This window comes from Brassica napus, chromosome C3 (genome assembly GCF_020379485.1).
Source record: "Brassica napus cultivar Da-Ae chromosome C3, Da-Ae, whole genome shotgun sequence".
NCBI lineage: Eukaryota > Viridiplantae > Streptophyta > Magnoliopsida > Brassicales > Brassicaceae > Brassica > Brassica napus.
Window position 1 is genome coordinate 58871746 of NC_063446.1, and position 137694 is coordinate 59009439.

General features: G+C 35.7%; 22 protein-coding genes, 1 long non-coding RNA gene and 1 pseudogene across 30 annotated transcripts in view; 10 read left to right on the forward strand and 14 right to left on the reverse strand.

The window, feature by feature from the left end:
• Positions 1–1731: 1731 nt before the first annotated feature.
• LOC106389909 (26S proteasome non-ATPase regulatory subunit 4 homolog) lies at positions 1732–4241 on the reverse strand. Its single transcript, XM_013830261.3, has 10 exons — positions 4036–4241; positions 3834–3947; positions 3637–3742; positions 3447–3561; positions 3143–3355; positions 2644–2923; positions 2437–2533; positions 2191–2288; positions 2033–2101; positions 1732–1951 (listed from the first exon to the last, which is right to left on the reverse strand). The coding sequence occupies exons 1-10, from the start codon at positions 4045–4047 to the stop codon at positions 1904–1906; spliced, it is 1152 nt and encodes a 383-aa protein (XP_013685715.1). The 5' UTR covers positions 4048–4241; the 3' UTR covers positions 1732–1903.
• Positions 4242–17553: 13312 nt separating this feature from the next.
• On the reverse strand, positions 17554–19764 carry LOC106389908 (CTL-like protein DDB_G0288717). Its single transcript, XM_048750317.1, has 3 exons — positions 18507–19764; positions 18069–18414; positions 17554–17984 (listed from the first exon to the last, which is right to left on the reverse strand). The coding sequence occupies exons 1-3, from the start codon at positions 19523–19525 to the stop codon at positions 17724–17726; spliced, it is 1626 nt and encodes a 541-aa protein (XP_048606274.1). The 5' UTR covers positions 19526–19764; the 3' UTR covers positions 17554–17723.
• A 404-nt stretch (positions 19765–20168) lies between these two features.
• Positions 20169–23338, forward strand: LOC125583412 (endo-1,4-beta-xylanase 4-like). 2 transcript variants are annotated; one of them, XM_048750315.1, is made up of 8 exons: positions 20169–20618; positions 20694–20728; positions 20841–21000; positions 21088–21266; positions 21348–21452; positions 21534–21680; positions 21789–22436; positions 22792–23338. In XM_048750315.1, exons 1-8 carry the CDS (start codon positions 20534–20536, stop codon positions 23125–23127), a joined length of 1695 nt encoding a protein of 564 aa, XP_048606272.1. In that variant the 5' UTR covers positions 20169–20533; the 3' UTR covers positions 23128–23338. The 2 variants fall into 2 exon arrangements, with proteins under 2 accessions (XP_048606272.1, XP_048606273.1); XM_048750316.1 differs by lacking the exons at positions 20169–20618; positions 20694–20728; positions 20841–21000 and having other exon boundaries at positions 21348–21457.
• Positions 23339–23622: 284 nt separating this feature from the next.
• On the reverse strand, positions 23623–25592 carry LOC106357688 (thaumatin-like protein 1). The gene is made up of 3 exons (XM_013797372.2): positions 25309–25592; positions 24529–25198; positions 23623–24137 (listed from the first exon to the last, which is right to left on the reverse strand). The coding sequence occupies exons 1-3, from the start codon at positions 25379–25381 to the stop codon at positions 23840–23842; spliced, it is 1041 nt and encodes a 346-aa protein (XP_013652826.1). The 5' UTR covers positions 25382–25592; the 3' UTR covers positions 23623–23839.
• A 1380-nt stretch (positions 25593–26972) lies between these two features.
• On the reverse strand, positions 26973–28236 carry LOC125583414 (PI-PLC X-box domain-containing protein DDB_G0293730-like). The gene is made up of 2 exons (XM_048750318.1): positions 27174–28236; positions 26973–27097 (listed from the first exon to the last, which is right to left on the reverse strand). Exon 1 carries the CDS (start codon positions 28171–28173, stop codon positions 27217–27219), a length of 957 nt encoding a protein of 318 aa, XP_048606275.1. The 5' UTR covers positions 28174–28236; the 3' UTR covers positions 26973–27097; positions 27174–27216.
• Positions 28237–29305: 1069 nt separating this feature from the next.
• Positions 29306–31250, reverse strand: LOC106357690 (eukaryotic translation initiation factor 4B3). The gene is given in 3 exon segments (XM_013797374.3): positions 29306–29632; positions 30014–30413; positions 30416–31250. Coding segments are annotated over 3 exon segments (1251 nt in total). The 5' UTR covers positions 31170–31250; the 3' UTR covers positions 29306–29535.
• A 1106-nt stretch (positions 31251–32356) lies between these two features.
• On the reverse strand, positions 32357–34780 carry LOC106357691 (probable magnesium transporter NIPA7). Its single transcript, XM_013797375.3, has 8 exons — positions 34295–34780; positions 33917–33973; positions 33738–33828; positions 33475–33635; positions 33264–33391; positions 33041–33178; positions 32857–32949; positions 32357–32743 (listed from the first exon to the last, which is right to left on the reverse strand). The coding sequence occupies exons 1-8, from the start codon at positions 34413–34415 to the stop codon at positions 32525–32527; spliced, it is 1008 nt and encodes a 335-aa protein (XP_013652829.1). The 5' UTR covers positions 34416–34780; the 3' UTR covers positions 32357–32524.
• A 3037-nt stretch (positions 34781–37817) lies between these two features.
• LOC106357692 (peptidyl-prolyl cis-trans isomerase CYP18-3) lies at positions 37818–38974 on the reverse strand. Its single transcript, XM_013797376.3, has one exon. The coding sequence runs from the start codon at positions 38533–38535 to the stop codon at positions 38017–38019; it is 519 nt and encodes a 172-aa protein (XP_013652830.1). The 5' UTR covers positions 38536–38974; the 3' UTR covers positions 37818–38016.
• Positions 38975–41760: 2786 nt separating this feature from the next.
• LOC125583198 lies at positions 41761–47495 on the forward strand. Its single transcript, XM_048749825.1, has 6 exons — positions 41761–42033; positions 42082–42840; positions 43019–43284; positions 43338–44464; positions 44557–46065; positions 46870–47495. The coding sequence occupies exons 1-6, from the start codon at positions 41761–41763 to the stop codon at positions 47493–47495; spliced, it is 4560 nt and encodes a 1519-aa protein (XP_048605782.1).
• A 1339-nt stretch (positions 47496–48834) lies between these two features.
• LOC111204696 lies at positions 48835–50418 on the forward strand. The gene is made up of 2 exons (XR_002657220.2): positions 48835–49477; positions 49618–50418. It is a non-coding gene; the product is annotated as an uncharacterized LOC111204696 (long non-coding RNA).
• Positions 50419–58880: 8462 nt separating this feature from the next.
• On the reverse strand, positions 58881–60916 carry LOC106357693 (proline-rich protein 4-like). Its single transcript, XM_013797377.3, has 2 exons — positions 60527–60916; positions 58881–60440 (listed from the first exon to the last, which is right to left on the reverse strand). Exons 1-2 carry the CDS (start codon positions 60672–60674, stop codon positions 59065–59067), a joined length of 1524 nt encoding a protein of 507 aa, XP_013652831.2. The 5' UTR covers positions 60675–60916; the 3' UTR covers positions 58881–59064.
• A 4450-nt stretch (positions 60917–65366) lies between these two features.
• LOC106357694 (ER lumen protein-retaining receptor erd-2.2) lies at positions 65367–67004 on the forward strand. Its single transcript, XM_013797378.3, has 6 exons — positions 65367–65678; positions 65884–66083; positions 66181–66321; positions 66424–66504; positions 66600–66724; positions 66799–67004. The coding sequence occupies exons 1-6, from the start codon at positions 65465–65467 to the stop codon at positions 66845–66847; spliced, it is 810 nt and encodes a 269-aa protein (XP_013652832.1). The 5' UTR covers positions 65367–65464; the 3' UTR covers positions 66848–67004.
• An 89-nt stretch (positions 67005–67093) lies between these two features.
• LOC106357695 (5'-methylthioadenosine nucleosidase) lies at positions 67094–69061 on the reverse strand. The gene is made up of 8 exons (XM_013797379.3): positions 68654–69061; positions 68523–68586; positions 68344–68435; positions 68011–68117; positions 67825–67899; positions 67654–67728; positions 67488–67580; positions 67094–67395 (listed from the first exon to the last, which is right to left on the reverse strand). The coding sequence occupies exons 1-8, from the start codon at positions 68733–68735 to the stop codon at positions 67198–67200; spliced, it is 786 nt and encodes a 261-aa protein (XP_013652833.1). The 5' UTR covers positions 68736–69061; the 3' UTR covers positions 67094–67197.
• A 6433-nt stretch (positions 69062–75494) lies between these two features.
• LOC106354970 lies at positions 75495–79434 on the forward strand. Its single transcript, XM_048750319.1, has 7 exons — positions 75495–76349; positions 76426–76490; positions 76571–76714; positions 76806–76947; positions 78380–78415; positions 78686–78797; positions 78883–79434. The coding sequence occupies exons 1-7, from the start codon at positions 76209–76211 to the stop codon at positions 78966–78968; spliced, it is 726 nt and encodes a 241-aa protein (XP_048606276.1). The 5' UTR covers positions 75495–76208; the 3' UTR covers positions 78969–79434.
• A 5448-nt stretch (positions 79435–84882) lies between these two features.
• LOC125583415 (nucleolin 2-like) lies at positions 84883–86302 on the forward strand. The gene is made up of 5 exons (XM_048750320.1): positions 84883–85008; positions 85294–85377; positions 85500–85720; positions 85814–86025; positions 86110–86302. Exons 2-5 carry the CDS (start codon positions 85327–85329, stop codon positions 86124–86126), a joined length of 501 nt encoding a protein of 166 aa, XP_048606277.1. The 5' UTR covers positions 84883–85008; positions 85294–85326; the 3' UTR covers positions 86127–86302.
• Positions 86303–96856: 10554 nt separating this feature from the next.
• On the forward strand, positions 96857–97466 carry LOC106354973 (glutathione S-transferase T3-like). Its single transcript, XM_022704426.1, has 2 exons — positions 96857–97189; positions 97245–97466. Exons 1-2 carry the CDS (start codon positions 96857–96859, stop codon positions 97464–97466), a joined length of 555 nt encoding a protein of 184 aa, XP_022560147.1.
• A 1298-nt stretch (positions 97467–98764) lies between these two features.
• LOC125583199 lies at positions 98765–100030 on the forward strand. Its single transcript, XM_048749826.1, has 2 exons — positions 98765–99368; positions 99504–100030. Exons 1-2 carry the CDS (start codon positions 98765–98767, stop codon positions 100028–100030), a joined length of 1131 nt encoding a protein of 376 aa, XP_048605783.1.
• Positions 100031–113711: 13681 nt separating this feature from the next.
• LOC106354975 lies at positions 113712–120527 on the reverse strand (annotated as a pseudogene).
• Positions 120528–120615: 88 nt separating this feature from the next.
• LOC111197929 (bZIP transcription factor 29) lies at positions 120616–122829 on the reverse strand. 4 transcript variants are annotated; one of them, XM_022699975.2, is made up of 5 exons: positions 122562–122804; positions 121555–122443; positions 121359–121491; positions 121184–121268; positions 120616–121104 (listed from the first exon to the last, which is right to left on the reverse strand). In XM_022699975.2, the coding sequence occupies exons 2-5, from the start codon at positions 122406–122408 to the stop codon at positions 120896–120898; spliced, it is 1281 nt and encodes a 426-aa protein (XP_022555696.1). In that variant the 5' UTR covers positions 122409–122443; positions 122562–122804; the 3' UTR covers positions 120616–120895. The 4 variants fall into 4 exon arrangements, with proteins under 4 accessions (XP_022555696.1, XP_022555695.1, XP_022555697.1 ...); XM_022699974.2 differs by having other exon boundaries at positions 121555–122457; XM_022699976.2 differs by having other exon boundaries at positions 121555–122460.
• A 2284-nt stretch (positions 122830–125113) lies between these two features.
• Positions 125114–125920, reverse strand: LOC111204697. Its single transcript, XM_022699978.2, has one exon. It carries the CDS (start codon positions 125902–125904, stop codon positions 125362–125364), a length of 543 nt encoding a protein of 180 aa, XP_022555699.1. The 5' UTR covers positions 125905–125920; the 3' UTR covers positions 125114–125361.
• A 103-nt stretch (positions 125921–126023) lies between these two features.
• Positions 126024–127803, reverse strand: LOC106357697 (protein BASIC PENTACYSTEINE5-like). Of its 3 annotated transcripts, none has more exons than XM_022704860.2 (3): positions 127649–127803; positions 127115–127189; positions 126024–127023 (listed from the first exon to the last, which is right to left on the reverse strand). In XM_022704860.2, the coding sequence occupies exons 2-3, from the start codon at positions 127184–127186 to the stop codon at positions 126256–126258; spliced, it is 840 nt and encodes a 279-aa protein (XP_022560581.1). In that variant the 5' UTR covers positions 127187–127189; positions 127649–127803; the 3' UTR covers positions 126024–126255. The 3 variants fall into 3 exon arrangements, with proteins under 3 accessions (XP_022560581.1, XP_048606278.1, XP_048606279.1); XM_048750321.1 differs by having other exon boundaries at positions 127115–127245; positions 127649–127799; XM_048750322.1 differs by having other exon boundaries at positions 127115–127229; positions 127649–127717.
• Positions 127804–127985: 182 nt separating this feature from the next.
• LOC106406521 (V-type proton ATPase subunit c1) lies at positions 127986–129111 on the forward strand. Its single transcript, XM_013847207.3, has 3 exons — positions 127986–128218; positions 128352–128637; positions 128709–129111. Exons 1-3 carry the CDS (start codon positions 128143–128145, stop codon positions 128839–128841), a joined length of 495 nt encoding a protein of 164 aa, XP_013702661.1. The 5' UTR covers positions 127986–128142; the 3' UTR covers positions 128842–129111.
• Positions 129112–132838: 3727 nt separating this feature from the next.
• LOC106404604 (B-box zinc finger protein 19) lies at positions 132839–134840 on the forward strand. 2 transcript variants are annotated; one of them, XM_013845309.3, is made up of 6 exons: positions 132839–133241; positions 133872–133968; positions 134061–134176; positions 134250–134411; positions 134504–134582; positions 134666–134840. In XM_013845309.3, exons 1-5 carry the CDS (start codon positions 133149–133151, stop codon positions 134576–134578), a joined length of 543 nt encoding a protein of 180 aa, XP_013700763.1. In that variant the 5' UTR covers positions 132839–133148; the 3' UTR covers positions 134579–134582; positions 134666–134840. The 2 variants fall into 2 exon arrangements, with proteins under 2 accessions (XP_013700763.1, XP_013700764.1); XM_013845310.3 differs by lacking the exon at positions 132839–133241 and adding an exon at positions 133294–133749.
• A 2090-nt stretch (positions 134841–136930) lies between these two features.
• Positions 136931–137694, reverse strand: part of LOC111207118 (fructose-bisphosphate aldolase 2, chloroplastic) — a 2276-nt gene continuing 1512 nt past the window's right edge. The window contains exons 5-6 of the mRNA XM_022704777.2: positions 137493–137694; positions 136931–137384 (exon numbers count right to left, since the gene is read on the reverse strand). The exon at positions 137493–137694 is cut by the window's right edge and continues 68 nt beyond it. Coding sequence (XP_022560498.1) covers positions 137106–137384; positions 137493–137694 — 481 coding nt within the window. The 3' untranslated portion in view covers positions 136931–137105. The remainder of the gene's footprint in view (positions 137385–137492) is intronic.

The window sequence follows — 137694 nt, forward strand, 5'->3', positions numbered from 1 at the left end:
GAGATAAGCCAAATCAGGAGAAAAGATTACAATTAAATATATGGTTTCCGCATATAATACTCAGATTACAAAGAGATGATATCTTATTAATTAATCTCTCTAACAAAAGATCTATATATATGAAGAATATGAAATGGAAATAAATCCAACCGATTCATGACAGATGGAGAGTGAGGCTTGAAGATAAGTTGTAGGAGCAACATTAATATTAGATATAAAAAAGGAAAATAACATAAATGAAGGAAGCAACAACCAAACCAATGGACCCTTTCTTCTACCAAACTCTATTTATTTCTCACTACCCATCTTCCTACCAACCTATATATATACCAACCATTCATCATCTTTTGTCCACTTGCGATGCATATGACATATTAATACATTTTTCACAATTCCACATGCATGCATACACATGCAATATACCCTGCTGCTCATATATGCATGCATACAAACTGCTTGAATTTAGAAAGTCGTGACTTGTAGTAAAGTAAAACATTTTCTATCATAATGCATATTAGACCGGTGTTGGATATGTTCGTTAATCTCCCAAAACTTTTAAAGAAGTCCTCTACTATATCTCAAATCCCAAAATAATAGATACAACTATTTTTCATTATTATTATATATTGATTACGTGATCAGTAAGTTGCTAGCAATAATAATCGCGATGACTTTACTTGCACCTGGGATTAAGCATGGGATACATCATTCTGTTGAAGAGACGAACTGAATAATGATGGTATGAAGTCTAAAATTACCTCTACTCTAGCCAAATTTTAAATGTCTTTTTTAGTATTTTGATATGGAAATTTTTCGTTTTGAGTGATCGCATTTCGAAAGTTTGGATTATCAATGCACATTCGATAGGATATTTTGGAAATGAGAGGGATGGAAGAGAAGAGTGGCGAGAACTGAGGATAAGGAGAAAAATGAAAAGGACAAAAAGCCAAAAGACGACCACACAAGTGAGGAAGACAGACGCACCTGCCTCCTCTTCTTCTTTCTAAAAGCTTTTATTTAATTTTGATTTTAATTTGTTATATTTCAAACCAGCTTTTTCAAAGATGTTAGGTAGATGCATTTAGAAGCTCCGTTAGATTTTTTTTTAATTTCTTATATTAAGTAGTTTTCCTTTTTAATACTGTCGTCTTGCGACTCCTTTTGTCTTTTCCCTACCTTGCTCTATTCAGGGGGCAATAAATTTCTTTTTATTGACGTTAAAATTGGTTGGGCCGGTCCCTTTGAGTGTCTTAAAACTTGGCTTCGTACTTCGTTATCCCATATGATACCTGTCTGGCATCTCCAAACCCATTCCATTTTTTCCTTCAAAATAGAATAAAAATAAAAATAGAGTAAAGATTGCTCCAACCCAACTTCAAATCTCCCTCCATAATAAAGTTTACTCCATAAATAGAATAATCTATTTATTATTTGTTAATGGAGTGAAAAATATAGTGGAGTTGTAGCATTTTTACTCCATTTTAATTTTTACTATATTCTAGAGGAAAAAATAGAGTAAACATTGGAGATGCTCTTACTCTTGTTCTAATAGTGTTCCATCAAAAACTTGTATGCCTTGTGTGTTACCTTGAGTGAAATTGTATTTACCCCTTGCGATTTTATCTGTTTAGTAACTGCTTTTTCTTTTGAGCCTAGACCGAACTACCGAAATGAATCGACGATTTGTCCAGGGGTTCAGGACTTGCCTACGCAGACACGACTGGACTTGTATTTCTTGACCAACATTTAACATTAATGAAAAAGCGTGAGAACAAACAAGGTCATAAAGGTAGAGATTAATAAGAGAGTTCTTCTTCAGTCTCGTATGATCTCTCTATCATACCAAACCAAACAAAAGAGAGGCATTTTATTGAGAGCCATCATGATACGTCTGTCTCCTTCTTCACTTCTTCTCATCCTCACCTTTGCTGTTACTCTCTTCCTCGTTACGCTGCAAATTTTAACATAATGCATTATCACAGTATCTTCTTTATCAACCCACAAAACATGTTCAAACCAATGTAAGACGCACCTTTGATTCGTCTGGCAGAGACGCTAGCAGCGCTTGAACCGCTGGATCATTAGGATCCACCCCTGGAAGCTGTGCGTTGGCAACAGTTAGGACCAATCTACTTTTCCCTTTCACTTAGCTTGTAAAAATCCTGACGTTTTATTTAAGTAAAAGCTTACCGACGAGAGAACAGATGATATGAAAGCTTGATCTCCTAAGAGGTTTCCAGCACCCGTAGCTTCACCTGACTCTTCCCCACTCATTGACATTTGCAGCGCTGCACATGGACCAGATTCAAACATAAGGGTCCGTCTTTTCTCAAAACACCCAAAGGAATCAAAATTTATCTTCTAATTGTCACATTTACAAGCGAAGGCTAATTTTGATAGACCACTAATATGATTTTACCACAAAGCTTTACTCACCTAAAGCCAAATCCTGGTCCTCATCCGCCGCTTCTGACATGTTTACATCACCTACGGACATAGCAATTGCCTGGTCTAGCAATGCGTTGTCCTCATCCTGCCACAAAATTTTTGATTAATAAAAATGTTGTTTGATAAACAATGTGGGCTATATAATAATGATATACTACTAAAAAGGATAGACACACAAAGCGACTAACGACTAACCATTGGTTCAGCGTTCTTCTCAGTTGTCCTAGCAACCGTCTCCTGTGAGGCCGAAGCTGTATCCCCGTCTTTGTCTTTCTGACCTGCCTCATCCGCTGCCTTCTTAGCAGCAGCCTCTTGCCTTGCTCTCTCCTCCTCCATGGAGACTCGAAGGGCAAGAGCAAGTTCTGGGTCGATATTTGGATCCACACCAAAGTCAAAGTCACCACCTGCTGCAGCTGCAGCTGCTGCCGCAGAAACATACCCACTTGCACCCTCATCACCAGTGAATACAGGTGTGCTGCAAGAAAATTCAAGATTTAACACATTACAAAGATAACTACAACTAGAGACACAGTGGTAACTGGTAACAAAACACGTATAGATAGAAACAAAGTTCTTTGAAGACTCCAGAGCTCATAGACCTAAAGCAAATCACATGAAATGCTTTCTCAACCTGGATAATGTATGAACTGTTCCGATTACAATCTACCTAAAGAAGGAAGAAAACTGATGATACCTGAGAAGCACATCAGAGAGAGCATTGGCTCCAGAAGGAACATGAACAATGTGGCTTCCGTCATTGTTATTGACAGCTGCAAGGAGGGCCTCAAGTTTCTGAGGCTTTTCCTCATCGTCATCATCTCCAAAATTGACAATGTCAAGAGAGACACTATTCTTCTTGAGCCTTTTGCCAACAACCTCCAAGGCCTTCTTTTCATACTTGATTGGGCTAAAAAGCAGAAGCGCAACACAAACATCAGAAAGCTAAATAATAATAAAATAAACAGATAACTATGCATGAACACAAAGAAAGTGAATACCTTCCAGCAAAAACAATAATCCTTTGGCGTTGATTCTTGTTTTGACGATGCTTAAGAGCTAGCTGAGCAATCTGTATCGCAGCTGTTAAGTTAATCTCTCCTCCCACATCGAGACCTGAAAAAAAAGATGGATCAAGTTAGCAAAACTGATGTCAAAAAATTTCTTTCCAATCTCTGTCACTAGACTCACCGTGCATACAGGCCAAGATTTTGCCAAGATCAGAGGTAGGAGTTGTCAACACTCTAACTCCTTTCCCTGCCATTGTCAAGATCCCCACCGTGTTCTCCGGATTCGACTGCAATTACAAAACGGAAAAAGATCCCTAAATCAAAGCCTGAAGGAACAATCGAAAACCCTAATCGAATCAAGTGTTCAATTTTTTTTACCTGGGTTTTGGCCCCACAGAGAAGATTAACAGCTTCGGTTTGAGCCTGTAACCTAGAGGGAGAGTAATCTCCGTTTCGCATCCACTCGGAGTTGTCGATGCAAATCATAGTCGCCTACGCATATAAATCAAACATCCAAACATAAACAAGGAGAGATCGATTATGAGATCGAAATCAGAAGCAGACGGAATTAGAAAATCACCTCGAGAACCATCGTGTCGAGAGAGATAGAGAAGCTTCTTCTTCGAATTGCGTCGCCGTAGAGAGAAAGTCAGGCACCTTCTGAGATTTAGACCGACGATAAAGCGCTTTGTGCTTCTTAATATTTTACTTTGCTCTTTAAGACCCGCGTATTTTAATGTTTATTTTAGTTTTTGCCACAATGACTCGATGGTCGCCACTACGCCCACTTTGGGTTTTCTATTTATTTTAGTTTATATATTTTTATTAAACTTTTAATTATTATTTTAATCCTTATAATTTCATACCTCATAAAATTAAATATATTTTATAATTTAATTATAATATAAATCTAAAATATAAAAATTACATAAATTGATTAAAATTTTATACAGTTATCCATTTAAATTATGAATATTTTAAATGATATTTATTGTAAAAGTTATATGATTTGAATCTAACAATACTAAAATCCAAATATACTCAATGGAGAGGCACGTCACGTCCTCATTAAAAATCATCCACTCAGATGTTGACAGCTCACACTCCTTGCCATGTCATGAATAACTTCTCTGGGATTTCATAGACGTGTTTGGGTTTCATAAAATACTGGGCCTTTCCTAATTAAAAGCTAATCTCCTCTAAGCTTACTTTATGGCCCGGCTATCAGTACGAAAACCAACTCATATACTGTTCCCGTGTAACGTTCGCCTACCACTTTTAATACACTTAAACCACCATTGTTACTGTCTCAATCAAAAACCTATGAAACTGTTGCGATTCCCTCGCCTCAGCACTCTATATATATCGTATTCAAGCTTATTTGTTCTCCACCGTATTCTACAGACCTCTATTTTTTCAACGACGCCTCTCCTCGGTTGGGTGGAGTTCTGGTAGTCGTAAAGTAAGTTCAGATTCACAGGATTTGTCATTGACGGTGGCCGCAGTGGGATTTTAGCTTCTGGTAGCGGCAAAGGCTGTTGAGTATCACAAGCTTTTGAGGATTATGATGGCTATGCGAACCACAAAGATGATTGGAACAGAGTTTCATCGATGGCTTTAGACGGTGGAGACGTTGGACTGAAATTATTTGTGAGCTTTTACCGTGAGTGTGGAGTCTGGGGAGTTTTGGTTTCTGGTGATGGTAAAATTGGTTGAGATTGAACGGATTACTCAGGAGTTTCAAAGTGTCTCCACTTTCTCCTTTCTCCAGTCTTCTCTTTTAACGCCTACAGACCTGTAACTGTGACTCTTTTTCTCACCATCGAGGTCCAAACATCAACCTTCTCTTAAACCCAAGGTACTTATGTTCATATGCTGCTTTAATCTCGATAATAACTTCATCACTCCCATGTGCAAACATTGGCAACTTCATTCAGATATGACAAGGAGTTTTGTGAACACAATAGATAAGTCAAAACATTATTACAATTGAAGTGATGGAGTAATGGGAGTTGACAAGGAGTTTTGTAAGGTAATTAGTTTCGCTTCATTCCAACTTAATTCAGATACGACAATAAGTTTTGTAATTATCTAAGGTAACATGTATCTTCTTTAAGTCAAACGGTTTATTATCATGATGTACGTACAATTTACTTCTATCCCCAAAACTATCTATACAGGATGAGATGATGATCTATGTTGCAACATGGCCATGATGAAGATGAAAGGAATCCAATTCTCAGGACACGCAAGCGAAGAAGGACGAGCGTAGACAACATGTAAAAAACATTTTTCTCTTTTCAGTTCACTTATTTTTGCACACTATTTTGGTTTGAGGGAGATTTTGTATTATATGTTTTCTGCTTTGATTACTTTACTAAGTTGCTTTCATATGTGACTACATCTAGCAACTTGCATGAAATTGATATTACAGATCGAGCATCTTCCAAGCAAGATAGTCAAATGGTGAATAATGTACTGCATACAAAGGTATAGCTCAACCAGAGTTTTGTGAAAAAATAGATAAGGTTAATAAGATCTCAAGTTTGGCTTTCATTGAGGTTTGATTTTCTTTTTCATGGATGCATCATGTTTGTTGTTCTGTGGAGTGGACATGATGTTGATGGATGTCTTGGAGACGCTGATTTTGAGAAGTCTATTACAGATGGCTTGACGAATAAAGATTAACTTTGTCTAAGTAAAAAGCCCAGTCCACACCAAAAATTTGAAGTTGCTAGAGTCTAAGGTTTCTCTATAATCTAATAGCAGCTGCTAATGTCTAATACTCTAATTAAATTACTTTCTTTTGATTTGCTTATACTGTTATGATCCCTATAGTTGTTCATATTGAGCTGATGCAAATATGAATGTTTTTTTGGGTTCAATAATGGAAAGAAGATAATGATGCTGAAGGCGTAAACGATCAACTCCAATAACCCCGTTGTCATTCATGTCCTTCTCTCACGTTGTCTTTTCTGTTATGAAGTTAGTCCGGCAAATTCGAGGTAATATCAATAGTCTTATAGCTTTGAGAACCTTGTTTCTTCCTCTATTTTCATATTACATTGATAGTTTACTAAACTATGCGTATGTGAGTAATCATTTATGATTATTGACATTGACAAAAGGATAATGGTTTTGGAGTGGCCTGCTACAGTTTGGTTAAGATGCTCTTATGATTATTGTTCTATAGAATTGTCACAAATCCAATGTTCTCTTAAATACAGACCAATATTATCATTCGCTTCAAATCAGTATTGGTTCTGGGAGGAAATTGTGACAATATGCGTGTTAAGAAAAGGGAAACATCACGAGAAGAAGAACAAGTCTTAAAGGCTAAACGTGACAGCTAGGGCCGTACAAATCTTTGTTAACGATCACCTTCTTTGCCTCGATGTTTTTAAAACAAATGATGTAATATATTTTTCCTACATAGGGTGTAAATTTGTTGTTACTCATTCTAAGTTTTTACTTCGAGACTTAATAGCTTCTCCTACGCATTGTCAAGTTTGCTATGGGCTGACCAATGGGATAGTTAGTCAAAGTCAACATTTACAGTCTGCAGAGAGCAGATTTAGGCATGTGACAATTATTTTAGTAAAAAAAAAGATTAGTCCCATTCTCAAGACTGTTCCTGGATCCACCTATTCATTATTTTCGGAGAGGACAAATTTTAGTAGTTGCATTTGATTTGTCAAATGAATCAAACAATTTTTGTTTGTAAAGGGAGTTATTACTATCGATGGATTTTATGCTATCTTTTGTTTTCTTATTCTTGAACAAAATTAGATATAGGAAAAATATTTAATAAGAACGTTAAATTTGTAGTTTCTGAGTGCATAAATATATATTCAAATAGAATTTAAATTCACAAATTCCATTCAGAAATAATAATACACCAAAAACCCTAAATAATAACAGACACAAAACAAAAAAAAATTGAAAAAAACACAAGAGTAAAAATAGCACAATATAGAAATAATCATATTATTAATCATAAACATGCTGGCAAAATAAGAAAAAAAATTGAAATAAATTAAAAAAACAGATAAACAGAGTCAACTGAAAGACCATTAGAAGTAAGGGTGTTCAATCCGGATATCGGTTTGGTTTCAGTTCTTTTTTTGGTTTTTTCGGTAATTCGGTTTATAAAAATAGCTACCATATTAAAACTAGATTTAATTTGATTTGGTTCGGTTTATATACCATCGGTTTTCAGTTTATTCGGTTTTATAACAAAACCCCATAAATATATTAATCTTCTATAATATTTTATAAATTTTAATATATATGATTATATATTGGTTTTAATATAACATGAAGATATTTCGTTTTCAAATAGACTATTTTTTTAATTTTACTATTTAAAAAATTAATAAACATATTAAGTTTATAATAATAATATTTTCTATTGAAAATAAAAAAGTTAGTATTTCATAATATTATTAAATAACTAAATATTAACACACATATTTGTCAATAAAAGTAAAAGTAATGTTTTGTTTAGTTTCATAAAAATGAAAAAATAAAGTTTGACATAAAGTAAATTAAATTACTAAAATAAAATGAAGATCATATGAATAAAATAAATTTTGTATATATTGTAAAATATATTTTTATAATTTACATATAACTATACTACTATATTTAATTGATCGGTTTATTCGGTTTGATCGGTTTACATACCAAGCCATATTCAATACCGCGATTTCTTAAAAATTACATATATTCAGTATATTCAGTATTACCAAATACAAACCATTTTCTCTATTTCGATTTGATTATGTTTTAAATGGTTCTGTTTTTACCAGATTAAACACCCTTAATTAGAAGTTTATATTTTGTAATTAGCTAAAATTAATTAACAATACCATAATTTTATACATTGTTTAAAGAAAAATGTAATATTTCTTATACGGCAGGTAGAATTGTCGGCTGTAAAATCGTCTGTAATATTTCTCATAGTTGTAATAGCCTAATTATCCAGCGTTAAAAAAAAAATTAAAAATATAGGATAATCCGCGCGTAGCGCGGACACGGATCTAGTAATTTTAATCAATTGTAAAGGCTAAAGTAAAACTAGTACAATGTTATAAATCATATTGTGCATGTCCATAACCGGCCCATTGCTAGAGAGAGAGAGAGAGCCGGCCGCATGTCTAGAGGAGAGAGAATCGACCATATGTTTCCATTATTCATCTATGTACTATTTCCATATTTGTATTTCCTTTCTAGTCTTTCCTTTATTCTGTGACGGTGTAATTCCCTATATATAAAGGGCTCCAAATGTTTATGATTAATAAGAATACACAGATTTTATTCTCGAGTTTCACAACACGTTATCAGCACGATTACTCTTAGAACCCTAAGCTAAAAGTCCTGAGACTCAAACCCTAATTCCTCGGCGATAAACCCTACCAGCGATCACGAACCCTAAACCCGATACTCAGCATGTTCCCGTTCGCGATCCGTTTCTCAGCTCGCGACCTCAGACCGTCTCAGCTCGATTCTGATAGACTATCTCAGCACACAGCCTGTCCGCGACCCGATACCGTTCGTGGCTCGATACTCAGCTTGATATCCATCACGTTCGCGACCCGTCTCAGCTTCAGTCCGTTCGCGATCCGATAGCAAGCCGTTCGCGACCCGACGATCAGCTCGCGGCTCTTCTCTATTCGGTGGTCCATTCAACCCGACTTGAGGTTAAGGTAAACCTAAACCTAATAACCAAATCCTAAGGCAATAGATCCAATCCCTAAAAACCAAAATCGAATCTGATTGTTTGATCTAAATGGAAACCCTAATACCCCAAAGTCTAGCCGCATGTATGCGCATTGCATACCATGGAAGCCCTAATTTTAAAATCGAATTTGGTTGTTTTGAATCTAAATTTGATCACATAAAACCGTTTGCTAGGATTACTAATCTCTTACTTGAATTTGGTTGATTGAATTGATGAACCAATTGAATGTTATCTTGAGATAAAAATTGCCTAGGTTAAATTGTTCTCATCCTGTTTAAAAAAAAAAAAACTTAACCTAACCGGCCTTGTTCATATGTTAAAACCCCTTGATGCATTGCTTGATTGTTTGATTGAGGTTTCATGCTTCCCATTCATATGATCACTTAGAAACCGCTTTGCTAGGATGTATGAACCGATTGCATTAAGATCATATAGAAACCGTTTGCTAAGATTGATCATACTTGTCTTGGCCGTGAGGCTTGCATCATATCTCGTTTGGCCGTGCGGCTTATCATGCATCATATCCGTTTTGGTCGTGTGACCACATCCAATTGTCTTGCATCTTATTAACATTGAATACTATAATCTTAAAAAATGAAATATATGATTTCAGTTGTCGAAAATCAACAACTTGGATTTTTCTGCCCTAAATCTCTCTGGAGATAATTATTTACAATGGGGACTTGATACTAAGATTATCTTGAAATCCAAGGGACTCGGTGAATGTATCACCGAAGACAATAATGCAAGTGAGAAAGATAGATATAGTGCTATATTGATTATACGCCATCATCTTATTGAGAGTCTCAAAGATCAGTATTTGACTATTGAGAATCCTCTAGACCTTTGGACAGAGTTGAAAATGAGATATGATCACCAAAGAACAATGTTATTACCAAATGCTATGTATGATTGGAGGAATCTCAGAATCCAGGACTATAAGTCCGTGGATGAGTATAACTCAGCCCTATTTAAGATAGTTTCAAAATTTAAACTGTGTGGTGAGGGTATAACAGATAAGGATATGCTTGAGAAAACCTTTTCCACTTTCCACACAAGCAATGTGCTGTTACAATAACAGTACCGTGAGAAGGGCTTCACAACTTATGCTAATCTGATCTCTTGTCTCTTGTTCACTGAGCAAAACAATGAGCTGTTGATGAGGAACAGTGAATTGAGACCCCCTGGAGCAACCCCATTACCTGAGGCACATGCGGCCGTAGAAGCTAAGAAAGAATCAAACCATGTCCAGAGTGATAGCCAACACGGCCGTGGCCGTGGAAAATGGCATTGGCGTGGTCGAGGCCGAAAGTTTTTTGGTCGAGGCCGAGGCAATTATAATTCATATGGTCGTGGCCAAGGAAACTCTTTTAGAGGCCGTGTACATGGCCGAGGCCGTGGTACATCATTTAAGCCACAAAGCTCGACCAAATCTGTGTGTCATAGATGTGGTATGGGCAATCAATGGGCTAAGAAATGTAGGACTCCCAAACATCTCGTTGAGCTCTACAAAGAGAGTTTGAAAAGAGAAGAATACCGAAGCTCACATGACATATCAAGATGGTGAAGATGATTTCAACCATGAACGAGATGATCTTATGGATTATGAAACTTCAGATTGTTTAAAAGAATGAAGTTGAATTCGACATCTATGTTTTTGTGTTCTTTGCTTTATGTTTTCTATGTTTTGATTGCTTTGAACTTGTTTTCTTTTATAAACTTAATGAATGAAAGTTTTTATACGAGTCTCTAAAAGTATCATTCTATAATCTGTATTACAGAATGAAAGATGATATGGATGTATTCGTTGTGGACAGTGGGTCAAGCCACACGATCTTAAGAGACAAAAGATATTTCTTAAACCTAACAATGAAAAACGCAAAATATCAATACTATTGCGAGTATAGCTAGTCTCATAGAGGGCTACGACCAGGCTAACATCCTGTTGTCTAAGGGTACGCATCTAGAGATATCTGATGCATTGTATTCACCCAGCTCTAAGAGAAGCATATTGATTTTTTAAAGACATTCGAATGAATGGTTTTCATATTGAGACTAAGGGCGAAGGGAACAAAGAGTCCCTTCAGATCATTGAGATCGGCCAAGGCTATAAGAAAGTCTTAGAGACTATACATGCACTCTCTAATGGCTTTTACCACGCCAAGGTCAATATGATGGAGGCCAATACCACATTTAATAAAAAGGCCACCGAGAATTTTACTCTCTGGCACGACCGGCTTGGTCATCCTGGTGCGACCATGATGCAAAAGTTGATATTGAACATTAATGGCCAGAGAAAAGAGTTGTTCCTAAGAATCTAAAGTGTGTAGCATGTTCACAAGGAAAACTCATTGTTAGGCCATCACCAGTCAAAGTGACTAAGGAAACAATAAACTTTCTGGAAAGAATACAAGGAGACATCTGTGGACCAATACACCCACCTTGTGGGACGTTTAGATATTACATGGTCCTGATTGATGCGTCCACGAGATGGCCGCACGTCTTTCTCCTATCATCTCACAACTTTGCGTTTACGAGATTGCTTGCTCAGATCATTCGTTTGAGAACACACTTTCCAGACTTTCCTTTAAAGACTATACGTCTTGATAATGCTGGTGAATTCACGTCCCAAGTGTTTAATGATTACTGTATGTCCATGGGGGTAAGTGTGGAACACTCTGTGGCACATGTACATACACAGAACGGCTTGGTCGAATCATTCATAAAACAAATTCAGCTCATAGCTACACCATTGCTTATGAGGTCTAAGCTTCCGGCCACAGCTTGGAGACATGCGGTCTTGCACACGGCCGAACTGATTCGTATATGACTGTCTAGTGAACATAGATATTCCCCATTACAATTGCTTACGGGTCATGAGCCAGACATATCCCATCTAAAGACATTTGGCTGTGCCGTCTATGTGCCAATTGCACCACCACAGAGAACAAAGATGGGACCTCAAAGGAGGATGGGGATATATGTTGGATATGATTCTCCCACGATTATAAAATACCTTGAGCCAACTACAGGTGATTTATTTAAGGCCAGGTATGCGGATTATCACTTTGATGAATCCAAACATCCAACATTAGGGGGAGATAGCAATAAACTGGTAAAAGAAATCACATGGAATCAAACATCCTTATCTTGGCAAGATCCTCGGACTCAGGAATGTGATTTAGAAGTCCAAAAGATTATACATTTACAAAAGCTAGCTAATCAATTGCCAGATTTCTTTGCTGATCCGAAAAAAGTGACTAAGTCATATATACCAGCTGCTAATGCACCAATAAGAATTGATGTTCAAGAGGGACACAATCAAGTTGCTACAGAGTCTAGACAACGTTTGAAACGTGGTAGACCAACAGGTTCCAAAGATAAGAACCCTCGGAAAACTAAGAATGGTGCAGATAATGAAACCGAGGTTGTTGAAACCCTAGACGCGACAGCGGCCGTTCCTAAATCCCGAGACTTAGCCGCGGCCGATCCCAAAACCCTAATAGCGATCGCGACCAATCATAAGATCTTAGATGCGGCTGGCCCTGATGTATCTAATCATGTTTCTTGGGACGCCAAGATTCAAGGTACTGAAGGTCCTGATAATAATGAGATCTCAATAAATTATGTCTTGTCTGAGATACAATGGAACAGAAAGAATGTCGATATTGATGATATATTTGCATGCAATGTACCACTTGAAATCATGGATGATAATGAGGATCATGAACCCACGTCTATTTATGTGTGCACTCAACGATCAGATTGGATCAAATGGAAAGAAGATATAAACATGGAGTTAAACTCTTCAAAGAAGAGAGATGTATCTGGACCAATAGTCCGGACACCATATGATATAAAACTAGTCGGCCATAAGTGGGTCTTTGTGAGAAAGAGAAACGAACATGGTGAGATCGTTAGATATAAAGCACGGCTTGTTGCACAAGGATTCTCAAAGAGACGAGGAATAGATTGTGAGGAGACATACTCCCATGTGGTGGATGCTACTACTTTTAGATTCCTGATAAGTCTGGCTATGAGAGAGAAATTAGACTTGCGGTTAATGGATGTAGTAACTGCATACTTATATGGTCCACTGGATAATGATATATATATGAAATTCACAGAGGGTATTGAATTGAAAAACAAATCGAGTTCTCGAGAACAACATTGTATAAAGTTGAATAAGTCACTTTATGGATTGAAACAATCAGATCGAATGTGTTACAATAGACTAAGTGAGTAACTACTGAAATAGAGATATAAGAATGACCCGATCAGTCCATGTATTTTCATAAAGAAATTCGAAAATAAAGGATTTGTAATCATAACAGTGTATGTTGATGATCTGAATATCCTAGGAACCTCTGGAGAGATTTCCCAAACAGTTGAATATCTTAAGAAAGAATTTGAGATGAAAGATCTAAGAAAAACGAAATTTTGTTTGGGATTACAACTTGAGTACAGTAAAGATGGAATCCTTGTGCATCAAATGGCATATACAGAAAAAGTACTCAAGAGATTTAATATGGCTGAGTCTCACTCATTATCTAGTCCCATGGTCGTGAGGTCCCACGGCCTGGACACTGATCCGTTCCGTCCTAAAATGGATACTGATCCGTTCCGTCCTAAAATGGACGATGAAGATGTCCTTGGTCCCGAAGTGTCATATCTCTGTGCCATAGGAGCTTTGATGTATCTGGCTAATCACACACGACCAGATATATGTTTTGCCGTGAATATATTATCTAGATTTAGCTCTTGTCCAACCCAAATGCACTGGAACAGGATTAAACATGTTCTTCGTTACCTGCAAGGAACGAAAACTTGGGTCTATTTTATACTAACCAAAACAAAGAAGGTTTAGTTGGATTTGGTGATGCAGGTTATTTATCGGATCCACAAAATGCTCGATCACAGACAGGCTATATGTTTACACATGGTGGAACGGCCATATCATGGCGTTCCATGAAGCAGACGATCGCCGCCACATCTTCAAACCATTCGGAGATCTTAGCCATTCATGAGGCCAGCTGCGAGTGTGTGTGGTTACGGTCCATGAACAACCATATACGAGTTGATTGTGGGATGTCCGAAGGCAAGAACGCATCAACCGTGATGTATGAGGACAATGCAGCATGCATTGCTCAGCTTAAGGATGGCTACATCAAAGGAGACCGGATGAAGCACATATTGCCCAAGTTCTTCTTCACGCATGAACTTCAGAAAGTCGGCGAGGTCCAAGTAGTCTAAGTGCGTTCCAGCGACAACTCAGCTTCCGACTTGCACATTCAGAAAGCTCATGCATCAGATTGGGATGCGTAGGCTGAAAGACCTTCAGTGATGTTCAGAACAGGGGGAGTAATACGTGTTGTACTCTTTTTCCTTCACCATGGTTTTGTCCCACTGGGTTTTCCTGGTAAGGTTTTAATGAGGCAACATCTAAAGCGTATTACGAATTCTGTATGGTTATGACATCCAAGGGGGAGTGTTATAAATCGTATTGTGCATGTCCATAACCGGCTCATTGCTAGAGAGAGAGAGTGAGCCGGCTGCAACATCTAAAGCGTATTACGAATTCCTTATGGTTATGACATCCAAGGAGAATTGTTATAAATCATATTGTGGATGTCCATAACCGGTCCGGTTCATAACCGGCCCATTGCTAGAGAGAGAGAGTGAGCCAACTGCATGTCTAGAGGAGAGAGAGTCGACCATATGTTTCAATTATTCATCTATGTACTATTTTCATATTTGTAATTCTATATATATAAAGGACTGCATATGTTTATGATTAATAAGAATACATATTTTATTCTCTAGTTTCACAGCATACAAAGTTTTTTTGAAAATCATACCATCTAATCTATTAAAATAGAATCATATTTTTTATCTACTTTTGAAAGCTCTGATTTAAAATTGGACACTTCCTTAATGCAACCATTTTCTTTACACGCATATCATACAAGATATTTATTATATCAACCATTATGCTTAATTCAAACCGACCTTACCCGAACCGTACCTCAATTAACTAATTATAAATAACTGATTTAATCGATTATAAAATTCTACAGAACCGATAGACCGACCTTACACAAACGTGACTCAACTTATTGGATTGCTTCAATAAATATATACATGTACATCAGCTTAAACAAAAACCTGTCGCTGCTGATACTGACTACAAGTTCAGATCAGCTTATCTTCAGTTCACAACCATAACCTGCAACACACCATAATCAAATCAATTCATATTTGTCCATCTTTCATCGTAGTCAACATTCTTACAATCTCTTAACTGAAGTTTGGTTTGAATAATAAACCGATTAATCATATTTTCATAGACATAGTAACAGACTAGATTTGACTTTTACTCAAGTCTAAACTGCCATTATGAGTCGATAACGAAGCTTGAATGGTGTACATCCAAAAACATGCAAGTCTGGCCCAAACGTTTTTATTTTATATGGTACATAGCACATGATACAAATATTTATACATCTTACCTATTAATACACGTTTACAATATTAGCTAAACTGCTAAAGTAATATATTATATGAAAAACAGATGCATTAATATACATTGATAAAATATGTTTATCTAATAAGATCAACGTACAATCAGCTTATGCAGAATAAGCCCTTTTTTCAAAAAAAAAAAAAAGCTTATGCAGAATATTCTAACAAAATTTTCATGGATTCGATCAAACCCACACTCAATCTTCTGGACCATATAGATTTAGACAATCAAACTGTTAGAATTTAAAAGTGAATTAGTTATTTTCAATATTTTTTTTTTTTTTTTTTTTTTTTGATGACCATGGTATCCGAATGCTCCGAGGGGATCCGACTAGCACCTAAAGACCGTCCGGGTAAATCTGAGCCACTAAGGGCCCGCCGGAGCCCGCCGAAGGCATCCACGGGAGCTGGGTATCCTCATGTAATAAGCCCAGTGGCCACACGCAGTTGGAAGTGTCCGTATTAGGCCCAAAGGTCCCTCAAGAGCAACATCCACCAGAGTTGGCCCTCGAACCCGAGACCTCCCGAAGGAAGGGAAGGGAGCGAGATTGTTCAACCACCACTGGACCACTAACGCGTGGTTTCCTCAAATCTTAAATCTCTAAGTTCATTATGTACCAACTTTAAATTATTTTGTAGTAGAAAATTTTCCAAAACACTAAATAAAAACTCTACAGAAAGTGTTTTCTAAAATTAACATATTTCTTTTTATAACGTTTTGGCTTTGGATTCAGTTTTAAAAATAAAACATGATTACTTTAAAAAATAATTGTAGAAATTAAAAAGGCCGTCCACAGTTCCAACGGTCATTATCAAACACCCATTTGGTACGTTAACTTGATATAGAATATGCCTATCAATCACCAGTCTAAAGATACGTATAAACGAAATAATATTATACCTAATGGTTGGTATCTAAACATTATAAATAATCCTCCTTTCCCTAATACATTCTAGACTACACAATTCAGAATTTAAAGACTAATTATAACTTGACCCTCGCATCCGTATCAATTTTGATTTGTACTTTTTAAAAAAATTGTTTAATGATAATTTAAACACATAAATTATTTAAATATTTTTAGGTTCTTATGGAACTACCCGGATCTAGAAAGATCTGACTCGAACCCCATCCGAAAATTTATAATATCTGTTTAATTTTAAAACCAAAAACCTCAATATCCAAAAAACAGGTTCATATTCGAATAAATACTTGGATGTCCAAGTCTAAATATATAAAAAAAAACTATTTGTTACAAACTGGTTTGGATTTTTGTCACGAATAAATTTTTTTTATTTAAACTTATAAATTATTATAGTTAACACGTAAAATAAATGACGTCGAATTATTATAGTAAATACAATTAGGGAAGAAGTTAGGAAGATGGTTGTCTTTTATAAGTTTTTGCCTTTTATAAGTTGTTTGTTGACATTTTTAAACATAAACATATAGATTATTTATAGATTCTAGGTTTTTAAGAACCTATCTGTACTCGGAAGAATTAGAAATTTATAATATTCGAACGAATTTTATTTCAAAATTCAAAAAACCGATACTCGAAGAAACCAATGTATCAAAACATGTACATGAATGTAAAGAGAATATATTATATAGATGACAAAAAAAAAACAAAAAAAGTATATTATATCCACACACATACGTGTATATATATATATAACACAAAATATAAACCATAAACTTAAAAATCAAATAATATAATCTGAATAATTATTAGGAAGTTTTGTCAAAATAATATCCGCGCTATAAAGTTTTGTCAGTCTTTTCTTCGAAATAGATAGAAAAACATAGAAAAAACAGAGACCATCTTACAGTTTATTCCTACAACTCATCTTTTATTCAAAATTACCCCATAACGTCAATATAATCCCCAGGAATACAAACGATAATTCACCAGATCCACTCTACTCAGGAATTTACAATGGTGAAAAACAAATGTAAAAAACAAAACAAAAACAAGCAGAGACATTGGGATCATCTTCTCCTATGCATTAAGAGCATTTGGGATGAGCGCAGATCTTGTGCTTCTGCTGATAGGCAAGTGAACATACACCTCGTGAACTTCCTGCTTACACACATCTCCCTTGTCTCGATCAATCGCGTAGCATACATAGATCGTGTCTATCACATTATCAAGAACATGTACAAAGAAAGCCAAGACCACAGTCAGCAAGAGCCACGCCAGAAAAGCCACCAAGTACGAATCCACACCCAAGCTGCTCACTCCTCTCAGAACAGCCCATGTCTGTTTTTTCACAACATAACACACCAAAATTAGTAACTCAAAAGTTTGGTTAGTGAGAAGATGCACAAGTTGTCTTATACTCACCGCGACCGCATAAGCAGCTGAGAGGACAAAGACAATTCCGGTTAGGATCCGAGTGGAAACTGTTTCCACAAAAACAGCTGAGAGCAGGTTCCGTCTTAACAGCTCGTAAGTCATTTTGGCAGAGGTGCAATAAGACTCGCCTGTTATCGCAGCAAAGTTGATTGTGAATTTGTTGAGATAGTCAAAAGCTCCAAGCAAGGCGTTTGCACAGCAACGAAGAACAAAGTTCACTATCCCTTGTGGGTTCTCTTCTCTCGCGTTGTCCACAATGGCTCGGACAACACGAACAACCCCTACGAGGATCCCCGAGAGACATATCGTACCAAAGGACTGACCAAACGCGTTCCTGAAAGAGAAACAGAGATGTCAAACACTTGCAGAGAAACTAAAGGAATCAAAGACATTGTAGGGGGGAATCACAATCACAATCACAATCACCTCAAAGAGCTACGTATGCATTTCTTAGGCATAGAGTCTTCCTTGGAGAAATACCACTGAGCAATAGCTCCGCTTATAACATACACTTGCATCTCCACCGTAACAGCAAGAGACCAAATCATAGTTATAATAGCAAGCGCGTAATAAGCAGGAACCCAAGAATCTTCCTTCCACTCACAAACATACTCACCATCCACCTCCCTCGGCACAAACTCGCCGTTAAACCTAGCAAACACCAAGAACACCACAATCGGCGCGTAGTACACAACCAACCCGAGGATCAACAACGGCAACACAACGAAAAGCTTCAAGTTTTTGGACAGTGCATCCGACGCAACACCGATGATTTGAATCGTCAGCTCGATTCTATGCCAGTTAGCTATAATGATCCAGACGATGACCCCGATGACCAAGAAAACGAATACTAGGACGAGGACTCTGTAAGCTAGAGGGAGTGCGTCGCTACAAGAGGAGCTAAGAGTACAAGCGACGAACCAATAGACGTTGAAGAAGATCGGGAACAGGACGAAGAGAGGCAAACAAGCGTAAACTATCTGCTTAGTGTAGTGTTTGAGCAAAAGGAGAACAAGGAAACAAAACGGCGCGCTTAAGATTAGCGTTACAACAAGGGTCCAGATCAAATCCTTCTCAAAGACCGGATCAGAAGACCAATAACTATTCGAAAAACTCGTAAAGGTGGAAGCTTTGACGCAGGAGCTGGAGGCGAGATCGTAGGAGAAGGAAGAGGAGTCGCCGTAATCAGTATTCCTATGGAAGACCGAGAAGACGCCGAAGCCGAAGGTGGAGAAGACGAAGAGGTCGAAGAGGAGGAGGAAAGCGACGTCTTTGAAAGGTCTAGGACCGAAGTTGTAAGAGATCTGGAGGAACTGTGTCGGGTCGGATTCGGGATCGCTACTTCGACGCGGGGAATCGAGAGCTGACGTGGAGGGTTTAGAGAGAAGAGGGGAGGAGGAGGAGATCGCGGGGAATTTGGTGGGGTCGCCGTCGTCAGCAGCCATGGTGTCGGAGATAGAGAGAGAGAGAAGAAAAAGCTCAGCCTCTCTGGCTGGCGAGGATGAGATAAAAAGTGGAGAAGGTGACAGTAGTAGCAGAAGACGACGAGAGTCCAATTATCATGTGCGGTTAATCGCAGTTAATTAGTAACTACGGCCACCGCCCAAGCGGCGAAGCGAAGATGATCGCCACCAGAAATTCTTTTAAAATTTTTTTAAAGATAATTACGTTTTAGACCGTCCAAAAAGTAATGTAATGAAAATGACTTTTTATTACATAAGTGTTATCTCTAGTCGCATTTAAATATTTTTAGTGTCTCTTTAGTCTTTACAACATTATTGCTAAAGGAAAATACAGGAAGAAAACATTAAATAATATATAGATCCTCGACCAAAAAAATTAAAAAAATAATAATAATGTATAGATCCTTTGACCAAAAGTAAATAATTTCAGACCCCAACTGAGTGTTCGAAACGGGCTTAAAAGAAAAATAATTAAAAGACGTATTTGAGACCATTGGGCTTAATGAAACTGAGCCCATTAGAGCCCAAAGCGTCGCATGCGAGAGCAAAATGGTCCCCGGGGACTGGACTACAAGAGCGTGCACTTCAATTTTGCAGGCGTAAGTTTTTTATATACACACACACAAAACAAAAGGTACGAAATGGGTTAATAACTTGTAGTGAAAGCATACTCCCGTGGGGGAAAGAAAGTACTAAAGTAGCTGAACAATCAAATGTATAAAAGCACGAGTTCACATGAAGCACTTTGACACAGAACCCACCCACTTCGCGTATAACAACATCGTCACGTGAACTCAATAAATAGGTAACTGTGTGCTCTGTCATATTGTGTTCCCTCTCTGAATCAAACTCTTCCCAATTAGGGAATGGTGTAACCACCTTCATCCACTCATATCAGGACACGCACTTGGTTTCATCGATCCCCCTCATCTCTCTCTCTCCTTTTCCCTTTCAAATCTCAGGATTTTTTGTGTGTTCTTGCTCTGAATCATGAAACATTCTTCCATCATTGCTTTCATTTTCTCCGCCATTTATTCGCTCCTCACCGCCTTCGTACTTGCTTCTTCGTCAAATGGTACATATGATCCTACACCATATTATATACAAGACTTTTTAGCTTGATCGATGTTTAATTGATCTTCATGTGCAGCTGGACCTTTCTACGATTCGACTGCCTATACAGAGGTTTTAAGCTTTGGATTGTTACATTTATTTAATATTGTAAATTAATCGTTCATATGTAGAATTATGTAAATACTGATTTCTGAAAGAAAAAAAACACAACCGAATTGAGCAGTGTAGAGCGGAGCCAGAGAAACCACTTTACAATGGAGGGATGCTGAATGAGAAAGAAGCTTCTGTGTCAGGCGGAGACACTCTCAGAGGCGTCGGTGCTAGCTACACACCAGCTTACATATTGCACAATCTCACGCAAAACACCATCTATTGCTTCTCCAGTTAAGTATCATTTCCCTTCTGACATAAAAAATAACTCAATGTAACCATCATCTGATTGGTTTGAGACTACTGAAAAAAAAATACAGTTTGGGTGAAGATTGAGGCTGGTTCTGCATCAACAGCTCGTGTAAGAGCAAAGTTGAGATCAGAAAACGCCACATTAAACTGCGTAGGTTCTGTATCTGCAAAACAAGGTTGCTGGTCTTTCCTCAAAGGCGGCTTCCTTCTTGACTCTCCTTCCCAACTATCCATCCTCTTCTTTGAGGTATATTCCATATATATTAATGAGAAAAAGATTTTGTTATATGATCCAACTTAAATGTTAAAAAGATTCCTAATAATGTAGACATCAAACGACGATGGTAAAACCCAATTAGAAGTGGCGAGTGCATCGCTTCAGCCCTTCACGCAGGAGCAATGGAAGAACAACCAAGATTACTTCATGAACACTGTAAAGTACAAAACAAGACTTTCTACAATATAAAATAACTGAAAATATTTAGACATTCTTTATGTGAAAACTTATTTTCAGGCGAGAAAACGAGCAGTGACAATTCACGTGGCCGGAGAAAGCGGAGAGAGCGTTGAAGGAGCAGTGGTGAACGTAGAGCAGATCGCTAAAGACTTCCCCATTGGTTCAGCTATCTCCAAAACAATCCTTGGAAACATCCCTTACCAAGTAAGCCACTTCCATAACAATTCATGCAAATGCGACGTTACATTATTGCATCAGCTACTTCCATAACAATTCATTCAACGTTACATTATTAATTGGTTTATCTCGTAGGAATGGTTCGTGAAGAGATTCGACGCGACTGTATTTGAGAACGAGCTTAAATGGTACGCGACGGAGCCCCATCAAGGCAAACTCAACTACACATTCGCTGATCAGATGATAAGTTTCGTCAGGGCTAATAAAATCATCGCTCGTGGCCACAACATCTTCTGGGAAGACCCCAAGTACACTCCCGACTGGGTCCGCAATCTAACCGGGGAAGATCTCCGGTCAGCGGTTAACCAGCGTATAAGGAGCCTTATGACTCGTTACAGAGGAGAGTTCGTGCACTGGGACGTGAGCAACGAGATGCTTCACTTCGACTTCTACGAAAGCCGGTTGGGGAAGAACGCTTCGTACGAGTTATTCGCGGCGGCGCGTGAGCTTGACTCGCTTGCGACTCTGTTCCTGAATGATTTCAACGTGGTGGAGACTTGCAGCGATGAGAGGTCAACGGTCGACGAGTATATCACGAGGGTCAGGGAGCTAGAAAGGTACGACGGAGGCGGTATGAGGATGGACGGTGTTGGGCTAGAGGGTCACTTCACGAGGCCTAACGTTGCGCTGATGAGAGCTAACCTTGACAAACTCGCTACGCTTGAGCTTCCGGTATGGCTCACCGAGATTGATATCAGCTCCACTCTCGACCACCGCACGCAGGTAAAACATTCTCCGACTCGGCCTTCCGGTTTAACTCGGTTTAGTGCATAATTAAGTATCATTTTGAAATATTGAGTCTTGTTAATTGTTATCGTGTTTATTTAACGCGATTTTGGATGCAAAGTGGTTATCTAGCTAACAAAAATTTAATAACTTAATATAGTTGATTGAACGAGTCATTTGCATTTTGGTAATAAATTGTATACTTTTTTTTTTGTCAACAAATTATATACTTTTCATATCATATGAACCATGGTTATAGTAGTGGAATGAACAACTCATCAGCATTTTTGGTGATAAATTACAAGATTTTTTTTTCATAATAACACAACAAATAAACTAAAATTGTTTGCAGGCGATTTATTTGGAGCAAGTGTTACGTGAAGGATTTTCGCACCCATCAGTGAACGGTATAATTCTATGGACCGCACTTCATCCAAACGGCTGTTACCAAATGTGCCTTACTGACGATAAGTTCCATAACCTTCCTGCCGGAGACGTGGTGGATCAGAAGCTTCTAGAATGGACTACCGGTGAAGTTAAGGCAAAGACGGACGACCATGGAACCTTCAGCTTCTTGGGATTTTTAGGAGAGTATCGAGTCAGCATCATGTACGAGGGTAAAACGGTGAATTCATCTTTCTCACTGTCTCGAGACCCTCAGACCAAACATGTCAGGCTCCGAATCTAACGTGTGTTTATGCGTTAAGATGCACTGCGAATCTTAAATGGTCGATAGATATACTTCAAGTCTAGCGTCATCAATAAGAGATAGAATAGGTTTTTTTTTGCAAACTTTCAATCAACAATTCAACATTATAAATTAATACAACTAAATGTACTGTTGGTGGTGGAGACAATAAGTGAAAACGGGTCAATAAAGGACATGAAATGAGACGCTACTGTGGCTTTGTGGCGTGGGAAAACTTTAATAAGTATTATATAAATTTCTGACATAAGGAGACATCAAATCAGTAGCATCGTCAAAAAGTAAATAAAAAAGATAAATGGCATTATTCAAATCACGCTGCAATGAACTGTGAGGTCCAGCTTGGCTCTGGCAACATTATCATAGACCTATTAATTCTCTAAGATTTAAGTAGACCAACACAATAAATGTCAATTTCAATTAACGGTTAGTTACTTAATTTATGGTGCTTTAGATCTGAAACTAACCCAGTTGAGATGATTAAGTTGCAAAAACATATCTCACAATGTCGAACATGAAACAAACAGTCTTCGAAGACAGATGAAGCAAGAACACGCACACACAAAGCTCCAGTACAAGAACAACCTAAACCCCAAATTGTTGCAGTCCTACTTGAGAAAAAAAAACTGATTATCAACAACACAGTCTAACATTAAACAAAGGCAAATGCAAGGGAAAGTCAGAGACGATGATGCTACGAGAAAATAAAAGGGAACACAAAGGTAAATCCGGCGAGTAGCATTGCTAGTGAAGCACCGGTTAATCTGCTCGAGTCTCCCATAGCCAAACCAGCCATCCATGATCCGTCTTGTAACATCGTCTCTCCTGTACCAACCTGCGACCCAGTACCCTGAGCCTGTTGTTGACCCTGACCTTGAGACTGTTGTTGACCCTGGCCCGAGAAACCTGTATCTGAACCGGGCACGGGGTCCGAACCTTGTGAGGTCGCCGACGAGTCTTGTACCGGTGTGGGGTAGCTTGTTGATTTCTGACTGCTTACAATGAAACGAAAAAAACCAACACTAATCAATACAACTGTAATTTTCAGATATTGCAACTTGCATTTTCAGACAGGTTTTGGAATTTTCTGCAACATTTGCTATAAACTTTCTCGCGAAAATTCATCGTTATTAACAAACAGAGAGAATCTTTCTGCCTTTACAAACGGTGGTTTATGAAAAGAAGAGAAACAAACTTCAGCTTTTGCATTAATAAAAGGAAAAACATGCACCCAAAATCATTCATTAAAGTATATCCTAAGTTTAATTATTACGAAACCTCGTTAAACAGACAAAAGTTTCAATTTTTTCAAAAAACAAAACCCACAAATTGTGGAAAACAGAGAATAATAATTATAAATGTGAGAAAATCGAGGGCACATACCTAGGGGAAGAGGGGCAAAACGTCACCGTATAATCACCACCGGCGCAAGTGAAAGTGCTCGTAGCGTCGTCGTAAGCGTAGCTGTAGGAACGGGGACACGCCGCTTTGAACATCTCCGAGTAAACTGAAGGCCTACAAGTGGAAGGCGTAGCGTACGCGCCGCTGCAACAGTACTCAGGACTCCGGAATGCTTCGCACGCGCTTTTGCACGCGTCACCGTCGCCGGAGCGGAGCTCAGCGGGGCACTGAAGGTTAAGGTCGGAAGTGCAGCCCGTGGAAGCACACTGCCCAGATCCGCCGGCGACTTCAACGATCATCGGAAGGTTGTAACCGTCGACGAGGCTGACGTCGTAAAAGTCGTCGCCGCCGGTGCCTAGAGTGAACTCGGCGAGAGTTACAGGCGGCGCGGCGCCGAGTCCGACGCATTCGACTTGGTTTGAGCCGCAGTCACCGGTTTTGCAGGTACCGGAGCCGGAACCGTCGAAGCTGCAACCGGTTCGAGCCCAGAAACGACCGGACCAACCGGTTGGGGCTTGGAGAGAGCGAGAGGTGCCCTTAGGGAGCTCAAAACCGGTGGTGGAGAGAGTAGGAGAGCCCGCATTGGCTAGGATTCCGGGCCAGACGGTGAAGCCGCACCGGTTAGCAAATGTGAAGGTTGAACTATAAGAACCTAAAGAGTAAATGATAAAGAAAAACAAATGAGACAGAGAGAAAGAAAAGAAGAAACTTTAAACTGAGTTGACACAGTGTGTGAGTGAGAGAATGAAGAACTGGTTTTACCTGTGGAAGCCAAGAGCAGAACTATGAAGCTCAGTGTCAGAGAAGAAGAGCCGCGAAGAGAAGTAAGATCCATTAGTCTTTCTAGTCTCACTACTCTTGGTAGGATCTAGTGAAAAAGTGAAGATCTTTGTTGTTGTGGAAGAGAGAGAGAGAGAGAGCTGAGAAAGACTGGGAAGTCCCTTGGTATGGGTTTTGTTGTTCTTTATATTTATTTTATTTTTCCCTAGATTTGTTGTGGTGTGTGTTTACTGGGCTCTATGCCTGAAACCTGACAAATTATATCTTCTGCAATTATTTTTAAAAATCCAGTAGGATTAAACAAACTAAAAAACGTTTTAGAGTGGGCCAAATGGTATCGGATATCACTATTCTGTCATGTTTTCTGTCTATTAATAATGCTCTTGTGTAATTCATTTGATTAGCTAGAAGCAGAAGAGCTATTTGGCGGCAAGTGGGTTTGCTTTTGCCTTTTCAGGAGTGTAGGGTTCCACCCCTAATCCTCCATTTTCTTGTGAAATAGCCCATAAGCTCCATCGTGCTTGAGATTCGGCCCATTATAAGGTGGAAAGTTGGCCCCGCGTCCCATGCTTTATTTTGTCTTTGCAGACGTAGGGTTAAGCGAACAGTTTAAAGGCAAAAAAAAATGAGATGGTCCCCTAGATAAGACGAGATTAATTGGTTTTTTGACTTTCGAGCATATTTGTTGAATCGTAAAGATCAAGATGTGCATTGCTTGCCACTGACATGGCTCTTGGTTTTAACAGATAATAATAAACTAATGAATTTTCTCAGGGCGAATGACGCAAGCACTCATGGTGGATCTTCTGTTACCCTCGACAAGCAGTCTCCAATCATTGAGAAGTCTCCCAACTACAATTCTTAAGTATGAGTTGGAGAGGAATTTCATATCTCTCCAGAAGGCCCATCTAATAGTGAAACCAGTCAATCTAGCGAAGCGCTCGGTTGGAGACGTCGTTCAGACGGCTTAGCAAGGTCGCTTGTCGGCTCGTTCGTTCGCCCTCGGCTCGCAGGACTCTCGTTCCACTCAGAAGCCTATTAAACGTATTCTTGGGCATGGGCCTTCAGGGCAAACGAACTCTAGGGAACGAGTCGCAGCTATAAAGGAGGAGAAAATGGACAAGGAAAGGGCGCAAACCGACACTAAAATACTAAAATACTGACGGCAAGATTTAGGGTTTTCCGACCACTTAAAGATACTTTCAATGAAGCTCCGACCTTCTTTTTTTCCTTAATCTTATATAATGATCAATACAAGTCTTTGAAGAACTTATAATCGAGTTTAATTTCCTTTCAATCGATCTAACCAAACTCGGATTCAATAGTATGCACCTTCTCCTCACATTGATTCTTCAAGACTTGTAATTTTTGCAAGCGCTGTGATGCTCCCTGTAACCGTGTTAGTCCTCTCTCTCCCAACCCACATTGTTTCTTCAAGACATGTGTCATTCTGTCATGTCTTCAGCTGAATCTCATTTGCTCGCTGCATAAATTGTCGCCTTCAGTGATCTCCGGTCATTCGTTTCTGATATTGATTTTGGTGGTTCTCTGACTTCAGTCAGAATGATCAGTTTCGCTGCATTTCTATTTTGTGAATCACCAGCTTCTGAGACTGAGAGGTTTCTATTACTCTACTTACACAAAGAGAAAGAAACACAATTTTTTACTAGAATCTCCAAAATGTACATAACTGTATTCAGTAATGAATAATTGAATATGATGAATATACAGCCTCAAATACACACACACACACTGACATGTTTCCATACAAATAAACGACTTGATTAATACACAAGGAACTAGGCCCTAACACAGCCATGTGTTCTGATTCTTTTTCTATAAAACAAATATACAAACAATGTCTCTACTCGAATTCCACTCATATAAACCTCAAGCCTTCCCCTCAGCCCTCGCAAAAGTGAGGCCAACACAGGCATCAACAAAATCCTTATCAATAAAATCCGTGGAGAAGATCTGCAGTTTGTCAGCACATCCTCTCTTCACACACTCAATAATAAACACCTTGGCATAACAATGAATCCGGTTAGTGACCGGTTTAACACACAATATCGGGTTATCAGGCTGCGGAGTGACAGTGTTCTCCACCCTGTAGAAAAACTTCCTCGAAGCAGCCGGCTGCTGCTGGCTCAAATGCTTCAAATTGCTCTCGAATTTCGTCGAAGGAAGATCGGTATCGATCCAGTTGTCTTTCAAGTACCCCGCGCTCCACAGCGGATCGCCGCGCTTTGGTTGAGGTGATTTCCTCGGTTTCCAAACGCATATCACCCTCTTGGGAAGCAGCTCGGCGACTGTCTTGCCGAACACGCCATCGTCCTGGTGGATCAGGTGGTCGCCGAGCTGCTCCACGAGGTACTTATCGAACTCCGGGGGATCCTCGTGTCCGAACTCCGTTCTGATCTCGAGGATGACGATCTCCGACTCCGTCTCCGAGAGAAACCGTTTGAGGTCGGCTAAAACGACGTCGACGCTGTAGGTTTTGAGGATTCCGTGGCACACACGGCGGTCTTCCTGGACGCGGATGTCGAGGACTCGAGTGCCGGCGACTAGCTGGTTGTAGATGGAGAGAGACTGGCACTGCGCGAAGGGACGGGACACGAAGCGGATCCCGATCTTGTTGGTGGCGGAGTCGTGAGTCCCTGGCCAGACGATCTTGTTGATGTGGAGCTTGTCGGGTCCCACGCCGGCCATCCAGGCTTTGCGATCGGAGGGGGTGTAGTCGCAGCCGGGAAACTCGCAGCCGCAGGATTGCTGGAGATCGGCGAGGGCTTTTTTCTCGGTGGAGATGGCTTTACGACGCTCGAGCTGTTTCGAAAGGTGAGTCCCCATTGGTGATGGTGAGGAATGATGAGGCTTTGCTCTCTCTCTCTGTCTCTTGTGATGAGTAGTGGTTACGATGCCTTTATAAGTTATGCAAGTAAACAAAACAGAAGTTGTTATAATTTTTTTTTTTTTTGTGTTATTGTTATGCTTTTGTTCTGTTTTTCGATTATTATTGGTACGTAAAAGTTGCTAAATATTCGTTTTATCTTTTCATATAGTGGCGGACTGACGGTACTTTTATCACAAAAGCACCGTTTATAGATCTCCAAAAAATATAAAGTTGCGTTATGTAAACTTACCGTTACTCTTTATCAAAAACAAAAACTTACAGTTACTACTTACTATAATGTAATTTTCTTCTACATATTTTTTTTTGAATAATTAAGTACTGTGAATTTATGTGAAACGATTGATTAGTTGAGATATGAATATCTCTATATTCAAAGAGTGGTTGGGCTGTAATTGATGTTTGGTAGGTCCATTTGTGTGTGTTCGCTGTTTTCATTTCAGTTTTTATTTGGGGTCACTTTCTATGAGCTGGCTCTCTCCTAGACGTGAAAGGCACCAATAAAACGTGATTCTTTATTATTTGTCTATTCGTTATTATGCATATACAAGACACATGTTCAGCTTGTATTCATTGTGAGAGAGTTTTCCTTACGAATTTAAACAATTGGATATAATAACAGATAGGATCCGTAGAGAAAACAATCATACACATGGCCAACCATGTGTTCTGATGATATCTCAAACACCACCACCACGCATACAGGCTGTTTATGGAAACAAAACAAAAGAAGCACAGCTTCGGAATAAATTAGCACTTGTATATAGTTTGAGGGGATCGAATTATTGAAAATAAAGATTAAGAGCATAGTTTACCAAACATTCTGAGGTGGATTGGTTTAACTAAATACTTCAAATAAACACATGAACCCATTTGAGATATCTGCTTGTCAAATTTAAAGATTGAGTTTTCATTTTGGATTGGGATTCAAACAAATTCAGTTCAAATATGATCCTACAGCTTTGTGCTCGTACCTGCTAGACCATCTCTACTGCTGTGGGCGATATGATTCAACACATCTCTCCAAAACGGTGGATCAACGTTCAACAACAAAGAAATACAACTTACCCCTCGTCCAAAAAGCGGCGCTCAAATTGAAAAAATAACAATAATACGAATAACAAATTGTGCAAATTCATAGAAAAAGACTGTATGCAAAACAAAGACATAAATTATAAGGAGTCCCTACCAAAAATTTTCTATAGAGTTAAACAAACAACTTAAAACAACACAAATTCTCAGAAGCTAAAAACTCTCATGGACTCGAACTTTCATCCTCAGATCCATCCCAAAATGACCATTTAGTTTTCTTCCTCCGCCTCTTTCTTGCCAGCCTCTTCCTCGGCAGGTTCTTCCTTGGCAGCTTCTTCTACAGCTGCTTCCTCAGATTGCTCAGAGCTTCAATGTTCAAAAAAGACAAAACAATCCAGTGTAAGAATGCGCTGATAAGTTATAAATTTCCGAGTACCCATCATGCAGAAAACCAAAGACAGCTCAAGGAAGGGATGCCATATTAAAAAAAAAAAAAAAAGCAGAAAGAAGGATTCAATTTTTAAGCCAAAAAAGAGGATCATTTGGAGTTATCAAAATCAATGTGCTTTGCACTATGAATGCATAAATGACACACCTAGTACAACAACAATGCCGTGATTCATAACGCTAGATTATCAAGTGCCACTATCAATTATAACACATACGAATCCATAACCACAAACAAGCAAGTAAAGCAAACTAAAATATGAATAAACCAAAAGGTTATAATGTAGTCAAAGAAGAGACCTTTTCCTCCAACTTCCGTCAGTACGATCGTCCTTACGACCATTACCATTACCAAGACCAAACCCCATCTTCCCCGGAGACCTCTCATCATTCTTCTCGACAGCAGCAGCAGCAACTTCCTTCAACTTAACAGCTTCGAGCTTCTCATCAATCTCTTTCCAGTCTTGTCCCTTCTCAGCCAAAACCTCCTCCCTAGGCCTCGCGTTCCCAAAAGGATTCGCACCTTTAGGTCTCTCCACAATGACAGGCCTCTCTACAACGACAGCCACAGGGCTCTCCGGCTTCACATCCACAACAACGGGAGCAGCCACGGGAAGCGTCCGTGGCTGTAACACCAACCTCGGCCGCGAGCTACCGCCACCGCCCGGAGCCGGCGGTGCTCCGCCCTCCTCTCTCCTCCTCCCCACGTGTCCGAATCAGATCCGCCGCCGAATTGAGAATCGCGGTTTCTAGACAAGGATTCGAAACTCCCTCGCTTCTCGAATCTATCGCCACCAGTGACGTTGCTGCTGCTAGAAGCAACGAATCTCGGCTTAGAGGAGACCCAGCTATCGACTTCATCAGCCTTGGACTGAGAATCGAAGAACCCCCCTCCTGGGCCTCGCTCTCTCCTCTCGAACCCATCGCTTGGGCCTCGCCCACCAAAGGCCTTCTTCCCGGCGGCCCAATCATCAGTCTCATCCGCCCGCGAAGGGCCCATATCCCTGCTGGACTCCCTGTCTCTGCCGAATCCACCGCCGCCTCTCCTCTCACCGTCCTCGGAAGCCCTAGAGGAGCCCCACCTGGAGGAGGAGTCTTCCCTAGGTCCGTAGCTTCGGAAACCGCCTCCGAGCTTAGATCTGTCGAGCTCCTCGGCGGAGCGCTCACGGGGGCCGGTGGGGAGGGAGACGAGCTCGGCCTGAGTGAGGCGCTCCGTCTGAGGGGCCGCCGCCGCCGCCTTGTAGGTGGAGAATTCGGCGAGGGATAAGGTTTGGCCCTTCTTCTTCTTAGTTTTGGTGGTGGCGGCGGCGGCTAAGGAGGGGAAATCGGAGGAGGGGACGGTTTGATTAGAGGCGAGGGATGATTGTTGTTGTTGCTGGAGCTCGGCGTCTTGCTCTTCGGCTTCGAGAGCCCAAGCACCGGGCTTTGCCCAAACGGATGATACAGCAGCCGCCATGTTTCTCTTCTTCTTTTTTTTTTCGCTTTGTGTGAATGTTGAATGAAAGGTTGTCTTTGTTTTCGTAAGAAACCCTCAGAATCACGGATCTTTTTATGTGGAGTTTTATTTTTTTGATCCGACGGTTGTTAATTTATCAGATATGGAGCAAGGCAAATAAAACATATTTAATTTAGGATATTTGCAATTGTTTTCCTTTTCCTGCAAGGTGAAGAAATTACTTCTTTTTTTAATATTGTTAAATTTAAATAGAAATTTCCAGTTTCATCACTATAATTATGTTTATCTCATTCAAAATATGTAAAAATAATAATATTCAGTATATCTATATATATTTTATATATTATTAGAAAAAATTTCTTAATTACACTAAATTTACTCTAATATGGTGGAAACTATACGAGACGAAGTTTATGTTAATACATGTCATATGTACGAAGTAATTTGGTTTAAATGATTTTAACAAAGTTAATAGAATCAATTCGTAATTTATTAAACTTAACCCCAGTTTAACTAAATCCGGCCCAAGTTATTAAAAATCGATTTCTTAATTTTTCTTAACCCAACTTGTGTTCTTCATTTTGTCCCAATTGAAAACTTTAGGGTTCATAACATAAATCGATATGGGAGATACAAATGTGAGAGATTGAGAGAAAGGGAAAGAGGCGCCTCTAGAGACAGAGTGAAAATCGACTTCGAACTCTTGAGTAGACAGACTATAGTGATGTAAACGAAGAAGAGAATCACCGGAAATCGGAATCGTTGAATCGAAGAAAGAGGGTGACAAAGCACATTGCCTTCACTTAATGTTAGATCCTCCACCCAATTTCATCTCTCTTTTTGTTTGAAATTGATTTGAACTTTAATTTCGAAAATTGGAGATCCAAACAAGAGACATAAATCTACAATTGGGTTGGGTACATGAGTTGGGTCAGATCGGATTTAGTAAATCGGAATTAATTTCATATAAATATTACGGATTGATTCCATTAATTTAGTTTAAAATCAGTTAAACTCAATTATCATGTACATGTGGAATGTATTAACATAAACTTTGTTTAGTTAACACATTCTCATGCATTGGATATTTTCCACCGTATTAGTGTAAATTTTGTGTAGCATGAAATTTTTTTTGTTATATTATTTGTCACAAAATTATATATAAAAATAGAATATGGATGGAGAAATTTTCTCTGAAAATTCCAAGTATTGTATAGAGAAATCTCAAAATTCTATTACATAACTATAAAGTATACACAAAAGTTACATTCTTCCTCCACTAGAGAGATAAGATGAGGATATGCCATTTGACTGATGATCATCTTCTGATTCGGACACCAACCTCCTCGTTCAATTCAACAAAGAGGGGTTTTACTTTCCTGATACTCAGTAGGACGGTACAAACTTAGGAGATGCTCTTCGTTAAAGCTCTTCCCTGATTCCTGCCATCTCATTGTTCTTAAAGAAGCTTGTTCCTCTTCTCTAGTGGCATGCAGTATAACTGTTCCGGTTAGCACCGTGATGAATCCACATATCTCAGATGCTATGCTCTCTGTGTCTTGCCCATACCAGTCCTGTACATAAACTCATATTTATTAACCCTTCTTTTTTTTTCTTCCAAACACATATTGTAAGAACAGTATATCTTTGCTCTTAAAATATTTACTTATGTTATCAATCTACCTACCTTGAACATAATAGCACTAGCAACAATTGTGAGGGTTGTGAACATCACATAATAGATTGGAGAAACTATTGCTGCGTTGAATGTATCCAGCGCCTGGCCAAAACAAAAACAAAGATACTAGTATTAACCAAAAGTGCACAACACTACACCAAACAGATACAACAAGTACAAGTTCCATTCTAACCTTGTTCAGGTATATCATTTGTGTCACGACACATATCGCTGCAACCATGACAAAGAACCAAGTCTCCGGATACCAAACCTGGTTTATTCCCTCCAGTGTCAACTTTACTGCGATCCCCACAGCCTTTATGCTCATAACCTACTTAAACAGAAACACAACTTTAGACGAAGATAAAACTAGAAAATAGAGCTCAAATATGCTTTGATTCATCATCAAAACTTACTGTGAGAGAGCCCATCAATGAACAAATTCCGATATAAACAAGAACGTTCGTTTGGCCGCAGAGAGGTTCGCAGTAAAGAATCAAAGCCAGGACAATGGACATTGACGCGGCTACGTAAATTAGAAAAGCTGTTTCATAAAAAAAAAGGAACTAAGTTATATTCCCCCAGGTAAACACACAATGTGTGTGTAAGAGAAAGAGCGCGCGCAACCTGGTTGCATAGCTAGTTTCCAGATTGCTTGAACAGAGTTGGGAGTCTGCTCCTGAGGTGCGTGTATGACGATCATAACCGAGCCTACGATGCAGCAAACGCATCCCCAAACTCCCATTTTCTTGAGTTTCTCGTTTAACAGGAAGTGTGCCAAAACAGCACTAGTAATCGAGGGGAAAATGAGAGGGGGTTAGTAAGGACAAGAGGTGAAATACGTTTCAGATTATGATCATCAGAAAGAAATAGTCATAGGGATAACAAACCTGATGATTATACTTAGTGCACCGAGAGGAGTGACTAGCACAGCGGGAGCATAAACGTAAGCTACAAAGTTTGCAATTTCTCCAAAAGTCACTGTAATCCCCAACATTCAGAATGTGTATCTAGTTAAAACTAAGAATGATTGAGAAAAACGAAGAAGAGCAAATGGGTTAAGACTCACTTGTGACCAAGCCAACCCACCAAAGTGGCTCTAACAAATAGGTATAACCTCCAATCCCTGCATCACCATCAAGAAGCAAAGGCATACAATTCTCAATCAAATAATAGTAGAAAGGTGTAGAACCAATTCGCAAACTGTTGGCAGATGTACTAAAAGTAGACGATATGATCTGTATATTAGGGGGTGATTTCAAGATCGGTTTGATAAGACGGCAAAACCTTAAATTGAGGAGAAGGGTAGTTCGAAAATTGAATAGAAGCTTTTTATGTTTTTTAAAGAAAGAAAGAAGCTTTTACCCTAGACAAAAGTCCTAGGACATCAAATCTACTAATTCAGCAGCATATAAAATATAATAACAAAGGGAGGACAGGGACGAACCAGCTCGGGTGCCATTAGCAGCAGCACGCTTGAGACCTTTCTTCTTCAAAATGAAGCTCGAACCTATGAATACGCTCGACGCCACAGCTAATACCAATCCCTTTTCATTGTCCGACACCATTTTTTTTTGTAATCGATCTAACTCTCTCTCTTTTTCTAATTTCTACGGAAACAAAGTCAAATCGGATCCAAGCTCCCGTCCCCGTTGGTTGTTATCGGATTGTTTTCAGCATAAAGAATTTGCTTTGAAGAGGAAGGGAAAGGATGCAGGGAAGAGAAAAAAAAGACGAGGAACGAGAATCACAACCTAAAATTCAAAAATGGGAGATAGAGAAAGAGAAAGACCAAACACTTTTTGTAAATGGCCTTTTTCTCCCCTCCCTCTCTACTCGAGATAGACACGACGACAGCTCATTGGTTCAAATTCGTCGCCTTGTCCGAAAATTACCTTTCCTGATTCTTTTTTCAAATGTTCTGCGGACTACTCCAAAGTCCAAACTGCCTATCTGGCATCTTCGTGCTCTCATTTATTTATTTAATTAATTAAACACTGCTTATTTGTGTAGAAAATATAGTTTTTCTTTTTTTGCTGGCAACTCCATGACAAAATGGTTGTATTCACGCATGTATGTCTGTGTAATAATTTATTTTATTATTTTTACATTTTTAGTTTCATAACAATAAGCAAGATTTTTTTTTCTTTTTTTTTTACAACATCAACTAATACTAACTAGAAACTCCAACCGGTCTAACAAGCAAAACCGGTGGGATTGAATCGACATAAAGCAAAGCAGAAGGAGAATTCCTCGCACCGCGTGCAAGCTTGTCCGCCAAGATATTTTGTGCTCTAAGAATATGTCTGATCCAGAAGTGATGGAAGAAAATCTTATTGTGGTTGAATTCTTCAATGTGTGTAGAGAAAACATGTCATTCATCAGGTGTCGACACCATCTTTACCAGCCGAGAACAATAAGCGAGATTAAATTTAAAAATAATAAAAAAAAGAGTGAAATTTGAAAAGAGAATGTGTTCACACACGCGTATGGATTTGGCCTAGTCACATTGATTTTCTAGTTTTGTGCATAGTAGTAGACTAATGAAATCACGTTCATCTAGTTTTAGAAAACATATAAGTCTTGCAAAGTCTATATGCCTAGAGAGGCTGTAGAACGGGCTCTCTCTCTTAAACTCTCTCTTCCATCTCTAAAAAAAAAGAGAAAATCCTAGTTCCGCCGTTTGGGTGGCCGGTGCGCCTCTCCGTCTCCGGTCACCCCCCTGTTTGCTTTGCTTTCTTCCTCTTGCCTCTCTTCAGTCCCTCTCTCTGTGCTTCCTTTCTCGAAGCTCTAGGCCTCTCACTTTCGCGGTTCAGATCTGGTGAGTTTCAGCTCGGAATCTCAGAGAAGCTTGGAGATCGGCGTCTTGAGGGGTTTCTTTGGTCGGACATGGCGGTTGTGGCTTTCGATCTGGTGTCAGATCTGACCTTTGGAAGGGTTCTATCTTCCTCTGTCTCCTCTGCTCCTCCTTCTCGGCTTGGGTGAGATAGCTTTCTCGATCTGCATCGTCGTCGGGGTTCATCAGACGGTGGAGGTTCGGTGTTCATGTGCTTGTTCTTTGGCTTCGGCGGCGCGTGTCTTAAGATCTGTCTGTCTATCTCTCGTTTGGCCTCTTCGGTTGCTGAGGTCAAGATCTAGGAAAGTCTGCTGCGGGTTCTCCGTGGTGGGCGCGTGAAAGGAGGTTAGTTGTTGGTCTTGTTAACCACGACTTTCCTTTTTGGTGGCGTTGCGTGCTGAGACGGCTAGCTACAGGGGCATGATCTAGGGCTGCCTCGTGTCCTTCTTTCCAGGTGGTGCTTGCTATCTCTTAACTTCTTGGTGTTTGTCCTTGGTGTGTGGCGTTCCTTTGAGGTCTTTCTCTCCGAATAATGCTCGGTCTAGTCGAAGTGGATGTGCTTTGCCTCTGCTGTTGCTGTCTGGTTGTGTGTGTGGGTGCCTAGCAGACCCGCCGTGAGTTGTTCTTGGCGAAGTCAATCTTCAAGAGTAGATCATCGGGGAGACCAAAATTATCGGGTTCTAGCTCTCGTATTAACTGTGGCTTCGTCTTTTGCGGCAAGCGGTTTGTGTTTTTCTTGGCCAAGCTTTCGGTTAGTGGTTCAGTCTGTAGTGTCGAGTCTCTGTGAAGTCTAGAATCGAGTTTCTGTTTAGAATTTTTGTTTATGTTTAATCTGCTTCTTGTAATCTCCTGTATTCTGTCAAAAATGTTAAAATCTAGTAATATTATCTTTACATTTTTACAAAAAAAAAAAAAAAACATATAAGTCTTCTCTGAATTTTGATATAATTAATCAATTAATAATAAATCACAGATGAGTATTATTACATTTTCTTATTCATATTAGGCATGGGCATTTTACCCGGACCCGAAGACCCGAACCGGAACCGATCCGAAAATACAGGTTCGGGTCCGGGTCCTACCCGAGATCCGTTCGGGTACCCGAAGTATCCACAAATAATTGTATATACTAGGTATATTTGGGTGATTGGATATATTTTTGGTATTTCGGATTTTTTTTTTAAGTTTCGGGTTTGGATTTTCGGGTATAATTATAGGTTTTTGGTGAAATCTTAGATTTTTAGAAAATATAATTTGGGTATTCGGGTAAAATTCGGGTATGTTTTGGGTTTTCGGGTCTGATTTTGGATAAATTTTGGGTTTTTTTGCGGTTCTTTGGGTATTTTTAGAGTTTTCGGGTCCAGTTCGGGTAATTCGGATCTATTTCGGGTCCTAAATACCCGAACCGATCCGGATCCGAAATATACCCGAAAATTTTGGGTATTTTACGGGTATTTAAATTATAGACCTGAACCGACCCGGACCCGATAAGATCCGACCCGGAACCGACCCGGAACCGACCCGAAAAGTTATAAGTACCTATATGGATCTAAATTGGTAGGACCCGAAAAACCCGGACCCGACAATATCCGACCCGAAGATCCGGATGCCGAGGCCTAATTCATATGAAACTTCAAAATCACACTAGTAATTATTATGTTTTCTGCAATTGGATTTGAAGATAAGTTTGTGGCCGAAGTTGATGGGCCAGACAGCCTTATGCAAGGCCCATCACATTTAGCTTCTATGATTAATAAAGATTTTAGTTTCTTGTATACCTAAAAAAACTCAACCGACATGATTGGCTTTCTCACTTTTTTTGCTTTCTTTAGTTAGTGGTATCACATGACCAAAATTGCTTAGTTACATGATATTAAGAGAGCTGTTTAGTCATTTTTATTGAAGCGCTATCACTATTCAGTATTCATTAGTGATAACTAGGACCTGATAACTATAATCAGTGTTATTAGTCCCAGAATAAAGTGTCCAACGAAATTCAATGCACCTGACCGGTGAACTCACAGGGAAAATGCATCACACAAAAATTACAGATGAAGATTCAGTGAACTAGTATTATTTTATTTTATTTGGGTGCTGAGGCAGATTCGATTCCGTTTGTTAATGCAATCAAAAATGAAAAGGGTAAACACAAGCTCATTCATTATTTATGGTACTAGCTACTAATTAGGGTGACATGAGAACGAACACACACCAAGCTTTTATGACTTGCACCAAATGAAAAGAACACAAAAGCAAAAGCAGAGACACACGATGAGGACCGAACACCACTCACTAGAGGGCAACGAAGACGCTAATTTTAGATCTCATGTGATCTAAGAGAGCTGACCACAGTCGGCCACGACCACCGGCTTCGACGGCTTTCCAGAAGCCGACCCCACCTTCTCGATCGCCTTCACCACGTCTAACCCTTCCACCACCTGCCCGAACACCACATGCTTACCATCAAGCCAATCGGTCTTAACAGTGCAGATAAAGAACTGCGACCCGTTGGTGTTGGGACCAGCGTTGGCCATGGAGAGGATCCCAGGACCGGTGTGCTTCCTCTCGAAATTCTCGTCGGCGAACTTCTCCCCGTAGATGGACTCGCCTCCCGTCCCGTTCCCGGCCGTGAAATCTCCTCCCTGACACATGAAGTTAGGGATCACGCGGTGGAAGGAAGACCCCTTGAAGTGAAGAGGCTTGCCTTTGCTCCCGACTCCCTTCTCACCCGTGCAGAGAGCTCTGAAATTCTCAGCAGTCTTGGGAGTCTTGTCGGTGTACAGCTCCATCACGATCCTTCCCGCGGGCTTGCCGTCGACGGTCATGTCGAAGAAAACTTTAGGAAACGCCATTGTTGGTTGTTTAGTATGAGAGCTTTGAGGAATGGTTTTGGATCAGTCGTGGATGTAGAGAGGATCTTGCGGTGTGTTTTTATAAGCGGCTAAAAGGAAGGGAAGCGGCGAGAGAGAAAAATATTGTGGCTACCAGATTGATACACGTGGAAAGATCTCGACGGCTGTTAAAGCTTAACCATGGTTAAGTTATAAGTTTGACCACCGGTTAAGTAGGGTCATGCAGAAGTGAGTATCTCAGACTCGGCATATGCCCCTGGAGCTGCCGCTCCAAACGTGCCACACGTGTCTGTTACGGTAACAAACCAGACGTTTCAATATAGACCTCTTAAATTACGGGCCTAAATTCAGTTTTTTTTTTGTTTATACTGCGAAAGTATTAAATTCCAATTTCTTAAACGTTTCAGAGTTTTTTTACGACGACTAATTACAGTCTTTTACAAACTAATGCTGAAAATTTCCAGTGCGTTACAAATAAAAAAAAGTATAAATCAGTATATTATAGCATGAGTATCTATCTACTAGGCACGTGAACTCGAGAACCAGAAAGATCCAGAACAATGATCATCAGAAGCTAAGAGTAAAAAAAGAGTGGTCAGCATGAGCCCAACACCACTACTGAAACTTTGACTATAAGGAATAAAATATCTATTTACTAGTGGTTTTATATTTTATTCTTAAATAAATTTACGATTAATTTTAGGTTGTAGTAAAAAAAATATGTCGAAAGAGAATAATTTTTTCCGTAGTGTATTTTTTTGTTTTGAAATTGTTCGGATCAAATTGAAATAGCATAAGTGGTTGTGACTGATCGATTCAGTAAAAATAGAATAGTTTAATAGATGAAACAAAAATAATTTTGTTAAAATTTAAACATAAAGTAAAGTTGATGTTCGAGAAGGAAAAAAAGTAAATGCTTGTGTTTATCTTGTTCACATATCATTTTAATTTTTAACATGTAAAAATTATCATATAGTTTGCCTTTTCAGATTTTTATTATTATGATGTAATGCAAATATTTTCTGTAATACATTTTAATGTATATTTTATTATTTATAAATATATAATTTTATTAAATTTGATCAATAATAAGGATTATAATAGAAATATAAAACATTAAGAGTTAAATTTAGGACTTAACATATAAAAACATTTTAAACCTTAGATTTTAAATTTTAACAAATATCAAAAATGAGATTATCTTGGAGAGGACACTAATAAAAAGCGTTGAATAATATATTTGAAAAAATGGAAGAAAACATAGTATGAAAATGACGAATTTATTAAAGTGAAAACCTGTATTGAGAAAAAAAACATCATCAAAATAAAAAAATGGTTTAAACTCGCGGAATAAATATCATTCAATGGATCCGTAGCATTTTAACACTCACTAATGAAAGGTGACGTAAGAGTTTCCAAAAAGAGTAACGTAAGAATAAGTCCTTGCATTTTTCGTGAACTCTTTGGAGTATTATTTGCCATTTATGTTATTAAATAAAGAACATTTGTCATGATATAAGATTGTTTAATTTGGAACTATATTATTGTAGGTGCTTTCGATGTTGACTTCCTTTTTCTTTGTTAAATGTGAATAGCTGATGCCTGATTGGAGGTGCTAGTTTTAGAGAAGCTAGATGATGAGTTTATATCTATAACGTCTGATAGGAATGTGCATAACACAAATGCTTATTTGTTTGATATAGTGGACATAAACAAATAATTGAGGTAGTAGAGTGATATTATTTCAATGTTGTTACTATTTTGGCAGTTATTTTAACATTCATTTTATACATTTTTTTCTTCCACTTCCAAAAAAGAAACATTTGTAAAACAGTACAGAAAAATTGACAAAAAAAACAGTTCAGAAAAAACAGAGCCATACATGTGAAGCCAAACAATTTGAGAATAACACCGAGAGATGCTTTCTGACAGAACCCAAGAGAAGCGAAATGCTTTGTGATGATTGAAAAATCAAACTCAGAAAACGATGGCTCAATACTAGAAGTATTTGAACCAGCCTGACAGGAATGAGTTAGTTGTAGCAGTAGAAAAATGGTGATGAAGGAGATTAAAGAGTAGGGTGAGAGAATAACGCGAACCACACATCCTTTGCGAATTCGCAACTGAATAATAGATGAGACCAATGAAATTGGTTTGAAGGGTCCTCTAATTGAGGCAGCTGATGGATCAGATGATGTTGAAAAGGATACAGCCTGATTTACCAACTTGAACAGGAGATTCAGACCGAAGCTTGTTGTTAGTTGCCTGATCGAATTGAACCATGTTGTTCATCTTCTTCTACTTTAGCTTTCCTTTGCTTCACTTATGTCGAATAAGGAAATGAAAAGCGAAAAATAAGCAAAAGGAAATATGATTCAAGAGAATATGAGATTTGATAGGAGATTACCTTCTTCTGCATTCCACCTCCGGATCTGGCGGGGTTTAGAGAATGGTAGTGGAACATTTTCTTTCTTTGGTGCCTGGAATCAGCAAGAGAAACCGTTATCATATCATCATCATCATCATCATAGGAAGTCAAATATATAGAGATTTGCTCTGTTACCTTCGAGGAGTGGGAAGATGATTGAACGCGTGAGATAGCGGAAAGAGTTATATAAATCAAGTAAATGTGTTCTTCAATGTGGTGAATTAATTATTAGCTCAGGCGTTACATAGCCCTGTGTAAAGAGAATGTGCAATCTGAATCAATCGTCACGACGGATACTCTGTTTCGTTAGTAACCATAGGAAGAGAACGGAACCCAATGGATTGGTAAGCCTTATTGATTGGGTTTGGGTCATTTAAAAAAAACGCAACCAATTAAATGGCGACACATGTCATCAAATGTCCACCCCTAAGGAGGGACGTGGAAGGCTAATGAGAGAAACCCCTGTTTTATTATTATACATATATACATCATCGTGACAAAAAAAAACATGGATAGCACATAATCTGTTGACTAGCATTTTAATATGTTGACTAACATATGGTCAATGCTCAAATAATACCATTTGTCAGTCACTGGCATCGCATCAGGGAATCAAAACTATTCTAGAACAAGCAACAAATTCTCAATGTAAGAGAATCTCGTATGGCAAGAAGCGCAACCTGTGAAACCTCAGGTAGGATCATTGAGAAATACTAGCACCTTGACAAAACGCTGCGTTTTGCTCTGAGGCGATTTTGGCGATTCTGAGTGCGATATTTTGACTTGGGGTTTTTCTGATGGAGGCGGCTTCTTCGCGGGGCTCGTCAGTTCCGCCGGAGAGGGATCGCGACTGTCGGTATGTCCGGGAAGATGACTTGAGTGAAGGAAAGCAACGTGGGGATTCTGTTTCAAAGAATAAGAAGATCCGTGAAGGTGATTCGAAGGAGGGGAATCTTTCTGGAGCTTTTGATCTGATCAGCAAGGAGAGTTGTGGTGGGGATTTGAAGATTACGGAGGTTCGGGATGGGGATTTGAAGATTACGGAGGTTCGGGATGGAGATCTAAGGGAGGTAAAGCAGTTGAGAGATGAGGTATTGAAGACGTTAGATCAAATTTAGGCATTGAAGGCTCAGGATAGGCGATGTTTGAAGAAGTATGAAGTGGAGGTAAAAACTAAGGATGGTAAGCATAAGGTGGAGATCCCTGATGAAATCATCATTGATTCTACGCCATTGTGGGAGGATTTTGTGGTAGGGAAGTTCTTAGACATTGCTCCTCACATTGCTAAGGTGCATATGGTGGTTAATAAGATTTGGAGCTATGGTGAACTATCATCAAAAGTGGAGGTATATGATGTGAATGCGGTTACCATGAGGTTTAAGATACCAAACCCGAAGGCTCGTGAGACGGTTTTAAAAAGAGGGATGTGGAATATTGCTGGCGTACCGATGATAGTGACAAAATGGTCTCCTAAGTCTGAAAAAGAAAAGCAGGAGGAGAATGCAATTCCGATGTGGGTACATGTGCGGAAGGTCCCTATCCACATGTTCTCGTGGCAGGCTCTATGTTTTATAACAAGCACGGTGGGTTTTCCAGTTCGACTACATCCAGAGACGATTGCCTGTTCGAATTTTGAGGAAGCAAAAATCTTTGTCAATGTGGACGTCACCAAGGCGTTGCCAAAGGAGATAGAATTCTCAAGGGATGGTATGGAGTTTACTGCTGAGTTTCATTACCCATGGTTACCTGCTAGATGCAATATCTGTGAGAAATGGGGTCACACAGAAAGGGTGTGTGTGAAGAATAAGAAGGAATATAAGCAGAGTGAGGGTTCTAGTGTAAGGAAGTCTCCAAAGGTGAAGAAGGATACAAGAGAGGTAGGGGGTGAAGAATATAAGCAATATATTAGAGGAGGAGATCTTGAAAGATGGAGGTGAGCTCATAATGAAGAAAAATGAGGAAGCTAATGTGGTAAATGGTAATGAGGTGTGTGCAAATGCCTGACTGGCTGTTCCTCCAGATAAAGTTGGGCATTCTCAATCAAATTCTCCTCAGAATAAGTTAGAGGAAGTCCTGATTTCTGCATCCAAGTTTTCAGTGTTGAGTTTGGATGAAGCTGAGGAAGGGGAGATTCTGCCAGTAGTTCCGACAGTTGTTGAAGAGGAAGATCCGGGTGTATCATATGATGTTTTGGAGTGTGACTTAATGGAGGATAAACTACTAGCAGATTGTGATAAGTTGAAAGGAAGAGTTGTATTACAAAGAGGTGGGAAGAGAGTCCAGAAGCCTAAAGCTCAAGATGCAAATCTTTTGAGTACAAGGTCTTCTAGACGAAAAAACTAATCATGGGGAGTTTCTTTTGGAATGTGCGCAGATTTAACAAAACTTTGAAACATTCTGTGGTTAGTGATTGGGTGAGAAATAAAGAAATGTTATTTGGGAGTATACTGGAAACAAGGGTGAAGGAAACAAAGGCAGAGAAAATATTAAATACGGTGTTTGGAAGTTGGTCGCATATGACTAACTATGAAGATAGTCGTGGAGGTAGAATCTGGTTGATTTGGTGTGAGTCAGTGAGAATTACACCTATCTACAAGTCTGATCAATTAATTACGGTTTCTGTGGGTCTGAATGATGAAGAGGAGTTCTACTATACAAGTGTTTATGCAAGTAATATAGTGGAGGAAAGGAAGATACTATGGGAAGATCTGGTTCATCATCATAACTCTCCTATGTTTAAGAACAAAGCTTGGATGATCACGGGAGATTTTAATGAGATATTGGAGGGGGTAGAGAACTCAAGATTTGTGGATTTGGGTAGACTTCCGGGAGGTATGAGAGATTTTCAGAGAATGATTCTACAGTGCCATCTCACGGATATGGCTTATCAAGGTCCGCTTTTCACTTGGTGTAACAAAAGAGAGGAGGGAGTTATTTGCAAAAAGCTGGATAGAGTATTGTTAAATGAAGAAGCATTGCATAGATTTAATAATGCTTACTCGGTATTTGAGGCAGGGGGTTGCTCAGACCACATGAGGTGTAAGATTCAGCTGCTTCCTCCAAATGAGAAGATAAGGAGACCTTTCAAATATGTCAATGCTATTGGGAGTCTGCCAATGTTTCTTCCTAAAATTAAGGAGTATTGGGATGGAACTGTGCCATTATACCATTCAACCTCAGCCATGTACATGTTCTCTAAAAAACTCAAGAATCTGAAACCTTTAATAAGAGAGCTAGGAAAAGAGCAGTTGGGGAATCTCTCTGTTAGAGCTAAGGAGGCTTTTAGTCTACTGTGTGAAAAGCAAAGTGCTACGCTAACCAATCCTAGTGATTTGGCTATTCATGAGGAAGCTGTTGCGTATGACAAATGGTTGAATATTGCGGGATTAGAAGAGGATTTCTTGAAGCAAAAAGCAAAGTTGTTTTGGTTGGATGTTGGGGATCAGAATAATAAGACTTTTCATAGAGCCATCAAAACAAGGCAAGCTCAGAATATGATCTGTGAGATAAGATGTAAAAGTGGCATCTTAGTTACTTCTCACTCGGACATAAAGACTGAGGCTGAGAGATTCTTCTCGGGCTTTCTTAACCAGTATTATTTGAGATGCCAAGCAACAAGTCTCCTGGGCTAGACGGATTTCCAAGCGAATTTTTTAAAACTACTTGGTCTGTGATTGCCAAAGACTTCACTGTGGCAGTACAGTCCGTATTCCGGTTTGGGTTCCTGCCAAAGGGAGTAAACTCTACTAGTTTAGCTTTGATTCCGAAGAAGGTGGATTCTCTAGAGATGAAGGATTATCGTCCGATAGCGTGCTGCAATGTTTTATACAAAGTGGTATCAAAAATTTTGGCTAATCGGTTGAAGAAGCTACTACCAAATATTATTACAGAGAATCAATCTGCATTTGTGCAAGGAAGATTGCTCATGGAGAATGTGTTGTTGGCTTCTGAGTTGGTCAAAGATTATCACAGAGACTCGATTACCCCTAGATGTGTGATGAAGATCGACATATCAAAGGCGTTCGACTCTGTTCAATGGATGTTTGTTTTGAAAAGCTTACGAGTTCTTGGTTTTCCTGAGAAGTATATACACTGGATCAAACTGTGTATCACTAGTCCTTCCTTTTCTGTTCAAGTGAATGGGGATCTAGCGGGGTATTTTCAGAGTTCGCGTGGGCTTCGTCAGGGGTGCTCTTTGTCTCCGTACCTTTTCGTGATGTGTATGAATGTTCTTTCTCTTATGATGGATAAGGCTGTGGGGGAGAGGACGTTCAGTTTTCATCCGCGATGTAAATCTATCTCACTTACACATCTATGCTTTGCGGATGATTTGATGGTCTTTGTGGAAGGTTCGAAGGAGTCTATTGAAGGCGCTCTCTCAGTTTTTGATGAGTTTGAGGTGTGGTCGGGCCTTCGCATCAGTTTGGAAAAATCCACCATTTATATGGCAGGAATTTCCGAGCCAGTGAAGAGTGCTATTCTAACCAACTTTCCATTTGCTGAAGGAGACTTACCGGTTAGATACCTTGGCTTACCTTTAATGTCTCAAGCCATGAGGAAGTACGACTATCTCCCTTTGGTGGAAAAGATCAGAAACAAGATTAGTTCATGGATGTGCAGATTCCTATCATATGCTGGACGTCTTCAACTTATAAAAGCTGTATTGATGAGTATCGTGAACTTCTGGGCAGCGGTATTTCGTCTTCCAAGCAAATGTATCAAGGAAGTGGAACAACTCTGCTCTGCTTTTTTATGGACAGGTCCTGTGCTTAAGTCAACTAATGCTAAAGTTGCGTGGAAGGATGTTTGTCGGTTAAAGAATGAGGGAGGTCTTGGGTTAAGAGATCTTAAGGAAGTAAATAAGGTGTATGGGCTTAAACTCATCTGGAGAATGCTGTCTGGAGAGTCTCTTTGGGGAAAATGGATCAGAAACAACTTACTTAAGGGGAATAGCTTTTGGGAAGTGAAATCAAAAACTCAAATGGGGTCTTGGATGTGGAGGAAAATGTTAAAATTGAGAGAAGTAGCCAAGTCTTTCTACAGAAAAGAGTTGGGGAATGGTCGGCATACGTCATTTTGGTATGACAGCTGGCTGGATAGAGGTATACTTGTTGATATGTTGGGAGCAAGAGGAATAATAGATATGGGAGTTCACAGGGTAGCAACTAGGCCTGGGCATTTCGGGTATCGGTTCGGTTCGGTTCGGGTATTTCGGGTTTCGGGTAGTTCGGATAGGGGCTAGAGGATCCATTTAGTACTTGACCTATTTTCGGTTCGGTTCGGTTCGGATAGTTTCGGGTTCGGTTCGGTTCGGATAGTAAATGTAGGAACCGGAAAATATCCGGAAAAAGTTTGGTTCTCATTTGGATCCGGTTCGGGTTCGGATAGTTCGGGTAGTTCGGATAATTTGGATAAAATATCGGTTATTTAAGGTAAAATATCAAATAATTAAGATGATTTACATAAAATTTTTGGATATTTTGGATTATTTTGGATATTTCGGATAAAACTATCCGGATACTTTCGGGTAGTTTGGATACTTTACAATAATTTAGTTATCATAAACTATTTTCAGATACTTTTAATAGAATTTCAAATTTAAAATGTATATTTAATGATGTTATATGTATATATAATTAATATTTTTATATATTCGGGTACCCGTTCGGTTCTCGGTTCGGTTATTTCAGATATAAAAATATAGGAACCGTTCGGGTATTTGAGGGTATTGGTCCGGTTCCGGTTTCGGGTATTTCGGTTCGGTTCCGGTTCGGTTCTTCGGTTCCGGTTATTTTGCCCAGGCCTAGTAGCAACTGTAGAGGAAGCTATTCTGACTAGTCGACGAAGGAGAATGCACCGTTTGGGATTATTAAATGATATTGAAGCTGAGTTGATCATCATCGCAGAGAAGTTGAGTCCAGAAAAGGAAGATGTGAGTCTATGGAGGGGAAGGCTGGGATTTAAGCAGAAGTTCTCAACACATGAGACATGGGGGTTGCTGCGCAATTCCAACATTTCGTGTAGTTGGGCCAGAGGTATTTGGTTTGCTCATGCGACGCCGAAGTTTTCTTTCATGGCCTGGTTATCAATGCTGGATAGAATGTCTACATTGGATAGAATTGCCAAGTGGAATCAGGGGATTAACACTACTTGTGCTCTATGTAAGAGTGCTCCAGAGACAAGAAACCATTTGTTCTTTATGTGTGCTTACACTTCTCAGATTTGGGAACATATTGCAAGGGGTGTTCTCTGTAGTTCTTACACCAATGTATGGTCTGAGATAGTAAGCATTATTGGAGACGAAACCATGGAAAGGAAGCGGCTGTTCTGTGTGAGATATGCTTTTCAAGCGGTTCTATATGCGGTTTGGAGGGAGCGTAACAAGATCATTCATGGTGAAAAGTTGTTACCTCTGTCTACATTGAAGAGTATGATTGATAAAGGGATACGTAACAAGATCACTTTGATGAGGAACCATGGAGTGAAAGGAATGGGGGAGCTTATGCAATTCTGGTTTCTTACTAGAGTGTGATTTTTTTTAGAAAGTTGATGCATAGTATGAAAGTTATCTCATTAAACCAGGGTCACACTTGATGTATACAAGCTTTTTTGATGAATAAGAATTTAACATTCATTCATTCAAAAAAAAAAAAAAAAAAAAAGAAACCTCAGGTATCTCTGAACTCGATCAGCAATAGGATCACCAATAGCATAGAGGAGGACACGACTACTCTCTTCACTGATGGGGCGTGGAGAGATCGAGATAGGACATCAGGCTGTGGCTGTGTCCTCTATAACACAAGAACGAGAGATTCAAGGCAAAGCTCTTCAACAGAGCTATTTGTGGCGTCTACCCTAATGGCTGAAGCATTAGCGGTCCTAGAAGCTCTTCTGCTAGCAAAGGCTCTCCAAATTTCCAATATGTGTCTTAAATCAGATAATCAAGTGTTCATCACAGCACTCAACTCGAAGCAACATCTGGTGGAACTCTACGGAATCAACTTGGATATCGAGCATCTATCTTCTTCTTTCACCTCTCTTAGTTTTTCATATGTTCCAAGACGTTTCAATTCTGTTGCATTTTCACTAGCTAAATCTGCATTGTTTTCAGCAAACCCTGTTCTGCATGTGTAATCCTATCAATGAAAGTAGTTTGGGTGTTCAAAAAAAAAAAAAAAAAAAGAGAATGTCGTACCTATAGCAATCTAGGATACAAAAACACAACTATTTTCTTCAGTGAATCCATAGACGGTTCCAAGTACGCATACACCCCTGAAGCTGCTCCATAGAAACAACCAAATGTTACCCCCAAACCATTTTGTTCACTTGTAATTAAGTTGACCATGCATTTCTGAAATCATCAACTTAATTAATTGTTACCTTTCACTAGATTTTTGAATTCTTTGGAGAAGTTATCAACATGGCCAAAAACTGGATGGATCCTGCAAACCTGAACTATGCATAGCAGCAGTAGGCACAGCTTCTTGACTTCATCAGGAACCTCTCTGTAATTATCTCAAAGCTCAGCGACAATCGCTGTGGCTTGGTCATGCATGTAAAGAAAAAAATACAAATTGTAGTACCAGTCGCAGAGAAGGGCAGAAACAAAAAGAAAAACACACTGTTAGTATTCTCTTAGTTATCCTACCTGTTAGACCAAGCAAAATCTTTGGCTCTGGAAGCCAGTGAAATGAGCTAGATCTACATATTCCACTTCTTCTGCCCTTTTAACAACATCCTCAGCTTGTAAACACAGAAAATTCAACAACAGAGAAGCCACTCTATAAATTTGCAACGCAGCCGAATCTGTAAAGTGTGATTGAGGAACAGATCCATGTTGCTTCGTCGTGTATCCTCAATTAGTGTCTCCTCCGCCCACGAAGTAATAAATTGACATCCTACAAAATTTTGTAAATAAAATCACATTTGGACCGGTAATGTTAGTTGGAATGATATAATCCGAGACCTAAAATGAGTAGAATTCAAGGTCCTATAATAATATGTTAAGAAGGGCAAGGACTCTGAACACATACCATATGCTGTGGAAAAGTAAAGGACAGAAGGTACTCAAAAAACTGATGATTGTTGTCTTTCAAGCCCATCCAGATCAGCTTCGTCCTTACTAGTACTTTTTTCTCTTGCTGTATCTTATATAATAAAGTAGGGTATACTCTCTCCTCCTCCTGCCACGTCACCCTGGAGAGAAGGGCATTTCGCGACACGTGGCGCCTTCCCAGACCATTTGCGCTTTTTGTTTCAAGCCGGTTCTCGACGTACCCTTATTTGAATTGGGCTTTTATTTTAATGTGGTTCTTGACATGCACTTATTTGACCGGGACTTTATTACATTTACAGCTTCTGCGTTTAAGACTTGACTCTTGGAATCTCGAAACCTACACAAAGCCTCTATAACGTCTTCAGCTTTGGTCAAGCAGATCCATTTTTCCCAAGCATAAACGTCGATCGTACCACTCTGCCCACTCTTTCGCATTAACTCGGCATCATCATCCATAGGTAACGGTCCAAATCTTCTGACTATAAATGTATTCCGTCCATGGGATGAACAACCTCAGTGCAACCAAATCTCAAAGGTCAATCACTATTAAACATCTCTACCAGTGGAGAATTCTTACAATCCTCTTGCATATTTGAAGGCTGGTTGATGTTCAAACTCCGCCTAGATCCGCCTTCTGAGGTTTCGGAAGCAAGGTATATCAATTGACAGTGTGAGGCTGGTACTCTATTTCAGCGGTGGTGGAAGATGTAAGCAGAGACGGTGGAGCCGCGGCGGAAGTGAGTGAGGAATCGTCTGGGTCACGGCGGTAGAAGTTATGGTGGCAACCGCACGCGGCACTTGAGGGAAGTTGGATCAGAAGATGTGAAGGTAGGAGACGACATGAATTCGCTGCAAACGTCGAGCGCGTTACCTCCAATCGCAGCTGCGCGGTTCTGTAGTGACGGTGGTTGAGTGGTGGTGGATGTGGTGGCGGCGTTTGATGACTCCATTGCTGAAGGAGATTGGTTTAGCTGGTTGAATCTGGGCCGGAGTTTCGGATTTTTGGGATATTTAGGGGGATATTTAGAAGTCATATCCATTGCTCCAACTTCAAGCATCTATGGTTTTTTTATTTTCAAGCATCTATGTTTAGCTCTTGAGAGTACCGTAGCTTAGGGAGATCTCGTGTAGATCTGATCAAATATGATTAGTTTCTGGTGTATAATAGTAAATGACTTATCTTTACTGTTAGAATTGTTACCGGTATCATCGTCTTGTTGCAGCCATGTTTCTGATGATCATGTCTTAAAAGTTCCAAACTTGTAGGATTCTCTCATGCTTCAAGTTGAACCCGTTTGAGCATCTTAACCTATTTTTAAACGGCAGTACACAAAAGTATTCTTCAGTTTTGTCACACTGTGAAGACATTTTAATTTTACTAATGATTTCTTCTGGTGATTTTAGTTACTATGCCACTAATTGAGAATACACTGAAAATTTTGTGACTAATTTGAATTAGATTTTTTTCGAAAAAGACTAAGTTGAATGTTTACCATATATCTTTGATGGTTCATCCTGACAAATGCAAGCATCCGCAAGCACAAGAGGCTTTTGGAGGTTAGTAGTCTTGAAAGTATTGGTTTTGTTTGGATGAATTTGTCATGTTAATATGGGTTTTAATGGAATGAAACAAGAATTACTAAACCACTGGTTTCTTGGGCTTCGTTGGTTTGAATGAAGTGTCCCGAAACACTCTACTTCGGTCTGGCTGTTCGTTCTTAATCGAAATCCCACTCTGGATCGTGTCCAAAGATGAGGTTTAGATGTTGAAACTACTTGTCTGCTATGTGTGCCTCAACCTGAATCAAAAGACCATGTGCCTCAACCTGAATCAAGAGACCATTTTTACTTCAGGTTCTACTTCTCTTCCACATTCTGGAGCCGTGCTCTGTTGAAGTTAAACTTCTCTCACTCCACATGACTGGGATTTAATATTGTTGTGGTTACGTACTGCTTCTCCCTCCCCTGTTTCCTCTAGAGCTCTGATTCAACTTTGGCATGGTACCATTTATAGTTTACGGACGGAAAGAAATAGACGCTTCAATCTTGGTCTCTCTAGGGACGAAGCAACAATTCTGAGCATCATTGTACGGATGATCAAAAACAAATCAACTGCCCTTAGAAATCTAGAGTGTAGATTTGGTGATGATACCGTCTCTCTTTGGTCAGGTATCTAGCTTAATACCTCACACTGTTTCGAGTGTCCAATTTTTAGAATTTCTGAATCTTTGTGACCTCCTTCCTTCATTCTTCTAAAGTATCTCCCTCTATAGCTTTCTTCTCTGTTTTTAAATTTTCATATATTTGTATCTTTGTTTCCTTTTTAATACGAAAATCAGTTTTAAAAAAGAATTACAACTACTGTTGAACGACCAAGATTGAGATTATACTCTCACACAAGTCCATGCTTCGAAATATGAGATTTTAATATTTTATAAACCATCTCATATCCCGGTATTACCTGTTTCGATGAGTCACTTGAGTGTTTTAAGACGCCCAGAGTCTATATACTACACATTGTGCTAGATTATTTAAAAGCTATACCAGAATCTGTAGTTTATGTTTTATTATTCTCTTTCTGTCGTGACAACTTTTTTCCTCCAACTGTGAAATGTAGAATTTAGGACAAAAAAATGAAATGCTGAAGAGCTTAGGATGAAAAGAAAGAAACAACTAAAGAAATACACCGCTTCATATTATTTCAAATGTCTTGCATGAAAATTATTTAAACTGGCATTTCTGTCGATAGCATCCCACTATTTGACTATGTCCCCGTGAACCTCAATAGCAAAATGTGACCAGCATTTTCAATTATACAACACATTGACAAAAGAATTTCAAATCTGAAACCCGCGCGAAGCGCGGAAACACCACTAGTATACTCTAAAAATGTCACAGCCAAATGAAATAAAACAGAAAGGGATGATGTGGGTAGAATATTAGACGGGAAACGCCACCATCGGAAATATTCACTTTTATGGGTGAGAATACGCTTTGTAATCCCTTGAATATTTTTGAATATAAAATTATTATAGCACTGACGCTCTATGTAAAACTGAAGCAAATCTTCAAAAAAGCATTGAAACAGAAGGACAGCAAAATTATAGCAACAACACTGAGCTTTTTCAAACAAACCTATATGCAAAAAAAAAGACAAGGCTGATAAAATTCAAAAGGAAGCTGTAAGCAACAAACCACGTCAACGAAATCTTGAGCTACCTAGTCAGTTGTTACATAGTCTTACTCCATAGATCTTCACACGAGGATGTATGATTGGATTTCATCTAGATTCTGTCACAGATTGACAGAAGAAGCGATCAATTTGTAAAACTGCTTGAGGTCGATATGCCTTTGGATTTAAATGTTAAGAATAGAAAAGGTACTAAACGAAGCGCTTTTCCTTTCAGCTCGGGCTTACACTAACCGGTGCTCCCTAATATTAAGTTTTGTTGTAAATAAAGTAAGAAAATAGTTACAAGAGTTAATTGTTCTATGTCCTTTTGTTCGGTAACGTAAAGAGAGAGAAGAGTTGTGATAATTTTATTTCTTCTTTTTACTTCAGTCGTACAAACATAAGAGGAGGGAGTACATATTTATAGCAATCAGAAAATATTAAACAATGATATCAGTCGGTGACTTGGAGGAAAATAATAATATAATATGTAAATGGATAATGATCTAAAATCTTACCTCATAACACTCCCCTTGATTATCCATTTTGTATTACGTAGTGCCTCGTTAAAAACCTAGTCATGGAAAAACCCATTGGGACGAAAACCATGACAAGGAAAAAAAAGTACACTGCCGTAATCTCCCCCTGAGAATAGTGGACATAGCTTTCTCTTCACATGTCACGCAAATGCCGCATTTCGATATCATACACGCGTTTTCGGAATGTTGTAGTAGGAAGAACCTTTGTAAACAAGTCTGCCGGATTGTCGCATGACCGTACATATTCGATGTCCACCTTTTATTTTTCTCGAGCTCCCTTATGTACGAGAAGAATCTTGGAGGGATATGCTTCGTTCTGTCACTCTTAATGTAACATTCTTAGAGTTGAGCGACACAAGCCGAATTATCTTCAAATATTTTCGTCGGCTCTTTCTCGTTGACTATTCCGCTTAATTCTTATATGTGGTGACTCATTGACCGAAGCCACACATATTCTCGACATGCTTTGAAGAAGTCAAAACCTAGGATCGTTTCTCGGAACGCTATGTAATCGCGGTTTCACCAATTGTAAAACCATATCCAGTTTGTGTTCGACTTTATAAATAGCATGTATCTGCAAAACCATACCAAACTCGGGTTTTCTAGAATAAATCAACCCTAATTTAAAACATACCTTGGAGAGAACGGATATATTCTCGACGCCGTTCTAATTTCCATGAATAGGAAATGAGCAGGATCTTGCAAAGGCATTAGTGTCTAAAAGTATATTTAATCAAATACAACTCGCAAGATATATAAGCTCACATATGCTTTATTACCATTTGCATCTCCAAAGTAGTTATTTATGTAAGATCTTACCGGGATCTTTTAAACATCTCTTTCAACATCGAGAGATCTATTTACCATTGGAGTACTCAAAGGAGTCGCTTTATTCATACAAAAGCGTTTCAATAACCTTTTCGTATGATTTGATTGATGCACAATTGTTCTTTCTCGGAGATGCTCTATCTGGAGCCCAAGACAAAACTTTGTCTTTCCGAGATCTTTCATTTCGAACTCTTCTTTCATATGAGTTCGAGCATCATCAACCTCCTTTTGAGTTCCAATTATGTTCAGGTCATCTACATATACATCAATGATCACAAAGCCTAATGACGATTTCTTTATAGAAAAGCATGGACATATCACATTATTCACATATCCCTTTTTCAAGACATATTCACTTAAGCGATTGTACCCCATGCGTCCGGATTGCTACAATCCGTAAAGTGATCGCTGTAACTTGACCGAACAAATCTCTCTGGATTTTTTTTTCAATGCCCCTGGCATTATCCCTCAGGGAGTTTCATATATATATCATTATCCAATGATCCATACAAATATGCAGTCACAACGTTCATGAGATGCATTTCAAGATTTTTAAATGTTGTTAGGCTCATCAACAATCTAAAGGTAATTGCATCCATTACCGGGAAATACGTTTCCTCAAAATCAATTCCCGGTCTCTGAGAACAACCTTGGGCAACTAATCAGGTTTTATATCGTGCTACGTTTCTCACGAATACCCACTTATACCCAAAAAGATTTATATTCTCAGGCGTTATGACTATAGGTCCAAAGACATTTCTTTTATTCGGGGAGAATAATTCAATTTGAATGGCCTTCTTCCACTCCTCCCAATCATGTCTTTTCTGACATTCCAAAATGGACCTTGGATCGGGATCATCATTTTCATGATCGATCTCTTTAGACACAGAAAAGGAGAACATTCCATCAACATCTTTTATCTTATTCCTGATCCATATCTTTTCATCTCGGGCGTAGTTGATGGAAATCTCATACTTTTCTGTTCCCTTCTCATCATCTGGATCCATATCTTTATTTGGTTCTTCTTGAACCTTTTCATTTATGCCTTCTTTCAGACAATTTTCAGTATCAGGTTCTTCTGGAACCTTTCCACTTGTGCCTTCTTTCAGACATCTTTCAATATTAGGTTCTTTCCGAATCTTTCTGCTTTGCTCAACAATTTTTTTCAGAGATTTTTATCTTTAGAACCCGCTAGTCTCCCCCTCTTTAACTGAACCCAAGGTTCATTCATTTTGTTACCATCAGTTTGTTCTTTAGGAACATCAACTCTTGATGGAACATTTTCAGCGGGTATATCACGTCGTATCTGTGAACACATTTGGTAACTGGTTTGCCAAATTATGCAAATGCACAATTTCCTGAATTTCCAGCTCTCTTTGATTCGCAGGGGGGGGGGGGCAAAGTGCAACAACAACTGTGTACACCATGTAATCTCTCTAGGAATTTCTTTAATTCCACCCCCTAACGCTGGAAATTCATCATCTTTAAATGGCAATCGGCAAACCGTGCCGTAAATATATCACCAGTTACTGGTTCAAGATACCTTATATATGTGGCTTGTTCTAACTCTTCCAGAGTTTTATAAATTCCCGAGAACATCATCAATTCTCCAGGGACTACTAAAATATCAAGATGCAACTCAGGTCGTTTTTGTGTCCTGCCAGACATATCAATATACTGCATCTATTTTAAATTTTTTCCAATGACCTCGGAACAAGCCGTTTTTCATACCTCAAGGTCATCTTTCATTTCATTCTCTGGAGAAATATATACATTGGACTTTTGGTCCAAAAATCTCTCATTTTTCTAACGAGCTTTATATCGAATTGATGGCCAATCAATTCACTCTACCCTCATATATAGAGGTAGATTCATAATCCTCATTTATATAGCGTTTTTTCATTATTGTCGACAATCTATTTTCTCTTTGGTTCTATCTTTTTACCCGTACTGATATGTTTAATCGAGATCTCTTTATCATCATCGATGATTTACCCAGGTACCTGACTATTATATTAACCATATCAACGGTCTCATCATGAGATTCATCATCTATTCATATATTTGCTCATTTTCGAGGATTCTTTGGAACCAAAGTGGTCTATCACGTCTCTAGCGTGCCATAGACTCATATATCTTCCTTTTAGCACACTATTTTCTTATTAGAGTATTTTCAGCTGGAATATGAGATTTCATTATTTCATCAAAATGTCTCGCAGACATTTTGTAAATGGATTATCCTACTTTTCATTGTAATCCATTTCATATATCTCATTCCATCAGCTTATCATATGCTTCTAGTAAACTTGCGAGCATATTTCTAAGTATCTAGTAAACTTGCGAGCATATTTCTAAGTATCTATATACTTTATCCATCTGGATTGTATATGTCTTTATTACATGCACAACTGCATCACACCCGATCATGGAGATCATCTCACTTGAATTTACTTTATCAAGTTCTTTTTCAAGTGCGAACATAATTTTTCAATGTTCCACTCACTAGGATCTTTAATTCTCCCCCTCGAGATGATGACATTCCATGTCTAAAATCTCGTACTGAATCCCACTCTAGAACCAATAACATATTCAGTTTTCCCATTTGGGATGAATTATGTTTCAAATCTTTTAGAGTGAGATCCTAATGTGGGATCTGGTTAAAGAAATCACATCTAGTGAACTTGCTTGATGATTCATCACCCATGATGGTTTCATTTATTTTCTTTAAAACATGCTATATGTGAAAAACTCCTAGTTTTTCAACATTTCACAATAATGTCGATAACATTATTGGAGATGGCGATATATCAGTAAACTTCAGGTTTACCACTCATTTATAGTTTTGCCATCTTTTTCTTATGCATGTCTTTTCATCATAAGCTCCTCTAGAGCCAATAGTAATTTTTATATTACTAGATACTATACTTATTTATTTTGAGAGAAGAGAAATATTTGTTACCTTTAGTAGTCATGTACGATGACTCAATATCTGCCAGGTATATCTATCTCCATCCTGAATCTTAAAATCTTATTCAGAAAGATAATTCTCATATCACATCGATATTTTATTTTCATTTTCTGGACCAACCAGAAAATCTGAATCATCAAGATGAGTATTCAAGCTATGAAAAATGGTGATATATCAGTAAACTTCAGGTTTACCACTCATTTATAGTTTTGCCATCTTTTTCTTATGCATGTCTTTTCATCATAAGCTCCTCTAGAGCCAATAGTAATTTTTATATTACTAGATACTATACTTATTTATTTTGAGAGAAAAGAAATATTTGTTACTTTTAGTAGTCATGTACTATGACTCAATATCTGCCAAATATATCTATCTCCATCCTGAATCTTAAAATCTTATTCAGAAAGACAATTCTCATATCACATCGATATTTTATTTTCATTTTCTGGACCAACCAGAAAATCTGAATCATCAAGATGAGTATTCAAGCTATGAAAAATGGTCCGGGCTCATAAGAGATGAAGTTTAATATACTTCCTTTCTCTTTTTCTTTTTGATTCTCGATATAGATCGGCTAAATATTTGGCGTACGACAACTACGTTTCCAATTTTTTTTCTGGTCGTATCTATAGCAAACCTTTTCTGTTTGCCTTTTATCACCCGACCACTTTCAGTTTTCGTGGAAGTTATAATTATTTCAATGGACGGAATCTTTTTCCTCGTCCTCTTCCACGACTACGATAGCGGTTTCAATCGCATCCACATTCTCTTCCTTTTCTAATAGGACCGACTTGATGGTCTAGTATCATGATTTCCATTTTTTTTTTTAGTTTTCACGGAGGATTTACATCAACTCCAACTATTTAGTGAATCCTTTCTTTCAAGGATTTAATTATCAAAGATCTTCTAGATCTTTTCTCATGATACACCTCATCTTATAAACCATCATTGAAGTGGTGTAAATTATCATGGCTTTATCCTTTTCTCATCTGATATAGATTATATCGATGATTTCTCAAAGCTCATTTTCTCTCAAGTGTATCTCTACACCTACTGCCTAATAGGCATGGGTTCGCGGGTCAACCCGTCTCGCACGACCCGCCAACCAGCGGATCAATTTTTTTTTTTTAGTTAAAATTTTGACCCGCTCAACCCGCAAAGAAATAAACTAATATCCGCACCCGCCCCGCTTTATTTTGCGGGTAACCCGCGGGACCCGCGGGTTATATTTTTAATTAAAAAAATAATTATTTAATTAGTTTTTCTATAAAATAATATATTTATAAGTAATATTTATATTGTTTCTATAAAATTTAATTATTTTTTTTTAATTAATTATTTTTCTTAAAAAAATCGTATTTTTCAAAAAAAGAAGATTTTTTGTATTTTTTATTTTATTTTGCGGGTTGGCGGGTATCCGCAAATCAAAATCCACCAATCCGCACCCGCCCCACATAAAATAGTCTTAACCCGCATCCGCACCCGTGACTTGATTTTCTCAAAACGCTCGACCCGCATCCGCCCCGCGGCGGGTCATATGGGGCGGGCCCCGCAGGCTTTGATTTAAATTCCCAGGCCTACTGCCCAAGTTATATAATTTTTTTTTTTTTGTAATATCAAAGGCATCTACTTTGAGCTTTGTCAAAACTCGACATGATAACTCGGTTGGGTTAAGAACTTTTGGATTGATAGATTTCACCGATATATGAGAGTTCGTGCTGATAACGTGTTGTAAATAAAGTAAGAAAAGAATTACAAGCGTTAATTGTTCTATGTCCTTTTGTTTGGTAATCGTAAAGAGAGAGATGAGTTGTGATAATTTTATTTCTTCTTCTTACTTCAGTCGTACAAACATAAGAGGAGGGAATACATATTTATAGCAATCAGAAAATATTAAACAATGACATCAGTCGGTGACTTGGAGGAAAAGTAATAATATAATATGTAAATGGATAATCATCTAAAATCTTATCTCATAACAAGTTTCTTTTACTTTTTATTCCACATACATCAAATAGTATAATAATGCCACTTCATCTTTTAAAAATCGCTATGTTTCTTGTAATGGTCACTGCTATGCTTAATTTTTGCATGGTGACAATTCTAATTATATATATTTTGTTTTTAAATTACTACATTGATCATTCTTAAATCATCTTCATTGATGTAATATCTTAAAATAAAAATTCTAAAAAAATTAACATAATATTTTGTTATAATATTATTATAGCATAAAATGTGAAAAAATAATATAATATGTTTTCTCATGAGTATAACCTCTATTGATTTTCTTTTATACTTAACTCAAGGTGCTCTAAGATTGTGATCATCTCATAACTAAAGAGCAAGGGATATAATATTAATTACCATATTATTCCTGGAAGAGATGAACAAACAGTCTACACTTAAAACTCGGAGAGAAAGTAGACAAAGATGAAAGTCGCAAAACAAACCAAATTTCAAACATGCAGGGATAATATTTTTAAAAATATTTTAAAAGCAACACGTTGATTACATACAAGTATATGTATTAAACTCTCAAGGGTGAGTCGGCAACGGAGGCCATTTGCCGAACTTGGGGTGGTGAATGTATTTAGGAGGAAGAGGCGGAAACTTTGGAAGTGGTGGAAGTGGCGGACATGGCTTCTTCGGAATCACCACCGGTGGCACGTAGATTGGTACCGGCGGAGGACACGGCTTCTTTGGGATCACTGGTGGCACGTAGATTGGTGGATGCTCTATCTTCGGTGGCGGCTTGTAGACCGGAACCGGTGGTGGATCGACCTTCGGCGCTTTGGGCGGGCATGGCTTCTTCGGGATCACCGGTGGCACGTAGATTGGTGGATGCTCTATCTTCGGTGGTGGCTTGTAAACCGGTACTGGTGGTGGAAGCTTGATCTTTGGCGCTTTAGGCGGGCACGGCTTCTTTGGCGGCTTGTGGATTGGTACCGGCGGTGGAAGGACTATTTTCGGCGGCGGCTTGTGGACTGGAACCGGTGGCGGATCAACTTTCTTTGGTGGCTTGGGCGGACAAGGCTTCTTAGTCGGTGGTTTGTGAACTGGCACTGGCGGTGGAAGCTCAATCTTTGGCGACTTAGGCGGGCATGGCTTCTTGGGGATTGTTGGTGGCTTGTGTACTGGAACCGGAGGTGGGTGCTCTACCTTTGGAGGTGGCTTGTAAACCGGAACCGGAGGTGGGTGCTCTACCTTTGGAGGCGGCTTGTAAACCGGAACCGGAGGTGGGTGCTCTACCTTTGGAGGCGGCTTGTAAACCGGAACTGGAGGTGGGTGCTCTACCTTTGGAGGTGGCTTGTAAACCGGGACTGGAGGTGGGTGCTCTACCTTTGGAGGCGGCTTGTAAACCGGAACTGGAGGTGGGTGCTCTACCTTTGGAGGCGGCTTGTAAACCGGAACTGGAGGTGGGTGCTCTACCTTTGGAGGTGGCTTGTAAACCGGGACAGGTGGTGGATGCTCCACCTTTGGAGGTGGCTCGTACACTGGAACCGGAGGTGGTGGGCAAGGTTTAGGAAACGGTGGAAGCTCCAAAGGTGGAGGTAGAGGGAAAGGGTGATCAAATCCCTTAAAAGGAGGGAACTTAGGCATAGGCCAAAAGAATTTGGAAACACAAAGTTCAGGTGAAAATTTGAGATTTTGTTTGAGACCCAAAACGTGTTTGTCTCCAGATTTGTATAGAAACACGATCTGGTTGGACTCTAGGCCGTCATGAGCCGGGCAAGGTGTTCCTACCGCGCTATGAAGCTGAGCATAACACTCCTCCTTCAAAGCTCCGTCCTCGGAGACAATGTCATGAGTAGGAACTTTCAGACCGAACTTTCCGTCTTCATCAATGTTTCCAGAAGCTTTTGTAACAAAATGCCCTTTATTCACCTTACAGTCAATCGTCACTCGGAGTCCTTTGACAAGTAACAACCACACTTATCAAATAACTACAAAAAAATGACACTAGATACCACAAAATGTTAATATTAATGTGGTATACCTGAGAATGCATGGGGGGTTTTGATCTTGCTCTCGGCGTTACCAACAACTTCGACGACGCGAGCGAGAGATAGAGTCGCTGAAAAGACAACGGACAGGAGGAGAAGGAGGCATGGAACCGAACCTCGAGGTTCTGGTAAGATCCTCATTGGGATTCTCACCCTCTGAGATTTTTTGACACAGTACTACGACACTTTCCTTTCCGGAAAATGTAGTTTACAAGAAGAAAGAAACTATATGTTATATGATTTGAGTATTAGTGAAGAAGATGATATGATTATAGCGAGACTCCCTCTCGTATATATAATGGTCTTATCATAGCAATTTTCAAAAACGGATCTTGATTATTACTTCTTAAGCTTTCTTATTTTATTTTTTACCAACAATAATTGGGACTCGGTGGTTTCTTTTATTTGGTATCATTTATTTAAATTATTATGTCATGGTCCATCTCTTATCGTTGTAATTTCCGTCTACGGCAATAATTTTTCATGCTTTTCATGCAGGGTGGTTGAAACAATTTGACTAATCTGTTTTATTTATTTATTTATCTTTATTCGAAAATGCATTCAGGTTTACCTTTTTGTTTCCATAATTAACGCTATTGCACGAGACACATTGTAGAACTTTCATCACATGAACCTTTTGATCTATAAATTAAAATGTTTTTTTTCCTTTGTGATATATACAGCCAATAACAAAAAAGTAATGCAGATACTACAAGATGACCATGCATATATATGATAACTTTTTATTTGCTTTTGTTTCACACACACGATCGATATAGTTTATGTAAAAACATGAAATGAATTAATGAGTGCATATATACGTGCAACCAACCCCGAATTGAAGCGAACCAGATTATGGTTAGAAGAGAAACTTTAAAATATGTGGAAAAATAGTCACACTGCTTGTGCTACTTGTCCTGGCCCCTTCTTTAGTAACTAAACCAGTGTGCCGTATATAAATCAAAATCAGATACACAGTCGAATTTGTCCTCAAGATCATCAGGATCTGTCTTGGAAGGCTCAGCTGCTGTTTTATAAAATGTTATTAATAAAACTAATTTTTATCTATTATTATTTATTTTTATTCATTTATGTATTATGTATATAATTAAATTAGAGTAAAGACATAAATCAAAACAATACATCTTGTTTTTTTATGATACTTTTTTGGTAAATTAATCAAAACAATCATTTATTTATTTTATACGGTATATAACTAAATTTCAATGACATAGACATAGATATATAGTATAATTTAACATAAATATTTATTATTGAGAATTCATACTCATATGATAACACAAAATTTCTAATGTGCGATTTTTTGAATGCAAATTTTAAAATTAAAATATTAAAGTTTCAATACTTTTTCAATACAAATTTAGAAATTATCTTATTTAAATATTTTACTACGTTATATAGTTTAATTTTAAACTATATTAATATATAATATGAATGTTTAGTAAATGAGACTTTATATTCATACGATTTAGGGTCATTTGTATCTTGTTATTACCAAAAAAAATTAAACCTTTGATCACAAAATTTTAGTGTGACACATTTAACGCTTTTCGTAATTTATAGTCGTTTTAAAAATTCAAAATATAACTTATAAGAAATTATTTTTTATTATCTGATTTATATGGTTGTTTAATATCTTTTAATAATATAAAATTAAACAAAAAAGAACAAAGATACAAAAATTATTATCAAATATTTATTATTCATAATCATTGATTGTCATATATATGTTACTCATATCAGGCAATTCCGTAGCTTTTATTTAAGGAAAGTGCGAGAATATTTTTTGTACACTATTTATCAATTTAATAGTTAGTTTAATAAAAATTATATCTTATATATTAAAACATAAGTCACAACCTTGATTCATGTGTGATATTTTAAAAAATGGACCATTACTAGAAAATCATATTTCATTTATTTCTTAATAACATTTTGACATCATTACTAAATCACCTCATATATTATTGACTATAATAACTACTTTCGTATAAGATTTGAAGGAAGTCATTAATGTGTATTTTAAGAATCTTGATCCGTGCATTTCAAGTTTTAAATTATCTGAAAACACATGTATACAAAATATAAAATATACTTCTAAGATCATTACTTATATTCGTCAAACCAGTAATCGTTATCTAAAGTCAAATTTAATATTATAAAGAAATATAAACATATCTTATGTATTTTTCCAAATTAACCATATAAACAATCGTACATAAGAAACTAACTTATAAGCTATTGCATAGTATTTTTTCTGTTTTGGTCATAGTTTATGATAAACATATATATATATCACAAGTACTTTTTTTGTTTTGGTGATAGTTTATGATATTTATATTTCTATTTTATTGTTAATGTATTTATTTCTATTTATTTATAAGTAAAATGTATAAATATAGTTGTTTAGGTTAGTTGGTTAAATATATTAATTTTTTTGTGGTAAAAATGTAAAGAAATATCTTAAATTTTAATATTATTAATATAATTAGTTAATATAATTCAATAATCACTTCATTTTTTTTTAACAAAACCAAACCATTTGGATTGATAAAACTTTTAACCAAATGGTTTGGAAATATATTTTTGTTTGGTTTAGATCGGATTGAGTTTGGTTGGGTCGGTTCGGTTTGGTTTGGTTCATTTTTTTTGCCCACCCTATTCTTGGCCCATTTATAAGATGTATAATGTTTTAATAGATAAGATTTATATATTGTTGTAAAGACTTATTTAAATTTGTATATGTTTGAATTACATTACATATAAACTTATATTTTAATAATATACCTTCAATTGTAACTTATTAAAAACAATTATCAATGTTTTTTGTTTAAAATTCGTTAGTTCATTTTATCATATGTTCTAATAACTAATACTAAATGCTTAAAGATTAGTGTATACGAATGTTTTTAATTGTAAAAACTATCAAATAAAATTTATCAAATAAAATTGTTTATTATTTAAAAATTAAATAAAAAAATAAATGTAAATTTAATTTTGATAATAAGATGTTAAATATAAAATAATTTTAATTTTTTTAAGAAAGTATATATTAGTTCTCTAATAATTAAGTAGAAATCCAATAAAATATATTTATAATAAAAAGAAACAATAATACACTTGGTGGATTCATACAATTAATTTAATAGAAAAAAATGTAAACAACAAAATTATTGGATTTGAAAAAAATAATATAAACATTTAAAATATATACATAAAAGTGAAAACATTTGCGCGGTTGCGTGGATCAAGATCTAGTTATAAGTTAAGATGGATCAACCAATTTCTTAAAAAATTTTAAATTTTATTCTCATGGTGACACGTGGCTACAAAACAATTTTGCAATATTTCTCATTTAATATATAAGGATGTTACAAGTGGACTTACTCATACATGTTGAGAACATGCCAAGTCCGATTCGCACATTCAGAGACCTAACTATAAATGAGTAAAATAAAATTTCCCGGGATATTTATGTAGGAATACCAAACTTACAAATGCAGATAGTAAAAATTATTTTGTTGTATTGTTAGTCAAGTTATACTATTAGAGATATCATTATGAATTACTGCCATATTAAATCTCTACCTACTCAACCACGCCCATTAATACGGTGGCTTTGGACAGTTGGAAAATAAGAGGTTCAAGTCGAAAGAGAGTATAAAATCAATCTTCCGGTGTAATGTCTTCAGATTAATTAAATACTTGCACCTTATCACCAACAAGTCCCATTTTTAATGTAAGAACATGTAATAAATATATCATTATGTAGATCGATGAGTATAATCGATTGGGGTACATCTCAAGCGACTATGCTTCCATATATATATATATATATACTGTAAATGTAAATGTTCATTTACAGTCTCTCAAACAAAAATCATTTACAGTTATAAAATTGTTTGGTAAATAGATTTTGCATACAAATTTCAAATTTAGTCCCCTAATCAGTGCCATACAAATACAATATACATCCGAGAAAAACCAGGGCATATTTCAGAGATCATAACCAAATTTAAACAGTCAAATTTTATACAGAATGTAGGAGATAAAAATATAAGCGGATGTTTTGATCAAAAAAAAAATTGATAAAAAAAGATAAAAATATAAGCGGATACATTTTATTGTATGTTAAAACACTTCGGTAACTGGTAAGTAAACAAATTAAGCGACGGTGAAAAGATTGATCACTAGAAACAATAGTAGTAGTATATAAGGAAGATAAACCCTAACCTATGCAGCAGCGCAATAAATGTGGGTTGTCAATAAAAAAAAAGTTGTGGCAACCAAGGATATAGTCCCACATGGTGTGAGTTTTGTGATATTATTTTTAGTAGGTGAAATGCGATAAATATATGAACTGTATATGGTTCCACATTAATTGAGCAATTGGAATTGGTTTCGTGTATATTAAAAAAAAAACGAAATGTTTTATAAAATATGAGACGTGCGTAAGAAAATATCCAGAGATCTGGATAGTGACATGTTCTCTGAGCAAACAGCTTTATCGTTTATATAAACTCACACTGTCACACATATGTTAGATACGTGTTGAATGTACTAGTGGAAGTAAACACAAAGGTTGATGTCCAAAGTAGTTGGACAGATGGTTTGGACAAAAGTGAAACAATGTTGAGACAAAATCTTATTCGATAGATAGCGCTTCTGAATGATGTCACCATGCCCGCAACTAATTCATACCCACACCGAAGCTAATAATAAGATTTGAACTCATACGATTATGGGCCTAAAGATATGGACTCAACCACGGCCCATTAAGGCCAAGAAAAGTTTAAAGCACAAGTCAACCAGAACCAGACTCTTTTATCTCCTTCGGCTTCCTCATAAATAGTTTACCTTTTTTTTTCTCACTTTGCCGAGAAAATCTGAGAAAAAGCGAAAAGTTGAGGATGAAAAGTCCGATTCACACGGTGTGGTCATGGGTGAGGAGGCAGCCACCGAAGGTGAAAGCCTTTCTCGCGGTGGTCACCGGCATGGCGGCTCTGGTTCTGCTCAGATTCATTGTCCACGATCACGACAATCTCTTCGTCGCCGCTGAAGCTGTTCATTCAATCGGGATCTGCGTGCTCATCTACAAACTCATGAAGGAAAAGACATGTGCTGGTAATAAAAATTCAATCTTTCTTGTTTAATTGTGTGTTTTCGAACATCCCAATTTTAGGGTTTTTTTTTTTGAATTAGCTTTTGTGGAATCAAGCAATTTAGGGGTTTTAGGATTACAATTATAATTCGAAGGTTTAGGCAAACCCACATCCGAAAGTGTGTACCTTTTTTGCTTGACTTTTGTGTATTGATTCTTTCTTTGCAGGATTGTCGCTGAAGTCTCAGGAGCTGACGGCGATATTTCTAGCTGTGAGGCTGTATTGCAGCTTTGTGATGGAATATGATATACACACCGTTCTGGATCTGGCTACTTTGGGGACGACTCTCTGGGTTATTTTTATGATCCGTTTTAAGTTGAGGGCTAGTTACATGGAGGACAAAGACAACTTTGCTCTCTATTATGTGGTATGTCAATAAGAAACTGAAAGCTTACATTGTTAGATTAGAGGAAACGGGCAGTCAAAGTAACGATTATCTGGTTTTGATTTTTTATTTGTTGCAGCTTGTGCCGTGTGTTGTGTTAGCTGTGTTGATCCATCCATCGACCTCTCACAACATATTGAACAGGATTTCGTGGGCGTTATGTGTTTACCTTGAAGCTGTTTCAGTGCTGCCTCAGCTGCGAGTGATGCAGAACACCAAGGTCCCCAACTTTATTTCACAATGGGAAGATTGAGAACTTGAGCTAGAGGTATTTGTTATACTCTCTAATCTCTGAATCTATTTTTTTGGTTGTTGTTTTCAGATTGTGGAACCGTTCACGGCGCATTATGTATTTGCACTTGGAGTAGCAAGGTTTCTTAGCTGTGCTCACTGGGTTTTACAGGTTAGCTTTCTAGTTTTTACTCTGGATACATTGAAAGTCGATTTTGGATGATGAAAAGTAGCCTTGTGCACAATGTTGTATGTGTTTAATAACAGGTTGTGGACACGAGGGGGAGATTGCTGGTAGCGTTAGGTTATGGATTGTGGCCATCAATGGTTCTCATCTCAGAAATTGTTCAGACTTTCATCCTTGCTGATTTCTGTTACTACTATGTCAAAAGGTACCGTTTAGTGATCGCTATCTTACCTCTTTATTTATTACACTACCTAGCTGAAAACATGTTAACTTGTGCAGCGTTTTCGGAGGGCAGCTAGTTCTCCGGCTTCCGTCTGGAGTAGTATAAAGTTACTCTCAGTGATGTAATACGGAAAGGAGACGGCTCAATTTTTTCTTTACATTTGATCTTGACGTTTGTGTCTGAGGTGACTTGGTAACGAATTAATTTCACTGTGTTGTATATTTAGTTACCATCGATGGGTGTTTACATGTCTTTCCGGTTACTTTACTCCCTTTCATACTATAATAGTGATTGGTAAAAAGCAAATAACGAACCTTAACAAGCTATTTTGATCACACTGGGAAGAGGAAACGTCTGAAAGTTTTGAAGTTTTATTATTATAGATCACTGGAAGTGAGTCTGCGAATACGATGAGAATCACGGTTGTTACATATAAAAATAGCACAAGTACAGAGTTAAAGGTCTGAAAGGGTTTTCCCATGGATGAAGTTGATCACTTTAGTGGCAGTTTCCTCTAGCGCAGAGGTCACAACAGCCAAGTTCTGTAAGAATTCTTCTGCCGTCGGTTTGTCTCCGTCGATCAGATCGGTCACGGCTTTTAAGAATATGACTGGTACTTTCAGAAGTTCAGCAACATAGGCCACCGCAGCACCCTGAACAATCCAGAGCCACACAAGAGTTTCAACTAATATTTTTATATTCTTGCTAGATTCCAGAAATCAGAGAGGTGTTAACATGACATTACCTCCATGTCCTTTAGTGTAGCATCATTGGCAATGATCAATGATTCATCTTGTGTGGACATATCCAAGGAATCACCAGTAGATAACCTGCCAATCTGATTACAACCAATCTTATTAACAATGCTTTTGATATCGTAAAACTTGAGAAACAGTTTTTGACTAAGCAACCTTCAAATTGAGTTCCTTGAGGAGATTGGGGGTTGAGAATGCCTGACGAAGACCAACTCCGTACAGATCAAACATCTACAAGCGAGACACAAAACAGTCCCTCAGGAACTTGCGAAATGAAATGGGGAAAAAAGACCAGAACAAGAAGTGGAGAAAAGAAGAAGAAGGTACCGGAATAGGTATTCTCCTATCATGGAAGACAACATCAGATACAAGGAATACATCTCCTATGTTGGCTCCTTTAACCTGAATATTGTTCAGCCAATCAGCAATCAGAGAAGCAAATTCAAATATGATCAAGCATGGCATTCTCACAAGCACAGAGAGAGAGAAAGAGAAAGTAAAGGAGGAACGAACCTTAAAGGCACCACAGGTTCCAGCATTGATGAGAATGTCGGGTTGTAAAGCTTGGATAGAAGCAAAGGTAATGAGAGAAGCTGGAACAGTTCCAACACTATCTATCCCTGCACCATTAATACCTTAAGTGAATAGAAACATACTTGTAAGAGGAAAAAAAAAGTGCCTTCCTTTTGGCTTCAAGAGCTCATTAGATCAAACATCAACAAGCTCATACACACTATAGATACTGCACCGGTCGAACAACAACTACCAAACTAAATTCCCAAATTCACTAGCTATTAATATTAATGTCTATGAGGCTAATGAAAAGAGGCAATATCAAAAACATGCCTGAAGCAGCATCTTTTCCAGGGCAGACTACATAGATTCGAAGATCTTTGTGCAACCCGTGGTAGAGAACCCAGGGCAATCCTTTACCAAGCCTGCACAAGAACCATGAAGCTCAAAAAGATAAGGACTTTGGTTCAATCAACAGATTAGGGGAGAATCAAGAGGAGTGGGGTCTTAACGGAGAATCAGAAGTTTCGGAGAGTCCGAACTTGTTGACCAAAGGTTGAGCCTCCGCTTGCATCGCTGCATCAGAATTAAACACCAAGTAAGAATCGATTGATCGGTTCTGTTGAAAGAGGACCAAAAGTACCGATGACGAAGACGACTGTGGAGATAGGTCGACGACTCTCCGATTCAATTTTCTCGATGTCACCATCTCCGTGAGGACCCATACTTCTCTCTCTCTCTCTCTCGATTCTCTTTCGCTCTTCACTCGTTCGATTTCCAGAAGACCACACACAAAAATCAATTGAGCAATGAAGAAACGGCACAGGCGAATAAGGAAGGACCTCTTCTGCGTTTTACCACGAAAGAGAAAAGAATCTCATGGTCGAAACATCTCTCCCTACACTGTTAATTAATTAATTACTGTGTGCTAATTAATATTCAAAATAATTTACATTTTAATTAATTAACAGCTTGTAAAGTTAAGCAAACAACTAGAATTTTATTTTCCTATCTCAATCCTTTTTTATAGCTTTGCACAATTTGCTGTTCTAATCAAATGTCGTTGAAACAAAAATCATTCGAGTCTAAATATCATATCTATCATTACTAATCTAAACATTTCTTTTGCGTTTGCATGTTTGTACAAGACCTTTTATTATTTTGCGTTTAAAATTTTAAAACTTGATAACTCACATATACTCTGATAACATAATTTCACTTGAAGACTATTTGTGATTACATTTTTTTAAAGTTTTTTTATATATACACATTTTTCACTATTAAGCTCATAACATGCAATAAATGCTCGTGCAACTACACACAATCCCTGTTCTTGAACGCGCTAGGCGCTAGTCGGGCGGTCGGGTTGGGCCTAGCGCCTAAAGAAAAAATCGGGGATTAATCGGAAATTATGCGGGGCAGAATTTTTAGATGGTTTACTGTGTTATAAAACATGTTAATCTTTAATTGTGTATAACATTAATACATTTTCATGTTTAAGATTATATAAAACACACAAATAGAATATATAAACTTAATATAGTGTATTTTTCATCAAAATTATGAATATAAATGATATTTATAAAATTTTAGATCAAATAAAAAAGAAAAATATTATTAAAAAAAAAAAAAAAATAGATTAGGCGGCCGCCTAGGCGGTCATTTAGGCGGCTAGGCGGTCATTTAGGCGGTCTAGGCGGAAAAAAATCGGATATCCGATTTTTTAAACCGATTTGGCATAAATCGGGGCGAAATAGTGACGCATAACGCCTAGGCGGCCGCCTAGGCGGCTAGGCGACCAATTTTTAGAACAAGGCACACAATACATGCGTGTCCACGAGCATGTGTTGCTTGTTATGATCTTAACAGTGGAAACTGTGTATATATATAAAAGTCTAATACTCGATCTTTCTATTTCTAAATAAGTGTTACTTTGACATTTTTCACACAGATTAAAAAAGTGAATAATATGTAATTAAGTTTATATTAATTATACTATTTGACCAATTATATTCGAGATAAATAGAATTATTTCTACGATCAATATATTTTGCAATTAATTTTAAGTTGAAAGTAATTAAAATTTGCATTGGAATTTTCAAGTGACACTTTTTATGTAACAAAAAAAATGTTAGAATAACATTTAATATAAAACAGAGGAAGTAGTATTTAACGGTAGGGGTGTTCAATCCGGATATCGGTTCGGTTTCGGTTCGGTTTTTTTCGGTTTTTCGGTATTTCAGTTAGTAAAATATAACTACCATTCTAAATTCATATTTACTTCGGTTCGGTTTGGTTTATATACCGTCGGTTTTCGGTTTATTCGGTTTTATACCAAAAAACATAATTCTTTATTTTGGGATCATATTATATGAATTTTAGAGTTTTGTTGTCAACACATTCATTTATTAAAAAATATTATAAGTTTAAATAAAAGAACAAAAATAAAAAATGTTTCTATCATCTAATAAAATAATCAAATCTATAATTAAAATCAAAGCTCAAAATTTTGATAATAAAAAAAAATAAAAAAATAAAACAGAAGCACGAAGCACAAAAAATAAGTTATTATATTCTTTCACATTTAGCGTTCATTAAAGTCATGTTTCTTCTATTAAACACGAAACTTTATTCGTTTATAGATAAAAAAAATTGTGAAGAATTTCCACTAATTGTTATCATCAAATTTATAATATTTATTTCAATTTAGTCAATGTTAAATTAAAGCAAAAAGATCAAAAGAAGACTAAAAAAATAAGAAGCATGTTTGCGATGAATTATTATTTAATTATAGTTCAAGTGTTTTACAAATCATGACTATTTTATTACTGTAAAAAATATGGTAATAGTTATTAGCAAAAAAATGAACTTATGATTTTCATACGTTGTTATAAAATATATACATATTTACATGTTTCTATTTTTTGATCGGTTTTATTCGGTTTATTCGGTTTTATCGGTTATATACCGAACTATATCCAAATCCTACGGTTTTTTAAAAATCATATTCATTCGGTTTGTATGGTATATACCAAATCCAAACCATATTATCTATTTCGGTTCGGTTCGGTTCGGTACGGTTCGGTTTTGCCATATTGAACAGTCCTATTTAACGGGTTTATTTACCATGATGTTTACTAATACTCTTCAGACACATACCTTACGTACCATGATGGTCGTTTGTAACGTATCTCCAATGTAATGTTTAATTAATGCCGTCTTATGACTTGTGACTCATTTATCATCATTTCATATCTTTTATTCTTGTTACATGCTGTTCATTGTGCCATTCTCTCCAAGTATCTCTTGAATATTTCCAAAATATCTCCTTTTATCCTCTTGATCAATACAAGAATTGACGATCTTGCCCATTTCCTGAAACAAGAACTTGGTTTCTTAGACATGGTTACTCTAATATGTAGCAACATATAACATCAAAACACAAACTTGGACAAATATATCCAATTGTTGGTGCGTTTATATGTATTATGTATATATTTATGGAAGTCACATTCTCAATGAATTTATAAACAAATTAATGAAAATAGTATAATCCTATAAAACAACCTCTTTATAAATGGGTTTAGTTATAATGCTTCTTTTTTGGACATAGTGCTCAAAATTCAAATTATAAGTCCAACACTGAGTTATATCTTTGGTGAGTATGTCTATAAATGTAATTTTCATTCTCAAGAAAGAGGACTAATTGATGAACGATTAGATTTGAGTTGAAAAACTAATTCCAAAGAAAAATAAAATGCACAAAATCAGCTCTAAAGTTGTGTTGTTTGCTGCAGATTGCAATAGATCTTGGACATTCCTCTTAAATCACCACTAAATCTCTATGGTAAGACATGTAATCACCATGTATTAGTATGTACTAGTTTATTCTAGAGATCGTCTCTTGTCGAAAGTTCTGAAAGGTAACATGAATATTTTAAATTGGCATTTCTCCTTTGTTATATCTTTCTAAGTGCAACTTGTTGTTTATAGGGTCTGAAACTGAATGGTAAACTGATGCGAGGGAAAACAATTTATGTTGCGCGGCGTGGTAACATGTAAGTATTTCTATTTGTTTGAAATATTAATCTAGTAACTGTAATCACTAATTGATTTCTATGTATTTTATCTTGACAATCGATAAACAATGTGTGTTAGTTGTATTGTACGTGAAAGTAGTAAGGGTTTCAAGTTGCAGAATCTCATTAATTTTATTTCTTTATTGAAGCTGATTGTTGGGCTATCGGCTTAAACAGAGGTCATTCAGCATCTTTTAAACAAGCAGGGATAGTTGGACCAATTCCGACAAGCGACGAGTTTGTTGAGGGGGTTGATGCTTCTTTTCAAGTATCAGGGGAAGGGATATGCAGTTTTAAGCATGCAGCTACATTCATGCAGAACTACTGCAAGGAAATGATCGTTTACATACGTCTTAGGAGTGAGGGTGTGGCCCTCTTTGAAGATTTTGAGAGAACTCTGATAGATATTTCGTCAGAAGTGCCTGTCATGGTTACTGTTGAGTGTGTTCCAAGTTTTCAGTCCTTCAATGGACAAGTAAGCAACTTGTTTATTTTGTTATTTCGATTCTAGTTTATTAGTTATTTGTTAATGCTTATATAAAAGTATTTATTTTTTACTTTAGGGAATATATCGGCCAAATGACATAGATTGTTATTTGAGGACTTTTGAAAAGTTTCCAATCCATTGTCTCTTCTTGACTGGAAGCGATATTGTTGAGAATGGGATAGAGTTCTTTCAACTCCAAGGATCTGGGGGAAATGATTATGGAGACAATGAGAGTTTCATTAGGATGGAAAGACACAAGTGTCTGATTAATCAGTGGTTGTTTTCAAGGTAAACTTTAATAAGTATGGCTTATATTGATACATACTGTATTATATATTGGTGTTTCAGCATTGAAGTGGATGGCTTATATTGATACATAATAATTATATATTGGTGTTCAGCATTGAAGTGGAGGAGAGATCCTGGGCAGAGGCCGTTATTGTTGACTTTTTTCTAAGATGTTTATGTTTCTTTCAATTTATCAAAAACTTTTTTTTGACAACAAAAAGCTGCTTCCCTACTAATTTCACCGCATCCGACCCTCTGCTCTACCAAATAACTGCACGCACCAACATAAATATAAGAACAACATAACTAAAAACGCTAACACTAAGTAAAACTGAACAACAACATCATACACAAATAACTCCGCGCTTGCACGGGCCCGGCCTCTAGTCATTAACAATGAAAGTGAGTGATTAGTTTTGCTGCTTGTTTACTTTTTTTTTCTTGTAATTGTATGTCAGAGAATAAATGAATTAAGTGATCGCCTGAACGAGATGACTGAAAGGTATATATGTGTTTTCTTACTAAGTACTAGGTGGACCGCCGGCACGCATGTGCGGACATTAACATTAATATTAAATTGATATTATATTTACAACTATATAATACTTATGTTACATGTATATGGTTAATATGAAAGATCCGATGTTACATTTTGATATTTATACTATGTTCATATGAACAAAGAATACATTAAAACGTTTAGAAAACGATCACATTTAACACTAATTTTAAAACATCATAAAAATGTGATTGAGAAAAAATAAATATTTCACGCATAACCCCAATAAAAAAAATCAGCCATGAAATATAAAAGAGAGATTCGAATTACCTGAGATTTATTATTATTGGTTTCATTGTAACAACAGAGATGATTTACGGTTTCTTTCTCTAAACCTTGGGTCAGAAAAGAGGTAATTCTAACAAAAATATTTAAAAATGTAATCAATTCCTAAAAGATAACAAATTATATAATTGATAGGACAACATCAATGAGTTTCAAAGTTTTTAATTTTTTTTGAGATTACCTTTGGCTCTCAGATGTACCAAAAATGATCAACATCAATGAGTTTCAAATAAATTGCACTTGATTAGCATGCATATCTTATACTATATTCTTGATAAGTGATTTAACTTTATAACAAAAAAATTACATTTTTCGAAAGGGATGATTAGTTTCTGGATAAACAGAGTCGTCTCTTTTTGTTAGTTGAATCACTACTGATGCAAAAATATAGAGAGAGATACAACATGGAGAGGGAGAGAACAAAAATAAACGGAGAAGAAGAATCCTCCATAAAATTACGAGTAATGGTGTTTCCGTTTATGAATTACTTATTGATTATCATACACCTGCGCAAGATCAAAAAAGTAGAATTTAAATTATAACGATCAAAAACATATGAAAACTTAAAAGATAGATGCGTGAAACTAATAGGGTTGACGTGATATTTATATAGCAAATTAGTTTAAGTTTCTAAATGACTTAGTTTTTAAGAGAAGCTATGAGATAGAATATCCTCTAATAAATTTTAATTCAGCTATGAGATAGAATATCTTCTAATAAAATTTTAAAGATATTCTGATTATAATATATACATAATTTTGGTAACTCAAATCTTGCTATATATATATATTTAAATATTAAATACAAGATATTAGGAAAAAAGATATCTCGTCAGTTGATTGCAACTGGTTTTTCATAAAACAAATCCCACTATAAGGATTTAAATAATATATAATAAGGAAAGAATAATGAATTTTAACGTTAAAACCTCCGACTAAGTTTGTTTTGGGTAAAAACCCTCAAACTAAGTATTTAACGAAAAACTCTTTTTTTTGTCACAACGAAAAACCTCTTAAACTAACTTTATTTAATGAATTAAACTATGATATGTCATAATTACTATTACTACCAGTAAATCTTTAGTTTAGGGGTTTCTATACTAAGTAAACATAGTTGAGGAATTTTATCATTAAAATGAAAAAATTCAAAATATTGTAATAGTAAGATAAATTTTCAAAATACATTTTATAAATTAAAGTATAAGCTTCTATAAATGACTTAGAACCTCTTATAATAATTTAAAATGTCTGATTTTTATAAATATATTTATAATTTTGTAAATAATTTATAAAGCATGCATTGAATTATTAGACATTAGTAGTTATTATGATACTTTATATACAAATATAATTCTTTCTATACAAATATAAAATCATTATATCAATTCAAATAAACACTTTTGTTTATTATTTTATGTAATTTATAAATATATAAAAAAATTGATCGCATTATTACTCTTTCATAGTTTCAACAATTAGTTACCATAATAATTATTTCTAATCTTATGTAGATTATTTGGAAAATGGTAATTGAATTATCCTTTCCTTTTAGATATAATTATAATAAATAAAATTAAAAATCACTGGTCAGTCAAATTATGAAAATATTTAATAAAAATATTTAGTAAAAATATTTAATAAAAATATATAAACAAAAGTACAAATATTTAATAAAAAATTCTAAATTGAAATTATGAAAATATTAAAATATATCTATTATATTTTAATTAATATTATAAAAATTAATAATAAAAACAATTTCAATAAATTTTCAAAAAATTAAAATTATAACTTTCTAAATATAAATTTTATATTTATTATAGTTTTATGATTTTTGATATTTTTATAACTATATTAAATGTAAATATTGTTAATTTATTATTTGACTGTTACCGCATTTGGTAGTTAACCAGTCATAAGTCACCCGCAAATGCACCAATTTTTAACTGCAATATCAGTCGTACAAATATCTTAAAACCGCTAGAAAACACATCCACAAATTTCCGCAACCGTCGGTTCACCCGGTCTGCCCTTATTCAGCTTTACAAACCGCTTTCCTAATCACATTGTAATCAAATGTCGTTGAAACCATAATAATTTGAAGAAAAGAATTAAGGCAACCGGATATGAACCGTTAAAGCCCAAAAGATGAGAAGCCCAAAAACCTATCAAACTTAGAAGCCCGAAAGCACTTCATGCAACGCCACAGGTAGGGGTCGCTCGTTCCGTCTCTAACTGCTCCTCCGAGAGAAAGGTTTAGGGTTTTTGCCGCTAACTGCTCTTCTCCCCCCATGGAAGTTTCTTCTTCCTCTACTCAATGTATTTCTTTTCTTGCAAATTATGATAACTTTTCTTTCTATTTTTTGGTGATTTTTAGGGTGGAACAACCCCAGACCCGGAGCGAGTGGGATCTGATGATCCAGACGTAAAGCCCAAGAAGAAAAAGGTCGAATCTAAACTCTTTCCAAGAATCTCTCATTATACTTCTGAGATGAGCCGAGATGGGTCTAGAAGTTTATTCACAGTTTTCACTCGTTGTTTCTTTTTTTAACGGCAAACCTGTTCACGTTGTTATTCGTCGCTTCAAAAACGAATACTCTAGGAGCGTGATCGTTTTTGGTTCTGTTGCAGACACAAAAGAGGTACCTTTTGAATATTTTAAAATTAAACACTTCTTTGTACTCTATCTCACAATTTGCTTCTGTTATTTATTTCCAGGCACTGAAATTGTGTGGGAAAAAATTGCGCGGAATTCCAATTTATATTAAGCCGAATGGGAACAGGTAACTATTTCCATCTTTTGGAGAAAGATTTGTTATTAACTTGAACGACTAATTGTTTTAACTTTCATTTCTGGTGACAGTCGAGAAATAGTGCTTGCAAGTGGGTTCAACAACCAATCGACAGTAAAAGAGATCATGAAACAACTTCGTAGTGAATTCAAGTCAAGAGGCGAAGTCCTTAACATTTTTGTTCCAGAAGATAATGAAACTGGTGGTTGTCTAGGGTATGGCTCTTTCTCAAATTTGTAGTTTGTGAAAATTATGAATTTATCTCATTGATTACCTCTTTTTTTTTTTTTTGTTCTTTTCCAACAGTTTTGGATATATATACATTGACCCTCAAGGCGTGGATGGAGGAGATTTGTGGAAATCATTTGAAATTGATGGTCTTCCAATTACGCTTACTAAGGCTTCACCGAAATTATGCTTCGAAGCTGAAATAGTGGGCAAGAAAAAGGTAGAATCAATAACCTTTTTAACGGAAAAAAATTTCTCAGCTACACGAAGTTTACTATAATATGGTGGAAACCATCCAATATATGAAAATGTGTTAACAACTACACGAAGTTTATGTTAATATATGTCACATATACGAAGTTAATGATTATATGGTAAGAACATCACAATCGGATTTAATTGATTTTAATAAAAGTTATTGGGGTCAATCTGTAATTTATTAAAATTTAACCCTAAATCATTAAAATCAAATCAATTAATTTTATTAAAATCAATTAAAAATTACTGTTTTTATGAAGTTTATTAAAATTGGAAGAAATTATTAAGTTTATTAAAATTGGAAAAAAATATTAACTTTATTCATTTTACTAAACTATTAAGTTTATTAAGTTTTTTAAATTATAAAGTTTATCAAACTTAATAATTTGATAAACTTAATAGTTTTAATAAACTTAATAAATTATTAAATGTAATACAATTATTAATTTATTAAATTAATAAACTTAATAATTTATTAAATTTAGTAAACCTAATAATTTTTAAAAATTTAATAATTTATTAAATTTAATAACATTAATAATTTATTAACTTAATAAACTTAATAATTTATTAAATTTAGTAAACCTAATAATTTAAAAAAACTTAAGTAAACTTAATAATTTATTAAATTTAATAAACTTAATAATTTATTAAATTTAATAAACTTAATAATTTATTAAATTTAATAAACTTAATAATTTATTAAATTTAATAAACTTATTAATTTATTAAATTAATAAACCTAATAATTTTGTTTTTAATAAATTTAATAATTTATTAAATTAATAAACTGAGTAATTTATTAAATTTAGTAAACCTAATAATTTAAATAAAAAAAACTTAATAAACTTAATAATTTATTAAATTTAATAAACTTAATAAATGGGGTCAATCTGTAATTTTTTTAACTTAACCAAAAATTATTAAAATAATTAAATTTATTAATAAATTTATTAACTTCATTAAGTTTATTAATAAAATCAAGTTTATTAATAAATTATTAAGTTTATTAAAGTTTATTAAAATTATTAAGTTTATCAAATTATTAAGTTTATCAAATTATTAAGTTTAATAAACTTCATAAAAACAATAATTTATTAATTGATTTTAATAAAATTACAGATTGACCCCAAGAACTTTGATTAAAATCAATTAAACCCGATTGTGATGTTCCCACCATATAATCATTAACTTCGTATATGTGACATGTATTAACATAAACTCTGTATAGTTGTTGATACATTTTCATAGATTGGATAGTTTCCACCATATTACAGTAAATTTCGTGTAGCTGAGAAACTTTTTTCTTTTAATTTAATGTTATTCTTGTGCTTTTTAAAATCTTTTAAAATATAATCATGTCCCTTAACTGTCGACATTTCTGTTTGTTGCAGGCGAATGATGAAGACGAAAAGACTGCTTTGAAAAAGGTAAATCTCTTTCACTCTTTACGTAAAGGAAATTAAGATGGATAGATAGTGTCTTAAATCTTTTAAAAAGCCTCTTCTCTTTAGTTACGCTTATTACACTTGCTTACGATGATGGAAGATGGATGAAAGTAGTTCAGATTTATTTGACTTTCATATTTTTTTTGTTCAGCTCTCTCATGAACAGAAAGGCATTGGCAATAAAGATTTTAAAATTTTAGTATAAAAAATTAACACTTCTTTGTACTCAATTTTCCACTTTTTCATGAACAGATGCTATTACCATTAAATACTAGTCTACCGACCTTGATGTATACCCAAAGAAGATACTCTTGGACAGATAAAAGACCGGACATTACTGCTGAGTCTTATAAACAAGAGACAAGTAAGTTACACGCTTTGTATACGACAATAGTTAGGTTTTTCAGTTGAACTACACGATCTTATTATTAGCTTTTGTTGACATGAAGAATTAAACAAAGGGAAGTACTGGAGGAAGTGGGAGAAGTGGCCATATCACTTACCAAATGGGGAGGAGTGGCTAGTCCACTACTAGTTAGTGGAGGAAGTGGGAGGAGTGGCCATATCACTTACCAAATGGGGAAGAGTGGCTAGTCCACTACTAGTTATTTAGTCTTCCACCATTGAGTGCTTATTGCTTTTGTTTCCTTTAAATACACCATGTATGTTACACAATTAAACACACAATTCAATACAAACATTTTTTTCATTCTCTCAATCTCACAAATCCTCTCATTCTCTTAAATTCTCAAATTTCTCTTCTCTCTCAAATACTTACGGTTACTTCACTCCTTTTTTACTTTGTTCGTGTGCTTCATCACGGTTAAAACACTTAGAAGCTCTCATAATCCCACAAATTATCATGGTATCAGAGCAGCAACAATCTTGAAACCTTTCTAAATTCCGCAAAATCAAAACTCTGTTTCTAGTTCTTAAACTCTACCTCTGACCAAGTAAATCCCCAAGATGGAGAACAACAACAACAATAACAACAACCGCATCAGCATACCTGTGACCCTGAAGGGGATTAACTACCTCTTGTGGGCCAGGATGGTGAAGATTGCCCTTGGAGGAAAGGGTTTGTGGAGTCATGTCTCAGCAGAAGCAGCTCCAAAACAAACCACCCAAGGAGAAGATGGACAGGAGATTGTGGTAGCTACTGATGAAGACAAATGGGCTCAGGAAGATCTCATGGTTCTCACAGTGCTCCTTAGCTCCCTAGAACCCGCCATCATGGAGTCTTACTCCTACTGTGAAACTACCAAGCAGTTGTGGGATACACTCTACAAAGTGTATGGAAATACCTCCAACCTTACAAGGGTCTTTGAAGTAAAAAGAGCTATCAATACCCTCAACCAAGGAGATATGGAGTTCCAGCCTCACTTTGGCAAGTTCCGGTCTCTTTGGGCAGAGATGGAACTACTCAGACCACATACTACCGACCCCACCACTCTCTTAACCAGGCGTGAAGAGGACAGAGTGTTTGGACTACTGCTCACGCTTAATCCATCTTATGGGAGCTTAATCAAGCACATCCTGAGAGCTGACAAGTTACCTGACCTGGATGAAGTATGCGCTCAAATTCAGAAGGAAGAAGGCTCTGTGGGCTTATTTGGAGGCAAGGGAGACTTAAACATGGCACATCAAGCTGAACGAGCCGTGTCAAACAAGGCAGCTTACAAGCTAGATGAGAAGAAAAACTTGACCTGCGATCACTGCAAGAAGAAGGGCCACATGAAGGACAAATGCTGGATACTACATCCGCACCTCAAGCCCAACAAATTTAGGGACAACCGCCCTCAATACCAAGATGCAAGAGCCAACTTCTCAACTGATGGTGCTGAGCCAACAACACCAATCACCATGGGTATAAGCAACCTAGGTGTGGGAAGAGCTACTGCCTCCACATCAGGCTATGCCACGCCAAGAGCCAATCTAGATGAGACCATCAAGAAGTCTGACTTAACCGCTCTCATCAAAGCTCTCAAGGAATCTGGTATATCTAAAACTCTTGGTATCTCCCTTAATGCTTCTCACAATGCAAATGGTTCTATGAATAATTTTAAATCGGCTAAGCCCTTAGTTATAGACTCTGGTGCTTCTCATCACATGATAAGTGATTTAGAACTGATTAAGAACATAGAACCGGCTTTAGGAAATGTGATGATAGCAAATGGAGATAAAATTCCAATAAAAGGTGTAGGTGAACTTAGATTGTTTGATAAAGAATCTAAAGCTTTCTATATGCCTACATTTGCCTCAAACCTACTGTCTGTTAAAAAAGTAACTAATGATCTCAATTGTCAAGTTACTTTCACGCCTAACAGTGTATACTTTCAGGATATTGATTCTAGTAAGTTGCTTGGCAAAGGTGTTACCAAGGGAGACTTGTACTTACTTGAGGACACAAGACCTGTATCTCAATTATCGTGTGTGTTTCATTCTGTTTCTGAATTCCCTAAAGATGAAATCTGGCATGCTAGACTAGGACATCCCCATTCTCGTGCCTTGAACATCCTGTTGCCTAGTATTTCTTTTAAAAATGAGTGTGAAGCGTGTATATTAGGAAAACATTGCAGAACTGTGTTTCCTAAATCAAAAACCCAATATGAAAACTGCTTTGATTTGATTCACTCTGATGTGTGGACTGCTCCATGTGTATCTAGAGAACAACATAAATATTTTGTGACATTCATTGATGAAAAATCTAAATACACATGGATCACTTTGTTGCAATCTAAGGATAGGGTGCTAGAAGCATTTAAAAATTTTCAGAACTATATTACTAACCATTTCAATGTTAAGATTAAAATTCTTAGATCAGATAATGGTGGTGAATATACTAGCACAACCTTCAAACAACATCTAGCCTCACATGGAATCATTCAACAAACCAGCTGTCCTTACACACCCCAACAAAATGGTGTGGCTGAAAGAAAGAATAGACACTTGATGGAAGTGGCAAGGAGTATGATGTTCCATACAAATGTACCCAAACGGTTTTGGAGGGATGCAGTAGTCACAGCCACCTACCTAATCAACCGCACACCTACAAGAGTCCTCTTTGATGCCACCCCATATGAGGTACTAAACAAATCTAGACCATCAATTGATCATTTGCGTGTGTTTGGGTGTGTGTGCTTTGTTTTGATTCCAGGAGAACTAAGAAACAAACTGGAGGCAAAGAGCACAAAGGCAATGTTCATTGGATACTCTACGCACCAAAAGGGGTACAAATGCTATGTACCAGAGACAAGGAGAGTCCTAGTATCCAGAGATGTTAAGTTCATAGAATCCAAGGCCTATTATGATGAGAAGAGTTGGGAGGAACTCAAAGATCTATCTCATTCTGCCTCGGACAGAGCTAACAACCTGAAGATTCTTATGGAAAGACTCGGCATTAACCTAGAAAAGGAACCAGAGAAAGGCCGGGACACTACTCCTTATAAAGAGACCATGGTTCATAACACTGAAGACTCTCATCCTGACCATGAAGGGGGGAATGAAGATCAACCGGCGCAAGCTCAACCTGAAGAAAACCCAGTATTATCTCATGATCAAGATGAGATGGGACAACCAGACACTGAAGCTCAAGAAGGAGAACCAAGCAGCAGTAATGAACCTGAGCAGACACAAGTCCTAAGGAGAAGTACAAGGATCAGAAGACCAGCCTCAGATTGGGTTAAAAATGATTTTGTTTACTACAATGCTCAAGCTGTGGCACATCCAGAAAGTGGATTATGCTCCCTAGCTCACTATCCAGAAGAACATCAAGTCTTTATGAGTTCATTGGACCTGGAATGGATACCAAGAACATATGCAGAAGCTATGGAAGATGATGAATGGAGGAAATCGGTGGATGATGAAATGAGGGCCATGGAGAAGAACAACACCTGGTATGAGACAGAACTTCCAAAAGGGAAGAAAGCCGTGACCAGCAGACTCATACATACCATTAAGTATCTTGCAAATGGGAAGCCAGAAAGAAAGAAGACCAGACTGGTGGCAAGAGGATACACACAAGTGTATGGAGAGGACTATCTAGACACCTTTGCACCAGTGGCCAAGCTTCATACAATCCGGATTCTACTCTCATTAGCAGTGAACCTAGAATGGGACCTTTGGCAAATGGATGTGAAGAATGCTTTCCTGCAAGGAGAACTAGAAGATGAAGTGTATATGAAACCACCTCCGGGGATGGAAGAAATGGTGAAACCAGGGAATGTCCTTAGACTCAGAAAGGCAATCTATGGCTTGAAGCAATCACCAAGAGCTTGGTACCACAAGCTAAGCACTACATTGAATGGAAGGGGATTTGTGAAGTCTCAAGCGGATCACACACTCTTCACTCTCACCAGCAAGCAAGGAATTACGGTAATTCTAGTCTATGTGGATGACATCATCATCACGGGTAGTGACAAGGAGGGGATCAGTTTAACCAAGACATTTCTCAAGGCCGCATTTGACATCAAAGACCTGGGAGAACTGAAGTACTTCCTTGGCATTGAGATGTGCAGATCAAAGGAAGGATTATTCATGTCCCAAAGAAAGTATACCCTGGACATATTAAAGGAGGCAGGAGATCTTGGAGGAAGACATGCCAAGACACCACTTGAAGAAGGTTACAAGGTATTGCGAGAGGGGGAGTATGAAGACACTCCATTTGAAGATGTCAAGCAGTATAGACGGATGGTTGGGAAGCTGATCTATCTAACCATCACTCGGCCAGATGTGTGTTTCGCAGTTAATCAAGTGAGCCAGCACATGCAAACTCCCAAGGTTCATCACTGGAACATGGTGGAGAGGATTCTAAGATACTTAAGAGAAGCACCAGGACAAGGTGTATGGATGGCTTGCAACAAGAACACTGAGGTGATAGGATACTGTGATGCAGATTGGGCTGGAGATAGAGTAGACAGAAGGTCAACCACCGGTTATTGTACATTCATTGGAGGGAATCTTGTCACTTGGAAGAGCAAGAAACAGAAAATAGTATCTTGTTCAAGCGCAGAAGCAGAGTACAGATCAATGAGGAAGCTAACCAGTGAGCTTATCTGGATAAAGGGGCTTTTAGGCGACTTGGGAATTGAGATCACCTCTCCCATGACCATGCACTGTGACAACCAAGCCGCAATACACATTGCATCCAACTCAGTCTTTCATGAAAGGACAAAGCACATAGAAGTAGACTGCCACAAGGTCAGACAAGCAGTGGAGCAGCAAGTGATTCTCCCATGTTATACAAGAAGTGCGGATCAGCTGGCTGACATCTTCACCAAGGCGGCCAGTAGCAAAGTTTGTGAGTCCATTCTTCCAAGACTTGGACTCATAAACCTTCCATGTCAATGATCTCCTCACCGTGGAGTATTCTACTCTTTTTCCTTTGCTTGGTTTTTATTTCAAGTGGTTTTTCCAAGAAAAGGTTTTAATGAGGGAATACTTCATGGCTTTCCAAGCTTGACACTCACTACTGTCAAGCTTGAGGGGGAGTGTTGACATGAAGAATTAAACAAAGGGAAGTAGTGGAGGAAGTGGGAGAAGTGGCCATATCACTTACCAAATTGGGAGGAGAAGCTAGTCCACTACTAGTTAGTGGAGGAAGTGGGAGGAGTGGCCATATCACTTACCAAATGGGGAGGAGTGGCTAGTCCACTACTAGTTATTTAGTCTTCCACCATTGAGTGCTTATTGCTTTTGTTTCCTTTAAATACACCATGTATGTTACACAATTAAACACACAATTCAATACAAACATTTCTTTCATTCTCTCAATCTCACAAATCCTCACATTCTCTTAAATTCTCAAATTTCTCTTCTCTCTCAAATACTTACGGTTACTTCACTCCTTTTTTACTTTGTTCGTGTGCTTCATCACGGTTAAAACACTTAGAAGCTCTCATAATCCCACAAATTATCAGCTTTTATGTTTTTATTATAGATGACAAGTAAGTTACACGCTTTGTATACGACAATAGTTAAGTTTTTCAGTTGAACTACTCGATCTTATTAGCCTTTATGTTTTTATTATAGATGATTGCTGGGCTGCTGCTCTTCATAGGGCGTATTCAGCACTGCTGACACTATCAGGCTCACCGGGACGAGTTTTAACACGTCAAGGTATTATTGATGGGGTTGATGAGGCTTATCAGGCATCTGGAGATGGCATCGACAGGCTTAAGTATGCAATTTCGTTTATGGAGAAGTATGTCAAAGAAATGAACATTTACCGACGTCCTAGGGGTAATGATGCGTCTTCTTATGAAGATTTTGAGAGTTTTACCCTACAACTTCTAGCAACAACACCTGTCATGGTGACTGTTGAATGTCTTCCAAGTTTCCAATCTTTCGATGGACAAGTAAGTCCTGTTTACTTTGAAAACATATTTTCTTTACATTGAAAACATTCTAAAAGCGATTTCTATATATTTTTAGCCTATGTGTATCTATGATTTCTTCACATTTTCGTTTGGTCTTTTGTTTTTGTATAGGTTGCGACAACCACAGAGCCTTCAGAGATAAATTCTGATGATCCAGAAGCTTTAGTAAAGCCTCAGAAGCCGAAAAGGCTCAAGAAGGTGCTTTTTAAATTTGTCTAATAACTGTCCTTATAGTTGTATTTGGCCCTCTTGTGATTTTTACACTTAAATAAGTCATCTCTCTTTTAAATAGTATATGACTAAATTTCATTCACTGACGTAACATTATCTTTTCCTAGAAAGTGATCATTTTCAAAACGACTACATTGAATAAGTTGTTGACCTTCTGCATTTGCAACGGATCAGTTTCAAAACAAAGAAATTTTATGTTCAGTTTTTGTTGCTTCCTTAACTCATTTTTTTCGTCTTCTAATATAATATCAGATAGTAGATGAATTAAGTAACCGTCTGGACGAGATGACTGAAATTGTTAAAAAACTAAAGAAGAATTCAGATCTACTGGAAGAGGTATATTTGTTTTTCTTATAAAGTAATTTTTTTTAGCTTCTATTTGTTTGTCTGTAGCTTTGTATGTGGACGAATGACACCACACTAACGGAGTTGTTTATTTCAATTCCTTATGTCTACAGGAGAATAATAACACTCCAAAGGAAAAGGTGGTAGACCATGAGTGCTATTTCGAATCTGAAGATGCAGATTTTAAAAACCGGCGAACAATTTTTGTTCTGGGATTCGATTGTTCCTTTCCGAGGGATGAAATAAAGAGAACATTGATTAAACACTTCAGTTCTTGTGGAGAGGTCTCAAGGGTTTATATTCCTTTTCATTGTGATACTGGCTCTCCCATGGGGTTTGTTACTTCTTCCATCAGTTTCTAACAATTTATTTAAGTTATATGCATGCTAAATTATTTACTCATCTCTTTTTTTTTTTTTTCCTTCAGTTTTGCCTTCATTAGTATGGGAAATCCAGACAAGGCTTTAACACTCAATGGAAGTTACTTGGAAGGGATGAGACTTGAGGTTACAATGGCTACAAAGAGAAGTGAATACTATGGCTATACCAACCATCGTGGCTGTCAACGTTGTGGTATTGCTTCAGCGAAGCGGTTGGCGAAACGCTTCTACGATCGTACCAGAATACGAATCCCGTTAGGTACATCATTTTTTTCATTTATTTTTGAATCTTTAAAAGAAAATAACTCATATATATGTGATTATTTTTATCGATTGCATTCAGTGCCTAGCGATTTCTAGCAAGATCAATAAGCTACTGCTTTACCCGACCAGCTACATCATCCTTTGTGTTCTAAGATACCTTGTTTTAGCATTCTGCTACTTATGCGCATTATTATCTATGTCTAAATTAAATGTTGAATATTTCTGTGTCTGTCAACTGTTGAATCTTTTTCTTTATGGAAGTCTATCATCTATTTTTGTAGCATTCAGTGCCTGGCAATATCTAGCAAGATCAAGAAGCTACTGCTTTACTTCTTACCAAAAAAAAAAAAAAAAAAAGCTACTGCTTTACTCGACCAGCTACATCATCCTTTGTATTCTAAGATACCTTTTTTTGGCATTATGCTATTTATGCGCATTATCTATGTCTAAATTAAATGTTGAATCTTTTATTTTTTCTGTCAACTGCTGAATCTTTTTCTTATTTTAAGAAAACTGGTTATTTCGTTTTTTCTTTATGGAAGTCTATCATCTATTTATTTTTTAAAACATTTCTTATATTTTTATTTTTGTAGCCTTAACGCAACCGATTGGAATAAATGAATTATCAAAATTGATATTGGGTTAATCAGAAGTTGAATAGTGAGTCGAGCCCAAAACATTAGTTTAGAAGCCCAAAAAGCGTTTCCATTAAAAGTAAAGTCCACAAATCCCAGGAAGAATGTAGTTTTTGGTTTTACCTCCTGTTTCTATCCAGGACATTCAGACTCTAGGGTTTTTGCCTAGCCAGTTTTTTTTTCTACAAACTAGCAAGCAGTAGTAGCTCTTCGTTTTCATTCAAATCTAAATCTTAACTAAACTCACACTATCAAATTTAGTATGAGGAAGAGGCGCAGGGAAGCCAATGTAACTCTTCTTATGTCTTTCTTCTTTACACAGTCGTGAACAACTTTCGAATGACTTTTATTTCTGTTTTGTTAGTTTGAAACAACCCCTAATCCTTCCGAGACAGGGTGGGATGATTCACAAGTCTTAATAACGCCTAAGAAGCAGAAGAAGGTCGGATTTAAACGTCTTGTCTTTACGATCTTCTTTAGCTGTTATAGACAAAGTCCAGTGGTGAACCACTCTTGAATGGTTTTTTTTCTTTTTCTGTTTTGTTAGGTTGTAACAACCCCAGAGATAAGGTTGGATGATTCAGAGATCTCAAGAACGCCTAAATACCAGCAAGATGACAAGAAGCGGCGGAAGAAGCAAAAGAAGGTCGGATTTAAACTTCTCGTTCTGATACTTTTTTTTTTTGTAAACTAAATTGTTCTGATACTTTTGCTTCATCTCTTATAGATCCTTAAGATTCATCTATCCCTCTGTACTTATTATGGTTTCTTCGTTCTTGTTGTAATTTTCAGGTTGATCAAGAGTTCAAGACGCCTTATTGAAGCCTAAGAAGCTGCAGAAACACAAGTTGCGTAAGAAGAAGCAGAAGAAGGTCTGATTTAAACTTTTTTGTAGCTGTTATTGTTTGCATATCCGGAAATTTTAAAACGTTTCCTAATTACTATATTTTAAAAATTAACATGAGCTTCTTAGCTTTACTTATAAGACATTCTAAATCGAATTGTATATATTTTAGCCTGTGTATATCTACATTTTCGATTGGTCTTTTGTGTCTGTTTAGGTAGCGACAACGACAGATCATTCTGAGATAGATTCTGATGATCCTAAGAAGCTCAAGAAGGTAACAATTTATCTCTCTTTTAATTTTAGTGAATCTAATATATTATGTTTATGACTGTGCTAACTATTTTTTCCCTAGAAAGTGACCAATATAAAATGAGGGTTTTTGCCAAAACTAATCCACAACTTGATTTTAATTCCAAACTTATACCCAAACTTGAATCAAATGCAAAACTAACCTAAAAGCCTAGTGAAATTACAGCTCAACCCCTTATGACCAAACAAAAAAACAGAAGCCATTTTTACGAATATAGCCCCAGTAAATCGTCTGAGTCGTCTGAGATGTAGGAAGTCGTCTGGACGACTGAAGTGTAAGTCGTCTGGTACCAGTTTATTTTAAAAATAATTTATAAATTTTGTAAAAAAAATATTTTGATGCGTGAAAAATAAAAATCAAGTAATTATAAACAGTTTAAAGTGATATAAATTAAGATATGATAAAATTGATTTGTTTTGAAAATAGATGAGTGGAAGTAGTGAATCATGAAATACTTTGGTTTAGGAGTTTGACAAACATATGTTGTAGTATTGTATGTATTGTTAGGGTTAGATTTTGGAAAACTAAAATGTCTTTTTCAAAAATTAGTTTTCACCTATATGTGTTTATTTCTGTGTATAGTAAACACTTTTCAAGTTTGATTTGGTTTTATGAAGTGTTTAATTAGATAATTAAGTTTAAGGGTTATGTTTAGGGTGTGGACGACTTATATTTCAGTCGTCTGTTGAATAATTTACCCGGACGACGTTTATTTCAGTCGTCCACATCGTACCGAACCTTTAATTTTACCAATGTACGTTTTAACCTAACCGGATCATTTTACTCGGACGACTTACATTTCAGTCGTCTGGTGAAGAAATTAAAACAGACGACTTACATGTAAGTCGTCCAAATATTCCCGCCTAAATTTTTTTTAAAAAATTATTTTCCCGCTTAAATAATTTAAACCAGACGACTTACTTGTAAGTCGTCTGGAAAGTCTTCTATTTTAGTTGCCCGCTAAAAATATTTAATTTCCCACTAAAAATATTAAACTCTTCTGGACGACTTACATGTAAGTCGTCTGTTTTAATTTCTTCAACAGACGACAGAAATGTAAGTCGTCTAGGAAGTCGTCTGAGTCAAAAATATTTTACCTAATTGGATTTTTTGTCTCCCTATATAAAGAAAATTTTACACATTCTCTCATCTCCTCTCAAATGGCTGCAACAAAAATGTAATGTTCATCATTCTAAAACTCTCCAACCTCTCTCTAATCTCTTTGACTTGAAAACACCAAACTTTATATGAATTTTTCAGTTTTGTCTCATGTATTTCTTACTAATATATCTCTTTTGCAGGTTTTTAATCAAATGGTACTCATCTTCCACTAATTTAAAGGTAGATCTATTAATTTTAGATATGTATTTTTGTGTGTTCTATAAATGTAGATTTATCTAATCTTCCACTCATTTTCTCTATTTTTAAGTCATTTGGATGTTTTTGGATATGCAGGTTTTTCAGATCTGGATTTGATATGCAGGTTTTTCAGATCTGGAAGACTTCTGAGACGACTTACTTATTAGTCGTCTGGAAGTCATCTGGAAGTCGTCTGGACTTCTTGGAAGTCTTCTGACAAAGTCGTCTAGACTTCCAGGAAGTCGTCTGGATTTTTCTGAGCGTTTTGGTAAGTTCTTATGTCTGATTTTTCTTCATTTGGTAACTTCTTGTTGTATAAAGTTCTTACTTTTTTCCCAAACTAAAACTCTCCAAACCCATTCTAATCTCTTTGACTTGAAAACACCAAACTTTATATGAATTTTTCAGTTTTGTCTCATGTCTTTCTTACTAATCTATCTTTTTTGCAGGTTTTTAATTAGATGATACTCATCTTCCACTATTTTAAAGGTAGATCTATTATTTTTAGATATGTATTTTTGTGTGTTCTGTAAAGGTAGATTTATCTAATCTTCCATTCATTTTTTCTGTTTTTAAGTCATTTGAACGTTTTTGAATATGCAGGTTTTACAAATCTGGATTTAATATGCAGGTTTTTCAGATCTGGAAGACTTCTGGGACGACTTACTTGTTAGTCGTCTGGAAGTCGTCTGGAAGTCATCTGGAAGTCGTCTGAAAGTCGTCTGGACTTCGTAAAATTCGTCTGGACTTCCTAAAAGTCGTCTGGACTTCCTGTAAAGTCGTCTGAACTTCCTAAAAGTCTTCTGACAAAGTCGTCTGAACTTCCTGGAAGTCGTCTGGACTTCTTAGAAGTCGTCTGGACTTCTTAAAAGTCGTCTGGTCTTGTCTACTCAACTGGAATCCAAGCTTGTCTTTGTAGAGGAATGATCTATAATAGTTTTGTTTGTGGTCTGTTTTGTGAATTGCATGTCTACTCTTTTAGTTGTGAATTTTTTGTAAAATCATTAATAATGTTTTCCAAGATGTATTAAATGTGCTAACAATGTGTTTACACATTTACAAATCAATGAAATAATAGACTTTAATAGCATTTTTCTTATCTTTGGATCTCTCATATGCAATAATAAACTCCAATGACCTTTTCTCATCTTAATAAACAAGAATGTTGGTAGCTTCATATTGATACAACATTTTAAGAAGCATTTAACCCTTCTTCCAACTCATAACAATAGTCATCATTATTGTCTATAACAATAATAATTAAGAGATGAAAACAAACAATAGTAACTAGTCAAAGCATATCATATTTTTTATAAGTTTGCGTTGAAAAACTTAGTCAAATTTAGTAAAACTAAGGGAGAGAACATATTTTTGTAAATATGAGTTTTACATATCTTGAAGTTACTTATCACTCTTAAAAATACAAGTTATTCAAAAACTAACGTAGAAGACTTAAAAACTAGCGGAGAAGACGCGGACGACTTCAATCTAAGTTGTCCAGACTACTAAACTATACGTCGTCTGGTCAACGCAGAGGTTATTTTTGCAATTGACTTTGAAATCTGTTATTTCGGACGACTGAAAAATAAGTCGTCTACTATTGTTTGGTTAAAAAAACTCCAAAAAGCTAGACGACTTACATTTCAGTCATCATAGGTTAGTTTTGCATTTGACTGGATTATTTCAGAAGTTTGACTTTTCTGGACGACTTACATTTCAGTCGTCTAGTGAAAATTAAAATAATAATATTTTTTTAAAAGTAGACGACTTACACTTAAGTTGTCATTGGTTAGTTTTGCAATTGAAAAAAAAAACTTCAAGATTTAATTATATACACACGACTTATAATTCAGTCGTCCACGAGATGACTGAAATGTAAGTCGTCCAGGATTTACGAGGTTTGACCAGAATCTCGGAAAAAAAATCCTCGACGACTTACAAGTAAGTCGCCTGGTGGACGACTGAATTATAAGTCGTCTGTGTATAATTAAATCTTGAAGTTTTTTTTTTTAATTGCAAAACTAACCTATGACTACTTAATTGTAAGTCGTTTACTTTTTAAAAAATATTATTATTTTAATTTTCGACAGATGACTGAAATGTAAGTCGTCTGGGGAAGTCAAACTTCTGTAATTATCTAGTCAAATGCAAAACTAACCTATGACGATTGAAATGTAAGTCGTCTAGGTTCTTTGGAATTTTTTTTGAAACCAAACAATAGTAGGTTACAGATTTCAAAGTAAATTGCAAAAATAACCTTTGCGTTGACCAGACGACCTCCAGGTAAGTCGTCTACAGCCAGACGACTTCCAGGTAAGTCGTCTACAGCCAGACGACTTCCCAAGTAAGTCGTCTGACGAACAGATCTGGAAAAAAACTCGATGTCATACCTTAAATTGGTGAGATAAGTTCCTTAGCATACATAAGGCTTCTCCAAGCACACAGAATCACAAACGAAAGTCACCCACCCAGAATCGTTAGCTTCTATGACTCTATGAACCATAAAAAATTTTAGAATCAAAATATTGGGTTTTTTTAGCTCATTGTGGAGAGAAAGTGAGAAATATGTTGTGTTTAGTTCACAAGAATGAAAAAAAAAGAAGGGTAAATCGATTTTGGGAGCATTAAGAGCTTCAAATTGGTTGTTCATGGTGGTTGTGGTATTGATGACAATGACAATCTTTTAATTACTTGAAGATGATGAGGGTGAGAGAGTAAAGATGTCATTTTCGAAAAAAAAAAATTGATGGTATTTTCGTAAATTATATGAACTTGTGGGGTGAATAGGACAAAACCAATTTAAAAAAAAAAGAGGTTAGTTTTGTGTTTGACTTTAAGTTGTAGGTCAATTTTGCAAAAAACTCTATACAATGACTGCATCGAATATGTTACCTATAGATTTTTTTTCCTACTTATTAGGAGTTACAAGGAATAATTTTCAAAACAAAGAAATTTTGTGACTAGTTACTCATTTATTTTCTTCTCGTGATACTATGTTAGATAATCGTTGAATTAAGCGATCGTGTGAACGAGATGACTGAAATTGTCCAGAAACTAAAGAAGACTTCAGATCTACTTGAGAAGGTATATATATATATATATGCGTGTGTGTGTTTGTGGTACTGTCTAATTGTTTGTTTATAGCTTTTGTATTTGCAGTAATGGTACCTTTACACTCCATAGCCGATCTATTTGTTTAATTTAAATCATTGTTCGTATATATAGGAGAAAGAAACTCTAAATAAAAAGGTGGTCGAGTGCTTTTACGAATCTAAAGATGCGTTTATTCAACCAGAGAACCGTTTTCGTTGAAGGATTGATAAAACACTTCAGTCCTTGTGGAAAGGTTTCAAGGGTTTCTATTCCCTTTCATTGCCAAACCGGTGTTCCCAATTATTTCTAACAATTTAAAGTTAACTACAAAGGCTTATAAGATTTACTCTCTCTCTCTTTTTGTTGTTTCAGATTTGCCTTCATTAATATGATAGAAGATTACGATAAGGCTCTAACACTCGATGGAAGTTACTTGGATGAACTGAGGCGTACGGTCACGATGGCTGTAAATAGAAGCGAGTACTATTTTTTTACTAACCGCAAGGGTTGTGAACGTTGTGGTATTGCGTTGTCTACGCACGTGAAGAAACAGATGTGTGAGAAGTTTTACAGCAGAAATAGATTTCCCTCAGGTACACATTCTATTCAAACTTGGTACGACATTATTTTATTTTTGAATTTCTGTTCATTTTTTCTTGTTCTTGAATTTGTGCAGATGTCATTCGTACCCGATAACTAGCTGTCCCTAACAAGTGGTTGGTTTGTTGTTCCAATACAACAAATTTCGTGTGTTCTCAAAGTAGTTGTATTATGGGATTCATGCTATTTAGTTTCATAATCTGTGCCTAAATATTTAATGATGAAAGTCTTTTGGTTTTCAAAGAGTTATTCTTGGTTTCACCCCATAGGTTCACCAACCAATAGAAAATTGTCATTTTAAATCTAGTATCTTTTAATTAAAAAAACCAAATAACTTGGCAAATTATATTATCTTTTCAAAATAAAATTTAAAAATAAATAAAAATAGTATATAAAAAACGATATAAAAAAAAATAATGTTGTCAACAAAACACTAAACCCTAAACTCTAATACTAAACCCTAAACTCAAATCCTAAACCCTAAATCCTTGGGTAAACCCTAAATCCTTGGGTAAACCCCTAAACCCTTGGAAAAATACTAAACATGTTTTCAACAAAACACTAAACCCTAAACTCTAATCCTAAACCCTAAACCCTTGGGAAAACCTTAAACCCTTGGGTAAACCCTAAACCCTTGGGAAAACCTTAAACCCTTGGGTAAACCCTAAACCCTTAGGTAAACCCTAAACCCTTGGAAAAGCACTAAACATTTGGATAAATTCTAAATTATAAATCTTAAACACTAAACTCTAAATCTTAAAAATATTTTTTTTTTAAATAATCTTTTTTTAGAACTATTGTTATTTTTATTTATTTAATTTTTAATTTTTTATTTTAAAAACATAATATAATTTGACAAGTTATTTTGTTTCCTTAATTAAAAGATACTAGATCTAAAATGACAACTTTCTATTGGTTGGTGAACCTAAAGGTTCACCTAGGGGGTGAACCCAAGAAAAAGTCGTTTTCAAAATACTTTAGTTCTTGTATTTTGGGATGCTTGCTATTTAGTTTCATAATTTTTACGCCTATAAATTTAATGATGATACTTTCTTATTTGCTGACATAAAAAAGGATGCTTTCTTATTTAGTCTTTTGCTTTCTTATTTTCACTCTTGAGCATAAACTTATTGAAATTACAACCTCAGGCAAAACTGATAATTTGAGCATTCTTAACCAAACTAATTGTCCAGCAGTCGTTTATTTGATAATATGTGAATGTTTCCCTCTATACCGAAAACCATATATTGGGAGGGCTGGGACTTGAGGTACTAACCATACTAGTTGTGAACGTTATGGAATTGCTTTTCGACTTATGAAACGCTCAAGGTTTCCAGACTATTAATCTTCTTAGATACATCAAAATTTTAATTTATTTCGAGTCTTGATAGGAAAGTAACTTCTTTTTAATTTGTGAACTAGGTGTTTTGTCCGCCATAATCTTTTCACGAATACTTATTAGTTTATGTTTTATTAAGTCAAAAAGCAGATAAATAATTATTTATGTTTTAAAAACGATTAATCAAAAAATAAAATTATTTATATATGAAATATTTTTATTAAAAAACATATACTTGCTGTTGTATTAAAATTTTATAAACCTCTACATATTATAAATATTTTAGAAAACATATTTATATAAATGTTTTTGTTTGATTAGTATTTAATTATAATTTTTTATATCTTAATTTTAATTTTAATAGAAAAATATTATTTCAAAATAACAACACAATTTAAGACCATTCCAACATTTCTTTTCTCCATGCATAAACTACAGAATAATGATCTTGTTTTTAAAATATAACATTTTTAATCCAAAATTCGATCTTAATTATTTATATTTTATTTATTAAGGATATTCTCAAATTTAACCGCTAACACAATTTATAATAATTATCTTGTTTTTAAAATAAAATATTATTATATTTTTGATGAGATTTAGTAATATTATATCTAAAATCACATTTAAGTTCTATGCAATATATATTATATACACCATATAATATAATAAAATCAATATAAATTTCAAATTAAAAAAAAAAACAATTAATGTCTATATAATAAAATCAAATATTTTATTATTTTATAATAAATATATCAAAAATAAAAAATTTAAATAAAGAAACATTCACATATTTTATTAATTAATAATTTACAGTAACCAACTAAAATATTTAAAAATAAAACAGATAAGTTTAAAAATATATCAGAAAAAGAAAATTACTGATACTAACTAAAAATGATTAAAGCATAATAAGTTTAAAATATAAAAAGTTTAAAATATAATAAATAAATATTGACAAATTAAAAAAACCTAAAATATAGAGAAGCTAGCACATAAGCCAAATCACTTCATAAATAATAGTATAGAAGATATTTGTATACGTCATTCTCACACAAAAAGAATGGTTTAATGAGTCTAGCCCACAAAGAAATACTTATTTAGACCATGCGCATCAGGGGATCATGAGGGGGTCGTGGGCTCGAGTTCTTAGGCCCGAATGATTTAAAGAAAATGAAAAATAGATTTTAATCGACGAACCGGGCCTTACGCTTAAACCCGTAAGAGGCGAGTTCAAGCCACGCGTCGGGCGCTGATTGGCTTCTCCTTTCCGCGTCGACGAGGAAGAAAGGAGGGTATTCGCGTTAACCAATTCATTTCTCTCATCTGTGATAAAAGCTAGGGTTTTTTCTCTCCGAGGCGATAATCCACGCCGTGGCGATTCCGTCGTTATTTCTTCATCAAATCGATTCCTTTTTCTCTTCTCCACACTCTTAGGTCAGTATTGAGTAGATTGACGGTGTGGTAGCGTAGATTTTGTGTGCGATAGGGATTTGCGATGGGGTGATTTTAAATCGATTTGGGGATTTTAGTTTTTAGGGATTTTAATCGTTATGGGAGTTCGATTGAGGGTTCAGTTACTCATATTCTTCCTTAATTATGTGCTAATAATTTGATTTCTGTCACAGATGGATCCGGCAGAGGAGAGAAGACATTCAAAGAGGCAACAGGATCACATAAACATGCTAGGGTTCGTCAGCGATTCAGAGTATGGGATTCCCAAAAGGTGTCCATGTGGTGGTAGAATCATCGATGAGGTTCGCCGGAAGGACCACTACGACACTCTTCCGGGAAAGCGGTTCTTCACATGCAAGAACTACGAGGTAAGTTTGATTTTAAACGCTTTGATTATCGTTTATGGGTTTGCAAATTGTAGAGTGTCTGATATTTGTTTATGGTGTAACCAAGGCTGATGGATTCCACTATCGTCAGCCTTGGGTGATAGGTGTGCAGGAGGAGATCGAAAGGTTGACTAAGCGGGTGGAGGAGGCTGAAGAAGTGATGTTGGGGTCGTCGAATCTCTGTAAACTGATCGACATACTGGAGGTTAGTGACAACACATTTTCAATACTTGTGTGGTATGTTTTGCGTGACTAACACTTTTTGTTTGATGTTTACATGTCCAGGATCAGGTTAAAATGCTCTCTGAGCAGGTAGATGACCTCACCGTGCAGGTTGCTACGTTGGAGAAGGTCTGCTTCGAATGAAACCGAAGGTAAGACTCAACCCCACTTTAGATGTAGTTCGAAAATGGCTGTTACAAATTGTTGATTGGTATAACCAGTTTAGCTATTTAATAAGTTAACTAAAAGTTATGAAAGCTTAAAAGATAACTACAACAATAACTACAACTCCACCTAGAACTCTAACTACAACTTTTAAAAATCTAGAATTAATTTTTTGTTGGTTGTTGGTTGCTGTGAACTCTTAATAGATTGTACTTAGGTGTAGTTAATATTTTCCAGTAAGTTGATGTGTATTCACTGCCGTTTGTGAAGTACTTGTGGTAGGTAGAGTTTGTTTAATTCTTCTGCTTTAGTTAATTATCTCAAATGAAAGCAAAAACTAGTTTATAAAACATAGCAAATCCACAACTAAAAACACACAAACATTTAAACAACAAACCAAACCCAAAAGAAAATGGAAACTTTCTCCTACAACTCTCCCGGGTTTGTTAACCATCTAGCTTCGCAGAGCAGTCCCCCAAAAGACGTGGACTCTGCTGAGGCAGTTGGTAACTCACCCGGGTTAGTTAAACCTTTGGAAAGAAGAAAGTGGGTTGTCAAAGAAGACCTTGTGCTCATTAGCGCTTGGTTGAACACGAGCAAGGATCCCATAGTCGCTAATGAGCATAAGGCAGGAGCGTTTTGGAAGAGAATGGAGGAGTATTTTAACTCAAGCCCTCAGCTCATTGGCGCCGTTCCTAGAGAATGGAGTCAATGTAAGCAGATGTGGGGAAGGGTGAATGAGCAGGTGTGCAAGTTCGTGGGTTGCACATGACATCTTCTTAAATGACTTTAATGTCAAGTTCGCACTTGAACATTGCTGGAGGGAGCTGAGATTTGATCAGAAATGGAGGTCACACGCGTTGTCGAAAGATGGTGGAAAGGAGAAGAGGAAGGAAGCATGTCCGGAGGTGGTGGCTGACGATGAAGAGGTGAGGCCTCCTGGTGTAAAGGCGAGCAAAGCAGCCAAGCGCAAGAAACACGGGAATGAAGCAGCTTATGATCAAATAGAAACCATTTGCTAGCTCTGTAAAATAACATTTCCAAACAAAAGATCCTTGATCGTCTCATTGGCAAAAATGAGGAGACTCTTTATGATCAAGAAAAATCCCTTAAGTATAAACTAATTGGTGAAATGCTTTGAGTTGGTTAGTGCCTTGTATTGGTGCTTTGTTTAGGTTGCTTTGCTTAGCGTGATCGGATGGAATGTTTACGTTGCTTAGCTTAACTTGATTCGATGCTTAACATGAATTATTGATTGGGTTTTATTTTCTTTTGCAGGTCAGAGAGTGCAGGTCACGGGTTGGAGTGAAGGTGTTGGAGGTGATCAGTCGTTGCAGGTGAAGCCTAGTTGTTTTTTTTTTATGTTGCGGGTAGTTGGACTTTAGACCATCTTTGGTCACGGGAAAGTGTAGTGTTTTGTTTCTTGCTACACTTATTTCATTCACGGATTGTCTAGTATGTATTGTGTGAGTCACAACTTGATTCACGGATTATGTAATATGGTTTCAAACTTTCTATATATGTTTGCATTGTATCATTATATGAAATAGCACTTCTCTCACTTATTACTCTCTATCAAGTTCATTCTCTTATAGCACTTCTCTTTGTATTGAGTGAGATAAGAATGTTTTGTTGTAAATGCTAAAAAGTCGAGATCATTCAAGTGATTCCCATTTAGTACCAGTTCTGAAGGAAACCAACACATTCAAGTGATTCCCATTTCGCTGCAAGGTGATTCACAAACAGAGACAATAGCAAGGATCCACAACAAGGTATAATATACAACTTAGTTATGAAAAAATTAAAAGATTATGAAAATAAAAGATGATAGAGTAATAATGATAGAGTAATGTAAAAAATAGAATATGAAAAAATATAATATGAAAAAAAAGTCTAATGTTATGACAACTTTTATAGACTAATGTTATGACAACTTTTATAGACTAAAGTGTAAGATTATTCACATAAAAGATGATAGAGTAATGTTAAAAAAAAAAGAAAAAATAGAATATGAAAAAAAGAAAAGATTATGAAAATAATTTATAGCATTATGACAACTTTTATATTGTCACAAAATTAAAAGATTATGAAAATAAAAGTTCCTAGAGTAATGATGACAAAATTAAAAGATTATGTAATAAAAATATAACTATGACAACTTTTATATTATTAAGACAACTTTTATATTCTTAAGACAACTTTTATATAATTATGATGAAAGAGTATTTTAAAAATATAGATTATGAAAATAATTTATATAATTATGACAACTTTTATATTATTAAGACAACTTTTGTCATGTTACGAAAAAAAAACACCAATGTCTTCCTCATCAAGTGATGAAGTTGATGAAGCTTTAGAAGAAATGGTAGACCAAGTAGTTGATAATTTCATCGACTCAGTGATTCATGCTCATCCTAACAAGCCGACGAGAAGAGCTTATGTCGAAAGACATCGGGAACAAGGACACAATCAACTATGGAACGATTATTTCAGGGAAAATCCTACATACCCACCGGAAATGTTTAGGAGGCATTTTCGAATGAATAAGCCATTGTTCCTTCGCATTGCCGAACGTATAACTAATGAAGTTCCATACTTTCAGCAAAGACGAAATGCTTGCGGAAGGAACGGGCTATCTGCACTTCAAAAGTGTACGGCAGCCATACGTATGCTGGTATATGGTCAATCGGGAGATACATATGACGAATATCTCCGACTTGGTGACAGTACATCACGTTTATGTTTAGAAAACTTCACTAATGCAATAATTCATTTGTTTGGAGATGAGTATCTACGAAGCCCTACACCTGAAGATCTTCAACGATTACTCGATGTCGGAGAGGTACGCGGGTTTCCAGGGATGATAGGCAGCATTGATTGTATGCATTGGGAGTGGAAAAACTGCCCAACAGCTTGGAAATGTCAGTACACACGTGGTTCTGGAAAGCCGACAATTGTCTTAGAAGCTGTGGCATCACAAGATCTTTGGATATGGCACGCATTTTTCGGATTACCAGGTACCCTCAACGATATCAATGTTCTTGATCGGTCACCAGTTTTTGATGACATCTTACAAGGTCGAACACCTAAAGTTAAGTTCAAGGTCAACAACCACACTTATCATATGGCCTACTACCTTACGAACGAATTTTATCCGAATTGGGCAACATTTATCCAATCCATCCCACTTCCTCAAGGTCCTAAAGCTGAGCTATTTGCTGAACGTCAAGAATCCACCAGAAAAGATGTCGAACGGGCTTTTGGAGTATTGCAATCGAGGTTTGCAATTGTTAAAAACCCAGCTCTACTATGGGACAAGGAAAAGATAGGAAAGATTATGAGAACTTGTATCATATTGCACAATATGATAGTAGAGAACGAACGACACGGATACGCTCAAATTGATACATCTGAGTTCGAGTCAGGAGAGTCAAGCAGAAGTTCGAGGGTGCAACGGAGAGAAAGTATTCATGTCGGTGATATGTTAGGCATTCGCAGAGAAGTTCGAGATAAAGAGAAGCATGATCGTTTGAAAGCTGATTTAATGGAAAATATATGGCAAAAGTTTGGTAATGAAGATTAATAATGTTTGTATGTTCTTCTATTTCTCAATTTATGTAATCTACTCTTATGTATTGAATAAAAAGTTTTAAAATATTTATAATATATTTTAATATTTTATTTATGTATTCTCAATAATTTGAATTTTTTAAAAAAATATATTTTTATTTTATTCCTATAAACTCCTTCTTCGGGTTCACTAATACAGAAAACAATAGATACATGTTCATAACTATCCATGGACCCACAAAAAAATATTAAAAAATCTTTATGAACCCTAGGGGGGGTTCACTAGTGCTCTTGCTCTTGGAAGCCCAAAAGCCTTCTCACTAAGAGAGAACCTCACAAAAGCCATGTAAATGCAGTCTAGGGTTTTTCACATCTCCTGTTTCTAACCTTCTATCAGTGACCCAAGATAATTTATTTATTATTTACACATGTATATCGGGTGTATGTGACACATGCAGTCTAGGTTCTTGCCTCTCCATTTTCTATCGATAACCTAGCAGCTACTTGCTCTTCTTTTTCATTCAAATCGAGTACTTGAAACTAAATTCACATGCAGTATCTATAAACAGTCTAGTGTTTTCGCCTCTCAACCTATTGAAAGCCTAGCGCTTGATTTTCAACCATAACTTATCCATGGACAAAGAGAGGAAGAGGCGCCAGAAATCCCGTGTATAATCTTCTTCTTCTTATGTTTTTTTCTTTAAACAATCGTGAACACCACTTTTGATTGGGCTTTTATTTCTGTTTTGTTAGGTTGTAACAATCCCGGTTCCTTTGCAGATAGTAACGTCTAAGAATCACCAGAAGGACAAGAAGCTGGAGAAGCAGAAGAACGTTAGTTATGAACTTCTTGTCCTTTTATCTGTTATAGGCTTTAACTTGAGCTCTTTTGACTTGTGCTTTTTAAACCTAATAAGTCACCTTCTCCAAAGCTTTTTTTTTTTTAATTAAATAATTTTTATGAAAATGAAAATCTTCTAGTAAGATGTTGTGCGCAGTTCAAGTTTCGTTTACCTTTTTCTAATTTGTTTTCTTTGGAGTAGCAAGGAAACATTTGTGAAACAAAGAAAGTTTGTGATTAGTTTTTGCTGCCTTTTTACTGTTTTACTTCTTCTAATTCTTGTCAGATAATAGATGAAATAAGTGATCATCTGAACGAGATGACTGAAATTGTCAAAAAAAAACTAAAGAAGTATTCAGATCTAGTAGAGGAGGTATTTTTTTTATTAAGTATTTTTTGTGTTTGAAAGGCTCTCTATGTTTTTTTGTAGCTTTGTATGTGGAAGAATGATACCATAGCTTTCTAACACTGATGGAGTTGTTTATTTTAACCTTATGTCTACAGGAGAATAATAACACTCCAAAGACAACATCAGATACGAGGAAAACATCTCCTATGTTGGCTCCTATAACCTGAATATGCTCAGTCAATCAGCATTTCAATCATCCCTATGGAAAATAAACTAGCTTCCACAGCATGAAAACAGAGTCCAGAGAGAGATTTTCATGATGTGATTCAAGATTCTAGGGAAGTCCAGATTGAATCAAGTTAAGCAAACGAGTAAGAGAAGCAAATTCAAATATGATCAAGCATGGCATTTTCACAAGCACATACAGAGAGAAAGAGAAGACTTGATTCTTGGGAAAGAGAAGTAAAGGAGGAATGAACATTAAAGGCACCGCAGTGAATATAAACAAACTTGTAGCAAAAACGAAAAAAAGAGAGTGCATTCCTTTTTGCTTCAAGAGCTCACTAGATCAAACATCAACAAGCTCATACACTATAGATAATACAAAGGAAGAAGATGAAATCGATTGATCGGTTCTGTTGAAAGAGGAGCAAAGTACCATGACGAAGACGACTGTGGAGATTGGTCGACGACTCTCCGATTCAACTTTCTCGATTTCATTTGATCAATTGAGTAATGAAGAAACTGGCACAGCGAATAAGGACCTCCTCTGCATTTTACGACGAAGAGAAAATAATCTCTCTATAAAAAAAAAAAATAATAATAATAATCTCATGGTGGAAAACATCTCTCTAACACTAATTAATTAATAAATTAATTACTGTGTGCTAATTAATATTCAAATAATTTACATTTAATCAATTAACAACTTGTAAAGTTTAGCAAAGGGGACAACTATGAATTTCATTTTCCTACCTCAATCCTTTTAATAGCTTTACACAATTTGCCATCGTAATCAGAATATAATAAAATGTTTTTGAAACAAAAATTATTGAAAACTAACATCATATCTATCATTACAAAACTGAACATTTCTTATGTGTTTGCATGTTAGTATAAGACCTTTTATTCATTTTGCCTTTACAATTTTAAAATATGATAAGTTATATCCACTCTAGTACTGATAACACAAATACACAGTTTCCATTAGTAAGCACTAACAGGCAACACATGCTCGTCGTATACACGCAAACAAACAATTGAAAAGTCTAAAATTATTTAACTGGTTTATTTATCATAGTGTTTAGGTACTAATACTCTTTTAGACACATAACTTAAGTACCATGACGGTCTTTTGGAACGATCTCCAATGTAGCATTTAATTAATGCCTATGACCAAAATCAAGCTGCTTCTACAGCCGACGTATTCATTAACAAAATTCAACCACAAATTAATAAAATTATGTCTTAGTCCAGTGGTATGTCATAAAAAAAAAGAGTTTTAATATGGGTTCGAATCTCACCTAGATCATTTTTTTTCCTTTTAAAAGTGGTCTTATACATCCTAGAACCGGCTCTGACCAAAATCATTTCGTCTTATTATTTTGCCACTAGTTTGTCATCATTTCAAGTTTTTTATTCTTGTTACGGGCTGTTCACTGAGCCATTCTCTCCACATATTTTCTGAGTTTTTCAAGAATTTATCCTGTTTTTATCCTCTTTATCAATACAAGAGTCGGCGATTTGGTTCCACGATATTGCTCCTTTCCTAAAACAAGAACTTGGTTTTTAAGACAAGGTCACGATAGTCTCTATAAAGCAACATATAACATCAAGCATGAACTTAGACAAACATAATCCAATTGTTGGTTGGTTTAGATGCATTATGTATGTATATGGAAGCCATATTCTCAGTGGGTTTATCAAAGTTCAAAGTATAAGTCCAACACTGAGTTGTATCCTGGATGAATATGTCTATAACTGAAATTTTCATTCTCAAGAAGAGGACTAATTGATGAACTATTAGATTTGAGTTGAAAAACTAATTCCAAAGAAAAACAAAATGCACAAAATCAGCTCTAAAGTTGTGTTGTTTGCTGCAGATTGCAATAGATCTTGGACATTCCTCTTAAAACACCATTAAATCTCTATGGTAAGTCATCTAATGATATTGCTATAATAATAATAATGTGTATGATTTGTTTTTGTTTATTTCATTTCCTCACTTTCAGATGTTGTTGCCGTTAGATACAAATCTTCAGGATCTCTCCAAACGCCATTCTCTTAGACCAATCAGACACCAGACATAACTGTTAAATCTTATGAACAAAAAATATGTAAGCTAAAATATATATATGTGTGAGAATAGATTATATTTGAAGTGGCATAACATTTTTTAATCTTTTAGCAGACGATTGTTGGGCTATTCCCCTTCAAAGAGGGTATGCAACAAAGAGAAACCTATTTGACAAGTCTGTAGATAATAGTTGATGATTTTCTTAATGGTGTTGAGGCTGCATATCAAGCATCTGGAAAAGGGATCAACCGGATTAGGAATGCATCTACTTTCATGAAAAACTATGCAAAGGAAATGAAAGTCCACCGCCTTCCTAGGGGTGATGATGCTTCAGATCATGAAGGTTTTGAGAGCTTCATTAAAAGTTGTTATCAGTATCACCCATCACAATAACAATGGAATATCTTTCAGGTTTTAAGTCTTTCAATATAACATATGGAAAAGTAAGTCGATCTGTTTAGTCTTTTCTATTTGGTTTATAAATTATTTATATAAATATTAAAATAAAAATGTTTTTATTTTTAGAGATTTTTCGTCCAATGGACATGGATTGCCACTTGATTACCTTTGAGAAGTTCTCCATTCACCGTCTCTTGTTGAGAAGCTATGATGTGATGGATGAGATTGAATGTTGCCAGGTCCAAGACCCCCAAGGTGTAGAATGGGGAACTAATGGGTTTATCATGATGGAGCAACATAAGTGTCTTATCAAATCCATAGTGGAGCTAAAGGTTTACAAGTGTTTTCAAAAGAGATCAACCACGTTAAAATGCATCTTCATTCATGAGTATCTATGTCGAGGACATGAATATCCACAACCATCCTAGGGGGATGATGTGTTGGCTTTTGAAGACTTCGAAAACTTTTTCATAAAGTTGTTAGCAGTAGCACTTGTGATTATGACACTTGAGTGTCTTCTAAGTTTAGTTTCTTTAGTAGATAAGTTATTTTGTTTAGTGTTTCTATTTGGTTTATTAGTATCAACATGGATCTTTATTTATGTTTATAATGATATCTTCCAACTGAAATAGATTGTCATTTGAAAACTTTTGAGAAATCTCCTATCCACTGTCTTTTGTTATGTAAAAGTTGAGATTGAGTTTTGGGAACTCCAAAAGTCCAAGGGAAAATTTTGGGGAGATGACATTTATACTAGGTGGATGCCTGCAATTTTGCGGGTTTGAATGTTCATCATCAAAAATTGTATATGTGTTTACTGTTAAATATTTTGAAAGAATAATTATTTTTGAAAAAGATGATTATGACTATTTTAAATATCTGTTTATATTTTGTATTGATTTTTTTTACTAAAATTAGTTATATATAATATTCATAATTCAGTTTTTGATAAAAATGAGTTTTGAAGGTATGTAGTTTTGAAACATTTGATTTTTAAATAATTTATAGCTAAAGTCATATGTCTTTATTAAGATTAAAAGATAAAACAATATGATTGTTACACATTCTCTATATATTCATATTCAAATACATAGGAATATAAAACTACTATATCAATTATATAAATTACTTTTGAAATATATTATATAGTTTATAAATAATTGAGTAATAAAATGATTTTATGAGCATTACATATATTTTATATAAATAACATATTTAATTACCATAAACTATATTATGAAATGTATTTATATCGTTTGGATACTGATAAAAATTGGTTCAAGAAGTGATTTTTTTACTCTTAAAATAAATAAAATAGAAAATCTATTAATGAAACAAATTATAATAGTTTTTCTAAAACTCAAAGACACCTAAGAAAAAATTAATTAAGTACGTTCCATTTAATATAAAACAAATTTTCAAAATACATTATATAAATTAATATCTAAGCTTCTATAAATGATTTAGAACCTTTTATAAAAATTTAAAACATCTGATAAGCCAATATAAATAATTTTATAAATTTATTTATAATTTAATAAATGATTTATAAAGCATGCATGGAATTTATTAGACATTAATAGTTATTATGATATTTTATATACAGATATATGGCTTTTTATATGAATATAAAATCATTATATCAATTCAAATAAACATTTTTGTTTGTTATTTTCTGTAATTTGTAAATGTATAAAAACAATTATCACATTATTAATCTTTTATAGTTTCAACAATTAGTTACCATAAATAATACATTCTAAAATTATTCTTTCCTTTTAGATATAACTATAATAAATAAAATTAAAAATCATCGGCCAATCAAATTATAACACTCTGAAGAGTTCATTTATGATCGACACGTAATAAAAAAAATCACTTATGTGACTTCTCAATCAATATATAGTAGGTTTATATTTTTAATAAATAATTTATAACATTTTATAAATTGTTTTAAAATTCTGATAAATTTATTCTTTAAACAACGATAAATAATTTAAAAATAATATTAATAAACATGTTTGGATTTTGTAATATTTAAAATAGTTATTATATAATTATATTCGAATACAATTCATCAAATAGAGTAAAAAACTATTATAATTATCTTATATAAAATCTCGTTCATTATATTTTATAGTATATAAATATTAAATGTAATAAATAAAACATATTAATCTTTCTATAATTTCGAGAATTAGTTTCCATAAATTGTTATTTGTAATATTCTTTAGATTATATGGCAAGTGATGTTAAATGATTTTACACTTACCTTAAATTTTTAGATCTAAATTAAATAAATAAAAATTAAGAAAAATTGACCAATCAAATTATAACAATTTCTTAAAACATCACTTATAAACGACACGTCACGAGAAATCACTAAAGTGGTTTCTCATTTAATATATAGGAGTATTATATATGAGTAAACTAAATTATTTTATAAGGTTAATTTGCCATGTAACTATATTAAATGATAAAGTTTAGTGATATTGATTATAAAGTATTTTTTTGATGTTTCAGATTTTATCATACATAACTCAGGCAAGGACCGTATCTGTTGACTTACTTTCGTTTTGTAAAATTTTAATACACTAACTAGATTTTCACCCACACAACCGTGCGGGTATATATTTTTATATTTATATATATAGATATTTGTTTTACATAATTATTATATACTTTTAATGTTACTCACATATTTAAATGTTTGTATAATTATGCCAAATATAATAATTTTATAGTTTTCATGCTGTTAATTAAAATCATCACATATATATATGTTGCTTATTATATATTTGTCCTATTAAATTTGCGTTTGATTACTAAACTAATTTTTTTAATGCATGAAACAACATATATGAAAACAGTTTTGTATTTAATTTATTATAATCATGATCCGTAATTCAAATCGCTAGATTTTTTAGTAATTTTTTAATGTTTATTAATTTTATATAATAAATTACTGTATATTAAAAAAGTTTAAGATAAGTTAAATTTTTATACATGTATTATATAGTTTACTAATATTAACCCGTTCTACCAACATATTATATTTTTAGCATAAAAATTTTATATTTATGAAAATAAAATATGTTAACTTATCAATTTAAAATAATTTTATCATATTTTGTTTAATATAACATTTTTATTTTAAAATGATAGATATTATTATAAAATTGATAAAATAGGATATAATTTTATTCTTTTAGTAACATTTCATTACTAATTACAAAATTAGTTGAAAATATTTATACTCAATTTATGACAATTAAGATCTTATTATAATCTTTTTCAAGAGATTTGTTAGAATTTTAATTTTTTTTTAAAAAAAATTAAAAGATATAAAAGATATTAGGGGTTTTTGCAAAATTGACCTACAACTTAAAGTCAAACACAAAACTAACCTCTTTTTTTTTTTGAAAATTGGTTTTGCCCTATTCACCCCACAAGTTCATATAATTTACGAAAATGCCATCAATTTTTTGTTTTTTTCGAAAATGACATTTTTACTCTCTCACCCTCATCATCTTCAAGTAATTACAAGATTGTCATTGTCATCAATACCACAACCACCATGAACAACCAATTTGAAGCTCTTAATGCTCCCAAAATCGATTTACCCTTCTTTTTTTTCCATTCTTGTGAACTTAACACAACATATCTCTTACTTTCTCTCCACAATGAGTTAAAAAAACCCAAGATTTTGATTCTAAAATTTTTATGGTTCATAGAGTCATAAAAGCTAACGATTCTGGGTGGGTGACTTTCGTTTGTGATTCTGTGTGCTTGGAGAAACCTTATGTATACTAAGGAACTTATCTCACCAATTTAAGGTATGACATCGAGTTTTTTTCCAGATCTGTTCGTCAGACGACTTACTTGGGAAGTGGTCTGGCTGTAGACGACTTACCTGGAAGTCGTCTGGCTGTAGACGACTTATCTGGAAGTCATCTGGTCAACGCAGAGGTTATTTTTGTAATTGACTTTGAAATCTGTAACCTGAGACGACTGAAAGTTAAGTCGTCTACTATTGTTTGGTTTCAAAAAAATTTCCAAAGAACCTAGACGACTTACATTTCAGTCGTCATAGGTTAGTTTTGCATTTGACTGGATAATTTCAGAAGTTTGACTTCCCTAGACGACTTACATTTCAGTCGTCTGGCGAAAATTAAAATGATAATATTTTTTAAAAAGTAAACGACTTACAATTAAGTAGTCATAGGTTAGTTTTGCAATTGAAAAAAAAACTTCAAGATTTAATTAAACACAGACGACTTATAATTCAGTCGTCCACCAGACGACTTAATTGGAAGTCGTCCAGGATTTTTTTCCGAGATTCTGGTCAAACCTGGTAAATCCTGGATGACTTACATTTCAGTCGTCTCGTGGACGACTGAATTATAAGTCGTCTGTATATAATTAAATCTTGAAGTTTTTTTTCAATTGCAAAATTAACCTATGACGACTTAACTGTAAGTCGTCTACTTTTAAAAAAATATTATTATTTTAATTTTCACTAGACGACTGAAATGTAAGTCGTCCAAAAAATCAAATTTCTGAAATAATCCAGTCAAATGCAAAACTAACCTCTGGCGACTGAAATGTAAGTCGTCTAGCTTTTTTGGAGTTTTTTGTTTAACCAAACAATAGTAGACGACTTAACTTTCAGTCGTCCGAAATAACAGATTTTAAAGTCAATTGCAAAAATAACCTCTGGGTTGACCAGACGACGTATAGTTTAGTCGTCTAGACAACTTAGATTGAAGTCGTCCGCTTCGATCTTTAATAAACTTTCGTTTTCTTTGTTCTAAGTTTGCTAATGTGTTTTATTTTGGCTTTTTCAGATGATGCATCAGTTACATGCAGTGTATGGAGAATGGTTGTTGAAAGATGGATGTTGGAATTTTGTGGTTGATCATTTCAAAGGAGCGAGAATGTTATTTTTGAATGAAGGTTCGACACATGCTGATTTTGTTGCAATGGCTCAAGAAGATTATAACCTGGACATGAACACAGAGTCTGTGGAGCTAACCTACTCATTACAACAGATGGCTCCAGACCTTCCTCCTATTCATGTTACAAGTGATAGACAAGTTCGGAACTTGCTCGAGATAACTAAAACCCATGAAGTACGTCTTTGTGTATCAAGCTTTAGCAAGATGAGAACGGTTTCAGAGGAAAGGGATGAAGATCATGTGGGGGATGAAGCTGAGGAGGGGGATGAAGCTGAGGAGGGGAATGAAGCTGATGTGAGCGATGAAGCTGAGGAGGGGGATGAAGCTGAGGAGGGGCATGAAGCTGAAGAGGGGGATGAAGCTGAGGATCATGATGGGGAGGAGGATGTTGACATCCCTGTTGTCGCTGATGCTGAGGATTATAGTGAGTATGGAAAGGTTAAAGATGAGGATGAGGAAGAAGATGATGAAATCTGTTTTGATAATTACAAAGGGGCATATGGTTGTGAAGGAGAAGGATCATCTGCAGACAGAATCTATGTCAACCAGAGTTTTGCTAGTAAGGATGCACTGCTTTCAGAGTTGCGGTTGACAGCGGTGAGGCGTAGGTTCTCCTTCAGAATATTCAAGTCAACGAAAACTCTGTTTGTGGCAACATGTCGTGTTAGTGGTTGTCAATGGAAGGTCCGAGCAAGTGTGAAACATGGGACTAAAACGTTTTAGGTAACCAAATATTTGGAAACTCATACATGTTCCATCCCAGACAGAATCGCTCAGCGGAAACGTTGTACTCCGAAGTACATTGGTCGACTTTTCATAGATCGAGTTGGAATCATTGATGGGTTGAATCCGCAGCATATCAAAGATGCAATGAAGAACATGTTTGGCATGACACTTGATTACACCACTTCATACAGAGCATTGTTATATGCGCAAGAAATGGTGAGAGGATCAGCGGAAGACGGGTACGAGCGACTGCCTTCATATTTGGAGCAAATCAAGGCAGCAAATCCGGGTTCTATCACAGCTATAGAACTTGATTCTCTGAATAGATTTAAGTCTCTATTTCTTGCTTTTGGAGCTTCGATCAGAGGATTTAAGTATCAGAGAAGGGTCATTGTGGTAGATGGGACTCACTTAAGTGGGAAGTATGGGGGTACTATGTTGGTTGCAGCCGCACAAAACGGTAATTTTCAGATATATCCATTGGCTTTTGGGATCGTAGATGGTGAGAATGATGAATCTTGGGAATGGTTTTTCACAAAATTGGCGAGCTGTGTATCTGATGAGTATCCTCTGGTGATAGTCTCCGACAGGCACGCCTCCATTATAAATGCGTGTGAAAAGGTGTTTCCTTGGGCAACCCGAGGAATATGTTATTATCACCTTCAAGAGAATATTGTCAAAAAGTATAAAGGGAAACATCTCTTGTACTTGGTGAAAGGTGCTGCTTATGCTTATACACTTTACGATTTTGATCGGTAAATGGATGAGATACGGAGTGCAAATCCGGATCTTGCTGAGTATCTGGAGGAAGCCGATGTGACCCTATGGTCTAGGGTTCATTGTCAGGGAGACATGTACAACTTAAAAACGAGCAATATCCCTGAATCAATTAACTCCGCACTGAAGCGAGCAAGAGGATTTCCTATTCAGTTCCTGCTGGAGTTCATAAGGGAGAAGCTAGGAAGGTAGTACTGGAAAAGGAGAGGAGATGCTTTGAGTCTTACAACTCAACATAGTCGGGGTGTTGAACACTTGCTTGCTGTCCGAGAGGAGAACGCGTATACTCTGAGAGTCCAACAAATTGATGGATGGAAGTTCTTTGTGAAAGGTGGCAATAGGGACTGTAATGTTGATCTGGAACTTCAAAAGTGTGATTGTGGTGTCTATCAAGTCGAGAAAATACCTTGCTCTCATGCTATAGCAGCTGGAACAGCAGCTGGTGTGCATATCTCCACACTTGTGTGGCCGGTCTACTCAAAGGATACTTTGTTTGCAGGATACTCAGAGAATATATATCCTTGTGTTGGACAACTTGTTGAGGCACGCACATGCTTTCCTCCGGAAGTAAAGCGTGGTCCGGGGAGACAGAATAATCAAGATGGCAATCTTGGTTGGAGCTATCCAGGATGAGAGGACGCAAACCCCAGAAGCAACACAAGGTTTATAGGTGCTCAGTCTGCAAAGAAACTGGCCATAAGCGTCCACAATGTAAGAACTGACGTGGAAGACCTTTAAGTAAGTCGTCCAGAAGACCTTTTGGTTAGTCGTCCAACGTCTTAACTAGAATTTTCTTCTGGTTAGTCGTCCAGAAGACCTTTAAGTAAGTCGTCCAGAAGACCTTCTGGTTAGTCGTCCAACGTCTTAACTAGAATTTTCTTCTGGTTAGTCGTCCAGAAGACCTTTAAGTAAGTCGTCCACAATGATTTTCTATGTTTTATGAACTTCTCTGTAGTCGTCCACAATGATTTTCTATGTTTTATGAACTTCTCTGTAGACTCTATGTTATGAATTTATATGTTTTATGAACTTTTGTTTGTAGACCTTCTATGTTAAATCGTCCAAACTAATTCCAACAGTGCAATTTAAAAAAGACAAGTTAAACATTACATATTCCGAAAGGTTACTGCACTACCAAACTAATTTCCTACGGAATTCTAGTTTGGTATGAGGATAGGTTACAAAAAACATCATCCTATCCCGACCCTGTTAACATCCCCTAATCTACCAAACAACAGTACACAAAAGCATCAAGTTCAAATACAATCGCAACATCACACAATAACACATCCAATATCTAATCATACGTTGCCAGGTTCTCATCATTGTCTTGGTTTTCCCATTCATGGCACATAGGAAGCTCTCGAAATATATCCAGCGCCATCTTCTCCCTGATGGTCTTCCCGTGTTTTTTGTCAAACGCGGTGGGAAATGTTCCTGATTGCATCGGGCTCTTCTCTTAATGTAAACATCCTTGGCGGGAGTTCTGGTAAATCTATTTTAAGGCCTGCAAATAATCACAAACAACCATCTCAAACACATAGGTTGCGCACTATGCTAAATGCTATAGAAGACTTGCAGACGGCTTCCATGAAGTGAGAAGACTACTCAGACGACTTCTAGGAAGTGAGAAGACTACTTGGACGACTTACCTGGAAGTCGTCCAGAGAGTAAGACATCGTAGAAGACTTCCTGGAAGTCGTCCAAGTAGTCTTCTCACTTCCTGGAAGTCGTCTGAGTAATCTTTCAGCAAAAGACTACAACAATCTCAAAATCTTTTAAACAAAAGACGAATGACTTACAGTTGGAGAATATATTGTCCGAGAAGATATGGTCAGAGAAGATGTGGTCCCAAACCGTTACAGATCTGCAAATCGAAGGGAAAAGAAGAATCAATACTAAAATATTTAGGGTTTTCCGGCGGCTAAACGCCTTAATACATGAGAAATAACATACTGGCGGCGGAGTTTGGCAAACGAGATTTCAGATCTGAAAAAAAGGAAGCGGACGGTGAGTTTAAACTACGAAAATACTCTACGGCATGAAGGAGAAACGAGATTCGTCGTAATCGGAGAGACTACCGGCGAAGATAACGGCGGAACAAGACCACGGTAGGGTTTTCGTCTTATCGCCTTCGAAATCGCCGTTGGAGAGAAACGGCTCTAGGGTTTCGTAAAGTTGTGAAATAGTGAAAAAAATAGCTTTTATATGTCCGGTAAATGATCCGGTTAGGTTAAAACGTACATTGGTAAAATTAAAAGTTCGGTACGATGTGGACGACTGAAATATAAGTCGTCCACACCCTAAACATAACCCCTAAACTTAATTATCTAATTAAACACTTCATAAAATCAAATCAAACTTGAAAAGTGTTTACTATACACAGAAATAAACACATATAGGTGAAAACTAATTTTTGAAAAAAACATTTTAGTTTTCCAAGATCTAACCCTAACAATACATACAATACTACAACATATGTTTGCCAAACTCCTAAACCAAAGAATATCATGATTCAATACTTCCACTCATCTATCTTCGAAACAAATTAATTTTATCTTATCTTAATTTATATCACTTAAAACTGTTTATAATCACCTGATTTTTATTTTTCACGCATCAAAATATTTTTTTACAAGATTTATAAATTATTTTTAAAATAAACTGGTACCAGACGACTTAAACCTCAGTCGTCCAGACGACTTCCAACATCTCAGACGACTCAGACGATTTACTGGGGCTATATTCGTAAAAATGGCTTCTGTTTTTTTGTTTGTTCACAAGGGGTTGAGCTGTAATTTCACTAGGCTTTTAGGTTAGTTTTGCATTTGATTCAAATTTGGGTATATGTTTGGGGTTAAAATCAAGTTGTGGGTTAGTTTTGGCAAAAACTCCAAGATATTATGATTAAAGTAGTTAAAATATTGTATATATTAGCATTAGTGATATACATTTAATATAAAATTTAAATGATGGTCCAAATAAGAATATCACTCATCAAAAAATCATGATTTTTATTTTATTCGAAAACAAATTTGAAAAAAATTAAAATAGAAATAAATATTTATTTCTAACAAAATATTTAAAAATTATTAGTAAATGTATTTTTGAAATTAATTAATTTAATTTTATTTAAATTTTCGTTTATAAACCAAAACTATATTCAATTTTAGTTTCTAATTATATTTTATGATAATTTAAATTAAACTAACTAATTTTCGAAAGTAAATTTAAAAAGATTCTAAGAAGATTTTAAGAAGATTTTGTTACAGTATTTTAAATATATTCATTTGTATTTCAAATAAAAAGATAAAGATATTAAAAGATATAATAATGAACTTATGTAAAATATGATATTTTCTAGGAATGGTCCAAACAAAAAAATTACACATGAAAAGAAGTTATGAAAAGAAGTTATGAATTTTGTTTTAATATATTAGATATTTTGGTAACTTGGTTAAACTGTTTCAATATTACACCATCCAAACTTACACAATTCACCACTAAGACCATTCATACTTTTTTCACTATACACTTGCAATCAGTCACAAAAATATATTTAAAATTATATTGAAGAAATCATAGAATATATTACATCGGTTCATGGAACAACATTGTTGGGCCGTATATTTGAATTATTCTATATCATATGTTCCACATTAGTGAATTTCATATTGGGTATTCATGTGAGATTTGAATTTTTGTTTTAATACCGTCTTTGTAGTTTGTAATTTGCTTAGTAGTTATAGTTGTTGCATTTGACCCCTTTTATATTTTTAGACATCTTTAACTTAACACATTTGACTAAAACTATATTTTTATCTGCGGTTCGAAAGTACAGATTTTCTTGGATTACAAATAAAATTTGATATAAATTAGAATTTTGAACTTTGTGTTGGAAATCTACTTAAAAATGTCACCAAAGCAAATGTATAAGTGACACATTTTATTTTATTTCCGTTTATCTTATATTCTATTTTAACATCTATATTGTGAGTTTTTAAAACCGGACCGGAAGCTGAATCAAATAATTTTTGGGTCACAGTTCAATATGGTTCGACCGGATCAAACTTGGTTCAGTAATCTGGTTTAATATATATTTTAGTGTATAAATTTAAAAGTAATGTTAGTAAATATGATACATAATTAAAATATAAATGAATTTTAAACATAAAATATTATAAATATAAACTAGTTTTATCTTTATATAATTGGTTTATTGATTTTTTTTTTTAGTTTTAATGATTTTTATCAATTTAATAACTATTAGATCCAATCCGGCTACGTGATTGGTTCATAGTTAAACTAATTATTAGACCCCAATTTGATTATGTAACCGTTCATGGCCGAATCCAGTTCAACCATCGGATCGGTCTTGTTTTAAAAACATTGATATTATGTTTACATGATATATGTTTTAAAGGTAAACATGTTTTCTTTTTGTTACATTGAAGTTGGTGTGAAGAAAAACGACTAAGGTGTTGCTGTTTACCATCAAAGGTAATCATTTATTAATTCCCTTCAAAAGTGAAAGAGGTAACTTACGAATACTTTAAAGTTGACACTTTGTACTCAGAAGTTTTTATTTTAGAAATAGGCACAAATCAATGGAAATCTAAACATTAAAATAGTGAAGAAAATAAGAGAATGAGAATTGCTACTTATTCAAGAACTTTTGAAAACTTCATGACAAAGGAATCAAAACACTATAATTAAACTATATAATAATACTATCTTTTGTTGACGATTGGTTTTCGATTTCTCAGGCATGGAACTGTTCTTAAAACTACATTTTCCTCTGCTATAAAAGGATGTTGAGCCATTCATTACCAGTTGTAGCCTGCAAGTTAGGATGACCGGCAGTGGAGCACAATTAATATATGGAAATTTGGTAAACTACAAGGAACTGAAAAGCAAATATAAAACTTAAACAGTGATTGATGAACAAACAACCTTCTCGGATAGAGAAACTAACAGAATAACAAAAGACCGTGTGGAGAGGAACTGGAAGAATGAGCAATAATCTTCTCCTTCAACTCTTATAGAAACATGAGATTCTCAACCTGACCAGCGGAAACAAAGTTCGATTGACAAAACATATACTCGTCTGTGATTCCTTCGATATTAAAATTTCTCACACTATCATTCTTGAGATCAAAATAGACAAAGCTAGTTTGCGATGCATGCTCGTGGATTGGTGTATCAATAATCTCGCAGAAGGATCTTGTAGAACCCACAAGGCAATAATACCACTGATTTTCTTTTTATAGAAGATGACAGCTAGCTTTTCCTCGTAGCTTGTCAACTTCGAGAAAGTGGGAAAGGTGCAAGGTCCTTTGATAAGAGCAAGCTTTTCAGACCTAACATCAAAACTCATGATCGCAGAAGCATTTAGTTTTATCCAGTAAAAGCTTGATAATACAAAACACCATTGATGCACAGTTCCTCACTTAGAGGAGAGTGATGAGGAATGATATTGTCTTGAATATTCATCATCTTCCATGAATCCTGATGAGTTGATGATCCCAGTGTCAAAACAAGTATCTCCGCAGCTAAACCGCGTCTGTTACTCAGCTTAGGCATACCTCTGATGATGCACAACACTTTATAATCGTTGTTGATGGGATCATAGCCTAAGTAGTGGTTTATGACCCTCCTCCCTGCATTAAACTTGGGCAAGGTAGCTGGATCGTCTAGTGCAAGGGTTATAGACGATGAGTTCAGAAGGTGGTCCATAGCAAACCCGTGGACTGAAGGAGATATATTTTCGTGCGCTGTAGGGTGTGAACAGTCACATGGTAAGTGGCTAAAGAAGAAGCAGCATCGGAAGAAGATGGTACTAGTTCATGTGCAATCTTTTTCTGAACACGAAGACAACACTTTTTGGTCTAGTCAAGGACTCATTCAGGAATAGTTTCATGAAATATCGACCGCAGATGATGGAAGCCCATTGCTTAGATACGCATAGTGATCTGATTAGGTTTTTCAGTGGCAACTGTTTGAATATCTCTATCATGAGATCAAGCGAAAGGGAGTATGAGTTTACGCTTCCGTTTGTATAAGCTTCTTCCTCGGTGTTTCCATGGTCGAGATACGACAACGATGACTATTTGTATCACACGGATCTCGCCTTAGCAGCAGCAGTTTTTCTGTTTTGCTTCCTTCTCAATCCAACGCACGAAATTTTATTAGGTAAAAACTCTAAAGTATTAGAACCTGTTTCCTTGTCTCTTAAGGTTAACTAGATTCTGACCTGCTCGTCCGCCCAGTTGTAATTTTTTGATAATTACAAATACATTTCAAAACGCAACAATTTAATGATTTTATTTTATGGTTTTAGTTTATTGTTCTGACCATATATTTTGTTATTGTGTTATATATTTTCTATTGGGATGTGTGTTGGATCAGTTAGATAATAGGTTTTTTTATAAAAAATCTGACTATGTATTAATATACCATGTGAACATAATTTTTCTAAGAAGATTGTATCAACTTAAAATTGCATCTATGTATATATATATATATATATATATATGCAGTTATTTTTAACTGAAATAAAAATCAAATATAAATTTATATATAAAGTAAAATCAAATATAAATTTGTACAGAAAGTAAAATGTACAGAATCTAGAAAAACATTATGTATATTTTACTTTCTGTAGAAAGAGAGCTGCAGGGTTTCTCCTTGATTCTGTTTTTCATTTTTTTATTTATTTATGCTTATAGTCGTATGATTATTATTTATCATGTCACCAGCTAGAAGAAACTTTGTTTCGTTCAATCTCTTTGTGGCGTGTTATGATTTTTCATCAAACATGCTAGTTGTAGCTTTTGAGTTAATGGTGGACACTTGTCTCAACTAAGATTTGACCCGCTTGATTATTGGGAGTGAGGGGACAATGATGACTCGAACTCCGCCATGAGTTTTTAAAAGGTCTGAGTTTTGTGAGAAGAGCAGAACTTGTCATCTTAGACATGCTTAGGTTTTTCTGCGTTAAATTTTGTTCTTTTCACGCAATAGATAGGAGGTATATATAGTTTGTTTCCGATAGCCTAGGTTAAATAGGATATTATGAACAACTCGATTTTTCAGTTGAGATATGAACGTATTGAATGAGAATATACGTATTTGAATTAAGTAATACTTATCCCTTTTAGATTAAATCATCATAATTATCATAATATTCTTATTTCTAATACGTGATTTGCAAGTTCATATGTAGTGTTAGTTATATTCTTAGATTGCGTAACAATAGGAAACTGTTTAGGAATATTATCAATGTTAGGAATCAAAAAAGTTCAATTTGTTTTGATTTAGTGCACCGGTAATATCTCATGATATATTGGTTGATTCTGCATATCAACATATAACCAAGGAATATTTTTGTATCGAAACATGTTTGTTTTGACTTCTGCAGACCAAACTAAACCGAGACATTTGTTTTACCATGGTTAAGTATTTAGAGAATTTTTATGTAGTGAACGTAACTATGTATATACAAAATGTTGGATAGTAATTCGGGCCAACTTGTCTATTTTGATTTCTTGATTTCTATTGAAACATGTTTGTAGAAATATTGGTTTTTGTATGTAGTGAACCGAGGAATATTTTGTATCGAAACATGTTTGTTTTGATTTCTGCAGACAAAATTAAACCGAGTCATATATATTTGGTGGTATATTTAACTCATTTTAAGTGAAACCATATAATGGGTCAAAATTATACCGAATCATATTTAACTCGGTTTTAAGTGAAGCATGTGGGTCAAAAATTAAACCGAGTCATATTTCACTCGTTTTAAGTGCACGTTAATTTATTAGGCATGGTTTGGTAAATTAAAAACGACTGTGTATATAAGTTCATTGGCATGGAATGGTAAATATTAAAAAAATATAAGGTTTAAGTACTAATTGTATTTCTGTTTTAATAGATTAAGATGGTGCCGGCAAGAGTTATCAAAACTTTATAATATACACTAAAAACAAAATTGGTAAATAGCTAAATACTCTTGTTCTAAAAATCGGCCGCCTAGGCGCTACGCATCACTCTTTCGTTCCGATTTATGCCAAATCGGTTTTAAAAATCGGATATCCGATTTTTTCCGCCTAGACCGCCTAATCTATTTTTTTATTTTTTATTTTTTTAATAATATTTTTATTTGTTTATTAGATCTAAAATTTTATAAATATCATTTATATTCATAATTTTGATGAAAATTACACTATATTAAGTTTATATATTCTATTTGTGTATTTTATACAATCTTAAACATGAAAATGTATTAATCTTATACACAATTAAAAATTAACAGGATTTATAACATAGTAAACCATCTAAAAATTCCGCCCCGCATAATTTCCGATTAATCTCCGATTTTCTCTTTAGGCGCTAGGTCCAACCCGACTGTCCGACTAGCGCTTAGCGCGTTCCTGAACAGGGCTAAATACTAACATATTGCCATGTTTTTCATACCATATTCTTTTCTAGATAAATTTTGACAGTTTATTTTTAAGAGATCCAAATTGTCTGTTTAGTTTAAACAATATTTGAAGATGAAACAATAATTAAAGGGATAATTTGGAAAATACTCTATTAATAGTATTAAATTTGAAAATTATACTTTATTTTTTATTTTTTTGAAAACTACACTTTATTAAATATGAAAAGACATTTTTAACCAGATTAGAATTTTAGTAATTACAATATAAATCTGAAATTAATAATGATAAATAATATTATAATTCTATATGTTTAAGAAAATATGTGTGAGATAAATTCAAATAGACATATATATATCAATATGTTTTATTTTTAATTTCTCGTGCAAATTTTTAAAAGCTAAAGAAAACGTATGTTTATTATGGACTAATATTTCAGAATAATTTGAAACCTGAAACATAAGTTATCATCCTTCATTTGTTCAAGAACAGAGAGCACAACGCCTAACACATTATGTCGTAGTGAGTTATCATCATTGAAGTACGGAGGACTAAAAGTAGAAATCCGGGATATCTTTGGAACTGAATCTACGATTCTTTTTATATATTCACCGAGCACGAGCTAAAGCAACCAACCAAAAGATTACGATCAAGAGCTTTATCTCTTAATTGCTAGAATTATATTCCAAAACCATTGTTTCACGTTAACTCTTTGTCTCATTCCCAAATTAATGTTTGTCATGAAACATTAGAGTGTATGCATCGATTGAATCTGATATTTGAATCAAATTTTGACAGTGTCTCTAAGTGGATACACTAGGAGAATTTGGAAAGGAGAGCAGATCTTTCAGCATAAGAACATGGATAAACAAATTGTTAAAGAGACCAAAAGAAGCCAGGATCTCCTAAGATAAGTGACTAGCCTAAAATAGGAAAGGGTTTCACTAAAGTCCTCTAAAAATTAAACAAAAACAATATCATTTACAAGATCTCAAATGGAGAACGTAAACATATATGTTTCTTCAAAAAAGAAGAATGTAAACATATGCTGGGTGAAATCACGAAGAAGAAAAACTAAATCACCTTTTACGAAATTGAATTACACTTAAAGGGATGGGTGAAAAATTAACAAACCTCTCAATGAGAAGGAGAATAAAAATGAAATTAGAAAAAGAAAAATGTTTGTAGCATAAAAAGAAAAGAGAAAAAAATGTTTTTGAAAAATGGAGAACAAAGTATCAAAAAGAATAAGATGAGATCGACGAGGTTCACTTGTTATTTTTTTTTTCAAAATAAAATAAAACATTTAGATATAGTAAAAAAGATATTGTGCAGATACTGTAGATATTTTTTATCTTAAAAAACTTATTATTGTTGAAACTGTTAATTTTAATATTAAATAAATTATAATGACATAAAATTGATAATAATATTCAATATTCAGAATGGACAATTTAGTAAATTCATATATACGAAAGTGTAGTTTTCAAAAAACTTATATAATGGTGTAATTTTCAAAATAAAATCTCAAGTAAGAGTACTTCTCCAAATTTTTCCATAATTAAAATAAATAAAGAAAATCTTAATAAGCCTTAAATCCCTTAACAAAAAAAAAAACTTAATAAAATATATTAGGAGATAAACGAAAATGGTGCAGACGAGCATAGACGACGGTAACGAACGACGAGCTAACAGCGTTTTGGATGGAATTGAGAGTATTCATGGATGCTTTTTATCAGGCCCAAAATGAGACCCGGCCTGTTAACTACAGTTTCCAGATATAGAAGAGATAAGACGCTAACAACAACAAAGAGACAGAATCCAAACTGAAAAAACAAACAGAGAATCCCTGTCTGAAGCTCAAACCCCTTGAGCATCCATTACAAGTTTACAACCATATTCTCTATCTACCATAAATTGAATAAAATACTGTATTTTTATTTTTTAACTTGCGCCATATAATGAATGGTATATGTGATGTCAACAGACTGCAGATAAAAAAAAAAATAATGTTTGATTGATTGATATGTAACTTGAAAACTAAAGACTCCAACCCTTTGATCCAGCCACCAACTCAACAATTTATCTGCTCTATAATTCATTTGATTCAGGTTTTGCTGACAAGGTTCCATTCTGGTTCTGCTGAGACTGTCTCTGCTGTGTTAACTGGCTGATGTTGAGTTGCTGGAACATCTCAGCGTTGAGTGATTGCATCTTTGATCTATCAGATTCGTTGTGGCTGGTCTCACCAATTGCCAGTTTCAGTCTCTGGACTTCCCCATTCAGTGCTTCACTCAGAGCTGCCACAGAAAGAAAAAAAGAAATCATTTTCTGACAAATGTGAAGGGAAAGAATTATAATATGAAGAGAAATGCATACCATCGCGAAGCTGAGCTTGCTGCTCCATTGCTTGAAGACGAAACTTGAGCTCATTGTTATGGTTTGTCAACCCCATCATATCTCTCTGTGGATCAATACAGCAACTAAAATGGTTTTTAAAAAAAACAAACAAAATCTAGACGCTTGTTATAACATTGGTAGAAGACTAAGGCACCTGCAAAAGCGTGAACTGAGCAGACAATGTAGTAGCCTCGGTCTGAAGAGTTTGCACTTTGTGTTCCAATTCGACTATGTACCGCATCTTCCTCTCCTTTGACCTCGCTGCAGACTGACGGTTCGCCAATATTCTGAAAAAAAAAAAGATCATCCACATTCGAACCCTCCGATTAAACTATAGACAGTGGATATACCTTTTGACACGCTTAGGGTCAGACACTGCCATCTCTGCTAATTTATCATTAGCCATAATCTTCTTCATCTCCGCCGCATTAAACTCACCGTTCTTAAACTCAATGCTAAAAGCAGAACCACCATCAACCGAGTTGGTAGAAGGAGGCTTTAGTGAGTCTTCACCAAAAGACATTTTCTCCATGAAACAACTGTCAACCGAAACACTCCTGTAATGTCTAGACGTAGGAGCAATGTCTCCTCCTCCAGCTCCAGCTCTTCTCTTCAAGCTATTGTTACGATCGCCGCCACTCTCGTAATTAACACTACTGCTTTCTCCCTCTGTGTCGTCACTACCGTTAGTCTTGGTCCCGCTTGCTCTATCAGCTTCAGGGGAGTTCAAGGCATCGATGTTTTCAAGATTCATATACGCCGAGAAGAGGTCATCCATGTCTTCTCTCTCTCCCGACTCCTTCTTGACGAAAGGAGGAGTGGTCTTTGTTGACCAATCAGCAGATTCCCCGCCGGAAATATCACTGTTGGAGCGTCTATGAGACTTTCTGGGAGGCAGAACGACTCTAGAAGAGTCTGAGTTACACCTCGTGAACGGGGAAGGAGGCAACAACGAAGAAGAAGGGTTGTTGTTGTTGTTGTTGTTAAAGGGAGAAGGGCTTAGGGGAGGCAAGGAATCGAAGGAGAAGAAAGACGAAGGCTGTGACATTGACCGTGAGTGACTAGTAGTAGCTCCCACCGGGTTGAGATTCTGGATCTGAGAGTAGGGAGAAGTCGGAGGCTTAGGGTTTAATTGGAGCTGCTGAGGCTGTTTGCCGAATGGAGAATGGAGTCTGTGGATCATATCAGTGTCTGTATCACCCATTTCTTCTTCGAGATCCGACGGGTAATGCTACTCAACTGAAATTCAAACACTGCTAAGTACCACCAAAAAAAACTCTTACACGATGAGATGCTTTTTTTTTTTTTGATGGGTAAATAACTTAAAAATCAGAGCTTTGAAATGCAAGTCTGATACCTCTGCTTGCTTCAACGCACTCAACTTGAATCAATCAATGGCGTAAAAAAGACAACTCTTCTCTCTCTCTCTCTCTTACAACGTTGAAATAAACTAATCTTACTTTCTCTCTCTCTAGAAATTTGGAAAATCTCAGGGCCAATTTGTCTTCCTCCGCGATTTTCTCTCCCCCTTGATTTATTTATTTTTCTCGATTTTTGTTGGTACGAGCAAAGTTAGAAAGAAAGAGAAAAAAAGAAGAAGACACGGATGTCATGTGAAGGAAGAAAGAAATTGTAAACACCGCACCAAGACGCGTGAATTTTTTTACCCGATATTTTTTTTTCTAATTCAGTGCACTTTGCTTTCTATATCCCAATGTAAAGTTTATGTCAATTGTTTAGAAAAAAATCTGAGCTTAATCAGTATCAAATATGTAGATACCATATGCTTTTAGATGTTGATGTTATAGCTTAAACGTAATTATTATATTGAAAGTTCTGATAAAATTATATATAATTTGCAAATACATCTTCTTTTGTGATTTTGTTTTTGTTTTTATTTTTATTTTGTGTAAGGAAAAAGTGATTTCACCTCTTTGTTGAAAACTTAATCAAATATAAATCTGTAGTCTTTTCCAACAAAAATCAAATTCAAATGGCAGAATATTTATGATACTTTTTTAACCAAAAATTCGTTGGTGCTATTTTTGTTTTGTTATCGAAATGATGAGATTCTTTTGTTATCGAAATGGTGAAGATTATTATTATTATTATTTTTTTTAAAACATGGTGAAGATTATTTCATTAAATGAAATCTGTAGATTCTCGTAATATATGGAAGATATAAATAATTTATAATGAATATAATTTTTTGATGATATGAATATGGATTAGGTTTCGATTGCATTCGATTTCCGACCACATTTTGACATTTTTGCTAAGACGAAAAATTCTGTCCTCGCTCTGTCATGGACTCATTTGCGTCTCGGCATTTTCTTATTTAAAAGCCATTCTTTGTAATGGAGTGCCATATAGAAAGATTTTTTTTTCTGGGTACCACCAAGTCGGGCTAAGAACACTCATACGTACTTGTGCTTTGGGCACCTTCAAATTCTTTTTTTTTTCCACATTCAAATTCTTAAATAAACAGATTCTTACATTTTAGGAACTTTTAGATAGATTGTCTCGTGCTGCAATGCTAGGACGAAGATATTTGTTAGTGTCGAACTTTCAAAGTTTTATGAGTATCAGAATAATTAATAACATTTTCATAAATACAGCCGATCAATATAATTATTTTCACATTTCTTCAATTGCATGAACCCCCACTACACAACAAGTACTAAATCTTATAACCACCTCCCTCTACTTCTGAATATAAATATCTACATCCAATGATATAATTCTAAGATTTCAGTATTTTCTTAATCGCCGTGCAAATAATAGTTGTATAAAAATAAAACATGAACCAACGTGGGAAAACAATATAGAATTCAATATTACCAACGTGGGAAAACAGTACTACTCAATAGTCGCATTCGAATAAGACTTATTTTAAAATTCTGGTAACCGAGAAATTCGCAGTTAAAATCTAAAATACTTTTCGATTCAAGTACAATTATACAAAATAAATTAGTTTTTATCCGCGATTAGTGTTGTGATTCAAGACTTGGCCCAACTCAAGATGAACTCAAACAAGATATTTTTAAAAGAAAAACAATCAAGATAACATTTGGTCTTTTAAAACAAAAAATGAAATGTCTAGCGTTCGCTGATAATGAATTATGTTAACACAGAAACACTCATTTGTTCATAATATTGATTGTTCTAAAAGAAATAGTCATGGATCTGCGTGTGAACTGGATAATTGAAAGTCGTATTTAAGGGTGTGAATCACGTGGATAAAGTCTTAATCATATAAGAAATGGTCTTGTTAAAATTAAGTAACAGAAAACAAACAACGCCCACCTATATTAACCTGAATAACCTTTTTTAAAAATTTGCGTGACTGGACTGATTTGTATATGCAACCGACAACTCGGTACATGATTATTTCTTAACGTAACAAGATTTAATTTGGTATATGTTAATTGAGATTTGCTTGACAATTGCAAATGCTACAACATCCGGCCATAACCAATGGTCGCACATCAAACCTTTGGAATATTATTTTTCCTATAAAAGTATATACTCTTTGAAAAATTAAAAATAAGTATACACTCTTTGGTAAGCACATTTAATCCACCTAATATCAACTTCCTTTTGAATACGCTCAACAACTTTGAAAAAATAGCAAAGAAAGAATAAACACTTTTTTGTCAAGAAAAATGAAGAATAAACATGGGACAGCAAATAGGGCCATACATAAATTTGTATTAGTGGAATCATTTGAGACTATTGACGCATGCACACATGAGTAAAATGTAAAACGAACATGAAGAACATTTGTACTTATTTCAAATTACCATGACAAAAAGTTACATTCCTAGGTTTTCCTAAACCATATTAATTAATATTTATATTTACGTATTTAAATTATAGATCAAAACATCTCTGTTCATCCTTAAAGACTTTAATTTTAAAACGTCGCGACAATTACAACGTGATTTCTTGTACGTACCTAAGATGACAATTGACTTGTCGAGAGTCGATTTTCGACATTTTAGGTTGGTTTAGATTTCTTTTTCAAAATAATTATTATAAGACCAGCATTACACAAATAAAAAGTTAACAGAAGTGCAGATAAATCTCATCGAAAAATAAAGGAAAGAAATTACATGGGGGAAGATGTATGATCCGATCCATAGTGACTGGAACACTCACCTAGTCCGGCATGATCTTGCTTGGCTACGCAATGGGAACGAAACGGCGCGTTTCAGTTTTAAAGTTTTATGCTCCAATGTTTTGCCGGCGCTCTTTTTATCATATTCATCAACCACAACAGCCAAACTCTGACAGTTTTTATCATAATAATTTTCTTCATTGCCACCTTTACCGGCAGGATGGTCGACATGTTGTTGTTCTTCTTCCACGACCGAGCTTGCAACCTGCTTTGACTCGTGCCTGGTCGTAACAGCAATGACGATACCAAGACCGAGAAAAATGAGAATAGGAAGAAAGATTAAGGACAAGCCGTAGTAGATCATCCATTGGAATCCGGCATGGTTCTTGCCATGAAATATCCATTCAAAGACAAAAGCAATGCCTGAGAAAAACGTGGCAAAGATACTTATGAGAAAGATTGTTACGATTTTCGGATTAGGAACGTCGAAGAATGTTTTGCTGCGCTTGAGCCACTGCTTTGGTGGATGCTGCTGCAGCTGTGATGGGCTAGGCGCACCAGTGTTTGGCTTTTGGACCATGTTTTTTTTCTTGTTGTGGAAGAGAGGAGAGACTAAAGAACTTTTATAGCCGTTTGACTAATACAACAAGATCATATATATATAAAAATCTTCCTACATTTTTGCTAAAACAGTTATGATTTAGCGATATCTCAGTTGAGATTTTGTAATTTGAAATCGTTCACTAGACTGATTATTAGTTACATAAACATGAAACCAAGTCAAAGACAAAGACAAATACTAAACATTTTGCATTACGGGAACTATGGACAATTAAAAAAAAAACAATAATGAGCCGCCTAAGCTTCACTCTTTTCGAACTAGCTTTTAAAAGAGAGAAACCATACTTGATATATAAAAATAGCGGCTTGTCTACTTGATAGTGATGTAGCGGTTCGTGCCGTGCCTAGCCCAATAGTCCTTGAGATCAACCGGAGAGGAGAGGTCCTGCCCTTGGCCAGCTAAACGGCTAAGTAGCCTGGAGAAGACGTTCCCGCTCATCTTCCTACCGCCCATCCTAGAATGCCGCTTGTTCGGCATCTGTGGGAGCGGATGCTGAGACAATGTGGTCGTGCAGCAAGACGATTGCCACCCGCCGCTTCCCCATTTGTAACACTGACGAGCGGTACCCGTGCAAGTGCACATGGGCACAGGCATTGTCGTCTCATCGAACGCGACTAGGTTTAAACCGACTTCGTTAACGTCCCAGTCTTTTCTGCACTTCTTTCCGGGAGAAGCAGCCAGACGGTTCAGATCTTCTCCCAGTTTGTTTCCCTGTTTGGTCTCTATTTTCCTTTTGGTCGGCTTAGTTGATATATGGGAAGGGTTCGGTAGGTGGCTTCTTTCAGTTTCACCACGCTTTGCGCATGACAGGATGTAGTTTAAGTTGTTTTTCTCAGGGTAGTGAAGAGCATTTAAAGCAGTTTCCCTCTCCATGATGGCGTTGTCTCTTTCTGAGAGAGCTTTGTCGCGTTGCTCAAGTGCTTCGTCTCGAGCGGCTAAAGCTTCCTTCTTGGCAGCTAAGGCTTCGTTTCTTTCTTTGAGAGCAGCGTCTCTTTCGGCGAGGATGGACATGATCTTCTTATTCATGACGAGTGCATTATGTTGCTCCTTTATCTGATGCTGAGGCATCATATTCCACTGTAGAAAAACACTTTACTTCTTAGTCTTTCAACCAAAGCAAAACAAAGAAAAAAAAACATAATGTTCATCAAAGTGTTGGTCTTATTACCACAGAAGGTGGTGTCCCTTTGAAGTAATCAGGCTTGCACCGCCCATTATCATACTGGCCACCACTCTCCATCCTCTGGTTCAAGTGCATTAGCTTGTGATTAGTTTGTCTGAAACTAGGCTCAAAATAAACTAGAGACAGATCATCATAACAGAAATACAAGAAAGAAGCACCGCACCGCAACACAAAAGAAAATTCAATCCCTTTCTATCTAATGAATGCCATGGGATGCTGGTAGCTCACAGTTATTAGTTATTGGATAAGCAATAATTTCCACGTGGACATGAGTTTCAAATCATAGTTAGATTAAAAACAATCCTCACTTTTTAAAGGGAAAAAAATCATCACTACGCAAAAATGAATGTCCATCAAAGACTTTGAATTTCAAGTTGAGAGCTCCAAGAGAAAGACAAATCCGAGGGGAAAAAAATTAAAAATCAAAACTGAGAAAATGAGCCCTAGAGACTCAGAGTCTATATTCGAATTAAGCTATGCGTATGCGCAATTTATAACAAATTTGATCGGAAAGCTTACGGATTTCGCAGGAGAAAAGAGCAGCGGAAGTCGAGAAAGATCTCACGCTCAGGAGAGAGATTGGTTTGTGTCTCTGTACTCTGTAGGAGGTGGCAAGTGTAAGAAGAAGAAGAGCTCGACGACACTTATCAGTCATTGACAAATATACCCTCTTTCAATTTCTAAGCAAGGAAAAAGAGGAAGGCTATTATCGTCTGTTTACAAACGTTTCTGTTCGACTCTCTTTAAAGAAAAAGGTAATTATGATATTATTATTGGATAGAAATAATTAACCAGATCATGGGCCGAATCGTGGCCCAAATAATAAAGCCCGTAGTCCGGGTCGAATACGGATTGACCCGGGTTTCAGATCCCGACGTGTGCGCTCCTTCGCTCTTGTGAATAATATATCTTTCTCACCAATCATCATCGTCCTTGTCCTTAAACGCGTCAGGAGAGGAGAAAGATCAGATTCAATCGGCGTCATCATCTTAAGATCCAGAACTCGTCGGAAAATGTCTACGTTCAGTGGCGATGAAACCGCTCCTTTCTTCGGCTTCCTTGGCGCTGCCGCAGCCCTCGTCTTCTCCTGTAAGTCTTTTCTGCCTTGATTTGACTTAGTGTGAATCACATTCTTGAGATTAGATCTGTGAGATAAGTTAGCCGATCTGTCTTTTAATATAATATATCGTGTGTTTATTTGTGTGCCGTGGTGTTTAACTAGGCATGGGAGCTGCATATGGGACAGCCAAGAGTGGTGTTGGAGTGGCGTCTATGGGTGTGATGAGGCCTGAGTTGGTGATGAAGTCTATTGTCCCTGTTGTTATGGCTGGTGTGTTGGGTATTTACGGTTTGATTATTGCTGTTATCATCAGTACCGGGATTAACCCCAAGGCTAAATCTTACTACCTCTTCGACGGGTATGCACATCTCTCTTCTGGTCTCGCTTGTGGACTTGCTGGTCTCTCTGCTGGAATGGCCATTGGTATTGTTGGTGATGCTGGTGTCAGGTAATCTATAATAATAAGTCTAGTCTCAAATTAATAGCACATGATAAGCAACTTTTCTTTTGATGGCTCAGGGCCAATGCTCAGCAGCCAAAGCTTTTCGTTGGTATGATTCTTATCCTCATTTTCGCTGAAGCTCTGGCTCTATACGGTCTCATCGTGGGGATCATCTTGTCCTCCCGAGCTGGTCAGTCCAGAGCCGAATGAGGATGAGAATGATTCTTTCTTCTTGGATTCGGCGTGATTCTTTCTTTTGGTTTTTGCCACCGGTCTCATTCTTCATCGAGCCGGGATCTTTCTTATATTATTATTTATCAGGTTAGTAGAGGCACAATGTGGTTTTGCTACGTGTAGACAAAAACCACACCTCATCAAACTGTTGTTTGTTTTCTCTCTTCTGTTACGTGTAGACAAGATGTAACTGATTTATGTTTTTATCACTCCAATAAATCACAGAAAACTCGATTTGATCTTGTTTTCTTAAAGCTTCTTTTGGTTATAACTTCTCTTTTATATATATTCTCTGGAGGGATTGATTGAAAGAAAATCTGGAGCTGATCTCTCAACTCTTCTCTAATACTATATCTAATCCATCTCTTGTATTACAACTTTAACTGCAACAAATTTCTGATAAGTGTATATATTCAGATGAACGTGTAGGTAGATGAATGTGTAGAATGCATATAGATAAATACGTGTAGGGTGAATTGAGATAGGATGCGCTACAAGCCTACAATAGTATCAAACGCAAACAATAAAACGACGTTGCATGTGTGCGCATACTATACAAAAGAACGCAGAAGAAACATGTGAGCAGCAAAATACAGAAGCCATAGGAATGCAAAAAGTGAACAACACAATCCTGCAAACTAAAATCTAAAACACGATGGAAATAAGAAAATAAAAAGATAGTGAACAAATCTTAAGCAAATCTAACATAGTGACTCAGATCTTAGTTAAATCCGAATATGGGTAAGGAAGAAAAGCAACTTGAAATGATGGCCACAAAAAGAGTTTTGAGAGCTACTTTCAACTACTTCTCGACCACCAGTTTTAAATGGCTTGGTGACATTTGGCCCCACCCACCATTTTGTCTTTCTTTTCCTCTTGTGGCTCATATTTTTTTTCAATTTTTTCATTTATAAAAAAATAGCCACACGTCCTAAATCTATTGCATCTTTACAGCAAGTTGAGATAAAATATTCATCATATAATTATAAGTACTGTAACTAAAGTATAAACCATAATATAATGTACTAACTGAATGACAATAAAACTTATCACGGAGAGTGTGATTCACCTAATAAAAGGGAAGGAAACAGAAGGGCGAGTCTGCTTCAGAGGGACACGTCAATGACCTTCCAGATGGCATAGAGTCTTTGCTCTTAGGGTCCCCATCTATCTAATCTTCTTTTTGTCTCTCTAAATGGACTTTTAACAAACACTATTACAACTAGGTTAATTTCGCGCGCGATCAACATTATATATATAAATTATTTTATGTATTAAATATTTTTACATATTATGAAATAATAAATATATATTAAATAATTAAAAGTCAGAAACTATTAAATATATAATTAAATTGGTGTGAACATATAAATCAATTTTATTAATCTAAAAAATATTTTTTTTTATATTTGATAGGATATATAATTAAATTTAAATGATACTAACATAGATAATATATTTTAGTATATTTTTAATATTAATGTCTATTAAATGATGATTTCTACTCATATAGTTTTTTTGATCATTTGTATCTTTTATAGAAAAAATTTAAATTAGTGATAACAAAATTTTTATTGTAGGATTAATATTTTTAGTAATTAATAATTTTAAAAAAATAAGTTGTCAATGATTGTTCAAAACTTTTATCAAAAAAATTGTTCAAAGTAAATTTTGAAACTAAAATATTGTATTTTATATGGTTTATAGTTTAATTTAAAAAGATATATATATATATATATATTAAGCTAAATAATTAATTAAATTAGACTTTTTACTTATATAATTTTTGTAATCATTTTCATTTTGTCATAACAAAAAATTTAAACCATGGATCATAAAATTTGAATATGAGACTTTTAACAGCTTTAGTAATTTCTAGCCGTTTGTAAAAATTCAAAATATAACATATGCATAAAAATCTAAAATTTTATTATATGGTTATTGTGGTTGTTTAATTTATTTAATAATATAAAATTAAACAAATATGATAGAAGATACACTATTTTTTTTATCAAATCTTTATTATTCAAAATCATTAATTGCCATATATACTTTGGCTACATTAGGCAATTCCGTAAATTTTATTTAAGAAAATAGTAAAGTACATTAATGATGAATTTATTGTTAGTTTAATAAAAGTTTATTATATAATTAGGTGAACCAACATATTTTTCTAATGATTCTAAGAATCATCCTAGTAATGACATGTGGCTACAAAAAAAAGTTGTAATGCTTCTCAAATAATATACAGGAGATCGAATGTTCGTACACATTTACACTATTACAATCTTGTTAGGTGCTTACTATTTCTATAATGATATTTGGACTATTAAATGGTGATTGTAATAGTGTTTGTTAAAAAATCCATTTATAGAAATCGTGAAGACAGAAAATCATTCTCTTTAACAAACACTAGACCCCGGGTTTGAATTTTTGGTTTTTGGTTATTTATTTAACTAAATAATATATTTGAAATATTTGATGTATTATATTCACCAAGTAAATATCTTAAACCATCTATTTACGATGAATATTCGATATCATATAAAAAATTGAACAAATAGACGTAATTAGAGAATTGTAGACGATATATAAAAACAATGGTTATTAATGTAAAATATGAAGAAATATTATATTATGACTTAGTATGACATAAAAGATTATAAATTGGCTATACATGTTTAAAGAAAATAAAATGATTTTTAAACTTCTATGAAAAATTTAACATATAAAAAAGGGCGATGAATTAGTTATCAAATTGTAAATAATTTCATAATTTTATTAATTATAAATTATTTATAGTCTTTTTTTCGTCAAGATAATTATTAAATGTCCATAACATTAATATGTTAAAATGTCATATTATGAAAGCCCATGTTGTAACCATTTTTTTCCGGGAAGTGTGACAAAAAAAATTACATTTAACTCTTCGTTTTGTTTAAGTTTGTGTCAGTAAAAGATTAAAAAAAAATCTCTCTATCTTTTTCAATGTTCAATTTGAAGCTTATTATGCGGAAATCATACGCAAATATAAGCAATTGGTTGAAATTTCTATATCTTTATATTCTTATAAATTTTAAATTTATTGTTTCCTCTTCTGCAAGCAAATCAATTACCGAAGTAATAGATCAATTGGTTGGAATCAAATCTATTCTTATAATTAGTGTAATTATGGTTACAATTTCTATATTTAATAGGTACATTAAAGATACGACATTGAAGATATTATATTTTGATTAATAGAAGATATTGGATTTTGAGTTTGTATTTATTGATTTGTTTTTTATAAAGATTAGAAAACCAATGGGATGATTGGTTGGTTGATAAATCCTATGAAGAAAACGAAAACTATAGGTGGTTTGAATATTGTACATCGATCGATGCATGATGTAAGTTGACTATATAAAACTTGAACATGATCATTTCAAACTAAAGTATAGGTAGGTTATATGCATTTGTTATATTGTAGTTAATAAATTTTAAATATTACATAAGTCAAGTGATTCACGTTTTCGTAAAAATAAAATTCAAGTTCATTATTGGGCCGTACTCGTACGTAATAAGCTACGTTAAATATGATATATTTTTAGGTTCATTTAATGACATTAAGTTTAAATTTGATTAAGGAAAACTCATTGATTTAACTGGAAAAGACAAGCATTAAAATAGGTAGGTTTATTTAATGACATTAAATTTAAATTTGATTAAAAAAAACTCATTAATTTAACTGGAAAAAACAAATATTAAAATAGATAGTTTAATTTAATTCCCAGTGACATGGAAATGTAAATAAGTTAAAAAACTTAGAGGTATTTTTTAATGTATACTTCTCTTTTAATAATAGAGATTATTACACTCTTGTTAGGCGATTACTATTTCTATAATTTTTGTACTTCAAGAAAATTTGACAAATTACTAAAAGCAGTAAGTAATAAACAGTTGATATTCATGGCGCGTGGGATTTGGTTCTGTCTCTTCTGGTTTCTTTCTCCTCCATCGTAGAAAGGTTATAAAAGGAGGGATAAAATATTCGTATAAGTTTCTTTCTTTTCTCCTCCTCCATCTTCTTCTTCTTCCCTTTTTTTTTTTGACAAATCTTCTTCTTCTTCTTCTTCCTCCTTCCTTGCTTGATACCAACGTGTTATCCTTATCCCATCCCTTAATCTGCTTCTTCATTAACTAATCAGACCACTTCATCTCTATCAATCGTAACCTGTGCTCTGTAGTCTGTATTGAAGGTGTGATTCATTGTAGAGCGAGAAAACGACTGTTGGAGCTTAAAGATGCGGATTTTGTGCGATGCATGCGAGAACGCAGCCGCTATCGTCTTCTGCGCCGCCGATGAAGCTGCCCTTTGCCGCCCCTGCGATGAAAAAGTAAGTAATTCTCTTCTTTTTAAAAAAAGTTTTTGTGTCTTGTGTGTATTGATAGTGCTCTATGATGGGTTCTGAAAGATGGAGTCTTTGTTATCTATTAATCTATATGCATGGGATCATGTCAGCTGATCTCGAGATCTTGTGTTTCTCCTTTCCTTGTATATATTAAGACTTTTATCAACGAGCGAAGAAAGTAGACAACTTTGTTATGAAGGATTGTGAGATTTGGTCCTTGGACTTTTAACTAGATTGCTTTCTAAAGAAGAATGGATTATGAAAACCTGAAAAAAGTTTAAATCTTTTGTATTGCTTTCTCATTAAGATGAATTCATGTCTGATTACATGAGATTTAAAGTATTTGCTGCTGGGGTCTCAATGATTCTACTATGTGATGTATATTGGCAGGGAAGGGTTTTGTCCCCAAAGTATGTATTTACTATTTAGCATAGCTTGTGGAGAAAGAATATAGCTCTTTGTCCTTACATCAGTTAGGTGACTCTTAATAAGGGTAACATTTTACAGTCCTTCTCGAGTCATTAGCTGTTTTTTTTATTGCAATAGCTCTGAGTAGATTTTATTTTTGATCAAAATAGATTGTCTTGATTCCAAACACTGTAATATGTTTTTCAGGTACATATGTGCAATAAGCTAGCTAGTCGGCATGTACGTGTAGGTTTAGCCGAACCAAGCAATGCCCCTTGCTGCGATATATGCGAAAATGCACCTGGTATATGTGATTTACTTTGCTTTAAAACTTTCCACAACCATGTTTCAAGTGTTTTTGCATAGGTCTCATTCTTTCTTGGTTCTTCTCGGCAGCCTTCTTTTACTGTGAGATAGACGGTAGTTCGCTTTGTCTGCAATGTGACATGGTAGTACATGTTGGTGGCAAGCGAACGCACGGGCGGTTTCTTTTGCTCAGACAGAGGATAGAGGTTTGTATTCAACTCTTTTTTTGCTTCTCTCACTATCATTTTTAGTCATTTTGTTTGTCCTTCTTCTTTGTAGTTTCCAGGGGACAGGCCTAAACAAAACAACGCTAGAGACAATATGCAAAACCAAAGAGTCTCTGCAAGTGCAAACGGTGAAGCTAATGGCAAGACTGACGATGAAATGATTGATCTAAATGCTAACCCGCAGAGAGTACATGAACCATCATCAAATAACCAAGTACTTTTATCTTTCTCTAATCTATCTATAGATAAATTCTTTTTTAAAAAATTATCTTCTCAATATGTTTTATTTCTTAAATGAGTGACCAGGGTATCGATGTAAATAACACGAACAATCACGAGCCTGCAGGTGTTGGACCCTTTAAACGAGAGTCTGAGAAGTGATAAGGTAAGAGTGAATTTTAAGAAAGATGGTAAAAAGATTTTATGTTTTGTTTTCCATTTCTTTGTTTGATTCCATGATTGTTGCAGAGTTTCGGTGTATGGGAAGCTTTGTTGTTGAAGAAAGAAGAAAGGCTTGTCTTGTTTGTGAATTATCTTAGTTTAAAGGAAAGGGCTCACATGAATGTAAAAGCTAATATAATCTGAAATTTCTCAGTAACTTATTTATTTTCATTTTTCTTATTATTAAAACTATTTTGGAATACTATATTAGACCAATTAGGAAAAATATAAGCCAAATCGATTATGTAAGAAACCATGGCAACATATTAGAAATTTATGACGAGTATGGGGCCGTTCGTTTCGGTATCTTTCGTCTCCATCCAAATGATTCATTTGTATGATCTATCCAGATGATCCATTCAGATTTTTATAAGTGTTTGTTTCTCTATCCGGATAGCTCATCTAGATGAATCATCTAAATGGATCTTATATTTGTTTCTTTATTTTCATTTCCACTAAATGAGTTTAGTAAACAAATTACCAAAATACTCTTGTGCTGATTTAATCATATGTTAAAACTTTACTATAATAATAACTTCTAATAAACAAAAAAAATGATAAACATGTATTTGAAAAAAAACTTTAGAGTTTCAAACTAAAAAGAGTATTAATAATAAACCGACTGTAACTTCGGTTTTGGCGGAAAGCAAGATTTTTTTGTTTCAACGGGAAAACAAGATTTTTCGATTTTGACGGGAAAACGTGATTTTTCGATTTTGGTGGGAAAATACAATTTTCGGTTTTTGCGGTTTTGGTGGAAAAATATGTTTTTGGCGGGAAAACACATTTTGCGGTTTTGGCGGGAAAACGAGATTTTTCGGTTTAAGCGGGAAAACGAGATTTCTCGGTTTTGGCGGGAAAACGAGATTTTTTTTGGTTTTGGCGGAAAAATACAATTTTCGGTTTCGGCGAGAACATGTTTTGTGGTTTTGGTGTGAAAACAAGTTTTGGCGGGAAAACGAGATTTTCGATTTTGGCGGGAAAACAAGATTTTTCGGTTTTGGTAGGAAAACAACAATTTTTGGTTTTGGCGAGAAACCACATTTTACGGTTTTGGCGGGAAACCACGTTTTACGGTTTTGGCGGGAAAACATGTTTTTGCGGTTTTGGCGTGAAAACACGTTTTTGTAGTTTTGGCATGAAAACATCTTTTTTCGGGTTTCGCGGAAAATGCTTTTTGGCGAGAAAATACATTTTTGCGGGAAAATGCGTTTTGGCGGGAAAACACGTTTTTGCGGGAAAATGCGTTTTGGCGGGAAAACACGTTTTTGCGGTTTTCGTGAAAAATGTGTTTTCGAGGGAAAACACGTTTTGCGGTTTTCACGAGAAAACGCGTTTTGCAGTTTTGGCGGGAAATGCATTTTGATGAGAAAACGCATTTTCGGTTTTGGCGGGAAATCACGTTATACGTTATGGCGGGAAAACACGTTTTGTGGTTTTGGCTGGAAAACATGTTTTTGTGTTTTGGCGGAAAATGCGTTTTGGGGTTTTGTCGTGAAAAAAGAGTTTTTGTGATTTTAGCATGAAAACACGTTTTTGCGATTTTTTGCGGGAAAACACGTTTTTCAATTTTGGTGGGAAAACACGTTTTTGCGATTTTGTTCGGAAATGCGGTTTTAGGGTTTTGGCCTGAAAATTTCGTTTTTAGGTTTTCGCGGGAAAATGCGTTTTTGTGGTTTTTTCAGTTTTCGTGTGTGACAAAATGATATTATGTTTAGATTTGTAATTTGTGAATTGCATCGGGGGCATAATACATTATACCATATTGAATGAATCATCTCCATCTAAATGGTCCAAATTGGTTCAGCTGAATGGACTTTAAAATTAAGCTTAAATTCCCGAAAGTCATCCGGATGATCCATCTATATGAATTTCATTTTTAGTGCCTAAACGAACAAAACTCACATCTTCGTCCGGACGGAGAAACTAACATGGCCTATAATGAAAAATATCGCAATGTATAGTGTATATATTCATATGGAGAGGTGATAGATAGGTTACGGCGACCTTTTTTACATAATAATGTCAAGAATAAAACACATCAAGATTAGATAGATAACTTCAATATATAAAAAGAAGTAGGTAATGCAAATTAAGTAGAGAAGATGAATAATTCGATATGGTAAAATACAAACCAAAACGATTATGTAAGCAACCATGGTAACATTTTAGAAATGTGTGACAAGTATAATGAAAATATCGCAATGCATAGTGTCTGTATTCATATGGAGAGGTGAAAGGTAACGGAAACTATTTCTACAGAATACTTTTCAAGAATAAAATAGATCAAGATAAGATAGATAACTTCAATATATTAAAGCTTATTAAAAAGGAGTAGCTAATGCAAATTTAGTAGAGAAAGTAAATGATTGGACATGATAATAACAACCAAACTCAACAAATGCAACAAGACATTTGCTTCGTCTCCTTTCACAGCATCATGATCTCTTCTTCAACATTGTTGTCTTCAATAGGTGTAGCCTTTGACGAACATACCCTCCTTAGCCTCTTCAGACTCGCCTTCTCCGGTGTATTTTCCAAGCTGAGCCAACGAGTTGGCCTTGGCACGAGCCAAGAGAGTGGTCTGAGCAGCGTTCACGTTCTCAGCTCTGCCTCCCCATGTTTTCAGACAAGTGTTCTGGAGAGCACGTGCGTAGGAGAAGGACACGTGCCATGGGTTTGGTGCCTGGTTCATCGCGTTGAGGTTCAACGTTGCCTCCAACTCAGACTGTCCTCCGGACAAGAACTGCACAAAAAAAGTAAACACAAACAACTTTACTTCCACTACAAGAAAACAAGATCTAGGTTTTCCTCATTAAAAACAAAACTCATTTTCTTATAGAATAGAGCTTGCCATGATTCCGGGGACGGCAGGAGGGATTCTGTTGCGGAGGAGCTTAAGGGTGTAGGCGGCAACTTGTTCAGGAGTAGCTCTGTCTTTAGACTCGGCTCCGGGAGTCACCATGCTCGGCTTCAGGAGGATACCTTCAAACATGACATTGTTCTGAGCAAGGTAAAAGAAAACCTCAGCCCAAACCTTCTCAGCAACTTCGTAA

Excerpts from the sequence above, each read along its gene's own strand:
- LOC106404604 (XM_013845309.3), top strand. The coding sequence starts at position 133,149 with ATGCGGATTTTGTGCGATGCATGCGAGAACGCAGCCGCTATCGTCTTC. Across the intron at positions 133,242-133,871 it reads GCCGCCCCTGCGATGAAAAA|GTACATATGTGCAATAAGCT; the intron begins GTAAGTAATTCT and ends TATGTTTTTCAG. Across the intron at positions 134,412-134,503 it reads AACCATCATCAAATAACCAA|GGTATCGATGTAAATAACAC; the intron begins GTACTTTTATCT and ends ATGAGTGACCAG.
- LOC106354970 (XM_048750319.1), top strand. The coding sequence starts at position 76,209 with ATGGGTCTAGAAGTTTATTCACAGTTTTCACTCGTTGTTTCTTTTTTT. Across the intron at positions 76,491-76,570 it reads ATTAAGCCGAATGGGAACAG|TCGAGAAATAGTGCTTGCAA; the intron begins GTAACTATTTCC and ends TTCTGGTGACAG. Across the intron at positions 78,798-78,882 it reads GTCTTATAAACAAGAGACAA|AATTAAACAAAGGGAAGTAC; the intron begins GTAAGTTACACG and ends GTTGACATGAAG.
- LOC106389909 (XM_013830261.3), bottom strand. Across the intron at positions 2,289-2,436 it reads GGACCAGGATTTGGCTTTAG|CGCTGCAAATGTCAATGAGT; the intron begins GTGAGTAAAGCT and ends GTCCATGTGCAG. Across the intron at positions 1,952-2,032 it reads CTCTGCCAGACGAATCAAAG|CGTAACGAGGAAGAGAGTAA; the intron begins GTGCGTCTTACA and ends TAAAATTTGCAG.
- LOC125583412 (XM_048750315.1), top strand. The coding sequence starts at position 20,534 with ATGAAACATTCTTCCATCATTGCTTTCATTTTCTCCGCCATTTATTCG. Across the intron at positions 20,619-20,693 it reads ACTTGCTTCTTCGTCAAATG|CTGGACCTTTCTACGATTCG; the intron begins GTACATATGATC and ends CTTCATGTGCAG. Across the intron at positions 20,729-20,840 it reads ATTCGACTGCCTATACAGAG|TGTAGAGCGGAGCCAGAGAA; the intron begins GTTTTAAGCTTT and ends CGAATTGAGCAG.
- LOC106357691 (XM_013797375.3), bottom strand. The coding sequence starts at position 34,415 with ATGGTGTCGGACAATGAAAAGGGATTGGTATTAGCTGTGGCGTCGAGC. Across the intron at positions 33,636-33,737 it reads GCACTAAGTATAATCATCAG|TGCTGTTTTGGCACACTTCC; the intron begins GTTTGTTATCCC and ends CTCGATTACTAG. Across the intron at positions 32,950-33,040 it reads AAATGATATACCTGAACAAG|GCGCTGGATACATTCAACGC; the intron begins GTTAGAATGGAA and ends TGTTTTGGCCAG.
- LOC106357693 (XM_013797377.3), bottom strand. The coding sequence starts at position 60,674 with ATGAGGATCTTACCAGAACCTCGAGGTTCGGTTCCATGCCTCCTTCTC. Across the intron at positions 60,441-60,526 it reads AACCCCCCATGCATTCTCAG|GACTCCGAGTGACGATTGAC; the intron begins GTATACCACATT and ends TACTTGTCAAAG.
- LOC106357694 (XM_013797378.3), top strand. The coding sequence starts at position 65,465 with ATGAAAAGTCCGATTCACACGGTGTGGTCATGGGTGAGGAGGCAGCCA. Across the intron at positions 66,084-66,180 it reads ACTTTGCTCTCTATTATGTG|CTTGTGCCGTGTGTTGTGTT; the intron begins GTATGTCAATAA and ends TATTTGTTGCAG. Across the intron at positions 66,505-66,599 it reads GTGCTCACTGGGTTTTACAG|GTTGTGGACACGAGGGGGAG; the intron begins GTTAGCTTTCTA and ends GTTTAATAACAG.
- LOC125583199 (XM_048749826.1), top strand. The coding sequence starts at position 98,765 with ATGTCTTCCTCATCAAGTGATGAAGTTGATGAAGCTTTAGAAGAAATG. Across the intron at positions 99,369-99,503 it reads CTGCCCAACAGCTTGGAAAT|TTTTTGATGACATCTTACAA; the intron begins GTCAGTACACAC and ends ATCGGTCACCAG.
- LOC106354973 (XM_022704426.1), top strand. The coding sequence starts at position 96,857 with ATGGAAACTTTCTCCTACAACTCTCCCGGGTTTGTTAACCATCTAGCT. Across the intron at positions 97,190-97,244 it reads GGGGAAGGGTGAATGAGCAG|TTCGCACTTGAACATTGCTG; the intron begins GTGTGCAAGTTC and ends TTTAATGTCAAG.
- LOC125583198 (XM_048749825.1), top strand. The coding sequence starts at position 41,761 with ATGGAGGCGGCTTCTTCGCGGGGCTCGTCAGTTCCGCCGGAGAGGGAT. Across the intron at positions 42,841-43,018 it reads TGAAGAAGGATACAAGAGAG|AATAAGTTAGAGGAAGTCCT; the intron begins GTAGGGGGTGAA and ends AATTCTCCTCAG. Across the intron at positions 44,465-44,556 it reads GCAAGCTCAGAATATGATCT|TATTATTTGAGATGCCAAGC; the intron begins GTGAGATAAGAT and ends TTTCTTAACCAG.
- LOC111204697 (XM_022699978.2), bottom strand. The coding sequence starts at position 125,904 with ATGGTCCAAAAGCCAAACACTGGTGCGCCTAGCCCATCACAGCTGCAG.
- LOC106357688 (XM_013797372.2), bottom strand. The coding sequence starts at position 25,381 with ATGGATCTTACTTCTCTTCGCGGCTCTTCTTCTCTGACACTGAGCTTC. Across the intron at positions 25,199-25,308 it reads TCTGCTCTTGGCTTCCACAG|GTTCTTATAGTTCAACCTTC; the intron begins GTAAAACCAGTT and ends TTTACTCTTTAG. Across the intron at positions 24,138-24,528 it reads TTTTGCCCCTCTTCCCCTAG|TCAGAAATCAACAAGCTACC; the intron begins GTATGTGCCCTC and ends CATTGTAAGCAG.
- LOC106389908 (XM_048750317.1), bottom strand. The coding sequence starts at position 19,525 with ATGGCTGCTGACGACGGCGACCCCACCAAATTCCCCGCGATCTCCTCC. Across the intron at positions 18,415-18,506 it reads TGCATACGTAGCTCTTTGAG|GAACGCGTTTGGTCAGTCCT; the intron begins GTGATTGTGATT and ends TTTCTCTTTCAG. Across the intron at positions 17,985-18,068 it reads CAGCTGCTTATGCGGTCGCG|ACATGGGCTGTTCTGAGAGG; the intron begins GTGAGTATAAGA and ends GTGAAAAAACAG.
- LOC106357692 (XM_013797376.3), bottom strand. The coding sequence starts at position 38,535 with ATGGCGTTTCCTAAAGTTTTCTTCGACATGACCGTCGACGGCAAGCCC.
- LOC125583414 (XM_048750318.1), bottom strand. The coding sequence starts at position 28,173 with ATGGGGACTCACCTTTCGAAACAGCTCGAGCGTCGTAAAGCCATCTCC.
- LOC106406521 (XM_013847207.3), top strand. The coding sequence starts at position 128,143 with ATGTCTACGTTCAGTGGCGATGAAACCGCTCCTTTCTTCGGCTTCCTT. Across the intron at positions 128,219-128,351 it reads CGCAGCCCTCGTCTTCTCCT|GCATGGGAGCTGCATATGGG; the intron begins GTAAGTCTTTTC and ends GTGTTTAACTAG. Across the intron at positions 128,638-128,708 it reads GTTGGTGATGCTGGTGTCAG|GGCCAATGCTCAGCAGCCAA; the intron begins GTAATCTATAAT and ends TTGATGGCTCAG.
- LOC125583415 (XM_048750320.1), top strand. The coding sequence starts at position 85,327 with ATGACTGAAATTGTTAAAAAACTAAAGAAGAATTCAGATCTACTGGAA. Across the intron at positions 85,378-85,499 it reads ATTCAGATCTACTGGAAGAG|GAGAATAATAACACTCCAAA; the intron begins GTATATTTGTTT and ends TTATGTCTACAG. Across the intron at positions 85,721-85,813 it reads GATACTGGCTCTCCCATGGG|TTTTGCCTTCATTAGTATGG; the intron begins GTTTGTTACTTC and ends TTTTTCCTTCAG.
- LOC106357695 (XM_013797379.3), bottom strand. The coding sequence starts at position 68,735 with ATGGGTCCTCACGGAGATGGTGACATCGAGAAAATTGAATCGGAGAGT. Across the intron at positions 68,587-68,653 it reads CACAGTCGTCTTCGTCATCG|CGATGCAAGCGGAGGCTCAA; the intron begins GTACTTTTGGTC and ends ATTCTGATGCAG. Across the intron at positions 67,396-67,487 it reads CTACACTAAAGGACATGGAG|GGTGCTGCGGTGGCCTATGT; the intron begins GTAATGTCATGT and ends TGGATTGTTCAG.
- LOC111197929 (XM_022699977.2), bottom strand. The coding sequence starts at position 122,408 with ATGGGTGATACAGACACTGATATGATCCACAGACTCCATTCTCCATTC. Across the intron at positions 121,492-121,554 it reads GACCCTAAGCGTGTCAAAAG|AATATTGGCGAACCGTCAGT; the intron begins GTATATCCACTG and ends TTTTTTTTTCAG. Across the intron at positions 121,269-121,358 it reads CTCAGTTCACGCTTTTGCAG|AGAGATATGATGGGGTTGAC; the intron begins GTGCCTTAGTCT and ends ATTGATCCACAG.
- LOC106357697 (XM_048750321.1), bottom strand. The coding sequence starts at position 127,784 with ATGACTGATAAGTGTCGTCGAGCTCTTCTTCTTCTTACACTTGCCACC. Across the intron at positions 127,246-127,648 it reads TCTTTTCTCCTGCGAAATCC|TTTATTTTGAGCCTAGTTTC; the intron begins GTAAGCTTTCCG and ends ATCTGTCTCTAG. Across the intron at positions 127,024-127,114 it reads AAGGGACACCACCTTCTGTG|TGGAATATGATGCCTCAGCA; the intron begins GTAATAAGACCA and ends GTTTTTCTACAG.